General features: G+C 41.2%; 3 protein-coding genes and 2 pseudogenes across 4 annotated transcripts; 2 read left to right on the top strand and 3 right to left on the bottom strand.

Moving 5' to 3' along the window:
• Positions 1–8,997: 8,997 nt before the first annotated feature.
• KIAA1210 (KIAA1210 ortholog) lies at positions 8,998–49,833 on the top strand. The gene is made up of 10 exons (XM_036016357.1): positions 8,998–9,031; positions 14,293–14,461; positions 19,516–19,642; positions 23,756–23,905; positions 35,287–35,490; positions 37,634–37,739; positions 39,453–43,607; positions 44,542–44,702; positions 45,597–45,699; positions 47,878–49,833. The coding sequence occupies exons 1-10, from the start codon at positions 8,998–9,000 to the stop codon at positions 48,039–48,041; spliced, it is 5,373 nt and encodes a 1,790-aa protein (XP_035872250.1). The 3' UTR covers positions 48,042–49,833.
• Positions 49,834–54,645: 4,812 nt separating this feature from the next.
• Positions 54,646–56,374, bottom strand: LOC114505521 (cancer/testis antigen 47A-like). Its single transcript, XM_028523392.1, has 2 exons — positions 55,606–56,374; positions 54,646–54,749 (listed from the first exon to the last, which is right to left on the bottom strand). Exons 1-2 carry the CDS (start codon positions 56,372–56,374, stop codon positions 54,646–54,648), a joined length of 873 nt encoding a protein of 290 aa, XP_028379193.1.
• Positions 56,375–59,054: 2,680 nt separating this feature from the next.
• LOC114505414 lies at positions 59,055–60,796 on the top strand (annotated as a pseudogene).
• A 1,090-nt stretch (positions 60,797–61,886) lies between these two features.
• On the bottom strand, positions 61,887–63,001 carry LOC114505431 (annotated as a pseudogene).
• Positions 63,002–99,710: 36,709 nt separating this feature from the next.
• Positions 99,711–137,028, bottom strand: LONRF3 (LON peptidase N-terminal domain and ring finger 3). Of its 2 annotated transcripts, XM_036016903.1 has the most exons (12): positions 136,040–137,028; positions 133,223–133,341; positions 130,772–130,894; positions 126,665–126,820; positions 124,313–124,577; positions 123,452–123,542; positions 115,514–115,628; positions 112,426–112,547; positions 110,408–110,566; positions 109,339–109,501; positions 108,183–108,332; positions 99,711–104,875 (listed from the first exon to the last, which is right to left on the bottom strand). In XM_036016903.1, exons 1-12 carry the CDS (start codon positions 136,848–136,850, stop codon positions 104,720–104,722), a joined length of 2,430 nt encoding a protein of 809 aa, XP_035872796.1. In that variant the 5' UTR covers positions 136,851–137,028; the 3' UTR covers positions 99,711–104,719. The 2 variants fall into 2 exon arrangements, with proteins under 2 accessions (XP_035872796.1, XP_028378700.1); XM_028522899.2 differs by lacking the exon at positions 126,665–126,820 and having other exon boundaries at positions 136,040–137,027.
• Positions 137,029–144,179: the final 7,151 nt, after the last annotated feature.

The following is a 144,179-nucleotide window of genomic DNA, read 5'->3' as shown; positions in this document are numbered from 1 at the left end:
TGGCTGGCGTAGCTCACTGGATTGAGCGCGGGCTGCGAACCAAAGCGTCACAGGTTCGATTCCCAGTCAGGCCACATACCTGGGTTGCAGGCCACGGCCCCCAGCAATCGCACATTGATGTTTCTCTCCCTCTCTCTCTCTCTCTCTCTCTCTCTCTCTCTCTCTCTCTCTCCTTTCCATCTCTAAAAGTAAATAAATAAAATCTTTTAAAAAAGAAGACAAAAAGAAGTGTTTGTGGCAGGGTAGGCTGGGGGAAGGGAGCCAACAATATTGTCATTAGCTTCTTGCTGAGTTCTGTGTTGCAGCTTTCATGGTTCCAAACCTATCCCACTTTTGGCTTCTTCCTCAACTGGAGCTGGGACCCAGAAGACTTGTATTTGTTTTACATTGCTGTGTAAAAAATGCCAAAAATTTTAGTGTCTTACAACAACACAAATTACCTCTCACTTTCTATAATCCAAGAGCCCAGGCATGGTACAGTCGAGTCCTTTTTTCAGTGTCTCACAAAGCTGAAATCATTCTATCAACCAGACATGAGGGCTCATCAGAGGTTCCAGGTTTTCTTCCAAGCTGACTGGTTGTTGTCAGAATTCAGATTTTTGAGGTAGGATTGAAGTCTCTGTTTTTTTAAAAAATGATTTTTAGCCATGGCTGGTGTGGCTCAGTGGATGGACTACCAGCTCCTGAACCCCAAAGGGTTGCTGGTTCAATTCCCAGTCAGGGCACATGCCTGGGTTGTAGGCCAGGTCCCCAGTAGGGGACGTGTGAGAGGGAAGCACACATTGATGTTTCTCTCCCTTTCCCCATCCCTTCCCCTCTCTCTAAAAGTAAATAAATAAAATCTTAAAAAATGATTTAAATTTTTTTTTTGAGAGAGCACATGTGAGAGAGAGACATTGATTTGTTGTTCCATCTATTTATGTGTTCATTTGTTGATTCTTGTATGTGCACTGATTGGTGATTAAACTTGCAGCCTTGGCATATTGGGACAGTGCTTTAACCAACTGAGCTTCTTTCTTGATAGCTATCAACCAAGGATTGCCTTCAGCTACTAGAGGCCACCTGCCATTCCCTGCCACTTGATTCTCTACAACCTGGCCGTTTGCTCCTTTAAGGACAATAAGAGAGTATCTGCTGTAGTTTAAAATCTCTCTGACTTCTATATCTGACCTGTAGACACTATTTTAAAAGAGCTCACCTGATTAGGCCAGGCCCACCCACACTGAAGTGGTGGAGATTTATAAGGCATACACACGGGGGGTGGGGTAACAATCTTGGGGGCCATTTTAGAATTTTGCCTACCACAGACTCTCTGAAAAGTATTTCATCCTGTCAGATTTTTTAAAAACGAGGCCAGCTGCTTTCCATTAGCATTCCCCACTCTGGGAGGGCAACAAAGCTGTCAAGTAGTTTTCTGAATCCTTGAACCTGAACCAGACTGTGGTAAAAAATGTCAACAACCTTGGAAGACCGGCCTTTCCCCTTTGTCCTCTCTTTTCCCTAGAGCCCTTATTGAGCCCTTAAGTCAGACAGTTTTTGAGAAGGAAAAGGCAACTGGGGCTTACGCATCAGGAGTTGGCCGAGAGAGAGTGAGCAAACAAACAAGCATTTAAATAATGACTGATTGTGGAACTTTATATATATGCTGGGCCAGACTTTCTTATGACCATTATTTCATGACTTTATGCACCTTGGAAATTGTTGTGAAGGCCTCTCATCATTTACTGGATAAAAACCTACGTTATTTCCTCTTTTCTTACTCAGCTTGCCAACTTTTTAATGGAACTTAATGCAGAAGGGTCTTTTACTAAAAATATATCTCAAGTTGTCCCCATATGTTTAAAAAATGGGACTACTTTCCCAACTGATTCCTAGTTGTCACTTCAGCCCCTCTCCCACTCCTGCATTAATCCATCTGTAAAAACACGTACTGAGCACCTTCTGTGCACCTGGTGTCAGAATAGCTGCTGATGATATGCAGATAAACAAAATGTGGTCCCTGTCTTCACGGTGATATCAGTTATGACAGAGGCATACACAAAGGGCTGAAAGCATGGAGCATGGGTGGTAACCTTTGAGCTGGATCTTGAAGAATGTGTAGAATTTCAAGGACGTGGGGATTAGGGGGTGGTATTACAGGTCAATTGGACAGCCTGTGCAGAGACCAAAGAATGTGAAAGAACATGGTATGTTTAGGGAATTACTGGTGATTCTGGGAGACCAGAACATGGGGTTGTGAGTGGGGGTAGACTGCTGGTAGAATGGAATGGGGCAGGATACATCAGATTGCAGGGGGCCTTGAGTGTTAAGAACTTGGTGTTCATCCTGCAGGCAGCAGGAAGTTGGTGAACTAGTTTAAGCAGGGAGGTTCATGGTCAGATTGGTATTTTGGAGACAACATTGTTATTTTTTTTTTGAGATACCATTGAGGTGACAGTAGCTTTTGCTAAATATCCTAAATAAAATTCTAGACCAGAGGAGGCAACCCCAAGGCCACTGTTAAAAACCCCTGGTACAATTAAAGAACAAATTAAACTCTTCTTAGCCATAATGAGACACATGAAAGAAATACAATGATGCCTCTTTGAGGAGATACTTGGGAAGCAAAGCTCTGGTTAATAAAGTCAACCTGAGGGCAAACGGAAAGAGGTTTTGCCAGTGATGGTGGCTGTAAAGTAGGAGGGGGCAGGGTGTCTGTTCTTGAAACCTACTCCATGAGGGTCAGGACCTAGCTCAGTCAAGTGAAGCTCCACACCAAAGGGTCTTGTGACCAGGACACCTGAGAATAGACTCTGCACCAAGGACAAGAGGGGCCCAAGAGTACTTGGTTCTGCATAGGTGAATAATGTTGTGGTAAGGCCCACATTTCTAGGAGGGAAGGCAGGTCCTGCTAAGTTGGGAAACAAGAAGTTTCCTCACCCAGGACAAGTCGTCTTCTGCCTCCGATAGTATGCCTCTACTTCTAAGAAATTGCTGACTGCAAGATGGTTTTTACATTACTTCCTCCTTTTTACTGAATTTAGGTATTTGTGTGCCTAACAAACATTTATTTGAGTGCCTGCTATGTGCCAAGTGCCATTGTAGGTGCTAGGAGATCAGTGATGAACAAAATAGGGCAAGCTACTAGCCCTTATGGAATTTACATTCTGTTGGAGGAGACAGCTAAGAAACCAGTAATGAAATTAATAGAGACTATATTTTTAGGTAGTGATGAGTGGTATCAAGATGTTAATAAAGGATTGATGTGACAAGAGAGAGACTGGGAGGGCTTTAACTAGGATGATCATGAAGGTCTTCTCTGGCAGGTAAATTTGAGCTGACTTGAATGCTACAAAAGAGTCAGCCATGCAACTAACGGGGGAAAGAGTCCTCCAGGCAGAAGGAGCAGCAAAGACTATGAGATTGAAAGGGGTGAGTATATTGGGAATTAGTAAGAAGGCCAGTGAGGCTAAAGAGAAGGGAGAAAGTAGAAGGGTAGCGGGATCAGTGTGGGTAGTGGGGCATTGGCATGGGGCCAGATCATATAAGGCCTAAGGTAAGGAGTTGGGATTTGCTCTGAATATGACGGCAAGCCACTGGGAGGATTTGAACAGAAGGCTGACATGACTGATGTGGGTGCTGTGTGGAGAATAGAGAGGCAAAGATGGAAACAGGGAGACTGATTATTGCAGTGACCCAGCAATGAGATAATGGCAGTTCAAACAAATCAAGAAATGGTTGGATTATACAAATAAATTGAAAGTAGGGTCACAGGATTTACTGTTAGATTAGATGTGGCATGGGAAGGAAATAAAGGAATCAATAACTCCTACATTTTAGTCTGAACATCTGGTTAGTGGCATTTCCTGAGAAGAGGAAAACTGGAGGAAGACTGAGTGTTAGAGGAACTAAGAGTTTGATATGCACTGTGCGGTGGAGATGGTGGCTGTGCAGTTGGTCAGAGGAAAATGGATTTCTGAGAAGAGGTCCAGTCTTGTTACAGAGAATTTAGAGTCAAGAATGTCAATAATATTTAAAGCCTGAATGAGATCATCTGGGATATGGTAGCTACTAGCCACATGTGTCTGTTGAGCACTTTAAATGTGGCCAGCCAAAATTGAGATGTGCTATATGTTAAAAATACAAACCAGATTTCAAAGACTTAGTATAAAAGAGAATATAAAATCTCATTTATATGATTTTTATAATGATTACATGCTGAAATGAGAATAATTTTGTTCTATTGAGTTAAAGAAAATATTATTAAAAGTAACATCACCTGCTTCTTTTTGCTTTTTAAAACGTGGCTACTAGAAAATTAAAAGTTGCATATGTGGCTCATAGTAATATTTTTATCTAATTCTACCATTCTCAGAAACAATTGTAGATAAACGAGAAGGCCTATGACAGAACCCTCAAGTGCTACAACCTTTCAAATTCAGTGCAGAGGAGAAAGATTCAACAAAGGAGGCTGAGAAGAAACAGCCAATGAGGAAAATTATAGGAATGTAGTGTTGGTGATAAAGACACGTGATAAAGCTATTCAAAAGCAGGGATGGTCAGATGCTGCTTGGATGTCCAGTAAATCCAAGCAGTTCTGCTGGCGTGGTTTGGAAGTCATTCTATTTGGAAGCCTGGTTTGAAAGAGCTCAGGAGAATAAAAAGTGAGGACATAAAGGTAGTAAGTATAGATAGCTCTTGAATTTTGTTTTAAAGTGATGCATAGAAATGGGGTGGTAACGGGAAAAAGATTTCAACCAAGGGGAGGTTTGTGTGTATTTTTGTGGTCATCGGTTTTTTTATTTAGAAGGGGAGACAACTCAGTAGATGGTGGTGCTGTCCTCTGTGCTCTAGGATTCAGTTGGGGAAATAAGGCAAGTATACCACAGAGAATTTGAGACAGCCTAAAATCAAGGAATGATGATTAAATTGGAATGGAATGATGATTAAATTGAATAATTCTATTAGTGGTCCAGGGATTCATATGCTGCTAAGATGCCTTCTTTCTTTGTTTTCCCGTTAGTCTTTCCTATAGGGTGAGGAAAAAGTAGGCTTATAATTTTGAGTACATGAAACACAGTTTATTCTTATACTATTATTTATTCATTATTGTATTTACATTATGAACAACTGTAAACCCACTTTTGCCCCACCCTCTTCGGTTGTTGTTTCCCTTCTACTCCTGACAGTGATGGATCGAGGAAAACGTTAGCTTGCTGTGGCCTGGTATTTCGGAAAACAGGCTCCTTTTCCACACCCTTCTCTAAGCCTCAGAGATCGTTTATTTCCCCAGTGTCTAAGAAGCCTTCCATAGTGGCAGGGAGATGGTCTCGATTTATTAAGATGGCCCAGAAACTCACCAGTGATGATCCAAAGAATTTTTATGTTTTCCCTCTGAATTGTTGAGGGCCTTCTGAATTTCCCTATGCCTGTGTTTCTTCCAGATCTCCAGGTGGAATGTGTGTGTATATGTGTGTATATTAGTGAGCATTGTGTGGGCCTGTGGCTAAGTCATCTTCAGGCAGAATTGTGATATTAGCTGATAGAGTTTAAATGACTTTAACAAAGTGTCTATCTTTCAGCCAAAGCCCACCAGGAACACACTTGTTGTCGAACAAGCTGGGTTTACTACTCATTGCAGTGAGAAATAGCACACACCATGGGGAACCATAGGACTTGTCATCCTGACACCAGGGCCCTGTCAGCTTTCACTGTAGTTTGGAAGCTTTTGCTTTCCAAGGTCACAGTCACTCTCTGTGGGTGACCTCTCAAGTTCATCTTAATCTCAGAACCTGTGGTCACTCCTTTGTACCTCCAGGAGTGAATCAGGGGGCTTACGATTATAGATAGCAGCACAGATGGACTTGGAGCCCATCCATTATCCAGTTTGACTATGTCTGGGAGCAGATAAGATCTTGGAGGGATGGTGCTCCAGAATCTGCTTAATCCCACTTGATGGTGCTTGTTTATCTATAGCCCTCCTGTTGTGTATGAATACAACACCCGTTTTCTGGGTTATGGTGCCCATCAGATCCCTGATCAAACTCTCATGAAAATGCCAGCATTGATTTATAAAGGTTTGAATATCAGCTGACAGGCTCCCCTACACTTGACATTCTTAACTTTTGCCAGAAGGAATGGAAAATTTACAGTTGACTTTGAATTGATTATCTGCAATAATGGAAAACAGTATAAGGAGAGAGATAATTCTCCCATGACACAGTATCAGTCATGAGGGAAATATCCTTTTGATGGTCATTTTGGTTGTTTCCTAAAACAACGCTGTGAAACGCATTTTTAAATATGTTTTTGTGTACACGTGTGAATATATATCTATGGGGTAAAGTTCTAGCAGTGATGATGCTACTGGATCAGAAGGTATGTGCATTTTTATAACATTTTGATACTGCAAAATTGCACTTCACAAAGCAATTCAAACTCCATCATATATGAGAGTGTTTATTTTTCCCATCCATGTCAGCAATGGAACATCACCAAAATTAAAACTTTTTTGAAAACCTGATAGGTGAAAATGTTAACTTGATATTTTGATTTACATTTCTTTAATTATGAATGGGACTATGCCTTCTTATTTGGTTATTAGCTATTTGCATTTCTTTTTCTTTTTATATATTTATTTTATTTATTTCTAGAGATAATGGAAGGGAGGGCAAGAAACAGCAATGAGTGGTTGCCTCTCGATTGCCCCCAACTGGAGACCTGGCCCCACAACTGAGGCATGTGCCCTGACTGGGAATTAAACTGGCAACCTTCCAGTTCACAGGCCAGCACTCACTCCACTGAGCCACACCAGCTATGGCTAAATGCCATGATCTTTAAGGGCTTATCAATACAATTTTGTCTCCCTGGGCACACCCCCAAAAGGAATGGGTTCCAACACAAAGTAACGGATCAGGATTTTTCACATTTGTTTTTTTGGGGGGAGCAGTGGGAGTAACAGCTTTATTGAGATATAATTCACATACTATACAATTAATCCATTTAAAGTATAAAATTCGATGCCTTTTAATATATTTAAAGATTTATATAACCATCACCACAATTAATTTTAGAACATTTTCATCACCTCAAAAAGAATCCGTGTACTATCACTCGCCACCTTCCCCTGCAAAAAACAAAAAGAAAACCTATCTCCCCAGTGAAAAGTAGGACACTTTCTGTAACTATGTATTTATCTATTCTGGACATTTCATTTAAATGGAATCATTGCCTTTTTTAAAGGAAAAAATAATTCTCTTTTAAGACTCTCAGCAATTTTCATCTCACATAAACGAATTACTAAAATTCTTCAGCACACCAAAAATATTATATTTTTTGCCAATCTGACAAAAAGTAGGTATAATTGTGATTGGTTTACAAAAAAAAATAATAATAGTAATGACCTATCCTTTTTGCTCCAAAGTGACTTTAAAAAAAAAAAAAACAACACAGGTGCCTTTACTTCTATATAAGGATTTCTGGTACTAAGAGTTAACCAATCAGACACAACCTTATTATGCAGCATGATCAATACAATGCAACTCTATTATGTGACATATATACACATATATATATATATATATATATATATATATATATAGTTGAAGATAGGCCATTCACATCAGATAGCTATCGTTGTGTTGGCTGTTGTCATTTTTTATTTTACAGTCTTAGGGAAAAGAGGTCAGTGTCCCTGATAACTAGTCAGGTATCACATGTCTTCAAAATTCTTGTGGTACACCAGTTGAAAATTGGTGTTCTAAATATCAATTACCCAGAATTTAGAATTGGTGTTCTAAATACCCGGGATAATCGGTAGGGTAAAATGGTTGTGCTATATTCTAGATATCAAAAGCTGATGTTTTGCTTTTTTACTCTACATTTTATTTTAGTGATCCTGTTATAGATGAATCACTAAGTGAATCTTCTGGCAGTGTGGAAGTTCTGGATACCAGTGATGAGGGTAAGTAACCCAATAAAATCTTGATAACTAGAACTAGACTTGTTTACTGTGTTTAACAACCAAGAATTAACCAATCCAGAAAGATAATCAAGCCACAAGCAAATAAGTTCATATCAAATTTCTTACATTAGGCTCAGTCCACACTTACTTTTTAGTCTTCCAAACTCTTTGGTTTCATTTCCAATCCAATAGTCAAAGGGTTTGTCTGAGGCCCTGCAATATTCTTTGGGGATGCAATATTCTTTGGGGATGGTTATCAAGTCTTACATACTAAGCAGGGAAAGCATTTCTGCTTAATTAGAAAAATCAGAGCAGCCTATTATCGGACAGATTTAACCAAAGTTTTACTGTAGCTAGTAGTCCAAATTTAATCAATAATAAAGAGGAGATAGAAACAAAAAATGCCACCTTTAATAGGCTTCAGTTAAATAGGATTCAATTTACAAAAATTTTCTTGTTGCAAAACTTACTCAGATGTGTATCTATTGCCTTAATTATGGTGCCAACTACATGAGTGATAGGTGTCCATGAGTGATAGAAAGGGATGCAAAAGCCACTAAGCATTGATAAATTTTATTAACTTCAAAAAAGGGACAAAAAGAACCTAAGACATAAAATGAGATATTGAACTCAAAGCCAGAACTGCATATAACAGTTTACTGGTTGTTCTTCCATTTTTGCTGAGGTTTTTTGTTTGTTTGTTTGTTTGTTTGTTTGTTTTTTAGTAGTGTATGGTGAAGAAGATTTGGTATGGAAGGGCAGAGAGAGGGAGCCTTTTTGTGGCTTCCTGGAGGCCTGATTTCACTGATCACACCTCCAGGGGCAGGGGATAGTGAGCCTGGTGCATGTATCTTTGAGGGAAGGGATTGGGTCTTCACCTCTGTGTCATCATTGTTTAGTATTAGCCTCAGAGAGAGTGATTGGACACTCAAAATATTTAATTAATGAATTAATACATGAATGAATGACAGGCCTCCTCATCTAGGCAACCCCAACCACTAAACCAAATAACCTATCTTTTTGAATATGAGCTAGATAGATGGCTACAAAAGAAGATGCCAATTCGGCCCAGCTTGGTGACGAGTGGAGGTAAGGAAATGTCTTTTCTCTGTTTCTAAGATCTTTTAAAAGACCAAACATTTGAGTAATTTTTAATGTTACTCATTGTTAGCCAGAGACTAAAGTGGTTGGGAAGTTGAAGGGATGAAAGGCCAGTTAGAAATGTTTTCTTTCCAAGCAGCAGTACAAGAGAACAAGGTCATCATTATGTGATGCATTTTTAAAGCTAAGTTCAACTTTCATAGGCTGCCTGCATGCATGGTGAATAATCAAATGCACAACCCAACAGCAATGATTAACATCACTGGATTTAATGGTGTTTTCTTTTCTTGGGGGAAACCTGCCTGCCATGGGCCATTTTCTGGCATGTGACACACTGCAGATCCTCATGGATGAGGATGTTGAAAGCTACTGTCTGGTTAGGAATACATAGTCCTTGGGTTTAGACAGGGAGATGAATGGCTTTGTTATAGGAGAAGTCCAGGCAGCTGTCAGCTCTCAGCTGTCAGCTCACTGACCACCACTGCTGTACCTTGTGGGATATAAGGTATGCAGTGTATAGGTGACCTACATAAACATTGCTGGATACAAATGTGGGTTTTGACCCAAACCTGCTATATACATCTATCTGTCCTTTACACTTTTAGCAGCTCTTGAAACCAGCCCACACAGGACTTAGCTGCTGGCTATTTAAAAGCACCCCTTTACAAAGAGAGCTTGAAAGGCCAATTTATACGCTTGAATACATTGCATCTCTTTTGGATTCCATTAGGATTTCAAAAATAACATAGGATATGGACAGTTCCCAACTTTGTAGCTCACTTTCAGGGCTCATCTCCATATATGGTGTCCGATATGGTTAGGGACAAGGAGGTCTCCTAATCCAGAGTAGGCTGAAGACTTGGAATCTTGCAGCTGACATTGGCTGTCTAGCAATGGGATGCTCAGTAAGGTTGTCTCCAGCTTCTAAGTCACTGCTGTAGATAAATGAGCAGCCAACCCACCATGTGTGATGGTTATTATCTCTTGGTGCCCCCTAACTCCCCATCAATGAAGCTATACCACCACCATACCCAGAGCTACCCCACAGGGAGGAATGGAAACATTCTTTTCCTTCTAATGCCCATGATTTAAAGAGACACACATGGCTTAAGGCACTTTGAATCCTTCTGGGAAAATTAGTTGTTTCTGCCCAGTAAAAATGGAAAATTGGGGGGAAATTGGAATATATGCATACTTAATTTTTAGTACCACTTACAGTTCTAGAGTCTCTAGTCATTTTGCTAATTTAGGAACATAAAAATATGTTAATGCATACTTTTGTTTGCTCATACAATGGTAATGGCAGGTACATGCAGTTCTGCAGCCTGAAAAGTTTATTAGATGTGCTTTGATTCAGTTATGAAGTGTTTATAGATTGTGTGACAAATGTCTTTGCTGGTTTATGAGAAGCAGGCTTTGCCCTTGTCTCTTCCATTCTGGCATTTTGAAGCAAGAGAGGCAAGAATCACTGTTTCCAAAGGCCACAAAGAGATCTCCCTGTCCAGAATTAATTAATGAGTCAGCCCTGGCTGGTGTGGCTCAGTGGATTGGGTGCAGGCCTGTGAACTAAAAAGTTGCCGGTTCAAGTCCCAGTCAGGGCACATGCCTGGGTTGCAGGCCAGGTCCCCAGTAGGGGGCATTTAAGAGGCAACCACACATTGATGTTTCTGTCCCTCTCTCCCTCCTTTCCCCTCTCTCTCTAAAAATAAATAAATAAAATCTTTATAAAAAAGAAGCAATCATATTAATTCCATTTGAAAAATGGCAATGCTTACAAAGGGTTAAAGTATAGCATGCTCCTTCTCCTTCCTGTTTGTGAAGGGACACTTCCTAATTTGTCCTCACTGGGCAGGAATTAGTTACTGGTATGCTGGACCTGACTGACACTGGCTTGAGACACTGTGCATATCTCTTCCCAAATGTCATGTTGGTGGCTTGAAGGTGACTGAGATGGGAGTATTTACAACACAAAAATAGGCAAAACTACAAATAAGAGCATTTGCCCCAGAGATCCACTTAGTAACAATTTTTCCAGTAAAAAACTAATTACAGTAATTAGTATAGTATAGTAATGAGGATTTTACACAAAAATCTCACTATTTCATATATTTGAGAAATCATTTTGGGATGGGGAGATTAAGAGAGAAGACCAGAGAACAAAATATAGATTATTTTAGAGCCAGCCCTTTCACACTGAATCCTCATAGTAGTTATATAAGGTTAAACATTTTAAATAGTTTAATTTTATTGTCATAGAAATTAGTTTAATTTTTGTAGAAAATTGAAGAAGCAAACTTGGAAAATATGTGTTTTTTGTTGTATCTTCATGTTTTATTCTTCATATCTCTAGGTAAAATTACCAAGTTCGTCCTAACCATGACCCTATATAGACACCTCCTAGTAAATGACAATTGCCCAAGTCATACAAAACTGAAATTACTTAAGAAGCAGTGACCAAGCAAACAGTCCTACAGTCTTTTTTTAAAATCTTCACCCAAGGGTATTTTGTCCCATTGCTCTTAGAGAGAAAAGGGGGAGAGAAAGAAAACCATTGATGTGAGACAGAGACATTGGTCAGTTGCTTTGTACTATGTGCCCTGACCAGGAATCAAACATGTGATATTTTGGTCTATGTATGGGATGATGCTCCAAACAGTTGAGCCACACCAACCAGGGCTACAATCTTTTTCATTGCCCTTCCCCATGGTAGCTCCCTTTTCTCTAATCATGTATATTTTATTTTATTTTTAATAATATTACTTTATGACCCTTTTATTTTAGTAAAGATTTCATTTATTTTTAGAGAGGGGAAGAGAGGGAGAAAGACAGGGAGAGAAACATCAATGTGTGGTTGCCTCTCATGCGCACCCTACTGGGGACCTGGCCTGCAACCCAGGCATGTGCCCTCACCTGGAATCAAACTGACAACCCTTTGCTTTGCAGACCAGCACTCAATCCACTGAGCCACACCAGCCAGAACTAATCATGTATATTTTAAAGCTCACTATTGAGTTATAGATGTGGGGCTGCTTCTGTTTATCTATAGATTAGATAGATAGAATTGAATCTAGTCTTAATAAACAAGTTATTATTGATTACCTGATACTAGCTCAAATTTACTAGCACTTGCTATACACCAGATATTATGCTAAGCTCTTTACCCACATTATTTACAATTTAAATCAACCCCAGTGTTTAAATTATAGGATGCTTAAGGATGACTCTGCTCAGTGACCTCAGTGTTAGGGAAGTGACAAACTGTTGGTGCTCTTGTACCCCTAGATGGACTCAGTTGTCTCTTGAGTATTAATTACAGCTTGCCTTGCATTGTGCCAGTTGCTAACAGGATGCTAATGAGGGCCTACCTACAGCTTTGATGAGGGGATAGTAGCTAAGACATAGAACTATATCTTATTCCTTTTGCATGATACCCCAAATGTAGTAAGTGCTTGATCTTAATAAGTATTTGTTGAATAGATGAATGGATGAATCAGTGTGCAGACTAGAGAGCGTTCAGATGCAAAACTTGTGCCAATATTCAAGTTTTAGATGCGCAGAGAGAAGCATGAATTATAGTGAGTGGTGGGCAACAGGACTTAAGGCAAGCCTTGAAGGTTAGAAACCTTTCTAATAGGCAGGCCAAGGAGTAATCAGTACACAAATAGGTCACACCACTGCAGAAATAGAAAGAGCTCTAGTCCAGCATTTCCGTAGTGTGTTTTTCCAGGCATTCTACTAACACATATTTGGGAGACAATATTGTTGTCCAGTTTCTTAGAGCTTCACCATACACATAGACATGTTGAAGTTTTAGGAAAGTCTTGCTAGAAAGCAGACCCCCCTAAACTTTGTCTAATCCAGTGTCTCTTGGGTTGACTGGATTGCAGATCCACTTTTCATGCAACAGTCCCTGAGTGTTGTATGAAAGATCCCTGAGAGTCCCTCTGAACATACTTTGGAAGATGCTGATTAGTGTGATCCCCTCATTTTTCCTGCTGAATGCCAGAGAGGCTGAGTGATTTGCCCAAGGTCACAGAGCTAAGTGACAGCAGATCCAAGCCAAGAATTCCAGAGTTTTCTGGCTTTTGGGAGGTGCTTGCCATTGTATCACTAAGCCTTTGTAATGCCAGCCCTACTGACAACTGACTTCCTTGTTGGGTCCTTTACTGCCAGTAACATTGCTGTGCTGGCAAAAGGCGTTCCAATGACCCAACTATTGGGAATTGCAATGAGACACCTCAGTTGGTAAATCATTGCATGTGAAAACAATAAGAGCTAATTCTTTCCCTCTGAAGAGTGTAGCACGAACTCTCCTTCCCCTTCCTCTCTTCTATGGAGCTTCGATAAAGACATACGTGCTTACTAGGAAACTAAAGAAACCCCAATCATAGCCTTAGGAGCATTTAAAGCTCACACTCCTCACTGCTGTCCTAGTAGTCATTATATTATATATAAATCAAACCTTTCACTTATCTGCATGTGCAGAGGGCAGCAGCCCTATAGATAATCCAAACCAACAAGCAGTAATTGAACACACGCAATGCACGTAATACACATACATGCACACACGCATGCCCCTTATAAAACCCTGTGGTATTCAATTTTGTCATGACTTTTGCACAGACAACTTTTCTTGTTTCTGATTCCTAGCCCTCTCCCTTGTTCATTAATTCCTTCTTCAAGGAACTCTTTCCTGAATATACCAGCTGACTATATTCACTCTTTGGGTCTGCATTCTTTCAGCACACAGGCTCAGCAATATCAGCTCCCACATAGATTTCCAAGGGTCATGAAGCCCTGGGCAGTACTAACTCCTACTTGGATTCCACATGCGGACGCTTAACTTCCCAACTGGACTGTGATGACTCTAGCCACTGGGGTGGAGTTTGGGGGTAACAAGTGCATATGTTGGCTCAATAATTGCTGCATATGAAGCAACTTCTTAGGGGCAGAAAGCAGGTGTATATTAATAGTTGACATTGAGAGAAAAGTGAAGGTCTGGTGAGTTGGGCCTGAATAGAGGCTGCCCAAATACCACACACAAGCTGGAAACTGAGCTTCTACTCTTACCAGCAACTTGAATACTTTGTTACTGAGTATTAAGAAGAGAAATGAAATGAATTTTGCTGTGGTCCATGGGAGCAAGGGCCCAGATGTACAGGGCAACTGGAATCACAGTCCTTCATGTCATGAAGACCCTGTTTTCTCTTCCACCATCACATTGTCTCACTTCCATGTATAACTTCCAGGAAAGAAGAAATCCAAATTTAAAGCCTTCAAGGATTTTTTTGGCAAGAAGAAGAAAAGAGAGCCTGTGGATGTCTACAGAGGGAGGAGCCTGAAATCAAGCTTCTCCAGCCTCCATTTTAACAACTCTTCTCTGAATCTGGTTCAGGAAGGTCAACAATCAAAGTCTAAGTAAGCTTGAGGGGTGGTGTGAGAGGGTTGAAGGAGGATAGGGACAAGGTGAGGGGCAGATAGCTGGATCCAGATGCCCCCTTTGGCAGCCAATCAATGATGGGCCTTTGGTCTCAGGGACTCTTGGCCTTCATACCTATAGGGGCTGGGTCGGTGGCCACTGCCAATACAGCCATTTCCCTGTGGCCTTTCTCTGTGCTCATGTGTAGATTGTCATCTGGGCCACACAGTTCAGTGGGTTGGAACATGGTAAATGACCATCTATTCCCCAAGAGCTCTTGGTGAAGAGTGTAGTAAATCAGGGAAATCCTTCCCTGCCATAGCTATAAGAACTTGAGAAACAGAGTCTACAACTAGAGAGGAGCTGGAGGCCTCTATAAGGTAAAGATAGCCTATTTCATTCAAGAAGTGTGGTCTGGTTTGCTTGCCTGGCCCTCAGACTATAGCTCTGTGATTACTGAGCAAGGGGAGCTAGATCTCAGAAAGTGTGATTAATGTCTCAATGAAACCATCTAGCTGAGTGGAAGCATAAGTGTGAACTCACTGTGTTAATGTAAAAATGAACAAATAAATAAGTAAGCAGAGAACCCAAATGCATTTCCTTCTCCATCCCAGGAGACTAGGGGAAATGCTGCAGCTGGTCACAGAAGGGATGGGGCAATCATACTGTTTCTGCCATTGCCACCTCATTCCAAATTTCATGTGTGATGTCCCAATTTCCGTATCCTATGATGGAAAATCTGGACACCCAGTACCCCCAGCTGTTCCTGGCTCAATTTGATCTCCCTCTATGGAGTTCCACTTGGGCCTGTTCTCCTGACCTTAAACTCTAGATTTATCTGGGCTTTCCACGGAGCTCACCTGTGCTTCTCCCCTTTCTCTCAAGGCTTTGCTTGGTGGTGATGGGACAGTTAGAAAACACATTAAATTGCCCCCTAACAGCACACAAGTCTCCTTAAGGAGGGCCTTAATGAGTGCATTCAATGGGAGGAATTTCAGATAGCTTTGCTAATAGGAGAGATGGTTTTGAACAGAGAGGCCTGTTTCATACCTCACAAATCATATCGTTATAGACAATTGCCTTATAACTCTAAGTAAGTTTAAGACTAGCCCTGCTAAAAATCACAGGGTGGGTTGGGTAGGGAAGGGGCATTTGGATTTACTGTGTTGTCTCTACAAATTGGTAAGGGTTGTCTACTAAACGTGTACATTTCTCGTTCTTCTTACTTACCCATCCCCCTCCCAAATGGCCCATTTAGTTAGATGTATTCTCTGCACTAAGGTGTGTATGTGCATGAAGTGAGTGGTGAAAGGAAGGAGAAATAGAGAGAATGGTGCAGAAGGAATGCATACAAGTGCATGAGCAAGCTCATATAGGAAGAAGGGTGCTTTTCTAAGGACCTGAAATAGGTCTTTATTTGGAAGGAACATAAATTAACTAATAGTATATCTTAAGAGGCCCAAAGATCACCCCAACCCCAGTCTTTCACTTAATGTGCTAGAGGATAAACCCTGGAGAATGTCATTGAGGAGTTAGGAAGGGAGATCAGCTTTTTTTAATTCACTGAAGCAATCAATCATTAAAAAACCTCAGGAGTCAGCCCTCTGCTGGCCTGAACAGTAGTAGTGGTATCTATTTCCAAGACTGCATTAAGCTGTATCTGATTGACAGGCAAATTCAATTCCTCCATTTGATTTTTTAATGGCTGCTGACATAATGTGCTATATTGCCTTTAATTAAGACCAAGCTTACATCTTGAGTTTTGAATGTGTTTCTTTTTTTTGCCACTAGGGAGCAGATCAATGTGCACTAGGTATGTTCTGTGGACAGGAGGTTTCATTTCTGACAAATTTGGCCACAGTTGGTGCTAATGTAATTCTTTCATCAGGGAGAGCCAATTCCATAGCTGTACTCTGGTGGAGGCACAACCTAGAAATGACAAGAGTTTCTAAACCTATTCATGGCCTAATATTTCCTTGCAGTTTTTGTGCACAAAGCAGGGAGGCAAGGTAGTCACAGATGCTGCACTGATCCCAGCCTGACGTGAGCCAACAAGTCATGGAGAAGCAATGAATGAAAGTGTGTATGTGAGCAAATGTGTATATACAGAGATGTCTGGCGATATTGCTCTCTCAATGCTGAATCAGTCCTATAGGCTCATTAAGTGTTTATCCTATATCACACTAATTTCCTGCTTGGCTGCAATTTTACTAAAGCAGAGCATGTTGCCTTCACCACCAGGGCCACTGAGCAGCAGAGATTTACAGGGAAAAGGTGAGTAAGAGTTTAGTACGAAGTGTCAGACATCTTCTGCCTCTTTGCCTTTCTTGCTGGCCCACAAACCACATGGTGTCATTTTAATCCTCATAACACTGATTGTCCTCAGGATGTGTCATATCAAATGTACCTATGTTCATGTCCGGTAGCCAGACAGGTTTACATTAACAGGATGGGTGCTAGCCCTACAGTGCTTGAGCTGCTACTTTAGTTACCATGGTTTTTAAAGTGCCAACCTATACGTATTGTTTCATAATAAAGGTAGTAAGTGCAAAAATGTTTGAAATTTTAAAATTTATTTTACCCAATTTTACAACATTTTGATCCCTCCCTAGAAGAAACTCTGTACTCGCTAGCAGTTAATCCACATTCCACCCTACCCCCACTCCAACTGTAGGTGACCACTTACCGGTATCTACCTTCTGCCTCTAAATTTTCTTATTCTGGATTTCACATAAATGAAATCATATTTTGTGTGCCTTTTGTGACTGGCTTATTTCTCTTAACTTAGCATGTTTTCAAGAATCATCCACGTTGTGGCATGTATTCCTTTATACTACTGAATAGTAGTATTCCACTTCATGGATATACCATGTTTTATCTATTTATCGGTTGACAGATATTTGAGTTATTTCCACCTTTTGGCTATTTTGAAGAATGCTGCTATGAACATTTGTATAGAAGTTATTTGGTGGATATATATTTTTATTTCTCTTGGGTATATACCTAGGAGTGAAATCACTGAGTCATATGGTAATTTAATGTTTAGTGTCTTGATGCAACACCAGACTGTTTTCCAAAGTGACTGTAATATTGTATATTCCCACCAACAGTGTATGGAAGTTTCAGTTTCTCTACAACCTTGCCAACCCTTGTTATCGTCTGAGTTCTTGTTTCTAGGGAAGTATGAAGTGGTATATCATTATGGTTTGGATTTGTGTTTTCCTGCTAATGATGCTGAGGATCTTTTCCTGTGCTTCTTGGTCATTTGTATATCTTCTTTGGATAAATGTTTATTGAGATCCTTTGCCCATTTTAAAATTGGATTATTTTATCTTTATTATTGAACTATAGGAGTTTCTTACGTATTCTAGATATAAGTCCCTTATCAGATGTACAGTTTGCAAATATTTTCTCCAATTATGTAGGTTGTCTTTTCACTTCTTGCTAATATCTTTAGAAGCACAAGCTAAAGGTTTAGGTCATAATCTAAGACTCTAATAATTTGTAAATACAAGTGTTTTATTTTTCAATGTAAATTTTTGGGTTCTTCATTTCAAGTATATAGACATACAATACATTTTTGTGTATTGATTTTGTATTTTGCAACCTTGCAGAACTCATTTATTAGTTCCAGTAGTTTTAATGGATTTCTTAGGAGTTTTATACACAAGATTAAGTTATCTGTGATTAGAGATAATTTCACTTCTTTCTGTCTAATATACATGCCTTTTATTTCATTTTCTTACCTAATTCCCTGGTTAGAATCCCCAGTATAATGTTGAATAGAAGTGGTAAGAGCAGACATCCTTATCTCATTCCTAATCTGAGGAGAAAACATCCATTCTTTCATCATTAAGTATATTAGCTGTGGTTTTCTCAGATGTCTTCTGTCAAGGTTGCGTGTCTTTAACCTGAAAGGGTATTGGATTTTACAAATGCTTTTTCTGCATCTGTTGAAATGACCATGTGGTTTTTGCTTTTGTTTTATTGATATGGTGTATTACATTAAATTGATTTTCATATATTAAAGCAACCTTGCATTCCTTACAAATCCTACTTGGTCATAATGTATAGTTCTCTTTATATATTGCCAGATTCAGATTGCTAGTATTTTATTGAGGATTTTTGCATCTACATTTATAAGAGATATTGTCATGCAGTTGTGTTTTTTTTCTGTGATGTCTTTGATTGAATTTTTTAAAGGTAAAATATATTACTAAGTCCCAGAGGGAGTTTTTTTTTGTATGTCTGTGCCTTTAGCCTTTCGCTTTTTTCTAACTTTCCACTGCTTTGTCTTAATACATAGTTGTCATCAACCTAGCCCCATTTCCAATCAAAAGGTATTTCTACCAGGGTTTAGCAAGCTGTGAGTGTGCATTGGGGAGTGGTGGGTTCATAAAATGACTTTAAAAATAAGATAGATGTATTACAGAACTTTTGTGTGAAAGACAAAAAAAACCCTGGTGAATGAAAATATCCAGCACCTGGGCAGATACCTCATATTTTATAACAAATCACAACAAAAACACTACAGAGAAATTTGGGTGTAAAAGGTCTTTTATAACTCTCACCTTAATAATAGCAAGATTTAGTATCTTCCCTCACATTTTGCAGGGTTGCCACTATTGGACTGTATATTTTAAATGGCTTAATTGTATGTAAACCATATCTCAATAACAATATTATATAAAAAGATGTGTTGATCATTTTAGAAATCAAAATTATACAAAAGTACAAAAGTAGAAAAATAAAATCCCCTTCTTGTCCCTAGTCCCATTCCTCAGAGGGAACCATCACTAAGAATTTGGTGACTACCCTTTCAGACATTTTTTTATAAACATAAATGATATATGTATGTAATATATATGTGTATATTAAATGGGACAGTACTAGTCCTTATTTTTTTCATTTAATATCTCATAAACAACTTTCTATCAGCACATATTCATCTCCACTCTGCTCTGTGATGCCTTTGGTAGGCCATATTATAGATATACATGTGTCTTTTTGGTTTCTATGGCTGCTTTTACAAGACCTTTTCCTTCCTTTCCAGGGTTAAGGGAAACATGGAGACCAAATCCCTGTCCCATGAAAGCACCTTCACGTTGGATCCTGAGCCTGAAATGCCAGCAAGTAAAACAAACCCTTCTCCAGAGCTCCAGAGGGGCAGATCTCTGGAGGTAATAGTGAACTCGAACATCAGTGCCTAATTGGACTACTCTTCTTCCATTTCCTATTCCTAACCCACCAAAAAAGAAGGAAGGGAGAATTTAGCCCTACTTCTCTGTTGATTCTATCCCCACAGGGCTGTTGTAAACATTGAATGAGAGAATGCACAAATATATGATGTACTTACCTGGTGTCTGGAACATAGTGTTGGCTGGTATTACCATACTCATTTCTTCTGGGACACCCAAGAATGCTTTAAGTATTATGACAGTGACAGCCCGCTGTTGATGTGCAAGCATTCCAACCCTCATGTTTTTTCTTTCTTTCTTCCACAGAGATCTCATGTTTCTAGAACTCTATCTAGCGCTGGTGGTATGTCTAGAGCTGTTTCTGGAACTCTGCATGAAGTTGTGCCCCATTATGTGTCCAGAACTGGAATCTGGGTTTCAGGCTCCAAGATCACTGAGGTAATAGAGTGTAATTGTTCAAAATAGGGGAGCTGAGTCATATGGATAGACATATGCTTGAAATCTTGCTATGATACTTATTGGCTCTGTAACCTTGGATTGACTGCTTAATTTCCCTGAGCTTTCCTTTCCTCATCTAACTCAAAGACTTTCTTGTGACAAGTGAATAAAGACTCACAGAGGTTAAAGAAATTGCTCAAGCTCACTGATAGTAAGTGATAGACCTGGAAAACTGACCCAGTTGTGTTGACTTTAAAACCTATGGTCTTTCTATTACCACAGTCCCTCAGATGTTCAACTTCTCTATACCTACTTCAATGGGGAGAATGGCACAGCTTTAGTTTCCATAAAATTCTGGATGTATATAGCACAGCCTTACCTCCAGCTAATCCTAACTATTGCTCAGTCAGAATTTTCTGGAGTTCTGATCTAGAAATGCTCTAGGGAAAGCTGGAGATACTACCAGTGATATAACTCTTACCAGCTACCTTCCTCCTTATCTCAGCTTTATACCCAAAGATTTATACCTGTGTAACTGGAAAGGCCACACAGAGAAGAGACCTTTCTCCACTGAAGAGCTGATTATTTTGCATTTGGAAAAAGATTACTTGAATTTATTTTTGATAAGCCTGCTTAAGACCCCATATCTCTCACTCTTTTTTTATGTACTGTGCATGGAAGTTCTGCTGTCTACATTAGCCATAAAGTATGGAGAAGCAAACACTGAATTGGTTGGCAGTGCTGCTGATCTTGTGGTTGTAAAGCAAATCCTTGGACAGCAAACTGTTTCCCTCTTGCACTACAGTAGGAAAAGTCACTTCCATGAACTTTCCAGTCCAGTTTTAAATATCAATAGCAGCTTTTGCTTGTCTGTATAGCTATACACCCTTGCCATCAAGTGTCCAAAATCCAGGTCTACATGACTATACAGGGTTATTTCTCATATTCATAAAGGAGAAATGTGTTTGTTGGGTTTCTCTCTTTCTTCCTTTTCTCTCAATCCCGGCAAGAGGGAGACTCATAGCAGATAGTCAGTTTTTTTAAAAGGTTGTTTTTAATGTGAAAATTAAAGGAAAAAGATTCTAGGGTCATATCCTCTCACAATGAAAGAGGTGGGTAAAACCCAAAGGCAAGTTTTATTAAATATCTGCTTTGGGCCCACACCTTATACTGTTGGCCTACTCATTTAGTCCATGCCCTGGGAAACAGGGCTTAAGACATCTTAGAGTGTTAACTGAATCTGAGTCATCCACAACCAGATTGACTTTTACATGGGAAACTTCCCTTAAGTACCAAGATGACAACCCAAATGATAAGGTAGTTGATAAGGTAAATCAAGGGTGCTCACACCCACTACTGCATAAACACTGGGCAAGTATGAAAAGAAAAAGCTGGGCAAATATGAAGATTCTTAATGGATTAAGTGATCAACTGGGAAGTCATGGGAGAGGAAATTAAGGTACACTGTTCTGTTAGAAATACCAAGACTGAGCTAGTTTTTATCCCGTGCTAGATTTTCACCTGATGTCCTGTCTGAAGTTTTAGGAATCTGGGTGCCTAGATTACTCTCTAAGACATTTCATGTTATTTTTTTGTTGTTTTTTAAAAAATTATTTTAATTGTTCAAGTACAGTTTTCTGTCTTTTGCTCCCATCCCAGCCCACCCACCCAGCCCTCCCCATCATGCTATTTTTAATAGCTTTATTTTTAAATTTAATTTTATTTCTAAAAGTATTTATTTATTTTTAGAAAGAGGGAAGGGAGAGAGAAAGAGAGGGACAGAAACATCAATGTGTGGTTGCCTCTAACATGCCCCCAACTGGGGATCTGGCCCACAACCCAGGCATGTGCCCTCACTGGGAATCGAACTGGCGACCCCTTGGTTCACAGGCCAGCACTCAATCCACTGAGCCACACCAGCCAGGGCTAATAGCGTTTCTTTAAAAAAAAACCCTTATTTATTTATTTTTAGAGAGGGGAAAGGAGGGAGAAAGAGAGGGAGAGAAATGCCAATGTATGAGAGAAACATTGATTGGTTGTCTCCTTCACACCCCCAGTTGGGGACCTGGCCTGCAACCCAGGCATGTGCCCTCACTGGGAATCGAACTGGCGACCCCTTGGTTCACAGGCCAGCACTCAATCCACTGAGCCACAACAGCCAAGGCTCATGTTATTTTTATTTGAGGATAAATAGATAGGAAGACGTAATAGCAGATTATTAGCAATTTTGTTGTTGAATTAAAATGAACTCAGTAATTTAAGAAACTGAGACTACAAAGCAATGTTTCTTACTACTCACAGGCTCAACTCTCCCTCTACAGCCCTTCTTAAGGAAGCAGGCACACTTCTTCTGATTGTTGCCTTTAAATTTCCTGAACTTGAGTATGGAACATCACTTTCCTGGCCCGTATACTTAGGAGACAGACAAGAGCACACAGTGTGCCTCTTGAACATGGGTTATAAAGGCAAACAGAACTTTCAAATTCTTGCTCTGCCACTGTGAGAATTAGGCCAGTTATGTCATTTCTCAAACCTGGTTTTCCACATCTGTAAAATGGAGACCACAAGAATGAATGCTGCCCTGGCTGGCATAGCTCAGTGGATTGAGCGCGGGCTGCAAACCAAAGTGTCGCAGGTTCGATTCCCAGTCAGGGTACATGCCTGGGTTGCAGGCCTAAGCCCCAGCAACTGCACATTGATGTTTCTCTCTCTCTCTCTCTCTATCTTCCCTCCCTTCCTTCTCTAAAAATAAATAAATAAATAAATAAAATCTTTTAAAAAAAAAGAATGAATGCTTAAAACACAGGTGGCAAACACAAGGCCTGGAGGCCAAATCTGGCCCTCCATCTTGTTTTATCCAGCCCAGCACCTTGTTTCTACCTGGTGCCAGCGCTGAGCTCCTTTTCCCTAGTTAAGGAGTAATTACATTTATACAGTCCTCACATTACATTCAGCCCTTTGAAGGCAACTGCAAGGCTGATTTGGCCCCCGGTTAAAAGGAGTTTGACACCCCTGGCTTAAAAGAAGTGTTGTAAGGTTCAAATTAAAATACATCTGTGGGGACCATTCCTTCCCTGGCAGTGTAAAAGATCTGAAATCAACAACCAATCTCTACCTTAAGATCCAAGAGAGAGAAGGGCAAACTAAACCCAAAGCTTGTGTGAGAGGGTGTGTGAGAGGCAATCAATTGATGTCTATCTCCCTCTCTTTCTCCCTCCCTTTCCCTCTTTCCAAAAATAAATAAAATCTAAAAAGAAAACAATCCCATTTACTGTTGCAACAACAACAACAACAGCAAAAAACAATAACTTTAACCAAGGAGGTAAAAGACCTGTACTTTTACAGGAGAATTATAAGATGCTGAAGAAAGAAATTGAGAAAGATGCAAATAAGTGTGGAAGCATGTACCATGTTCATGGATAGGAAAAATTAACATCATTAAAATTTCTATATTACCCAAAGCAATCTATAGATTCAATGCATTTCCTATTAAAATTCCAATAGCATATTTCACAGATCTAGAACAAATATTCCAAAAATTTATATGGAACCACAAAAGGTCCCAGATAGTCACATCTCACAAGCAACAAGAGCACACTCATAATTTGGAGGAAAGCACACATTTTAACTTTTTCTTTTTATACTCCTCCTTAACAGATCCCACCAATGCGCTCACAGCAACCCAGCATACGTCCACCTGTTACAGGATCTGAGACAATCTGTAAGGACTTTGAAAAAATCTCTGTTGGTGCACAGCCACCTAAGACCCCACGAAAGGCTTTATCACAGAAGATCTTGTCATTGAAGGTGAGTGTCAGTCCCATCCTAAGTGGCAAGTTGCTGGGGGCAGGGATGGGGGGTGGTTAGGTGGAACACAAGTAGGAAGCATAGTTTCTTCTTGAGTTTTCTTTTTTCCTGCTATAGCTTAATACTAGGGAGATATTTGGGGAAGGATATGCCATTCTTGGTTTTTGATTGCATGTTGGTTTACATTTTCTGTCGAACTCTAAAAGCCAAATAATGTCTTCATTTTGTAAGCAATGGAAGGCAGTATCTGAACAAAAAATAGTTTCCAGGTGTTTTCAGTTATTTCAGGAAGAAAACAATGGATATTCTTATGGAAGTAAAACATCTATAGTTTTAAATGCTAAAATCTCAATAGGGCATGAAGAATTGCTTGAGAGACATATATCCATATGAAGAAATCGTTTGACACATGAGAGGACATGCATGTGTATTCATACATTTAGGTTTGTCAAGCAAAAATATGCATCAACAATTAGAATATGAATAGATTGTACCCATATCAACATTTTGAGTTTCAAACTAATGTGTGGTTATTTTAATTGGTTGTTATTGAACTTTAGAGGGCTTTTAGAGTGAAGTAGAATTTTGAACGATTAACATTAGGAACCAAAAAATAAACAGAAATGTAATTTATAATGAAGATAATTGGCCAGTCAGCAAAAAAAAAAAACCCTCTGTTTGAAATGTTAAAAAATTCTATGGAAGGGAAGCAGCCTTCAGTTAGATATGTCAACCTCTTCCCCGCAAAAAAAAAAAAAAAAAAAAAAAAAAAAAGAAAAGAAAACAATTAGGTTAGGACCAAAGGTAAAGCACAGGCTGGTGGTAGTGGAGATGGATGCTCACTAATTTGTGGATTTAGTCTATGACCGTGTTTTCTGCAGAATACCATTAAAACAGATGAATTGGGACAGTGTGAATTGGTGGAAGGATTGAATTAGGTGACATTTTTATTGTGGTAATATTTCATGTAACGTACTTTTGCATATTAAAGTGTATGATTCAGTGGCTTTAAGTACAATTACAATGTTGGCAACCATCCTCACTATCTAGTTCTAAAATAGTTTTTTCCCTTCCAAATGGAAGCCACAAACCTATTAAGCAGTCACTCATCATTCCTCCCTCCTCTCTGGATTTATCTATTCTGCATACTTCATATAAATGTCATCATACAGTACATGGCCTTTTGTGTCTGGCTTGTTTAACTTAATATTTCTTTTAATCCTCACCTAAAGATAGACATATTTATTGATTTTGAGAGAGAGAGACAGAGACAGAGACATTGATGTGACAGAAACATTGCATGCCTTCTTGTATGCACCCCAACCAGAGACCTGGGGATTGGGCCTGGAGCCTAAGGGCTTGCCATCCAGGCAAGGCTAGCATAATGTTTTAAAACTTCATCCATGTTATAACACATATCAGTATTTCAGTCCTTTTTATAGCTGAATAATACTTCATTGTATGGATGTACTATGTCTTGTTTAGTTCTACACCTATTGATGAACATTTGGTTCTTATCTACATGTTGGTTATTGTAATTAGTGCTTATGAATATTCATGTATAAGTGTTTGTTTGAATACCTGTTTTCAATTCTTTTGAATATATACCTGGGAGTAGAATTGCTGGGTCATATGGTAATTCTGTGTTTAACTTTTTGAGGAGACATCAAAATGTTTTCCCTAGCAGCTCTACCCCTTATATTCCCACCAACTATGTATGAGGATTCCAATATCTCCAAGTGCTGACCAGCACTTGTTATTTTTAATTTTTTTTTAAAATAGTCATTCTGGTGGGTATGAAGTGATATCTCATTGTGGTTTTGATTTGCATTTCCCTACTGATTAGTAATGTTAAGCATCTTTTCATGTGTTCATTGACTATTTGTATATCTTCTTTAGGGAAATGTCTACTCAAGTTCTTTGCCCATTTTTAAATTGTGTGTGTGTGTGTGTGTGTGTGTGTGTGTGTGGTTTTTTTTTGCTGTTGTTGAGTTGTAAGAGTTCTTTATATATTCTGGATACCAGCCCCTTACCAGATATATGATGTGCAAATATTTCCTCCTACTCCATTAGTTGTCTTTTAACTCTATCAAGAGAACATATTGGTCAAAATTATAAACATTTTAAATCATTTTTTATTGTTGTTCGAATACAGGTGCCTCCATTTTCCCACCACCACTTTCCCCTGCCCAACCCACCCCCACCTCCCACCCTCAGTCCTATACCCCTTTGGCTTTGTCCATGAGTCCTTTATACATGTTACTTGATGACCCTTCCCCTCTCCACTGTTATTTACCTTCTCCTTCCCTTTTCCCTTTCATTACTGTCAGTTTGTTCTTAATTTCAATGTCTCTGGTTATATTTTGCTTGCTTGTTTGTTTGGTTGATTAGTTTCCACTTACAGGTGAGATCATATGATATTTTGATGACGTTCAATTTATTGATTTTTTTTATTCACGAGAGAGAGAGAGAGAGAGAGAGGGAGAGAGAGGGAGAGAGAGGGAGAGAGAGAGGGAGAGAAACAGAGAAACATCAATATGCGGTTTCTGGGGGTTATGGCCTGCAACCCAAGCATGTACCCTGGCTGGGAATGGAACCTGTGACACTTTGGTTCCCAGCCTGCGCTCAATCCACTGAGCTACACCAGCCAGGGCAATTTATTAATTTTTTTCTTTTGGTACTTATGCTTTTGGTGTCATATAGTTTACAGTGTACAAAACTTGTACCTCTTTGGTTACATTTATTTCTAAGCATTTTATTCTTTTTTAAAATTTTATTTATTTTTTAGAAAGGGGAAGGGAGGGATAAAGAGAGTGAGAAAAACATCAGTGTGTGAGAGAAACATGGATAGGTTGCCTCTCGCATGTCTACAACCAGGGCCCTGGCCTGCAACCCAGGTATGTGCCCTGCCCAGGAGTTGATCTGGCAGGCAAGGCAGCATTTCATTCTTTTTGATGCTATTATAAAAAGAAGTGTTTTCTTAACTATGTTTTTGGATTATTCATTTCCTGTGTATAGAAATACAACTGATTTTTGTATGTTCATGTTGCATCTTTTAACTTTGTTTAATTGATTTATTGGCTCTAATAAGTTTATGGGAGTTCTTTAGAATTTTCTTTTTTATTTATTAATCTTTTCATTTCTTTTATTCATATTATGTCTTTTTTATTGACTTCACTATACAAATTCACCTCGTATTTTCTCCTATTTTGTTTCATAAGTATACAAAATCTGTCTGGGAATTTTTTCCCCAAACACTGTAATTTTCAATTCTGTGAATTTCTATGTGGTTATTTTCTATATAGTTTCATTTCTTTTTAAAATCCCCATCCAATTATTCATTATGTATATATAGAATTTTATGTATATAAGGTAATGTCATTTTGTAAATAGAGATAGTTTTTACTTCTTCCTTCCCAATTTATATGCATTTTGTTTATTTTTTTGACTAATTGCTCTGATGAGAATTTCTAGTAGAATGTCAAATAAAAGTGGCAAAAGCAGATATTATTGTCCTGTTCCTGATCTTAGGGGGAAAGCTTTCCATTTTTCACCATTATGTATGATGTTAGCTGTGGGGTTTTCATATGTGTATTCTATCCTTAGTTTGCTACGTGTTTTCAGCATGAAAGGTTTTTGGATTTTATCAAATGCTTTTTTCTACTTCAGTTGGGATGCTATTAGTTGTTTTCCTTCATTCTATTAATAAGGTATATTACACTGAGTGATTTCATATGTTGAATCTCCTTGCAATCCTGAGATAAATCCCAAATGCTCATGATGTATAATTGCCTTAATATGCTGTTGGATTTGGTTTGCTAGTATTTTTTTGCATGTTTATTCATGAGAGATAGAGGTCTATAGTGTTCTTGTGATGCCTCTATTGTGCTTTGGAATCATACTAATGCTGGCCTCACAGAATCTGGAAGTGTATTCCCTTTCCTATTTTTTTTTTTTGAAAAATTTGTGAAGGATTGGTGTTAATTCTACTTTAGAATCTTGGTAGAGTTCACCAGTGAATCCATCTGGTTCTGGTCTTTCCTTTGTTGGGAGGTTTTGATTACTGATTCCATAGCTTTATTTGTTAGAGGTCTATTCAGATTTCCTGTGTCTTCTTGAGTCAATCTTGGTAGTTTGTGTGTGTTTAGGAATTTATTCATTTCATCTAGGCTATGTGGTTTGTTAATATATTATAATTATTCATAGTAGTGCCTTAATCTTTTTTATTTCTCTAAGGTCAGTAGTAATTACGCCCTTTCACTTCTGATTTTAGTAAGTTGTGTCTTTTCTCTTTTTTCTTAGTCCATCTAGCTGAAGATTTGCCAATTTTGTTTTGCTTTTCAAAGAACCAACTTTGATTTCATTAATTTTCTATCCCTTGTTTCATTATTTCTGTTTTAATCTTAATTTATCTCCTTCCTTTTGCTATCTTTGGGTTTAGTTTTCTTTTCTCTTTCTAGTTCCTTAAAGTGAGAGGTTATTGATTTGAGATCTTTCCTCTTTTTTAACATACACATACACAGCTATAAATTTCTGAGGATTGCTTTTGCTGTGTGATGGGTTTTGTTATGTTACATTTTAGGTTTCATTCATGTCAAAGTATTTTTTAACTTTTGATTTCTTCTTTAACCTATTGGTTGCTTAATGGTATGTTTAATTTCCATCTACTTGTAAGTTTTCCACTTTTCCTTCAGTTATTGAGTTTTAGTTTCATTACAGTGTGGTCAGAGAAGATACTTTGTATGATTTCAATCTTTTAAATTTTATTAGGACTTATTTTGTGCCTTAATATATGGTCTATCCAGTAGAATGTTCCATGTGTACTTCAGAAGAATGCGTATTATGTTCTTTTTTTTTAAAAGATTTTATTTATTTATTTTCAGAAAGGGAAGGGAGGGAGAAAGAGAGAGAGAGGGAAACATCGATGTGTGGTTGCTGGGGGTCATGGCCTGCAACCCAGGCATGTACCTTGACTAGGAATCGAACCTGTGACACTTTGGTTCGAAGCCCGCACTCAATCCAATGAGCTACGCCAGCCAGGGCGCATATTATGTTCTTGTTGGATGGAATACTCTGTATATATATTTTAGGACCTTTTTTATTGTTTAAAGTCCTCTATTTCCTTTTGATCTTCTATTTGTTTATTCCTTATTTTTAAAAAGATATTATTTATTTGGTTTTAGAGAGAGGGAAAGGGAAGGACAAAGAGAGGGAGAGAATCATCAATGTGTGGTTGCCTCTCACGTGCCCCCTACTGGGGACACAGCCCCTCAACCCAGGCATGTACCCTGACTGGGAATTGAACTGGTGACCCTTTGGTTTGCAGGCCCACACTCAATCACTGAGCTACACCAGTCAAGGCTATGCCTTATTTTAAAAACATTTTTATTTATTGATTTTTTGAGAGAGAAGGAGAGAGAGAGAGAGAGAGAGAAACATTGATTTGTTGTTCCACTTATTGATGCATTCATTGGTTGATTCTTGCATGTACCCTGACCAAGGATCAAACCCACAACCTTGGCGTATTGGGATGATGTTGTAACCAACTAAGCTACCCCACCAGGATCTGTTTATTCATTATAAAGTGGGATACTAAAGTCTCTAACTATTATTGTAGAACTATCTATTTCTCCCTTCAATTCTGTCGACTTTTTCTTCATGTATTTGGTGGTAGGTCTGTTGTTTGGTGTTTATATATTTATGATTTTTTTATTTTTATGATGTATTGAACCTTTTAATCAGTGTGTAATGTCCATCTTTGTCTCCTATAACAATTTTGAATTAAATTCAGTTTTGTTTGATATTAGTATTGCCACCTCAGCTCTCTTTTGGTTATTATTTGCTTAGAATATCTTTTATCATCCTTTCACTTTCAACCTATTTATGTCTGGATCTAAAGTGAATCTCTTATAGACAGCATATAGATAGATCATGTTTTAAAAATCCATCTTGTCAATTTCTGCCTTTTGGTTGGAGAGTTTAATTCATTTACATTCATAGTAATTACTAATAAGAAAGGAGTTGTCTGCCATTTTGTTCTTTTCTATATATATTTTATATCTTTTTGTTCTTTTATTCCTTCATTACTAACTTCTTTTGGATTTAATTGATTTCCTTTTAGCATATGATTTTCATTCCCTTTTCTATATATTTTAAAATTATATTCTTAGTGGTTACTTTGGGAATTACAATGAAGAAAACTACATAACATTTTAAGACATATAGTCTCCTTATTAATTTGAATAAACTAAATATGTATTTTATAAGTTAATGAATAGAGTTAAATTATTTGTAGTTAATATTTCCAAGCATCAGTTTAAACATTTTTCCTGCTTCAGTGTAATACACTCTATTAGAAAATTCAAGAACTGAGTTAGGTTTCTATAGGTTAAATGTTGGGCTGGCTGGCAAAGTGTCTAGTCGTTGGTGGTACAGTCAAACTATACCCAGGTATGAGTTACTTAGCTAGTCCCATCATACTTCCTGGTTTATTAGTTTAATATGGTGAGCACAAGGGTGGAGGGGGTAGGTGGCAGTAACAGCAGCAATAACAGCAGCAGTAGCATCCCCAGAAGTAGCTGTAATAGCTGTAGTCACCAGTTTAACCAGATGAGCTGGCATGGGTGCTTCTATGATCTCTAACTCTTGTATCCCCCAAAGCCTTCCCAGAAACCCAGCTGAGCATCAATCAATCTCAATGAGAAAAGGGGAAAACAAAATCATTCAAGTAGAAAGTCAGACTAAAAGATGATTAAATTTCTGCTCTCTCAGAGGAGTCTTTCCAGGTTTGCTGTCATACTCTTTCTTCTGAGCTGATGTCTCCTACTTGTGATGGTGGGACAAACATCTTATTTTTCAGGGACTCAGGAGCCTTTTTATCCTAAGCTAACTTTCGCCCCCAAGTGCCCCGTGGAAGAATAAGAAAGACTGCTTAAGCCTTTGCTGTCTCAGCCTATTTCTTCCACATGCCCTTGGGTGAAGAGTTGGGTGCTTTGACCCTTTCAGTTCTAGTTAGCAAAGCTTGTTGTTTCCTCCCTGAGTCATCTTCCCCTTTGAGTACAGGTGAGATGGACAATGAGGATGAACAAGTATTTCTTTTTTAATGTATTTTTAAACTTATATTTTATTGTTTATGCTACTATAGTTGTTCCAGTTTTTCCTTCTTTGTCCCCCTCCATACACCCCCCACTCCCTCAGGCAATCCCCACACTATTGTAGATGTCTATGGGCCATACATACATGTTCTTTGGCTACTCTCTTCTCTATACTGCACTTTACATACACATGGCTATTCTGTAACTGCCGATTTGTACTTCTTAATCCCTTCACCTTTTTTGACTATCCCCCTGACTCCCTCCCATCTGGCAACTGTAAAAACATTCTCCGTATCTATGATTTTGCTTCTGTTCTACTTGTTTGTTTATTTTGTTTTTAGAATAAATTATTGATAGATATGTATTTATTGCCATTTTATTGTTCATATTTTTTATCTTAAAGAAGACCCTTTAACATTTCATGTAATACTGTTTTGGTAGTGATGAATTCCTTTAGCTTTTTCTTGTTTGGGAAGATCTTTATCTGTACTTTTATTCTAAATGATATCTTTGTTGAGTAGAGTAATCTACGTTGTAGGTCCCTGCTTTTCATCATGTTGAATATTTCTTGCCAATCTCTTCTAGCCTGCAAAGTTGTTTTTGAGAAATCAGCAGATAGCCTTATCGGTGCTCCCTTGTAAGTAACTAACTACTTTTCTCTTGTTGCTTTGAAGATTCTCTCTTTGTCTTTAGCTTTTGACATTTTAACTATGATATGTCTTGGTGTGGTCCTCTTCACATCCATCTTGTTTGGGATTCTCTGTGCTTCCTAGACTTGTGTGTCTATTTCCTTAACCAAATTAAGGAACTTTTCTTTCATTATTTTTTCAGATAGGTTTCCAATGTCTTAGTCCCTCTTCTCCTTCCAGCACCCCCATGACACTAATGTTGGACCTCTTGAAGTTGTTCCAGAGGCCCCTTTCACTATCCTCATGTTTCTGGATTCTTTATTCTTCTTGCTGTTCTGATTGGTTGGTTTTTATTTTCTTGTATTCCAAATTGCTTATTTGACTCTTGGCTTCATCCACTCTGTTGCTCATTCCCTGTAAATTGTTTTTTATTTCAATTAGTGTATCCTTTGTTTCTGACTGGATTTAAAAAAAAAAGATTTTATTATTTATTTTTAGAGAAGGAGGGGAGGGAGATAGAGATAGAGAGAGAGAGAGAGAGAGGGGGAGAGAGAGAGACATCAATGTGCAGTTGCTGGGGGTCATGGCCTGCAACCCAGGCATGTACCCTGATTGGGAATCGATGGATTTTTTTTTTATGCTGTTGAGGTCCTCACTAAGTTCCTTGAGCATCCTTATAACCATTGTTTTGAGCCCTGCATCTGATAGATTGATTATCTCTATTTTGTTTATTTCTTTTTCTGGAGTTCTGTTATTTCATTTGGGCCATGTTTCCTGTCTCCTCATTTTCCTATCTCCTCCTGTCTGCCTCCCTACATTCCTTTCTATCTATTATGCAGAGTTGCTACATCTCCTAAGTTTGGTTGAGTGGCCTAATGTAGTAGGTGTCCTGTATAGACTAGCGGCAGAGCCTCCCCTATTACCCAAACTGAATACTCAAGGTGCACACGCTGTGTGGGCTGTGTGTACCATTTTTATTGTAATTGAGCCTTGATTGCTGTTGGCGTGCCCAAGGTCAGCCACTGGCTGTGTTCTGACCAGGGTCACACAACATAAGCTACAAAGTGATCTTTAGGTTGCTGCTACTTGTGCTGGACTTGGAGGTACCCAGGTGAGTCCAAGCTGTGAACCAAGGCCAGCTGCTGCTTAGTGCTGGGCCTGGGGCAACTTAGCAAGATATACAGGGCACACTGAAGCTAGATGCTGCTTGTTTGAGAGATGCTGCTTGTTTGTTTTATATTTTACAACTTCCCTTATACTTACTAGTAAATTTTGAAAAAAATAAACTATTCAAATAAACTCTCTGGATCTCTGGACTCTGTTTGTCAAAGTATGGTCTGAGAACCTCCCAGCATCAGAATCACCTGAAGTGGGTGTTGAAAAAGTACATTTAAGGACATATCAAGACCTGTCAAATAAGACTGTCAGGGGAGGGGCCTTGCTATAGGCTTCACAGGCTCTCTGAATGAGTCTTCTGGGGACTAGCATTGCAAACCACTGTCTTGTCCTCTGGCATGAAGAGAAAGTGTCCCATTTCCAAACAGAAGCACAGAAAATTCCCAAATAATCCCATTAGTTGCCTTAAAACAGAAACCAGCAATGTCTGGATTCCCCCTGGGAAGTGGAGCTCTTTTGAAGGCCCTACCTGTTCTTCCCTCAGCTGTATTGGTTTGGAGAAACCTAGAAAAGTTACCATAGGAGCCAACCACAAGATTTTATGAGGTATCAGAGAAAAACAAACTTAACCCCTTCCTGGTAGGTTTTTGAAAGAAAATTGAGGGAAGAAAATGGGATTCCTTTCTCCACTTTCCCTTCCCCACCCCTCCTGCAAACTATTCCTGCTTCCTTTTATGCTGAGTGCCAACATACCCTCTTTCTACCCAACATCAGATGTTTTCATTCCTTCTCCTGTGTCTTAGAGGGAGGTTAGCACAGTTTCTGGTTAACAGCTAGAGTTAAATGAGCTCCTTTTACCTCAACATCTGTAAGATGTGCCAGGCCTAGTGTCTACTAACACAGGATCTTTCTGGGGAAGGAATTAGGGTTATGCCAGAAGAAGGGATCCTCAGCACTGGTTGATAGGGTTGCTGGACACTCCTTTGTTGTTAGTTGGGGTAAGGTGGCTCTTTGGAAAAAATAAAACACATTTTAGTATTTTCATCAAGCATTTTTTTGAAAGAACCATCACCCTGGGGAAAAACTCACACAAACTGTCTGGGGTGTTTGACATTGGAATACTGGGGAGCTGGGTTCTATGTGAGCCATTAAGCCAAAGGCTCAAAAAGCAGGTAGTCCTTGGAACATCTCCACGAGGAGCAGTATAGCTCTCCAGGAACTGCAGGAACGCCCTGAAGTGTGAAAACTTTTCAGAATAGTAAAATAAGACATAATACTCTGTACACTGAGTATTAAATTCATATTTCCACAAGGCAACATAAGCTAATATATAGTATTGAGAGGAGGGGTTAGATAAATTAATGGATGACACTTGCAGACAGGTCTGGGACCACTCCTAATTTTGTTTGGTTGACTCCACAAAAAATAACTGTACCATTCCTCTTCCTTTTCCTAGAATCCAAAACAGAGTGTTGGACTGGCTGTATCATCAGCCTGATATCATTAGCACTGTGTTAAGTTCCCAGGCATTGGATTCATAGGCTATAAAAGAACCATATTTAGAACCAAGATAGTAGCAAAGGTTATCACTGGATTAACATACAATGGTGATAGGGAAATGTGAAGGAATGTGAAAGCTGCCAATACCAAAGGGATCCCTGGTTCTGCATAGAACTAGTTTGGAAAGAAGTAGTGAGTAGACACAATGGAAACTCTCTCTGCCTGCTAAACTACATCATATGTCCTGGTGTCCGAGAGAGATGGCTTATCACCTAGCCTTCAAAGGGGCTTATCCTAACACAAATATTTGGAGATTCTTAGGAATGAGAGGTTCTCTAGGGTGTCTTTTTGAGGTGTGGAAAGTGCTATGTTAGGAATCCCTGAGGAGACTGTTTTGAAGCCCCTACAGAGGAACCCAACTAGGGACCCAGCCATAATGAGGACAAGGTGACATTCTCCATCCCTACACCATTGGGTGTGGGAGCACTCAGTTCCTTAGGGTTCTCCTATCAGCCTCATATACATGAACAGTAATATAAGTAGAGGCAGTGTGCTGTCTATGTAAACTCAGTTTACAAACAAAACCTTTTCCAACCTGATTTTCTTCCCTCTACCAAGCCCTCCTATGGAGAAATCCCAGAACCCTGATGGCTTTTGAGACACAGATGGTTCTTCTCACCCCCATCAGCCTCTCCTGCTAATAAAACCAGGCTACAGGACAAGAGAACATGCGAACCTTCTGACCTTGTAGACTCTATTAAATGGTTGGACTCCTATCCTGAGTCCCTGAGTGCTTCCTAAGCAGGAGAACCACCTGAATTTCTTGTTTCATGTTTTTCACCTGCCAGGGAACAAGCAGAAAGTGTGAACCTTGACACCAGTGAGCCTACTGACATGAAGTGTCAAATTGTTGTAGCAAAAAGGGACAATGGCTCATGAGGGATTTCTGCTTTAGGAATTGTTCAGCCAGAGAAATGTCCAATTTTGGAGACCAGTGATAGCATATGGAGTTGACATGTTTCTTTTCTTCCACTTTCTCCAGAGCTCCTTTGAGCCTTCATCTGGACCCATTCGCTCTCAGTCCTTGACCACGTTTGCTGTGCCCACCTCTCCCAGCAGCACCCAGCTGCCCATTGGTTTCAGCACCCCAGCCACCACCCAGGACTGTTTGGATTCTTCAGCTTCTGAACACAAGATGGCTTTAAACCCCCAAAAACAAAAGAAGAAGAAGAACCCTGAAGTGACTGTAAGTTCTTCAAGAGGCCTGGGAATAAACTCATTTATAATAAGAGATGAGTTCCAACTTTTGCAAACTGCACCTAGGAAAGTGGTATAGTTTGGAGGACCCTAAGTAGGGATGGGAACGTCCAGAGCACTGTGCCAGGCTTGAAACCTCCAGAAAGGTGAGCAAACATGTATCTAGTTATTGGGATGTCCTATACATGGGGAACTTACATAAAATGAACTGAAGAAAGTAGAAATAACCTAAATTTCCAGGAACTGCTTATTGTCTTAATATCAGGGAATTCACTCAACCTTCTTTGTTGAGGAAATTTAACCATAGCCCAAATCAATATTCTTTTAATTACTAATGAGGTAGGACCCATATGTTACAAATTGCAGCACTGTTCCACTCATTTGGAAAAACTCCAAGCATTCAAAACTCAGCTATTAACACCTCCAAAGATCTCTCAGTGTCACACTGACATCACAGATTCCCATCACGTGACTTTCTAGAGGCAGAGCTATGCTTAGCAAGCCAATTCTGTTAAAAACATGGCTACAGGTCAGACTTGGAGATCTGACAGCAAAGAGAAGTGATAGTTGATTGCAGAGACAGGCCATTTAGTATAGGGATCAAGAACCTTGCCCACCTTTGCAAGTCCCTCAAAGCTATACTGTATCATAGTCCACTGTAATAGGTCATACTCATTATTTGCCCGAGTCACCAAGCAAACTTAAACAAACTATGTTCCCTGATAGGAAAGGAAATTAAAGCACAAGTAGCTGGCCAAGGTCAAACACTCTGGTTGTAGAGCAAGGGCCAGAACCCATTCTTCTGACTTACAGCCCAATACTCTTTCACCCCGCCATGTTGCTCCTTGCTTATAAATCTCAATTTAGCTTTAGGAAAAGACAAACAAACAAATACAAGTTGAAAAAACAATAGGCCGGGCTATAGGTCCAGGGGGCCCTCTGGTGGCCCTGAAAGAATTTCCTTGGTTCTGTATCAAGCAGAGGGTGATCAATTACTATGCACTAAACACTACATACGCATTATCACCTGGACATTTCACCACAACCTGGGAGAAGGGGAATATTGGCTAAGAGAAGCTTAGTGTGACCATTTTGAGTTCCTTCTGCATAGCCTAATTGAGAAAAGGCACTCTATAAGAAGGCTGGGACCTAGGGAACTTTTTCCTTGTGACTCTACCTGACATTCAAATGAGTATAAAGGGGTCCAGGATCATATATGACACAGAAGCTGCTGCCAGTTGCTCCCTGCTGTGGAATTTCTTAGGTCTTCAAGTCCCACAGGAGGTTTTCCGTTATCCCGAATTTATAGATGTGGATACGTCTATAGAGAATAATCTGCCCAGGGAGTAAACAAATAATCTACAGAGAGTAAACGATAGAGCAGAGATTTGAACCCAGGTCTACCTGACCTCATTTACTAGAAGTAATTGGGCAGTCTGTTTGCAGTAGCACATCAAATAGGAACATAAAGAGTTGTATGTTTGCCTTTAAATGCAAGTCATAAAGGCTTACATTAAGCAAATTCTGGACACTGTTCAACATGCTGGTGCTCTGACATTTCTAAAGTTGCACTGTAATTATCTGAAAGCCTTGTTTATTCTAAACCAGTTTCAACCCCTTCAGTATAAAGACTGAACCCTTCATCTTTTCCTCTCTTCCTTCTCAACAAAACCACGACCCCCTTTCTTCTTTTAAGCTGGAAAGACATAATTCATGTTCTCACTAAATCCCCCCCCCACAAAAAAAGCCAAAAAAGATTTGAATTTGGCTCCCAGGTCTGATGAAGCAAATTTTGTAATTCTAATGTTGCCAAGAATATGATTGTTGTCAGGCCCAATACCCCATTTTCAGATTTATTGCCCTTTCATGTGTTTCGGTGTTTTAGAGAGTTCCCTTAAGCATATCACTCAGAAATTAGAAACTTCAAATTAGGTGAAACACTTCCAATAGGTAAAATGATCACCAGATGATGGATACCATTGGAGATAATTTTCATTGTAAATGGTATTGTGCTTCCAGTGGAACCTTTTGGATATCACGGATGTTTTTCCTGACTTTTTTTCCTTTGGCAACCATGAAGGTGTGGGTGACTACTATATTCTGATTCAAGTTCTTTCTTTTTCCTCTTTTAGGTGAAGCCAAAGCAGGAGGAGCTGAGCTTTCCACTGGTTTCTGAAGAGAAGACTAAAACCAAACCAAAAGCAACTTATGAAAAGAAACCCCCAAAAGACAGTGCAGGTTGGCACATCTTCATCCTCACCCAGAAGCATGTATTACAAGATTAATTGCACAGTGCTATGTAACGGGAGCTATATAGTGATAATTGCCTAGGCCTGCTGTCCTCGGTCCTCAGAGGGCTTTCAATTTAAGATACATACTAATATGATCCAGGTTTCTCCATCTAAACTGCCTAATTAATACCATTGCCACTTGTGTGGGATTTAGATAAAGGGTCATAACTGAATCCCTATTTTGTTTAAATGAATTTCTAACCAGAGGTGTTTTGTGTTTGTTTATAAGTTTCTTTAATCCTAAGTCTAATATGCATGCTGAGTTCCTTAGTGAGCCCAGATACCTGAGGGCAGCCCATGATTTCTACTTTGGCATTTCCCCTCAGCAACAGAACCAGACAATAATAACAGAATTGGCCCAAAAGTACTTTTTAAAAGTTGTTTTTCTCTTCTCATAGAGAGAAAAGTTCATACATTAATCTCATATCCATGGGCAGAGAGGGCTGGGGCAGCTGCAGACAAATGTACTTGGCAGCCAACACCCATCAAATCCCCAGTAGTAGTGAAAATCTCTCTGAGTGTGTATGTGGATATTGGCTCCAGCTGATGGAAACCTGATTTCAAGCAATACTTGCTTGATAAAACAAAATTCCAGTTCCACAAATTAAGGCAAGCAGTTATTTCATATCTTTTCCACAAAGAATTTCACATGTGTACTCAAAGACAGGATATTCCTAAACAAAATTTCCCATGAAAACTAACAAAACTGTTCTGTAAGAGAGAGGGAGAGAGAGAGAGGAAGAGAGTGAAAAAGAGATAAGTAATCCCTTAATTCCTTTTACTTTCTTTTTTATCTTTTCTCATATTTATTTTTAACAGTTGTTCCTGTTATGCAGAGGATAGAACTGATTCATTGTCTGTGGGGGCAGATACTGACTGGTTTTCATATAATGGGAATGGTTTGAGTGCATCCAGCTATGCTCAGTGTTGCATGTTGGATATGATGCCACTAGGTGCAGTGAATGATGAGGGAGGGAAGGCAGCGGGAGCACTCTCACCTGGGCATCAAGCTGAGTTCCTTGGTAAAAGTATAAAGAGAAAAGGAACAATCTAGTTAATTGTTGCCTTGTGCTTAACCTAAAGCTTATGGAACAATGCAATTAAGGCTTTCCAAGAGTTTATTTGCATGTATATTACATCAGCTTATTTTCATACAGAAGAGTAGAAATCAGAAGAAAAGGGACCATAATTTTACCCCCCCCCAGATAATTCCTGTTGATACCTTTCTACAAAAGTAAACCAATACCTACACATGATGTGAAAATTAAATAGAATTAAGTAGAAAATGTAAATACTAATTAGAAAGTAAAATTTCCCCTTGCCCTGCCCCATTGAGTTTCCTGAAAGATAATCATTGCTGCAAGTACAAAAAATTGTCTTTTGATGTGTCTCACCCTAATGGTGCACCAGGATATTGATATAATGGTAATAAGTCAACCTTGGAATCAATTTATAAAACTCAGATTTCACTTTGATTTTAAAATTTTCAACTGCAGAAGGCTAATAGTGACCAAGTTGCTCTCTGTCTTCTGAATAACTACTTCTTCATACTAGGGAATACAATAGCAAATGGTTACCCATTAGGCCAAGGCAAATTGTTCTTATTTTAAGAAGTCAAAAGCACACATATTTTTCCTTTCCTTATTTCTGGTTGGTACAGGTCCCTTGGCTCAGGAACAGAGCAACAACACTGAGATTTCTAAGACAACCGATCAGGCTACAAAGACAGATGCTGCTGGGAGTCAGGGCTACTCAGCATATGGAAGACAAAGTGGAAAAAAAGGATCAAGTGCTTCAGAAAAGATTGAGAGTAGGCCCAGAGGAAGGAGCTCTAAAAAATCTAGTCGAAAGCTTGACTTAGGTAATAGAGCTGAGTCCCCATCTGCCTATAAGATTGCCAGGGATAGCCATTTCTGGCGGTTGCCCTTGGAGAAGCAAGTCGCAGAGCAGCCCATAGCTCTACAAGCAGAAGCCACTACTCCTCAGGAGTTGCTTTCAGATAAAAACTACATGGAACGGAGAAAGGCCGGTTTAGATTATGAAACCAGAAAAGCATCACTATCTCATCCTATACCTAAACACATGAAAGCGTCCATGATTAGTGGTCCATCACAATACCATGAAGAGGGGGCTTCTGGAACCAAGTCAGAAGCCAGAGCTTCTCTTTTATCAGTGGTGGAAAGCCCCTCTACAGCCCAAGAAGATGTCATGTTCTCAGTGGCAGGGGAAGCTCAGGTGTGTATGGGTACTTCTCATATCAGATCAGAAGAAGAAGATGCTTCTAGCTTTGATTCACAAAGTGTCAAATTAAAAATGGAGTCAGCTCAAAATATCTCAAATATCTGCAAAAAGAAGCCTTCTGGAAATGTCCTCCAGGCCTTTCCAGCAAGCATTTTGGGTATGGCAAGTGATTTGCCAGAGAGAAGCATTTCTGTAGAGAGGCTGCCTCCCAGAAGCCTCTCCCGGTCTTTGGGGAAGCCAGAAGCTAAAGAAGTCTCCTCAGATGCAGACAGTACTTCAGAGATGGAAAGTGGTTCTGAGCAGCCACTGGCTCCTGGATACTTTTTGCAGTCCTCAGGGGACCCTGAAGATGATGAAGAAGGCTTTGCAGAATCAAACAGTTTTATCGGGAAATTGAGCAGTTCTCATGAGCAGCTGGCTCCCAGTCGTGCATCTTGGGCTTTGGGGGAGCCTGAAGACAAAGTGTCCACAGAATCAAATAGGTATTTTGAAAAATACAGTACTGCTAAGGATTGGAGCAGCTCTGAGGAAGATCTGCCTCCCAGACACCCTTCCCGGTCCTTGGGGAAACCAAAAGCTGAAGAAGTCTCCTCAGATGCAGACAGTACTTCAGAGATGGAAAGGGGTTTTGAGCAGCAGCTGACTCCTGGATACTTTTTGCACTCCTCAGAAGAACCCAAAGATGAAAAACGCTTTTCAGATTCAGAGAGTGCTTCAGAGAAGGGCGGTTCTTCTAAACAGCAGCTGGCTCCCAGTTATGCTTTCCAGTCCCTGGGGGAGCCTGAAGATGATGAAGAAGGTTTCACAGAATCAAGCAGTTTTGTTGGGAAATTGAGCAGTTCTCATGAGCAGCTGGCTCCCAGTTGTGCATCCCAATCTCTGGGGGAGCCTAAAGATGAAGTATCCACAGAATCAAATAGTTATCTTGAAAAATACAGTACTGCTAAGGACTGGAGCAGCTCTGAGGAAGATCTGCCTCCCAGACACCCTTCTCTGGCCCCGGGGAAGCCCAAAGACCAAAAGGAAGTGTTCTCAGTTACGAAGAACACAGCTGAGGAGTGGGGTGTTTCCGTGGAGCAGGTTCCTCCCAGACGCCTTCCTCAGCCTTTTGTGAGGCCATTTGTTCAGCAACAACTCCCCACAGGTTCAGTGAATACTTCTTCAGAATGGGTGCCAATGCCTTCCAGGCACATTTACCAGCCTTGGCTGAAGCCTAAACCGAAGCAACAAGCCTCTGCCAGTCCAGAGAGTGCTGCTCTTGAGTGGGCCATTGCTATGGAGCCACTGCCTCCCAGAGTGTCTTCAAGGCGCCAGTTGAGGCGTAAAGTTGAGCAACCAGTCTCCTCAGGTCCAGAAATTGCTACCATTGAAGGGATCACTTCTATGGAACCACCACCTCCAGGAACTCATTCTCAGCCCCTGGTAAAACCAATATCTGAGCAAGAAATCTCTGCAGGTCCAGAGAGCACTGTTGTTGAGGGGAGAATTTCTATGGAGCCTCTGCCTCCTAAATTGCTTGCCCAACCTGTGATGAGCCCAAAGGTTGAAGAAAATGTGTTCTTAGGTTCAGAGGGTGCTGAGAAGGTCGTTTCAGTGGAGCCATCATTCTCGGAATATTGTCCCGAATGCTTGACAAATCCTGAAGCCCAGCATATCGTCTCAGAGAACACTGCTGATAATGAAGGCATGTTTGTAGAGCTGCTGCCTCCAAAGTGTCCTTGCCAGCCTTTGGTGAAGCTTAACGTACAGCCAGAGAATACTACCTGTGACTCAGGGAGTGCTTCCAAAGAATGGAGCAGTCCTATGGAGGTGATGCCTTCGAGACACACCTTCTACCCCTACGTGAACACCAGCTTTGAACAACCCTCTGCAGGTCCAAAGAGCACTGCTGTGGAGTGGGGCATTCCTATGGAGCCGCTGCTTCCTAGAATGCCTTCTCAGCCCCTGATGAGACCAGTTGCCCAGCAAAAAGTCTTCGAACATTCATTGAGTGCTCATGCACAATGGAGTGGTCTTGTGGAGCCAATACGTCCCACATATACTTCCCAGCCCAGGGTGAGCCCTAAATTTGAGCAACAAGCCTATACAGGTCCAGAGAGCACTGTGGCTGAGAGCAGCTCTTTGACGGAGCCTCTGCAGCCCAGACTGCCTTCTGAGGCTCTGAGAAAACCAATCTCTACAGGTCCAGAGAGTGTTGCCAATGACAGGGACACTTCTACGGAGCTGCCACCTCCCAGACATTGGTCCATTGTTAGACATAAAGTTCAGAAAATGTCACCAAGGTTTGAGAAAGCTGCTGTTGAGAGAGTCATTTCTGGGAGAGCACAGCCTCCCAAATATCCCATCCACTTCTTAAACTTTGAAGCTCAGGAAGTATCCTCAGATCTACAGAACACTGCTGTTGAAAGAGGTATGTCTAAGAAATCGCTACTTACCAGAGGTCCTTCCCAGTCGTTTGTGAAGTACATGGCACAGCATATCTTTTCAGAGAGCTCTGATAAGGAACAGCAGGTTTATGTGGATCCTCTGGCTTCAAATCAACCTTCCAAATCTTTGCTGGGGCCTAAAGTTGAGCATCAAGTTATGTCAGGTTGGGAGAGTGCTGATATTGAGGGAGGCGTTTCTTCAAAGCTGCTGCCTACAAAAGGCCCTCTACAGTCCTTGGAGAGGCCTGAAAACCCACAAGAAGTTTTCTCATATTCAGAGAGTGCTCCTGTGAAGTGGAGCTGTCCTCGAGAGCAGTGGCCTCCCAGATACCTTTCCCAGACATATGGAGAGTTTGAGCACAAGCAAGAAGTTTCCTCAGTTTCTCAGAGCTCTCTTGAAGAATGGAGATGTTCTGAAGAGCAGCAGCCTTCAAGAGACACTTTCCAAGCTGAGGGTGGGGCTGAATTCCAGCCACAGATTTTGTCAACAGGCTCAGTGAGTGTGCCTATAGAGTGTAGCAGTGCTGAGCATCACCTGCCTCCCAGACAACCTTTTCAGGCTTTTGCAGGTCCTGAATATGAACAAGTTTATTCAAGTTCCATGAGTGCTGCTGCTAAGGCAACCATTTTTGAGAGTGATCCTAGCAGCTGTTCCCTACCAAAAGGTCCAGCTTCTCCAAACGAAACTATAAAACACAGCCAAGGCTCTGAAGATCTCATTAAGAACACCCCGACTTCTGCTACCAAGCCTGTGAAGTCCACTGTCACTCCCGCCTGGCCAACATCCATTTCTGGGGATAGTTATCCTAAGGAGGAAGTTCTTGAGAGTAGTGATCAAAATGATGGCTGTTCAAGTTTATCCACCAGTGAGGCTGATGTTGAAAACCTTTTTGGAGTCCGACTGAGGAGGATCCCTTCTTCACAGAAGTATAAGAGTAAGGAACAGGAGCATTTTACCAAGCTTCCTTCACCCTCCTTGGGCCCAGTGTCAACTTCTGTAGGTGGAGAACCACAAATCAGAAGTGCTTCCAAGGGACTCCTCCACACTGAAGAGAACCTCACTGCAATATCTGACTTTGCAGAGAAGCAAGAGAGCAAGCCCAAATCTGATAGCATGCCCAAGAAGCAACCTGCTTACAAGATCCCAGGTAAGATTGTCTTTAGGTACCAAATAGAGGGGAGAACTGGGGATCAAAGTCTTTAATATGAAGAAGTGTGTTCTAGCCTTGTCTGCTGAGTTGTTCCTTTGATAGGGCTGGATTGTTGATCTAGGGGCAAGACAGTGGCCCATTCTATCTATATTAATAGATTTTCTAATGGACACATGACCATTTTCCCATTCTCTCCCCCACCGTACACCTTACATTTAGATGGAATTATATGCTTTTCTCAAAACACTTTTACATGTATCATTATGCTTTCCCTAACATCATGTAGATTTTTAAAGCCCGCTCACTAGTAGAGCACTATGTGCAGACTCTGAGCTTGAAACCTTCACTTTCTTTGTTCTTCCATAGCTTCTTCACTCACCTGAAATGTTTAAGAATCCAGAGCTAGGTGACCTTTTGAACACTAATCTCTCCCAAACTCTTTGCACCTTCACACTCACTATCATATACTCTTGTATATGCTTATAACCACACCCATGTATCCACACATTTGCATGAGGAACTATGAAATTTCAAATATTATAAGTATTTCCTGGGAGTTAGAAGAATGACATCAATAACTTAAGCCTCTGGCCTCCTAGAAATTTTTCCAGCTTACCTAACAACCATCGTCCTATCATAATTTGGAAATAGGAAAAGGGACAGACAAGTGAGGGAGGGGGACCAGTAACATGACAAACAGGACAAAAAGTATGCAAACTTTTAAATATAGCTTATCTACCCAAGGAACTCCTGCCTTGCCAGGTTGTAGGGAGGGCACAAAAGAATGGGACCCTTCTCTATATGATATCTATTTATTTTTATTTGACAATTCATAAGGATCCCATTGGAACATTATTGTGGGTAGGCCCCAGCCAGGCTCAAGACTCTGCCTGCCTTGCTCCAGTTCTAACTCCTTGAATTCGTTTCTCAGGAAAGGCTGATCGACAATCAGATTATGCCACCTCAGAGCCAGCTTGGATAACCTTGGCAAAACAGAAGCAGAGGAAGTTCCAGACTGAGATTACTATGGAAGAGCTGAAAGCCAGTACTGGAGCTGGACCAGAGACTGAGACTAAGGTGGCTAGTTATGAGGTAGGACCTGGGGTAGCCCACAAAATGCTCCAAAAAGTTGCTGGAGGCAATTGATTAAGCTTGTATTGGGAACTGTGCCAGACATGTAGCTACCCACTTCTTTAACTGCACTAATCAAGGCAGGGGGACTCTTCAGGGGAAGACTTGCTTTGTACTCAAACAAGTGTGCCCCACTTTGTGCTCTTAAAGGGTGTGTGAAAGTAATGACTATGAGAAGATTCTATAAGTCAAATTCTGTCCTAAATATTCTAGAGCAGGATTCCATGAAATTGGTTGAGAAATAAGGAGTAAGTCATAAAAAACTCTTAAAGGTAACCACTGGGGTGAGCAACTATTTTACTATATTTATGCCTATAAGTGTATGTATATATAAACCCTTAACTTAGACCAGTTGTGGAGAAGTTAATTTGAAAAACTTAAGCTGTACAACTTTGAAAAGACCTGTAGTTACAGTGTTTTCTAATGCAAAGAGTACAAGTCAGTTGTCAACAAGTTTTGCTAAGTAGAAATCTTATGAAACTCCAATTAATTGATAAGATTTCTTTGTAACTACCATATTCTTTTAGCTTGCTGTTAAGTGCTAGGTGAAAGGTTGCTCTCAACTTAAATAATTCTCATGTTAACCTGTTTACGCTATTTGTATGATTAGACAACCTTTTCTTCCAGATCTGAGAAGTGATAAACTTGAACCAGCTTAGGTTTTGTGAACCTAAATTCTGAACCAAGGTTTTCTCAATGCCATTTCTTTCCTTTTCTCTCTATCTCTTTCCTTCTGATTAATGTTGAATCCTTAATACCTATGACAGGGTTTATACCTTGTGACTTTCTGAGTAAGTAATTTGCTGATTTCATGTTAGGACTTACAAGCTTCCTGTTTTCATTGTTGAATTAAAGGGAGCTGGCTGTGTTCCTCAAAACCAACCAAGAAAGATTTTCACTTCTGATGTCAATAGACAGGAGATTGAACAGATGGCACTACCTAAGTCTACCGATCCAGGTAAAAACGCATACCCCAATACCCACCCCAAATAGCTCTGGCAGAATGCTGTGAGACTTTTGTAATTTCAAGCTCAGGCAAAATGTATCCCCGACTCCAAATTACCTTCATGATTGTCTCATGGCTCTTCCATTAGATACAGATATTAGCTTGTTTTAGGAAAATCCAATCATCACGACTACTACAAATCTAGTGTGTAACTTTCAGATGAGCTTCCAGTCTTTTACCCCATTGAGGTAGGTACAACTGTGTAGGTACAAAATTGTGATCATTTAGTAAAATGTTCCTGAGGCTACTTTCCAGTTCATAGTGAAGCAGTGTTTTCTCACCTTCCATAGTCCCAATGAAACTGTAATAATCCACTATAAAGACCCAATGGTATTGAATTGTTTTTAAAAGATTTTATTTATTTTTATTTAAAAATCTTTAGAATATATAATCTTTATTATATTTTTCCATTACCATTTAGTCCCCTTATATCTTCCTCCCCCCAGCAACCACCACATTATTGTCCATGTCCATGAGTCCTTCTTCCTTTTTGCTCACTCCCTCCACCCACTAACCTACCCTTCCAAGTAGCTGTCATCTATTCTCCATCTATGAGTCTGTCTCTGTTTTGCTTGTTAGTTCAGTTTGTTCATTAGATTCCACATATGAGTGAAATCATATGGTATCTTTCTTTCTCTGACTGGCTTAATTCACTTAGCATAATGTCCTCCAGGTCCAACCATACTATTTATTGCAAAGGGTAAAATTTTCCTCTTTTTTACGGTAGAATTCCATTGTGTAAATGTCTCAGTTGTTTTATTCACTCATCTATTGATGGACACTTGGGCTGATTCCATATCTTGGCAAGTGTGAAAAATGCTGCGATGAACATAGGTGTGCTTATGTTCTTTCTAATTAGTGTTTCAGGTTCTGGGATTGCTGGGTTATTTATTTTTAGAGAGAGGGGAAAGGAGGGAGAAAGAGAGGGAGAGAAACATGATGTATGAGAGAAATGGCAATTGGTTGCCTCTCTCACACTCCCAGCTGGGGACCTGGCCCGCAACCCAGGCATGTGCCCTGACTGGGAATTGAACTGGCAACCTTTCTGTCTGCATGCCAGGGCTCAATCCACTGAGCCACTCAGCCAGTCATTTTTTTTTAACTATTTAAAAGACTTGTTTCAGCCCCTCTGTATTCTGAGTCAGGGATATAAGAGGTGGGGAAATGTTGAAAGCTGAAAAAAATTATGCTGGGATAGAATAGAATGTGATTTCATCAATGGTTATATGCCAAAGGGATTTTTTTTTCAGGAGGAGCAGGGGACAGGGAGGATAGATTTATAATGAATCATCTTTGCCCTTTCCCTTTGTCCCCCTAGTGAAGAAATTAGGCCGTGAAATAGCAGCATTTGACCTGCTCATAGCTATTGATAGTCTCATGGGCACTATACTCCTATCAAGTGGTTCTCGACTCACTGTGCATTAGAATCACCTGGTGAGCTTTCAAAAAATTACAGGTAGTCCTGGCTCCATTGCTAGATATTCTAATTCAGTTAGTTTAGGAAATGGCATGGGACTTGGTATTTTAAAAGAGAGCTCTAGATAATTCTAATGTGTAGTCAAGATTGAGAACCATTGGTTGAGTCTAAGATACTAAGTCAATCAACCATAACACAGGAGGAGGGAAGGGGTAGAATTGGAGAATAAGGAGGTAGTCTGCATGGTCAGAGTAGTTGGTACAGTATTATTTATCATAGGCTTTTACTGGATGGAGCTATTTTGTCAGCATTCATGTCATACAACATCATGGGTTACCAAAACAAAAGTAATATTATCCTATTTTAAATTTAAAATACTGAACAGATAGCATACAATATGATTTCTCTCTGGTCTCAATTCAAAAGTCTCAATCCAATACTAACCATGCAAAGATTGGCAGTTACAGCTGTAAGCATTTTCTTTCATACCTTCTCTCTTGTCCAGGTCCCTGTGGCCATAGCCATATTGATTTTACCCCTTTGCCATACTACTCATGGCATTGCCCATGCACTGAATTTTAGGAACCAGAATAAACATGAAAGAAGGAAAACTTTAATTGCATCCCATAAACATAGCTCAGTACCTTGGGGGCTTCTTTTTCCCCCCTCCTGGGGCTTCTTACTCTGTGTGTTATCTGCTATGGTTCCTGCAGGATTTGAAAATCAGAAGATATTTCAAGTGCCTGCCATGAGAAAAGAAACCAGACATTCTTCAGCTCACCCAGCCACATTCCAAGAGCCAGCTGAGCCAGTCTGGTTCTCCATGGCCAAGAAGAAAGCCAAAGCATGGAGCTATATAACAGAAATCATGCAGTAAATAGCTCCTGGGTGGAGCATCAGCATTTCAAATGATATTTGCTAAGAGCGGTACTAATGCCATGTACTGATTTATTTACTGTAACCATTTTAATAAGCAAAAAGCCTTAAAATGGAAATTAAAGCTAATAATTATGCAAATGAAACATGCCATGAATGCCTAATAATCAGTATAGTCATTGCCAGCATCTGAAAAATGCAGCATATCCTCTATAAAAACTATGTAAAATGTTTGCAGTGCTGTAGAATTGGGAAATCTTTAACTTGGGGAAATGTGTTTTAGAAGGGCAAAAGCAAGAACATTTTGTTGGAGCCACTAAGAAAAGGGTCATTTCCCTTGATCCAAATACATTAATTCTAGTGGAAATGTTCAGATGATTTTGCCCTAGGATTGGCTTTTAGGTTTATGAACCTAGTTAATGCTCCAGTGTTTTTGGTTGCTGCTCCAAACTTTGCAAAGGCCCCTAGAAGAGGTGGTGGAAGTGAACATTCTGGGTCTTCAAGAAAAAGTTTGCACAGCCAGTCCCGCAGTCAGCTCAGTGCCCTTTGAAACACCTTCTTGAATACCTGGGAACCCCCCCCCCATGCCTGCAATTTATACAGAGCTCCCTCTTTACACATTTCCCATGTCAGTCTGTCACAGGTCTGGCAGCAGTGAGTGCTTTTCTAAGAGGCAGACTATTTCTTGGGGATTATTATGCTCCTTTGGATGGCTAGTTCATCAGTCTTTGACTGCTTGCCCCAACACCACTGTGACCCTATCCAGTTACTCAGAAGTGGTCTGGATATCATATGTATCCTGTTTTATAAGCACTGAAAACACTGTTGAAATTCAAAATTCTATAAATGCCAAAAGCTGTACTTTCAGTCAAGAAGTCTTCCACGAAAGAAGTCTGGGGCCACTGGAGAGCTGCCTTACCCTGACTCCAGAGTTAGGGTAGAGACCTCTGTGTAGCCCAGTTTTTTCTCCCTTTCTCTCAGAAAGCTGTTTCACAAGGTTTTAGCCCAAAGCAAAACTGCTATCGAACAATTCACCTTCTGGTAACTGGGAGCCTTAAGTGATTAAATCAGCCCCTCCCTGCCCTAATTCCTAAAGGCATACACCTAAAAAGTCACTAAGATCACCAGTCCTCACCTCACCAGTGAACCACTCATCCCAAGTCTTCCCCTCTATTTCATCCCCCAAACAAACCAAACACTAGGGTAGAGTTACCTTTAGATTCCTGGACAGCACCTAGCTTATTTTCTTAGGAGACCCAGAAGTGTCTTCTCAGTATACCTTTCACTGTGTCTGCCTGTGCCACCTTGGGGCTACTTTGCTTAAACAAAACTGCAGGGATAGACATAACTGTGCCTTTAAGTTCTGAGTGGAGTGTTGCATCATGCCAAAAAAAAAATGTGGAGGGACAGTGAGGTGCCAGAGCTAATTTAAACATTTGGCTTTGCTGATGGTATAGCATGACATTGTATAATCATATGCTGGTTTTTGCATTTTGTCTGTAAAACATCTTTTGTTCCTGATATTGTACCTTTGATTTTTTGATAATGCTAGGTTTTTGTGATTGGATTTTATTTCCCTTATATTTCCATAGTGAATAGTTAAAGTAGAAATTAGTTATCCCCTACCTCCCTCCATTCCCCCTTTTCCCTGGGTGGACCACTATTAGGTTATTCTCAATCTAAGAACTGTCCATTAACAATTTCTTTTCCACAGCTGATAACAAAACTCTGTTTTTAAGTAGAGGCTAAGTTTTTTTAATGCCTAGAGACACATTTTAACATGTTTTTGACTTTTAGCATTCTTGATTTTAGCTATATGCAAAGCAAATAAACTCAATAAAGCCTGTTCTGTAGTCTGTCTGTCTGTTACATGGGGATAGAAATGAAGCAGAATTTTGACAGTTCGGATGGGAGAAGCAAAATAATCTCAAGAGGTGGTGTGTGACATAAACAAGTGTGCCTGATTGAGCTGATGGCCTCCAGTTGGATAATTATACAGGGAGAGTGGTATTAAAGAGAAGGTTCTCATCTGTGTAAACATGGGGAGCAAAGACACTGATAGGAGAATGCTGATGGGGGTGAGTAGGAGGGCACAAAATGGTGGTTGCTATACTCTAGTCTAGCCCAGGGACTGGGTCCAAGTTCTATAGTAATATGGGCTATTGAAATAAGCCATTATCAAAAGGAAAGGGCCCCTCTGTGTTCAGTTAAAGTGTAACATGCAGTGAGCAAGGGGAAGGTGTGATAGATCATATATTTAACCTGACCCTCCTGTAGCATTTGTAAAATTTGGGGTTCAGAAAGAGTTCAATTTTATACACATAGCCATGTGTATAAAAATATTTGAAATGTTTTAATCAACTAATAAACTATTAAATAAGGTAAGTTGTACCTCCTTCCATGATAGGCGTGCCTTCATAACTACCTCGAAGTCCAGGTTGGGATTTAGAATGCTCAGACTCCTGTAAGTCCTGCTCCAACAGTGAGGGAAGAGCTGCTCCCCTCTTTCCTCCCCCTGTCCTAGCTCCTAGACCAGGCCCTGTCCCATTCCATCCCTCAAGCCTGGGAGCACAGACCCCAGCATATACTCTGCCCTCCCAAGACAGCCCCAATAGGAGCATGTGGGCCCTGGCAGCAGGCATAGGACTGTTCAGGGGTGCCAGGGATCATGAGCTAGTAGGGTCTCACCCTGTATTCTGTGGTCTGGGGTCCTTCTGGCCCTGTAGGGATGGGCATGGTTGGAAGAGAACAAAGTGGGGCCTGTAAAGCATGGAGCTCAGTACACAGGTCCTTTTTGCCTGGGTCTAAAAGCAAAACTATGGTATCAACTTATACAATGTAAACACTGACAAATAAGAATCAATTTGAAGGTGCTCAAATCATACAACTTGGATGGCTCTTTCAGTTCAAATAATGGCAAAAAGAAGCCCTTTGCCTTCTGTCTCACCAAGTGATTCTGGTCATAAGTAATACTATGTGAAGTACATTTTAAAACATCAACATTGCCGCCCAAAAAGGAGTGTGGGAGTGTTGAGTTTAGTTCACTTTAATAAACATTAAGTACCCACTAAGAAAAACTCACTGGGAAGGAAAGATTAATAAAAACCGTTTAAATTCCCAACCATTCAGACATTCACTCCAGATGTTCAGGGTTGGTGTTGTGGTGGGGGGAATATATATACACACACACACACACACATATTTAGATGATTATATATTAAATATAGTTGGATTATTATAAATTAGATTATATATTATAGATTATTATATATAATATACATAAGGATATGAGATGTGCTACCACAGAATACTGTATGAGAAGGCATCAATGCTATGAAGGAGGTATCTAGGAATCTGTAACTAAATGCAGAAAGGAGGCTGTCTATCTGAAACCCCTTTCCCCTTCTGTGATCCTTCAGTCAGGCCACCTCTGACTTTATCTTATTTTTCCTTGAGCAGATTTCGGAGATTAAGTTCATTCGCTCCCTTTCCTCTTTTTATTTTTCTAATTACTTATGGTATATTTCAGATCTACACAAAATTATAAATACTACTACTATAAACATCAATTTACCCACCACCCAGCATAAGAAATGGAACATTACAAATACAGTTGCAGCCCGCAGTGGAGCCTTCCCCAATAAAATCCCCCTCCCTTTCTTTTCCCAAAAGGTAACCACCATCCTAAATGTGCTCATCTATCCAAGCGTGCGTTTCTGTATGGTACCTTTGTATACACTTTTTGCACACATGACCTATTTGTATCCACAGTCAATATATATGGTGGTCATTTTGCATGTTTTTTAGGCTTCATATACATGCTACTATGTTTTCATCCTTCTGGAACCAGCGTTTTCCCCTTATGCTTTTTTTTTCCTTCCACCACCCATTCTTAGCCCCTGTACCTGTCAGCTCCTGTAAGTTCTAGTCTCCTCCCCAGTCCAGCCCTTGCCATCCTGTTTCATTTTCCTGCAACAGTCCCAAGCCAGTGAGTTAAAGGCTGATCCTACAGGTGAATCTGAGCTTCCTCTGTGGCTTTAAACTAGTGCTTCTCAAACCTGAGCTACATCAGAAGCCCCTGGAGGGTTTGTTAAAACACGGGTTGCTGGGTCTACCCTCAGTTTCTGACTGAGGAGGCCTTGGGTGGAACCTAAGCATTCCTAGGTGGTGATGCTGATGATGTTTTCAGGACCAAACTTTGAGAACCACTGCTTCAAATCAATGTCTGGGCCCAGGATCAGCAGCACCATCTGGCACCCAGGCAAGCTGGGCTATCTAAGAGGTTTCCTTCAAAACTGTGCTCTAGAGACTCTGTCTAGCAGACATATAATGCAAGTCACATGAGTTAAGTCTTAGGTTTTCTAGTATCTACATCAAAAAAGAAACAGACAAAATTAATTTTAATAGTATATTTTAACTCAACATACTATCATCTAAACAGGTAATCGGTATACAATTTATTAGTGAGACAAGTAACATTTTTATAGTTATGGCACATCTCAAATCAGACTGTATTTCAACTGGCCAGCGACTAACAATGGACAGAGCAGCTCTACAGGCTTGATGTCTATTTCTTGCTTTAGAAAAACTGTTAAAGTTGACAAATTTTAATTTATTTTGCACTGCCATAAAATAATTTAAAGCAGGCTTACAAAATGGTGGAAAGTGACACCTTTCAAAACAAAAGGGTAAGAGATTTGAGTCGGGATTATTTATATAAATCTGCTTGCATTTCATTTTATTAATGAAAACACTTATTTTTAACTAAAACAAATACTGCCAAATGTATCTATAAAAATAAGTTAGATATCATTGGATAGCATCTTTTGGGTAATAAACTTTGGAATGTTATCAGTGCTTAATAAAATGCCCATGGGCTTCTTAAAATGAAAAACCTAAAAGTAGTAAACAACGGAGTCTTCCTTCTTTCCCCATCTTCTTTCTATTCTTCCAAACTGCAGAGTGAAATGAGAGAAAATTAACAATTACACAGCATTAACCAGCTCCAGTGACCTTCTAAACCTAAGAAAATAGCCTTATGTGTATCTACTGCATTTGTGTGCTTATGTCAACAAGCAGAGAAGAACATGTTTTCATCTTGTAGCCTGCTGTGGAGGGCATCAGTGTTGTCCAAAGGGTCCATTGACATATCTGGTACACACTAAAAGGTCCTTGATATTGAGTCCTATCCAAAATTCCCAGGCTTAGAAAACATGCTGGGTTCAAACACCCCAGAATGTTTATTTACAGTTCTGGTTTACAAGATTAATATATTAAAAAATAGCACCCTGTTTTATTGGTCCAATAATTACATTGTGGCTGTCCTGCCAATAAGCCTTCTTGCCTCAGTGAGTCAGGGTTAGAATCTTACAGAAGAGTGGAATTTAAATCAAGGACCTTTAGGGGTGGACCAAATGTTACCATGGATGTTTTGGACAGGACCAAATGTCTGCCCATCATAACCTGCACTCTTGGATATAAGGTGCTCCTGTGACCCATGGCTCCCGTCATGTGATCATACCAACCTTGTCTCCCTCTTGCCTAACACCATAAATGCTCTTCCTTCTCCTTGGAGGACATTCTGGGATTTAAATTAACCTCTCCACCTTAAAAGCCTGTGCTCATTCCACAAAAGATGCTCCCTTACCCTCCCAGGCCCTAAGTTTCCATATCTCCCATATGAGAGGTTGTTATTATAAAATACACAATTGTGAAAGTGCAAAAATAGAAAATGTTGATCATTTAAATGTACTCAAAGATAGGATAAACCTTGAGACTTAATTATCAATTCAGTGATAAACAATAATCATACTCTGAGTTTCTTTTCTTTCGACTATCACATAAAATATAAAAATCTACAACCAAACCAATGTTTAAGTATTAATCATTAAATGTGGTCCTACATGAAATTCTTAACTTCTTGCTATTTTAAGTAGCTCTTGTCTCCTAGTTAGTACAGGAGACTGCATTTGTGCGGTCAAATTATGAAGGCCCAGCCAGTGCACAGCCCAGCTACTTCAGCTGCTGCATCTAGTCACTTTTCTAAATGAAATAACTGGTCTTAGATACTGATGCATTTGCCATTTGTCAGTGGTCTTTACAGAGAAAGGACAGAAGATGTTGTATGACTGATGAGAAGCCATGAAGCAGATTTCAATACATAATGTGTTTTATATTACTAGGTATATGAATATTCTATTAACATTCTAAGTACATAAAATTCAATTCTTAAAACTAATTTTAAACACTTTTGTCTTAATTTACTGGAAACATTTACAAAAATAAAGCTGTCGCCCTGGCCAGTGTGGCTCAGTGGATTGAGTGCCCTCCTGCGAACCAAAGGATCGTGGGTTTGATTCCCCATCAGGGCACATGCCTGCGTTGTGGGCCAGGTCCACAGTAGGGGGCATGTGAGAGGCAACCACACATTGATGTTTCTCTCCCTCCCTTCCTCCCTCCTTTCCCTTCTCTAAGAATAAATAATTAAAATCTTTAAAATAAATAAATAAAACAAAGCAGTCAGTAACAGGTAAATGCCAGGAATGGTTGGGTGATATTTAAAGCTATACAGATACCTGGAATTTCCTGGTCTGCTCTTTGTGGATTCACATCCTTTTCGGATCCTTGTTCTCATTAAACTCTTTTTTTTCTTTAGCCTCAGCATCTTGGGACTCTTCCTCAGTGTTTTCATACTGATATTTAGTTGTCTCTTTAGTAAAGAATAAGACAGACTTTAGGACCAGACATTCACAGGAAAAATACCAGTTCATAATGAATGGGGACATCCAGTGCTCCAGCCTCCAGAGAAACAGGAGGATCCAAATAATTAGGAAAAGAGCAGCTAGGCATCTTCCTACTGGTAGGTACAATACTCCCTGGCCCTCACATTTCTGCTACTTGATCATTTTTACAGTGACATTATTTTTCCAGGAAAGCTGTACTGCTGATGACTTCTGGCACTCCAGAGAAGAAGGGATCAGAATCATCAGGGTCCAGGGCATTCTGTACATTTTGGTCAGAACTTTCTTGTGAAAATATTTTTTGCTTCAGCAACAAATTGTATGGTGAAGCTCATCAGTTCCTCGACCCCCCTGAATGTTTCATTTTTACAAAGTCCTCCCCTATCAGTTCTAATGTTTGAGGATCAACTTTCTAAGAGTCTTGACACTTTTAGAAGCCATGAACCAACATGAAGTATGGTTCAAACATTTGCTTGTTCTTTTCCTTCAGGTTCCCTTTCCATATCCTCCCTCCCCCCAACCCTTCCCTCCTGAACATACGCCCCCCGGAACATTCGGATTTTCGTCTGTGGGCCATGAACTGCACTGATGAGCCCAGATCTCTTAGCAGAGGGTGGGAGAGGGCAAAGCATTTTTTCTGGAGGTGGGGAGGGTCATTATGGACTTGGGCTTCTCCTGGGGCCCACTCGGCCTGCAGTGTGTTGAGGGCCCCTGCCCACCCGAGTGAGTGTGACTGGCCACAGGCCAGCTGTCCCCGCCTGGCTTGGGGCCTCCCCAGCCCTGAGGCCTCGCCACCCTGGCGCCCCCTCCACCCCCCATCCTCACCCTCTGGGCCTTCAGCCTTCTGCGCGGGCTCCTGGACGTCGGCCTCGGGCTGGTCCTCGGGCGCCATGGCTGCAGCCCCCTCTCCGGAGCCCTTGGGCACCATCGCTGCGGCCCCCTCTCCGGAGCCCTTGGGCACCATGGCGGCGGCCCCCTCTCCGGAGCCCCGGGACACCACCGCTGTGGCCCCCTCTCCGGAGCCCTCAGGTACAATGGCTGCTGCCCCCTCTCCCGAGCCCCCGGGCACTGAGAGCATGCGGATCCCGCTCACGTGAATGGGCATCTGAGACCTGGGCTGAACTACCCTTAAGCGGCGGCGCGGAGGCACGATGATGTGGTCGTTGTAGTACAGGCGGTGCAGCATTGTGCGCACCAGGTCCAGGAACACGAGGCGGGGCGCTCGACGTTCTAGGTACTGCTCCCCATCGTGTGCCGGAGCCATGTTGTAATCCTCCCCGCTGACGCCTCCCTCTGGGACTCCGGCTGCCGTGGCTTCCACATCAAGACCACCCACAGCCCCTGTGACTCCGGCCTCCCCTGGCTGGGTCCCAGTCCGGGTCCCGGCCTCGGCCTCACCCTGGGCCCCACCTTCAGCTTCGCCCAGGACCTCAACTTCAGCCTCGACTTCGCCCTCGCCCTCCTCATTCCCATAGGGCCCAGAGTCATGAATCACCACGTCTTCAGCTCCCGCCTCCCAGACCCTGGCTCTCACGTCGTCCATGGGGTTCTCCTGCCCCCCCAGGGTAGGGTTTCCCTCGCCAGTGTCAGACATGGCACCAGGAAGTAGTACCTCAGCTGGGCAGCGATGGGGTTGTGGCGTCAACGGCCAAGATGGTGGCCCCTAGAGGAGGCCTTGGGCAGTGGGGCCTGACGTGTGGTGGACCGGCGGCAGAAGAGCGGCTGTTGAGTGCAGAACAATTTCTCTTGGTGCCTGAAGAGGACTCACAACCGGAAAGGCAGGGGGCAGATGTCAGGAACCACCCACCAAGGCTTCACCAGACAATGGCGGGGAGAAGATGTGAGGGTTCCAGAAGAGTCAACAAAGGGCCATGCCCTCTCATCACAAACATCAAACTCATTGGCTGAGAAGAAGCGGGGATTGACATGCCATATGTCCAATGAATGGTCAAGTCCCTTAGATTCTAGGGTGGCTCACAAGGGCCTCTTTTTTTCTTTACGGACTTAGGGTCCTGAGCTACCTTTAGGTCCACACAAGTCCTGCCCTTTTAATTTAGTGACTGTCTGAAAAACTATAGTTGTCAGACATGGAGGCACCCTGGATTGGTGACACTTACTCTATAAAGCAGTAATTTTTAACTGATGTGCAGCAAGAATTTTTAAAACATGCAATATCTGACTGACCTCTTTTCCTTAGGGTTGTCAAGTGAAAAATGACAACAATCGACACAACAATAGCCATCTAATGTGAATGAATCAAAATTATACCTATTTTTTGGTCATGTCAGCAAAAATATATTTTTTGGTGTGCCACAGAATTTTAGTAATATAGTTTATGTCTGCCATGAGATGAAAAAGGTAGAAAATTGCTGCTGTAAAGGGCAGAGAGTAAACATTTTGGGTTTGGGAAAACTCAGAGGTACATTTGAAACCACTATGCACATTCTTATATAACAAGAGGGGAAACAAATTTCGACAACTATTTTATTGTTGAGACTATAATATACTAATTGCATACAATTTTTTATAATAAAGATCTATTAAGGAGAAGAGTGGAATTCTTTTGGGAGAGTAACATTTTGCTTAATTGGGGTTCAAAGTTAGTGTTCCCTATCAAAATTGATTACATATGTTGATCTGTTGACCTGTAATGATGTTTTAGATAGTTTATCTTTTCAAAGAATATGCTTAATATTTTTAAAGATTTTAAAAAGCACATTCAATTAGCATACACTTTTTTCTCATTTATATAACAGAAGCATTTTATCTGTTTGAGTACAGCAAAGGGTTAGAATCTGAATCAATTTATGATTTCAGAGATGTGCTATTTCAAAAATGTATTCTATAAAATTTACTTCACTGCTGCTACCACTGGTCCTTTAAATTAACAAAGTACAGATAGTATCATCCCTTAAAATTGTCTTTAAACACTAACATTTTTGTTGAAAATACAGGTAAAACCCTAGAAATTCCTGGTACTGTGCCTGGACTTAGTCTTAATTAAATATAGCAATTGAATTATACCACAAAAATTTTACAATTTTCTTTATTCATGGAGCAAAGGAAAAGAGAAAGGAGAGGCAGAAATATGGTTGCAGTATTTAACAGCTGAATAGGAGAACAATGAATCTTTCATAATGCCAACAACTGCATAATGAAGAAAACCATGTATCTCATCAATTTTATAATTCATGTTGGATCAGTAAGTTAGGTTCCCCTCTATGTACCTCAATTAATTCAAACCACATAGCCTCTAAAATACAAAGAAACTCAATTGCTATTTCCTAAGTTGAAGACCAAACATCAGAGAGAATCCCTCCCTCCAACAACTTTTGATATGATTTCACCAAAGCAGAAATCTAACACTTAAATATAAAATCTCTTGCCCAAGTAAAAAACTGCAGCTGTTATCGTATTACCCTACATAGTCACTATATGTATTACATATGCAATCAAACCCAGCATTAAATATGCTGGCACAATTATGCTGTGAATGATGATAGCAGTGATGATGTTAGGGACTACGTTTAGCCCAAGAAGAATAAGGGGGAAAATGTGAAAACAAGTAGAAAGCTGACAGAGATGGCATTTTCTTTTTTGTTAATATTTTATTTATTTCTTTTTAGAGAGGGAAGGGAGGGAGGGAAGGGGGAGAGAGAGAGAGAGAGAGAGAGAGAGAGAGAGAGAGAGAGAGAGAGAAACATCAATGTGTGGTTGCTGGGGGCCATGGCCTGCAACCCAGGCATGTGGCCTGACTGGGAATCGAACCTGCGACACTTTGGTTCGCAGCCCGCACTCAATCCACTGAGCTACTCCAGCCAGGGTGAGATGGGCATTTTCTAACCAGGAAAGGTAATTTTAAACATAGAAAGATGCCCTGGCTGGCATGGTTCAGTGGATTGAGCACTGGCCTGCAAACCAAAGGGTCACTGGTTTGATTCCCAGTCAGGACACATGCCTGGGTTGTGTGCCCCCCAGTGGGGGGCACCTGAGAGGCAATCACACGTTGATGTTTCTCTTCATCTCTTTCTCTCTCCTTTCCCATAACAATAAATAAGTAAAATACTTAAAAGATAAACACAGAAATATAAAAATAAAAGTATTCTCTTATTCCTCCTGTGTGGAATTAATATGAATAATTTATTTTATATATCAAATAAGAACAGAGCTAAGTAATCCAACTCTACTACAGCATTATAAAGATCATCCCATCTCCTCACTCACTATGAAAAGACTGCCTTACTGTTGGCACACCCTGTCACTGCGCTGCAGAAATGCTTCGATTACACATAGTCCTTTACTAGATTAGACCAGTGTCCAGGGCACTGGGTCCTCATCTCACTCGGGCTTATTCCAAAGATGTAAAATTTGGTGCAGATGCCTGAAACTCAATGCTATAGACCTTTATTTAGCTGATGCTGTAGCTGTAACTATGGGTCTAAGGGGAAAAATGGTGATTATTGAACAGAGTTTAGGAGGTCCCTAGGTAAAAAAAAGATGATGTGATCATTGTAAAGTCCACTGACTTAAAAAACAAATGTAAAAATATTGATGCTGAAATGTTCAAGATGTTGCCAATAATACAAATAAAGAGGTTGGGGGCGGCACCACTACTACTGTACTGGTACACTCTTTTGCCAAGGAAGGCTTTGAGAAGCTTAGCAAAGGTACTAACCCAGTGGAAATCAGGAGAGGTGTAATGTTAGCTCTTGATGCTGTAATTTCTGAATATAAGAAGCAGTCTAAATCTGTGACAATGCCTGAAGAAATAGTTCAGCTTGCTACAATTTCTTCAAATATAGACAAATAAATTAGCAACATCATTCCCAATGTAATGGAAATGGTTGGAAGAAAGGGCACCACCACAGTAAAGGATGGGAAAACACTGAATGATGAATTAGAAATTATCGAAGGCATGAAGTTTGAGGTTATATTTCTCCATACTTTATTAATATAGCAGAAGGTCAGAAGTATAAATTTCAAAATACTTATGTTCTATTGAGTAAAAAGAAAATTTCTAGTGGTCAGTCCACTGACCCTGATCTTGAAATTGCCAATGTTCATTGTAAGTCTTTGGTCATAATTACTGAAGATGTTGATGGAGAAGCTCTAAGTACACTTGGTCTGAATAGGCTAAGAGTTGGTTGCAACAGTCAAAGCTCCAGGTTTTGGTGGCAATAGAAAGAAATACCTTAAATACATGGCTGTTGCTACTGGTGGTGCAGTGTTTGGAGAAGGAGGATTGACTTTAAATCTTGCAGATGTTCAGCCTCATGAAGTAGGAAAAATTAGAGAAGTCATTGTGACCAAAGATGATGCCATATTTTTGAAAGGAAGAGGTGACAAGGCTCAAATTAAAAAACATATTCAAGAAATCAAGCAGTTAGATATCATAACTGGTGAATATGAAAAGGAAAACTAAATGAATGTCTGGCAAACTTTAGACAGAGTAGCTGTGCTGATGGTTGGTGGGACAAGTGATGCTGAAGTGAATGAAAAGAAAGACAGAGTAACAGATGCCCTCAGTGCTACACAAGCTGCTATTGAGGAAGGCATTGTTCTGGGAAGGTTTTGTGCCCTGCTTCTGTGCATTCCAACTTTGCACTGAACTCCAGCTAATGAAGATAAAACAATTGTTATAGAAGTTATATAAAAAGCACTCAAAATTCCTGCAATCATCATTGCTAACTAAAAATGTGGGTGTTGCAGGATTGTTGATAGTTGAGAAAGTTATGTAAAGTTCCTCAGAAGTTGGTTATGATGCTATGTTTGGCAATTTTGTGAATATGGTGGAAAAGGGAATCATGATTCAACTCAGGTTGTAAGAACTCCTTTACTGGATGCTGCTGGAGTGACCTCCCTGGTAACAACAGCAGAAATTGTAGTCATGGAAATTCCTAAAGAAAAGAAAGACCCTGGGATGGATGGGATGGGTGGAATGTGAGTTGGCATGTTCTAATCTTAGAATAGTGCTTTACCATTATTAATGAGAATGGTGAGAGGAAGCTCAAGGCATTGTGCTATAACTTCAGAGATGCCAGTTAAAGGAAATGATGGAAGAAAAGCCTGAGTGATGTTTAAAAAAATCATTATAACCATATATAATAATCATTATAATCATTATAAGTTACTGGTTTCAGTTGACAACATATGATGGTTTACTGCTGTCGTTGTCCATGCCTACAGATAATTTATTTTGTATTTTTAAATACAAATACATTTGTACATTCCTGATAACTAAGTAAAAAAGCCATGTACCAATGTACTGCTTTCAGCTTAAGTCGCTGAAGCATTTTTACTACTATTTTGTTAAAATCAGGACTTTAGTGCTTGCCATTCCAGTGAGAAGTTAGAAAACATCCTTTCTGTGGAGAGTAAGAATAACTGTGTATGAAGTAGAGAAACATACAGTTATTTAACCGTTGTGTAATAATATTTGTTCAAAGTTAAAAATATAAATCGTCCCTTCACCTCAGTGTAAGATTTAAATGTGTCTAACACAAGGGTACATTGTTATTTAAAATGTAGCAATATTGCTGCTGTCCTGCCAAGTACTTTCAGTCTCTACCAAGGTCCCACTGCAATACTGGTGGTTCCAGTAGTTTTATCAAAATAAATCATTTAAAAAGTAGAGTATTTAAAAGCAAATCAAATGCCACAGAAACTGTAAATTCAAATCAAATTTTATCTATTTAAATATTATATTTGCCTCCTGCTAATAAACCTTTATTTATTCCACTCAAATTGAGCCATAAATCTTCCATACTGAAGTATCTTCTTTGCCCAATTAATTTGGAGCAAAACACCAACATAATTAGTAAAGAAAATGTGGGTTTAACACACCCTTTTAATTTGTTTTTAAATATTTTGAAAGATTAAAAATGTTTAAAGTTTGTAATTCCTAATAGGAAAACGTTATCTGAATGAGTACCCTAATGGAAAACCATTACAAAAATGATACAGATGCATTTGATATAGGGGTAGAGATTTTCTTCAAAGCTTTCTTCATGAGAAGGTCAGAGTTAAATTGGTTTGTATTTTGCAACATCCACTGGGTGATCTAAGTTATTTTTCTTTCAGCAAGGGCTTTACTTGTCAGAAAGTCATTATGCTTTACCTGTATATTTGGCTGACAAGTTACTGATGAGATTCATAACCTTTGTGTTGCTCTGATTTTTGACATATTTTCTAGGTTCTGGGCCACGTCTTGGAAAGCTACCGTAACTTCTGGATCCTGCACGGATTCAAGAACCTCGGGATCACTAAGAATTTCATGGAGCCCAGGCATTCCTGCCATTCAGGTATGCCTCCTCCCATTTTAGGCATTCCTCCAGGAAAACTACCAGTCATTCTCCCAGGAAAGCACCCAGAAAAGAGTTATACTGAGCTCCTGGTTGTCCTCTGGCTTCTTCCTCCCTCTTGTCCCTCTCTTTTTGTCAGGAGTCTTCTTAACCCTTTCCATTCTTTGATCTCTTGCACTTCTAATTTCCGCCCATACTTTCTCTGATGTTCTGCAATTTTGGGGACTCTTGGTTGAACTTCTGTCACCATTGCACTAGCATCTTCATTATAATCCAATTATATGCAAGGTCAAGATCATGGGCTGCTTCTTCCCAATGGCCCAGAAGTCTGCATATTTTCCCTCGTCACTTGTAAGGCTGAGCTGAATCAGGATTTTTTCCAATAGTTCTGTCACAGTCTCGGATGGCAGCATTCGGCTTCTTTAATTTGATGAAGACACTGGCTCTCTTGGCATACAGAATGGCCAAGTGAAGATTCAGCTTGATAGCATCTGTGAGCAAGTCAATGGCTTTCTGTAGTTCACCATCATTTAGGGTATCAATGGCAGTCACTTTTTAAAAAAATATTTTCCCAATCCATCATATCTTCTGTTATGTCCATATTTTCATCTCCCATTTTTGAAATGAATCAGTGTCTGGTTCAATTACACTTTCATTGTCAGTTTCTAGATTACTTTCCTCATTTAATGATTCTTCTGTCTTTATGTTCTGCTCTACCACCTTACAGTCTGTTTTTTCTTCCCTGATATTTTCTTCTGATTTAGTTTTATGAGTAGCAGGTGTATTTTACCAGCTACCCTTCCCCACATGCTTTTCACCAACTCCCTCAGGAAGACGTTTCCTCAGTGTGCAGAATGCTTGGATTCTGCTTATAGATTGTTCACTATGGCCCAAAGCTCCCTCACTCTGTGAGGGTCCATGGTTGGGAAACTGGGGATGGCTGCTAGTATGGTTGAGGTTGCAACCTGTTTCTAGACCACAGTGCTAGCTCTACATCACCATGAGAAGGGGTTTACATAGTTTATCTTGCAAATATCTTTTCACACAGATATTGGAAAATATTGATATCAATCCATGAGATAGATACTTCCAAAAACTGATATCAATCCACATGCATATGTTTTTTATATTTTATTTCTCAATTATAGTTTATATTAAATATTACTTTTATTAGTTTCAGGTGCACAGCATAGTGGTTAGATCATGTAAAATATACTTTTTAAAGTGTTCTTCCCAATATTTCCAGTACCCACCTAGCACCATACATGATTATTACAATATTATTGACTATGTTCCCTATGCTGTACTTTACATCCCCATGACTGTTCTGTGACTACCAATCTTAAGCCCTTCACCTTTTTCATCCAGTACTAAAAAACCCTTGCCTCTGGCAATCATCATTTTATTCTCTGTATCTATGAGCCTGTTTCTGTTTTGTTTGTTTGTTTATTTTGTATTTTAGATTCCACATGTAAATGAAATCATATGGTATTTGCCTTTTTCTTACTGACTTATTTCACTTAACACAAGCATATGATTTTTACGATAATGCAGATTTTTAAAAAAGATTGTATTTATTTATTTATTTATGAGAGAGGGGAGGGAGAAAGAGAGGGAGAGAAACATCAATGTGTGGTTGCCTCCCAAGTGCCCCCTACGGGGGATCTGGCCTGCCATCCAGGCCTGTGCCCTGATTGGGAATTGAACCCATGACCTTTTGGTTTGCAGGCCAGCACTCAATTCAGTGAGCCACACCAGTCAGGGCAAGCATATGATTTCAACTGAGCATATTCATCTCTTGGATGTCATTTATACAGTTCTGTTAGATCTTCCTATTGATATTTGCCTTTTAACAGGTCATTACCTTATAGATTTAATCACTTCCAACTCAAGTTCATGTGGAAGCTCCTCAATTGCACAGTTAGGTGGTTGTGAAATATGGAAATTTCCTCTGTACTTTCATAAAGGTCTGAAAAAACTGCTGGAAGTATTGTCTGAACTTGGATCTGTATTCGCTGGAAATCTGCATGGGAATAGAGATCTTGCTCCTTATTTTAACTTCTGACAGCATGAGAAGCATATACATCAGCCAGACAGTACTTTAATTTGAATGATTTTTGTTGTCATTGAAATGACTCTACCATAGTATAAGCTTTGTATATAACCACTGTTTGCATTGTAATTGTGCTTTGAATTGATTAAGAAATATTATCAAACCTACAACAAAAGATTATTTTCAAAGCCATTCAGTGTTAAATAACATTTGAAGGAGATTTTGTGAATCAAAATAATTCAGTCTCCAACCTGAGCTCAAAAAGTCACACACACATGCACACACACACACACTTACCACTGTGAAGCAATAGAATTGCTCTATGATAGAGCAAGTGAGAATACCCAGCTTCTATTTCTGACAAAAGTACACAGAACTGTGATAGTTATGTTAATGAGAGTGAATGAAGTTCCCCATTGATACTATTAGCCAAATAACATATGAGAGATTCAACTATTGTCTGCAATGCAACTGCTGATAAAGAATATAATGAATAATCATTATAGTTAAATACCTTACATTTTCACAAGTTTTGTGTATTTGTTCACAAACCTGTTTTCTACTTCATACATATTTTTACCACCATCAATTGGAACACCTCTTATCAGATTCCACTTCAGGTTATACTAAGTGTTTTTCTCAACTTATTCCAAACTATTCTCCCCAAAGTAGTTCCATGCAGACTGTTCATAGATACTAAGTCTTTGGTCTCTTTAAACTCATCAGTCACCAACCTTTCAGTACTGGTCTTCTTACTTCTGTCACTATCAAATTCCTGGGATGACAAGTATGACATTTTTGACATGTTTTGTTAGTAAAAGTATTACTAGGACATTCTCAGCCACATATTGAGATTCAAAGTTCTCCTAAGTAAGTAAAAATTCCAGTTGGCTATCTGACTACATCTCTCAAATTTCTTGAAGAAAACCCATAGCTCTGCTACTTGGCATCCCAAGAAAGAGCTCATTAGGAGGCTGCAAATGAAAAATATGGCTATGACTTAAATGGCAAACTACATCTGATGAATTTAATTGATATCTTCAGAGCAATTCACACCAAAGCAGCAGAATATACATTCTTTTCAAGTGCACATGGAACATTTTCTAAGATAAACCACAGATTAGGACACAAAACAAGTCTCAACAAATTTAAGAAGATTGAAATTATATCAAGCATCTTCTCTGACCATAATGCTATGGAACTAGAAATCAATTACAAGGAAAAAACTGAGAAACACACAAAGACATGGAGGCTAAATAACATGTTACTAAACAGTGAATGGATTAACAATTAGATCAAGAAAGAAATCAAAAGATAGTTGAAACAAATGAAAATGAGAGCACAACAACCCAAAATATATGGAACATGGAAGTAGTCCTAAGACAGAAATTCATAGCATTACAGGCCTACCTCAAGAAACAAGAAAAATCTGAAATAAACAATCTATCTTTACACTTAAAGGTACTAGAAAAAGAACAACAAACAAAGCCCAAAGTGAGTAGAGAGAGCAAATAATAAAGATCAGAGAAGAAATAAATAAAGCAGAGTCTAAAAAAATACAAAAGATCAATGACACCAAGAGCTGGTTCTTTGAAAAGGTAAACAATACTAACAAACCTTTAATGATACTCGTCAAAAGAGAGAGAGAGAGAGAGAGAGAGAGAGAGGACCCAAATAAATAAAATCAGAAACAAAAGAGGAAAAGTAACAACTGACACCACAGAAACACAATAAGAAATACAACTTACAATACTTTATTGAAATAAGCCAGTTAAAGAAAGACAAATACCATATGATTTCACTTGCGTGTGGGATCCAACGAACAAAATAAACTAACAAACAAAATAGAAACAGACTCATAAATACAGAGAACAGACTGGCAGCTGCCAGAGGGAAGGAGGTTTGGGGAGCTGGGTGAAAAATGTGGACTAAGCAAAAATGAAAAAAATAAAACTACATAGACACAGATAATACTATGGTGATTACCAGAGGGAAAGGAGGTGGGGAGAGGTAGAAAGGATAAAGTGGAGGTAAATGATGATGGATGGAGACTTCCCTTTGGGCGGTGAACACACAATACAATATACAGATGATGTGTTATAGAATTGTATACCTGAAACCCATATTATTTTATTAACCAATGCCACCCCAATAAATTCAATAAAAATAAAAAAAAATTATGGCCATGAAATCACAAAAATTACTGTGACTAACCATATCAGAGCTGAGGCAGCAAGTGGCTAATTCACATAAGGAACAGTAGTACCAGTATAATGCTAAAACAGCACCTTAGTCCATACAATGAAAAGTGATCTTTCATTTGAAGTCCCCACTACTCCCAAGTAAGTTCCTAACACCTCTCCCCAATTTAACAATAAACCACTACATCTCTTAACACCATCAAAGTCAAATCTATGTGACAGCTAAATCAAAGACATTCAAGGAACCTGGACAAACCATTGTCAAAATATTTGGTAATAAATATCCACAATTGGTAGAAATGCATGAGGGATAGTTGAGCCTTTATATAGTGGTTTATGCAATTTTTCTTTGTGATATTTTACTGTCAATAAGTCTAGCTAGCAAAAATAAGTATTTTATTCATGAGTGAGTATACCACTTTACTACTTCCAATAAATCAGAGAGTTGCTCTACCTCTTATGATCAAAGATACGAAGCCTGGCAATAGTTCCATGGACTTGTTCAGAAAAACCCAGTACTATGGACTCTGCCCCTCATAAAAGCCATATATTAAGAGAATCCCAAAAACACAATGTAAAAAAAAACCCTGAGCATTGACTCCTCAACTAAACAACAACCTAGCAATTTTAATAACATCTGTTGACTCATGAAACTGCAGGACATACACTGCAGATCCTAGTCATTCAACCATTCAACAAGTATGTATTGACTACCTACTATATGCCTGGAGTTGTGCTAGTGAGTGCCTACTCATAGATGCCTTAACACTCATGATTTGTTCTAGTTCATAATCTAGAGGGTTAGACAGACATGTAGACAATGACAAAGATGTCAAGTGCTAAAACAGGAATGAACACAAAGTGCTGTGACATGGAGAGAGAATGATTAACTGGGAGGAGGGAAGAAGTAGATTGGTGTCTGGGAAGGTGCTCAAGAACAGGCATTTCACCTGGATCCTAAGGGATTTTACTAGGAGTTTGCCTAGCAATGAAGGATGGTAGGGCAGGGGAAAGGTGGGGGTACACTGCAGGTAATGGAAAGAGAATGCATAGTGGAAGAGATGTGTGTATGTTTGTGTAAGTAATTGTCCAGGGAATGAAAAGTCTCCAGCTTGGGCAAAGTGGCAAATGGGCTTGGAAAACAGACTGAGGCAATAATTAGTACTACTAATAATTAATCATTATTACTAATCATTATTAGGAAGAAAGTCTTCTGTCTCCTGTATAAACACACATTCTTCTTTGTGCCACCATTCCCTTTCCCTCCTATCCTCTTCACTTTCTATCCCAGTGAATCAACTTTATTCATTAAATCATGCATTTACACATCTACCAAATTTACTGGGCACCTTCTAATGTACCAATGCCATACCCCATTGGAACTGCCATTTGTATCTGTTTGTTTCACACATGAAACTAAAAATGGTAGAACTGCCCATGGTCCCCATCCTAGTGTCTTCCCATCATCATTCTTGTGCCCCCTTTTTAAATCCTCACCCAAGGATATTTTGTATTGATTTTAGAGAAAGGAGTAGACAGACAGACAGATAGACAGACAGACAGACATGTGAGAGAGAAACATTGACTGGTTGCCTTCTGTATGCATCGTGACAGGTGATCGAACATGAAACCCAGGTATGAGCCCTGACCAGGGATTGAACCTACAATCTTTTGGTGTATAGGATGACACTCCAACCAACTGAGCTACCCCACCAGGACATTCTTATGCCCCTTTCGAGGGGTTGGCTAAGACCTGTGGAAGCCAGGCCCTCCAAGCTGCACACAGTGTTGGTGTTCTGATATATCTGCCAAGACTGTATTTATATTCAATCATTTCCTCTTCAGTTGTCCTCTCCAATTATCAGCAGGACTGAAAAACAACATGATGGCTGCTGTTAATCATGATGTTTCCGGTAAAGAAGTTTGCACCTGAAGCCTCTTATTTGTGCAGGGAGACCAAACTGGGTACTGGGCTTGCCATGCAGAAAACTGTTTTTATGAAAAACTACTGCTATGAAATGATGGGCATGAAGAAGACCCTAGAGGAGATGGTTCTTTTACAGAGGAAGCAAGTTATCTCCCTAGGTGGTTGGAATTTGTTCTAAGTCCCTGGGAGGTCAAACTAGTTGGTACCATCAAAGAAGAAAGGAAAAAGTGGGTCTTCCTCCAGGAAGATACCTGAAGCAAAACTCAGAGAGATTCTCCTTCCAGCTGTGACCTTGGAGCTTTCTTCATGACAAATATGTGGCCCAGAAGTCTATAGAACAGTCACCAGGGCCTCAGTCATTTGCCTGAGGCTGCCCAGGGTTGCAGATCCATCCAGAAGGTCCCAGTCTGTATCTCTGGTGTGCAGTTGGTGCCTGACCTCCGTATTTAGTCATCTACCTATGACTTATTTTTTAAATATTTTATTTATTTATTTTTAGAGAGATGGGAAGGGAAGGAGAGAGGGAGAGAAACATCAATGTGTGGTTGCCTCTCACATGGCCCCCACTGGGGACCTGGCCCGAAACCCAGGTATGTGCCCTGACTGGGAATCGAACCAGCAACCCTTTGGTTTACAGCCCACACTCAATCCACTGAGCTACACCAGCCAGGGCTACCTATGACTTCTGATTGGTATCCAAGCCAGGAAGTTAGCACAATTTAGGATTTCCGATTTCCTTAGAGATTTCTTTTTCCCCCTGTCAGTCAACAGAAGCAGCCAAATCTTTTTCCTTTTCAGACCGGTCATCAGGATCAGATTGAGACAGGGAAAGACCCAAGGCTACAACAATCTGAAGAGACTACCATTTAATATCAGCATGGCAGGGGTCACTCCCCCAAGACCAATCCAAAACTCTCTTTTACAGTGTGTCTCGGATTTACTGCCTCCAGGAAGGCTTCTTTTCTTTATTTGTTCCCCCACCCCCACCATCGCCCCCACCATCACCCCCACAGGCTCTCCTGAATTACAGTGATATCTATGGACATTATTTGTTAGCTGCTTTACAAAAACCAAAGACCTTTGTAGGGGAACATACATACTTTCAAGTTTGTAGCACCCATGCTGTCTTTACACAGGTAGGTAGGTGTTTGTGATAGAACCACAGGACTTTGGAATCCCCATCAGTGCCATGGTGTTTCTCTTCTGCCTGATTAGGGCAGACTGTCTACAAAGGGCTTTTGCATCGACTCTTTCCTTCCCTCCTTGGATCCTTTGCATGGCCGGCCTCCAGTGAGGTTTCTGCTCTTGTGGCCTGTTGTGATGCTCGTGGTTCTGGGATGCCTGGGATTGTGAAGGATTGCACTGCCCTGAACTGCCCCCCGTTCCATGAATGAAACTGTCGCCTGTCCCCCCACACCACTGGGAGTACCTAGGCTTGTTGTTGGCTGGGCTGTGGGCGCTCCCCGAAGAGAAGCACTCACACAGCAGTGCCATCTCCCTACAGGAGCCAAGACCCTGGAGTCAAGAGCACAGGCTCCTCAAGTTGAGCGCCTCCTGCAGTTTGTGGAAGCCACAGGAGGAACAGGGGACCATCTCTCAGAACTTGACCTTGCCTCCTATGTCTCAAGGAGTCACTGCACAGGGCCTGTGCCCAGGAGCTTAGCCCCTGGGAATGGGGTGCAATGTCAGGGCTCCATCCTTCCTATTGAGCAGGGACTGCAGCCCTGCCGGGCCCTGGTCCTGGGTGAGTTGACACCAACAAGGGCCTCTTTGCACTTAAAGGCTTGCCCAACTTCTAGGGTTTATGTTTTTTCTTCCAGGCTCAGTTGTCCTTCCTAAGCTACAGTTTGTTCATTATTTCTGGTGATTTTAACATTCACATGAACTGTATATTTCACACCCTAGACTTTCACTGCCATTGACTTCTTTGTTTGGCATTTTCTACAACCTTACATCAGATAGTCACCTCTATGACATGATCCACACTAGACTGTTTCATCACCAGAAACTGCACCATTTTGAAATTTCCTACTCCAATCATCAGAGAAACAAAAATTAAAACCAGAATGAGATACCATCTCTCACCTGTCAGAATGGCTACCAACAATAAATCAACAATCAACAAGTGCTGGCAAGGATGTGGAGAGAGGGGAACCCTTTTGCACTACTGGAATAGTATTTGCACAATCTTTACCATACAATACAGATTGGTGTAGCCACTGTGGAAAGCAGTATGGAGATATCTCAAAAAATTAAAAACGGATCTGCTTTTTGACCCAGAGATCCCACTTCTGGGAATATATCCAAAGGAACCCAAAACACTAATTCAAAAGAACATAAGCACCTCTATTTTCATTGCAGGGTTATTTACAATCACCAAGATATGGAAGCAGCCCAAGTGCCCATAGATAGATGAATGGATAAAACAACTATGGGACATTTACAAATGGAATACTACTTGGCCATAAAAAAGAAGAAAATTTTACCCTTTGAGACAGTATGGATGGACCCAGAGAAGATTATGCTAAGTGAATGTGAAATCTAATGAACAAAATGAACTAACAAGAAAAACAGAGACAGACTCATAGATAGAGAGCAGGATGACAGCTAAGCAGGGGTGAGTTAGGGGGTGGAGGTATTGAGCAAAAATGAAAAAGGACTCAGGGACATGGACAACAGTGTGGGAGTTGCTGGGAATGGGGTATAAGGGGATAAAATGGTAATGAAAAACCTATAATAAAAATATTTAAAAAGAAATTTTGCAGTATAGTGCTACAGTTCTTCAGTCCCATCAGATTACTTCTTCAACCCATTAATCCTATCAGTTTTTTTACTCTTCATCTGACTACTGTTTCTCCATTTGCCTCCTTACACAGTTTGAAGTCCATCCGTTTGCTATTGTTACAGTCACTGTGGTAGGCAAAATAATGTCCCCTCCCCAAGATGTCCACATCCTCACACCTGTAATCCTATGAATACGTTAGGTTACATGGCAAAGGGGAATTAAGGTTGCAGATGGAATTAGTGTTGCTAATATTGGAGGAAGCCCCTCCAGTAGATCTTTTGAACAGTAACCAGAGTGATTTTCTTAAAATATAACTCAGATTGTTTCACTTATTCTACTAAAAACCTTCACTGGGATTCTCACAGATGAAATAAGATACAAACTTCTTATTCTACCATATAAGACCTTGTGTGATCTAACCTCTGCCTGCCACTGGTCTCATAGTTTCTAGAACACATGAAGTTCTTTCCTACCCATGTGATTCCATATACTTGAAGTTGACTATGGGAAGAGTTGTAGGAGGGCCTTTAGTTCTATACTTCTATGTAAGAGTGTACAGATTATTTCCTACACAACGGTATCCATTGTAGAATGGACTGAAATCTAGCTCACAATCTACTGTCAGAGTTGTGCATCCTTATATGGGACTGTAATTTTCTGGAGAAACAGCTTCATCTCTTGACTCCAAAGTGTGAGTGAACACTTAGTACAAGTCAGGAGAGCTATGCATGAACAAGGGTGTTAATTTTTCTTTCAGAACAAAGGCACTCTGAGGCCTGGCACAGGCTGTGCTTCAACTCCTTCTGCAGCTGACTTCTCATTCTTCAAGTGTCAGCTTCAGTGTCACGTCCTCAAAGAGGCCTTCTCTAACTTGTTGTTATGTATCTCAGTACCATGTCTATTTCCTTCATAGAACCTATCACCATCTCTAAGTATAGATTTGTCTGTCTGTCTTCCTCACTGTAAGTTCCATGAGAACAGAGATCTTGTCTGTCTTGTGTGATGCTGAATCTCTACCCACTTAACACACAATTACCCACTGAGAAGTGGCAGCTGACAAGAAAGAAGAAAACTCCTGACAGAAGAATGCAATAAACAAAAAGGGTCTCACTTACCACTTTGCCCAGGTGTATCTACCATCCTGACTGGCATATGAAAAATTCTCCTTTTCATAAGGAAAGTCCACATTCAGCCAGCCATTCTCAAATACAGCAGCACATCAGAATTGGGGGGATTAAAAATAACAAAAATAATAACACAATAAGAAACACAATTTACAACAGCCAAGTGCTAGAAGCAACCCAAGTGCCCATCAGTAAATGAGTGGATCAAAAAATGATGGTACATTTACACAATGGAATACTATGCAGCAGAGAGAAAGAAGGAGCTCCTATCCTTCAGGACAGCATGGATGGAACTGGAGAGCATTATGCCAAGTGAAATAAGTCAGGTGGTGAAAGACACATATCATATGATCTCACCATTAACAGGAACCTAATCAACAAAATGAACAAGCAAGCAAAGTTTAGCCAAGACATTGAAATTGAGAATAGGCTGAGAGTGACAAGAAGGGAGAGGTGGGGATTGTTGGGGACCACCCTGCCTGGTCTCAGGAAGCTGTGACCCCCCCCCCCCGTGACTTAGGCTGAGTGAAAGACCTCCGGACCAAGAGCCACTAAGGAGACAAAACTTATTTCCCTGGCATGAACGCTGCCTGTTCTAATGCCTGGCTTCCCTTTTGCATGGTTGGCAGTCAATGACAGGTAACAATTCTCTAAGAAAGAGAATGAACCTAAGACAGAAGCCATCACGTGGGAATGCCCTGAGGGAAGGGGCTGTGGAAATGAAGGGGTGATCCACATCAACCCCTGCCCCCTTGGCTTTGTCAAAGCCTGAGTCTTTGTTCTTAGGTGTGAGAAACCCAAGTCTCCTGGCTGCCTCTGTCTTCTGCCTTTCTCAGGCCTGCAGGGGTGGTGCAGTCCAGACCAGAAATGGCAGACCCACGGGGTAATCAGGCCTGGGACATAGAATATGCAAGATCCTGTGAAATCTGTTTGCTGGAGGATGTTATTAACTTGGAATTTTAAGGCATAGACAGGAAACCTTTGGAACCTGTAGTCCTTTCATATGTTAAAACCCCAAACTTTGCCCAGAATCATAGTGGGGGTTCTGTCTGCACCTTTGTAAGTCACCTACATCTTTTGATCTTTTCTGCCAGACTGTGAATCCACAAACTAAGTCTGTTTTCTCAATAAAAATCTGCTCGGGAATGAAGACGGGGCACCCTCCAGGAGAGAGGGTGGCCAAAGGCACTCCCCACGAGAGAGAGTAGCCCTTCTGTCCCTATTCCCCCACAGGACCTGGTTGTCTCTGTGTATGTTTTTCCTGTGTTTTTCGACGAGCATCCACAGCCGAGATGGATACTGCTGGCCGGTATCCTCCACAGGGGATAATGGGAGGAAAGGGTGAAGGGTTTACAGAAACAACTGTAAAGGACACATGGACAATAACAAGGGGGTGGAAACATGGAAGGGAGGTGGGGAAGGCTGGGGTGGTGGGGAGGGGTGGGGGGAAAAGGCAGAAAACTGTACTTGAACAACAATAAAAAATGTTAATAAAAAAGTCTGAATGAATAGAGCAATGAATCTGCATCAATTTCATGTTAAGCTTGAATATCCCTCTGAGGAAACTATTTGGATGATCCAGAAGGCCACAGCTATGGGCAACTGGTGATTGGAATATCCGTCATAACATGTCCACCCGGGTGTTATGACCCACGCAGAGTTTTTTTGGAAAACATTAAATCACTCAGGTGACTCAGTCCCCCTACAGCCCAGATTTGGCATCTTGTGACTTCTGGCTTTTCCCAAAACTAAACTCACCTTTGAAAGGGAACAGATTTCAGGCCATTGATGAGATTCAGGGAAATACGGGATGGGACAATTGATGGCAATTGGGAGAAGTATGTGAAAAACCAAGGTGCCTACTTTGAAGGGGACTGAAGCATCATTGTCCCATGTATAATGTTTCTTGTATCTTATATCTTCTTCAATAAATGTCTCTTTTTCATAAAAAAAAATAATAAAATAGCCCCTCCTCCCCACTACTTCAAGGTTCCAATTCAGTCTGGGGGGTTCTGACAGACACTCTCAGTGCACTATCTAGAATCTGCCACTGGGTGGAGCAGTGTGATTGTGTTTTACAGGAGAGATCAGGCTTTGCTGCAAGGAAGAGAAGACAAATTACAATTTTTTATGATTTTGTTGTTGCTTTGATAACTCTGACCTCAGATCTTCCCATTCTAGAAAGGTTGGCTACGCAGTGCCTCCAAGAAAATTCTAGTCCTGCTTCCTTTTTCTTATCTTTGCACATACTGAATAAAAAGTACACCTACCTAAAGCTTCCCTCACCTCTCTTAATCCTCTTCCAAAAGCTCTGGCACCATCCCCTTACCTCCAGCCCTCCAATTTACTTTTTACCAGCTTTATTGAGATACAACTGACATATACTAGCATGTAAATTTAAGGTATACAACAGTGATAGTTTAATATGTGTATGTTTTGTGAAATGATTATACGATAAGGTTATATAACATCTCCATCATGTCAAATAATCACCATCTTTTTGTGGTGAGAACATTTAGAATCTCCTCTTTTATCAACCTTCAAGTATATAATACAGTATTGTGAACTATAGTCACTATGTTATACAGTATATGCCTAAATTTATTCATCTTGCAACTGGAAGTTTCTACCCTTTGATGAACATCTTCCTCCTACCCGCAACCCCCAACCCCCATCACCTGACAACCGCTATTTTATTCTCTGTTTCTGAGTTTGTTTTTTTAAAATTCTATATAAGTAAGATAATACAATATTTGTCTTTCTCTGTCTGACTTACTTCACTTAGCATAATACCCTCAAGGAGATCTATTCATGTTGTCACAAATGTCAGGATTTCGTTCTTTTTTAAAATCCATTCATCTATCACTGGACACTTAGGTTTGTTTTTTTTTCATGTCTTGACTGTTGTGAATAATGCTGCAATGAACGTGGAGGTACAGATATCTCTTTGAGATAGTGATTTTACTTCCTTTTAGTATCCGTGTATACAAAGAGGTGAGATTGCTGGATAATGTGGTAGTTCTGTTTTTAATTTGTTGAAGAACCTTCACACTGTTTTCCCTAGTGGCTGCACCAATTTGCTGTCCCACGAACAATACACAAGTTTTCTCTGCATCTTCACCAGCACTTGGGATCTCCTGTCTTTATTATGGTAGCCATTGTAACAGGTGTGAGGTGATATGTCACAGTAGTATTAATTTGCATTTCCGTGATGATTATATTTTGATTCCCATTTTGATTTTGATTGTATTTTGATTACATGATGATTCCCATATTTTCATGTATCTGTTGGCCATCTGTATGTCTTCCATGGGAAAATGTCTACTCAGGTCCTTTGTTCATTTTGAAATCAGGTTATTTTTTTCTGTTGAGTTATATGAGTTTCTTACATATTTTGGATATTAACTCCTTATCAGATATATAGTTTAAAAATATTTTCTCTTATTCCATGGTTTGCCTTTTCATTTTTAAAAATTGTTTATTTTGCTGCACAAAGGCGTTAAAATGTTTGATGTAGTTCCATTTGTTGATTTTTGTTTTTGTTGCTTGTGTTTTTGTGTTATATCCAAAAAATCATTGCCAACACCAACATCAATGAACTTTTCCCTTATGTTTTCTTCTAGGAGTTTTACATTTTCAGGTCTTACATTTAACTCTTCAATCCATTTAGAGTTCATTTTTCTGGTGAAAGATAACGGTTTAATTTCATTCCTTTGCATGTAAATATCTACTTTTCTCAAAACCTTTTATTGAAGAGATTATCAATTCTTCATTGACTAATCTTGGCTCCTATGTCAAATATTAGTTAACTATATATGAGAAGGTTTACTTCTGGGCTCTCTGTTTTGTTCCATTAATCTATGTGTTTTTTTTTCCAGTCCTCACCAGAGAATATATTAATTGATTTTTTAGAGACAGGAAGGGAGAGAGACAGAGAGAAACATCAATGTGAGAGAGAAACATCAATTGGTTGCCTCCCATATGCATTCCAACCAGGGATTAAACCCACAACTTAAGTATGTACCCTGACCAGGAATCAAACCTACAACTTTATGGTGTACAGGATGACATTCCAAACAACTGAACCACCCAACCAGTGTTATCTCTCTGTCTGTTTTATGCTGGTACCATGCTGTTTTGATTATTGTCACTTTGTAATATAGTTTGAGATCAGGAAGTTTGATTCCTCCAGCTTTGTTCTTTCTCAGGATTGCTTTGACTACTCGAGGTCTTTCGTGGTGCCATACGATTTTTAGGATTTTAAAAAAGATTTAATTTATTTATTTTTAGAGAGAGGGGAAGGGAGGGAGAAAGAAAGTGAGAGAAACATCAATGTGTGGTTGTCTCTTGCACGCCCCCTACTGGGGGCCTGGCCCACAACCCAGGCATGTGCCCTGACTGGGAATTGACCCAGCAACCCTTTGGTTCTCAGGCCAACGTTCAATCCACTGAGACACACCAGCCAGAGTCATTGTTTGTTTTATTTCTGTGAAAATGTCATTGGAATTTTAATAGGGATTGCATTGAATCTGTAGCTCCACTTTTCTTTCTCTTCTCTTTTACCTCTTTATCCTGTACTCCTCTTTTTCTTCTAAGAACCACTCTGTGCCTTGATTTCATTACCTGTAAAATGAAGATAAAGTTAGCATTGTTGTGAGAGTCTAAGGAGATACTATATGCTTAATTGTATTGTTGTAACTTGGCATGTGGTATCTTGGTAGACCCTCACAACAATGCTATTCTGATCCACCTACTAGTGGTAGCTGCTCTGTTTAAGCAAGCACCATTTCATTAATGCTTCATTTTCAAGTACATACATTATGTAAAGTGAATTACACCTGAATAGTATTTGGGGAGAAAATCAACATGTACTGCTCCCTTGCCTTTTGCTATACATCATTAATAGCTTTTGAGAGAACTGGATGGCGAAGGGGTGGGAGAGTTAGCAGAAAAAGCTGGGAATCAGTGTTCTGTTTTTATCGGAAAAAATGGAGATAATAATAGCACTTACTTCATAGGCTTGTTGTGAGTATTGAATGGGTTAATACATGTAAAAACTTAGAACAAAGCCTTGGACATAAATAACATATGATATCTCAGCACATAATTTTTGTCCTGAAGTAGCTTACAGTTCAGTTGGAGAGGTAAGACTCCTGCAGTGAAAGGCAATTAACGTGTCACCAGTTATCACTACATCCATAGATTGCATGTAGTGTTCCTCCCTAAGATATGATAGTAAGAAAGACAGCCTTGGTACAATATGTGAGTGCCAAAGAACCAGAGCAAAAAGTAAAGGCATCAAAATCAGAGCAGCAAGAAAATCTTTTGGGGTGGAGTGGTCAGAGATGGTTTCATGGAATATCTAGGATTTGGAGTAGGCCCCAGAAATATGCCAGGGGCTGAGTAGATGGGGATAGAGTAATGCAGTAGAGGCAAGAGAAATGCCTGTGGCATGGAGGGGGAGGTCAAGCCTATTTGAAATGCAGAAGCCCCTTGCACATGACCTCTGATAAAACACTATACACATAGAGAGAACATCATTTCCTAACATCCAGGAGCTAGCCTGGTACTATCAGCTAAGCCTTGGTGTTTCTAGGAGGTGGCCTGGCACTAGCAGTAACACCAAACTAGGGCTTGATGTTCTCTTGAATGTAAACAATTTCACAGGACATTAATATCAGAAAAATTAACTCTGTGACTAATGCAGCAAGTCAACAAGATTAGCCCATAATGTTTGAACCCAGACTAAATATAAACATTGTCCAAACCACAGAAACAACCCATTTGTCTCTCTCTTTCCAGGCTACTATGATACTGATTCATTACCAATTATAGCTTCTGCCTACCATGACACATAAAATTTCTTGAAATTTTCAATCACAGAATTGCTCTTCTGTCTGATACTACCCATCCTAGAGTGAAGCACAGCTTCCTTTGACCCTTCCCCCAGTCACCTAACCAAAGCTTGATTCCTATATAAAACTTATTAACAACCTTTAGGAACTTCATAGTTCTCTATCGTGTTTGTTCTCCCTCACTGCAACAAGTGATAAAACCTGCTTTATGACTACATGTGTGTTGCTGGTAGTCTTTGGCTAGAGGATATTGACATTATCACTATAATAATTGAGGGCTACAGGATCATACCTGCCACTTAGCCTCATTTTAAGAATTCCCAGAAATAATTCCAGAAATGTCTGACACAAAAACAGCCCTACCTCATACAAATAAAATGATAGAAGCAATGACAGGATGCTGTAGGGACACACAAAAAAGCCTTCTTTCAGCAACATATCGCAATTTTACAATTCACTGTGCATAGTACCCTCCTTTTTTCCTGATCATACTCCACTTACAGAGATAACCTGACTCCTATCTGCTGCTGCTTCTACAACCAACACCTGGACAATGTCTTTTCACTTCCCAATAAAACATTCCTCCCAAGCTCATATTTTCCTGCAATCTCTAGCTAAGAGCCCAAGGAAGATGGGCCCAAACTTCAGGCTGGTGAAATACAGAGTCTGACATAATTTCCTTATGATCTTAGCATCAGGAGAAAATTACAATCAATGCTCATGCAGTAGCCCTCTTGTAACTATTTGTTAAATGCTTTATAGGGACATAGACTTTAGGTCTATGACATTCCGCAGCCCATTCTCAGTTGCTGTTCTTGAATAATCATTTAATTCCTAACTGTGCTCTCCCACTGAGGAGATAGAAGAGGTGGTATAACTAAAGTATCTGACACTAATCTTATTCTCAAGGAGTATACAACCCGACTAAGAGACAGCAAATCATTACAAACAGAACAAGACGACAGACACAGAAGAATGTGCTAAATTACATGATTCTTTGAACATCACATGAACTCATACCGTAAATGCAGAGGAATTTCACAGCAAGAGCTCACCATGAGTCAGCTGGGCCTAGGGAAGCTTTGTGGAGGAAGAAGGAAGAGTAAAATGCAATTTAAATCAAAGGATTTTTTTGGGGGGGGGCATGATTTAATTTGTCTGTAGTATAAAGTAAATTGGGATAATTAATTAATTTTGAGGAGGTTTTGCAATGTTCCTCTGTTGGGAACTGCCCTGCCTGGTTTCAGGAGCTGTAACCTCCCCATGGCTAAGGCTGAGTGAGCGCCCTTGTGACCATAAGCCACTAAGGAGACAATGCTTATCTCCCTGGAAGGGATGCCGCCTCTGCTCCTTTTACTTCACCTTGCCTGGCCCCCAATGCTTGATGGATTAGCCAATGACGAGTAAGATTCCTCAAGGGAGGGATGACCTAAGATAGGTACGATCATAGGGACCCCCAGATAAGGACTTGGGGGCTACAGAAAAAGGAGGTGATGGACCCTTACCCTTCGACTTTGACATAGCCTGAGTCCTCATTCTGTCTGCAAGAAGTCTCCTAATCTCTTGGCTGCCTTACTTCCCATGCCTGACTTAAGCCTGAAACAATGCTGGAGGTGGGTGCCACCCTGTACTGTAAAGGGTGGGTTCCCTAGGGCGATCAGACCTAAGAAAGGATGCATAAAATCCTATGAAACCTACTTTTCTAATACCTTCAATTTAAATGATAAGGGTCCAAGGAGGAAGAGAGTTTGTTCCTCAAAGTTTTATGGCCCTTTAGCTATCTGACCCTGACTCAATATAGGCCCTCAGAGTTCTTTGAAAGTTATCTATTGTTTAATCATTTCTGCCTGATAATGATTGTTGAGTTTTACGTATATACCCTGTATTCCTATGCAAATTGAATCCAGTAAAAGCCTGTCAAGGCAAGGGTCGGGGTGCTCTCTTCTTGAGAGAGAAGCCACAGTGTCCCTTTTCTTCCACAGGACTCAGTAGTCCATGTGAATTTGTCTCATATCTCATCCATAATGCCATGGACACTGTGGGCCAGTGTCCAAGTCATTCCTCTAGTACCACCAGAGTCAACACAGGATGTCCCCAAAAGTGCTAGTAGTGTTCACTTTTTATCAAATTTCAGCTTTCCTGGCAAGTGTTGCCAAGCAAGCTATCAGCACATTCCATCAAATATAAATTTTCCTACATTTGAAAAAATCAGAATTATAAAAATGTAAATGTCAGAAATTTATGATTTGAAGGGCTTCCAGGGAGAATTTTTTTAAATATATTTTACTGATTATGCTATTACAGTTGTCCCATTTCCTCCTTCACTCCCCTTCACCCTGTACCCCCTCTCCCACCCACGTTCCCCCCCTTAGTTCATGTCCATGTGTCATGCTTATGAGTTCTTTAGCTTCTACATTTCCCGTACTATTCTTGCCCTCCCCCTATCTATTTTCAACCTACATTCTATGCTACTTATTCTCTGTACCTTTTCCCCCTCTCTCCTCCTCCCACCCCCCTGCTGCTAGCCCTCCATGTGCCCTCCATTTCTGTGGTTCTGTTCCTGTTCTAGTTGTTTACTTAGTTTCTTTTGGTTTTGCTTTAGGTGTGGTTGTTAATCATTGTGAGTTTGCTGTCCTTTTACTATACATGTCATTTCTTTATCTTCTTTTCTTAGATAAGTCCCTTTAGCATTTCATAAAATAAGGGCTTGGTGATGATGAACTCCTTTAATTTGACCTTATCTGAAAAGCACTTTATCTGCCCTTCCATTCTAAATGAGAGCTTTGCTGGATAGAGCAATCTGGGATGTAGGTCCTTGTCTTTCATGACTTGGAATATTTCTTTCCAGCCCCTTCTTGCCTGTAAGGTCTCTTTGGAGAAATCAGCTGACAGTCTGATGGGAACTCCTTTGTAGGTTACTGTCCCCTTATCTCTTGCTGCTTCTAGGATTCTCTCCTTCGTTTTTACCTTGGCTAATGTAATTATGATGTGCCTTGGTGTGTTTCTTCTTGGGTCCAACTTCTTTGGGGCTCTCTGAGCTTCTTGGATTTCTGGGAAGACTGTTCCCTTTGCCAGAATGGGGAAGTTCTCCTTTATTATTTGTTCAAATAACTTTTCCACTTGTTGCTCCTCCCCTTCTGGTACCCCTATAATTCGGATGTTGGAACGTTTAAAGGTGTCCTGGATGCTCTTAACCTTTTCTTTGATTTTTTGAATTCTTATTTCATCATGCTTTCCTACTTGGTTGATTCCATCTTCCTTCTGGTGCACTGTATTGTTTTGAGACTCAGATTCCTTCCTTTCACTATTGGCTCTCCTCCGTATATCTTCCTGCATCTCTTTTATGGTAACCTGCATCCTTTTATCTAAATTGCACCCAAAGTCCACCAATTCTGTGAGCTTTCTGATCACCAGTGTTTTGAACTGTGCATCTGATAGATTGGCTATTTCTTGGTCGCTCAAAAGGATGAGTCCTGGGGGACTGATCTGTTCTGCTGGAAACATGTCTTATGTCTTTCCCTATCTCTCCTATTATTTTATTTATTTATTTATTTTTCTGCTCTGGTCGCTCTTGTTACGGTGGGGGGCAGAGCCTTAGGTGTTCACCGGGGCAGGGTGCCCCAGTCGCTAGATTGTGACGTTATATGTGGGGACAGGGGCGGGAGCGGGGACGGGAGGGAACAATGGCGACAGTTCCGTTCTCCTGGACTCAGACACTTCCCTGGGCTTCTGGGCTGCGAGCTCTGCCCTGGTCCACAATTGCTGCCCCACTTGTTCCCCCAGCCGCTGCTTGCGTACTCCAGGGTCACCGTTGCGTTCTTGCACCCCCGATGTCTGTCGCGCCGATTTTGTGCCAAATTTCCCCCAACCTCCGCGTGCCGCCGACCCGCGCCAGCCCCGCGCCCGCTCGGCTCGTTGTCCCCTACCAGTCTGGATGTACGGGTCTACTTCAACTTCTTGGCTGTCCGACTTCCAGTCAGATAAATCCTCTGACAGTTCTGAGTGATTTTATTATGACTATAGATTATTGTTGTTCTATTCTTGGTTGTGCGAGGAGGTACGGTGCGTCCACCTATTCCTCCATCTTGCCGGAAGTCCCAGGGAGAATTTCTGTATCAACAACATTTGCAAACCCCTACCTGTCACAAGTGACTGATATTCATCCTCACCAGCATTCTTTTTTTAAAAAATATATTTTATTGATTATGCTATTACAGTTGTCCCATTTCCCCTCTTCATTTCCCTCCACCCTTCACACACTCTCCCACCCACATTCCCCCCTTTAGTTCTTATCCATGTGTCATAAGTTCTTTAGCTTCTACATTTCCCATTCTATTCTTGACCTCCCCCTGTCTATTTTCTACCTACCGTCTATGCTACTTATTCTCTATACCTTTTCCCCCTCTCTCCTCCTCCCACTCCCCTGTTGCTAACCCTCCATGTAACCTCCATTTCTGTGGTTCTGTTCCCATTCTAGTTGTTTGCTTAGTTTGTTTTTGTTTTTGCTTTAGGTGTGGTTGTTAATAATTGTGAGTTTGCTGTCATTTTACTGTACTTGTTTTTTATCTTCTTTCTCTTAGATAAATCCCTGTAACATTTCATATAATAAGGGCTTGGTGGTGATGAACTCCTTTGACTTGATCTTATCTGAGAAGCACTTTATCTGCCCTTTCATTCTAAATGAAAGCTTTGCTGGATAGGGCAATCTTGGATGTAGGTCCTTACCTTTCATGACTTGGAATACTTCTTTCCAGCCCCTTCTTGCCTGCAAGGTCTTTTTTGAGAAATCAGCTGACAGTCTCATGGGCACTCCTTTGTAGGTAACTGCCTCCTTATCTCTTGCTGCTTCTAGGATTCTCTCCTTAATTTTAATCTTGGGTAATGTAATTATGATGTGCCTTGGTGTGTTCCTCCTTGGGTCCAGCTTCTTTGGGACTCTCTGAGCTGCCTGGACTTCCTAGAAGTCTATTTTCTTTGCCAGAATGGGGAAGTTCTCCTTTATTATTTGTTCAAATAACTTTTCCACTTGTTGCTCTTCCTCTTCCCCTTCTGGTACCCCTATAATTCAAATGCTGGAACATTCAAAGATGTCCTGGAGGTTCCTAAGCCTCTCCTCATTTTTTTGAATTCTTATTTATTTATTCTTTTTTGTTTGGTTGTTTCTTTCTTCCTTCTGGTCCTGTCCATGGATTTGAGTCCCAGTTTTCTTCCCATCACTATTGGTTCCCTGTGCATTTTTCTTCATTTCACTTAGTGTAGCCTTCATTTGTTCATTTAATTTTTGACCAAATTCAGTCAATTCTGTGAGCATCCTGATCACCAGTGTTTTGAACTCTGCATCTGATAGGTTGGCTATCTCTTGGTCACTTAATTGTATTTGCTCTGGAGCTTTGATCTGGTCTTCCATTTGGGCCATTTTTTTTTTTTGTCTTGTAGTGCCTGTTACATATGAGGGATGGAGCCTTAGGTGTTCACCAGGGCGGGGCAACCCAGTCACTGGGTTGTGACACTGTATGTGGGGGTGCGGTCTGAGAGGGAACAATGGCGTTTGCTCTGCTCTCTGTCTGATGTCAGTCCATTCCGCTGCTTCCTCCAGCAAACTGGGCCTTTCTGGTGCTAATTCCCATGTGGGTGGGCTTGTGCACGTTCTAGGACCCCATGGGTCTCTCCAATGAACTCTCCTGTGAGGCTGGGAGACTCTCCCAGCACCTCAACCCCCACAGGTGTTTTCAATCAGTGCCCTGAGGCTCTATTTCCTGGCACTGGGACCCTGGGTTTTGCGGTTTGTCTTGCTCCCCAATTTCGCCTGGTTTATCTGTGCGTGAATGTGGGACCACCCAGTCAGCCAGCTGCCTTGCGCGCAGTGCCTCATTTCACAGTCACCTCCTTGCTGGGTCTGCCCATTGCCACCCTGCACCTGGGGTCTTCCAGCCACCGCCTGCACCCCCAGGGTCCACCCAGTGTGGTCTTGTGCGCCGGGAGACCTTACATGCCAGGTGCCACTGCTTTTGTGCCCTGATCCCTCTCCGCCCAGCTGCCTGACACCGCCCTTCCTACTGGTCTGGATAAATGTGTCTATTTTAATTCCTTGGTTGTCTGACTTTCATATAGTTCCCTCACCAGCATTCTTTGTTGTCACTATATTTTATTTTAGCATTGTGGTAGATGTATAGTCATATACTTATTTATATATATATAACATTTTATATATGTTGTTCACAAGCATTTCTCTGTGGTTTCATTTTTTCAACATATTATACACAGGATTCCATACAGTGTGATTTTGTAATTTAACTATAGTTGGTATACAATATTATATGTGTTATATTGGTTCAGGTGTACATATAGTTATTTTATTGTTATTCTATTACAGTTGTCCCCATTTTCCCCCCTTTGCCCTACTTCGTCCATCCCATCCCCCACTTCCACAGTCAATCCTCACACTGTTGTCCACATCCATGGGTCATTCATACATGTTCTTTGGCTAGTCCCTTACTGTTCTTTCCATCATTATCCTCCCCTCTCCACTGGTCACTGTCAGTCTGTTCCATGTTTCCATGCCTGTAGTTCCATTTTGCCTATTAGTTTATTTTGTTCATTAGGTTCCTCTCATAAAGCGAGATCGCATGGCATTCACCACCTGGCTTATTTCACTTAGCATAATACACATAGATCTACCCATGCTGTCTCAAATAGGAAGATTTCATTCTTTTTTTAATCCTGTGTTATCCATTCTCTCCATATATACAACTTCTTCTTTATTAATTCACCTATCAATGAACACCTAGGTCACTTCCATACATTGGCTATTGTATATGGCCAACAGACATGCAAAAATTCTCAATGTCACTAATCATCAGAAAAGTGCAAATCAAAGCTATAATGACATACTACCTCACACCTGTCTGAATGCCTATAATCAATACATCAACAAATAATAAATGTTGGTGAGGATGTGGAGAAAAAGGACCCATTGTACACTTGTGTTTGGATTGTAAACTGGTGCAGTCAATATGGAAAGCAGTATGGATGTTCTTCAAAAAAACTAAGAATAGATCTACCATATGACCCAGCAATTCCACTTTTGAGTATTTCCCCAAAAAATGAAAACACAAATTTAAAGAGTTATATGTATACCTATATTTACACACTAATTTTTTCATTTTAAAATATACTTTATTGATTATGCTATTACAGTTGTCCCAGTTTTTCCCCTTTTGCCCCTCTGTTCCCGGTAACCTCCTTCTCTCCAGCAATGCCCCCTCAGTTCATGTTCATGGGTCATGTGTATAAGTTCTTTTGCTTCTCCATTTCCTATACTATTCTTAACCTCCCCCTATTTGTACCCACCAATTATGCTTCTTAATCTCTGCACCTTTTCCCCATTCTCCCCCTTCCCCTTTCATGCTGATAACCCTCCAAATGATCTCCATATCTAAGATTCTGTTCCTGTTCTGGTTGTTTGCTTAGTTTGTTTTTTTTAGATTCAGTTATTGATAGTTGTGAATTTGTTGCCTTTTTAATCTTCATAGTTTTGATCTTCTTTTTCTTAAATAAGTCCCTTTAATGTTTCATGTAATAATGGCTCTGTGATGGTGAATTCCTTTAGCTTTACCTTGTCTGGGAAGCACTTTATCTGCCCTTCCATTCTAAATGATAGCTTTGCTGGATAGAGTAATCTAGGTTGTAGGTCCTTGCTTTTCAACACCTTGAATACTTCTTGCCAGTCCCTTATTGCCTGCAAATTGTCTTTTGAGAAATCAGCTTATTATGGGAACTCTATTGTAGCTAACTCTATGCTTTACTTTTGTTGCTTTTAAGATTCTCTGTTTACCTTTAACATTTGGTATTTTAATTATGATGTGTCCTGGTGTGGTCCTCTTTGGGTCCAACTTCTTTGGGACTCTGTGCTTCCTGGACTTGTATGTCTATTTCCTTTGCCAAAATTAGTGAAGTTTTCTTCCATTATTTTTTCAAATAAGTTTTCAATTTCTTGCTCTTCCTCTTCTCCGACACCCTCATGATTCAGTTGTTGGTACATTTAGAGATGTTCCAGGGTCTTATACTATTTTCAGTTTTTTAAAATTCTTTTTTAAACAATTTTTTATAAGTTGTTTTTTTTAAGATTTTATTTATTTATTCTTATAGAGGGAAAAGAGAGAGAAAGAGAGAGAGAGAGAGAGAGAGAGAGAGAGAGAGAGAAACATCAATGTGCGGTTGCTGGGGGCTGTGGCCTGCAACCCAGGCATGTGCCCTGACTGGGAATCAAACCTGCTATGCTTTGGTTTGCAGCCTGTGCTCAATCCACTGAGCTACGCCAGCCAGGGCAGTTTTTAAAAATTCTTGTTGCTTCCTGCTATTCTGGTTGAATGCTTATTTCTTCCTTATGTTCCAAATTGTTGATTTGAATCGCAGCTTCCTCCCCTTCACTTTTGGTTCCCTGTAGATTTTTCTTTATTTCACTTAGTCTAACCTTCATTCCTCCCTTTACATTGTTGCCATACTCAGTGAGTTCTCTGAGTATCCTGATCACCAGTGTTTTGAGCAGTGCATCTGACAGGTTGGCTATCTCCATTTCATTTAGTTCTTATTCTGATGTTTAGTTTTGTTCTTTCATTTGGGCCATACTTCTTTCTCTCCTTGGTTTGGCAGCCTCCCTGTGTTTGTTTCTGTGTATTAGGTAGAGTTGCTTCGACTCCCTGTCTTAGTAGCATGGCCTATTGTAGAAAAGGCACCTGTAAATTGTGTGGGGCAGAGTCTTAGGTATTCACCAGGGCAGGGCAACCCACTTCACTGCTTTGTGGCTCTGTGTGGGGGGATGGCCTGGAGAAGGGACAGTGTTGTTGTCTGGTTTCTGGAAGTTTGCCCAGCACTCACCCCCTTTCCAGCCACTTCACCCACTCCCGTTATATGACTGACACCCTTCCAGCTGTTGCCCTGGTGCTGAATCCCAGAGGGAGTGGTTTTGCATACATTCTAAGACTGTGAAGGACCTTTAAGCAGAGTCTCCTGAAAATCTGGCAATTTATTCTGCCACCCTAACCCTCAATGTTTTTTATAGCCAGAAGTTATAGGGATTTATCTTCCTGGCATTGGAACTCTGGTCTGGCCTGGGGCTGGGATCAATCACTCCAAAAGTATCCCTCCCGATTTTTATCCTCCACATGTGAATATGGGACCACCCATTCCACTGCTGGTGCCACCTCTTTGTGCCACACCATGTCTCCTAGTCTCTCTACCAGTCTCCACGTCTCTGCCCCTCCTATCTATCTGGATGAACGTGGCTTCTTTAAATCCTTGATTTTCGGACTTCCATGTCGTTCAATTTTCTGACAGATCTGGGCATTATTGTTTTGAGGTTTAGTTGTAATTCTCTCTGTGGTTGTGTGCGGAGGAAAAGCATGCCCACCTATGCCTCTATCTTGACCAGAAGTCTATCCCAGTATGATTTTTACAGTGTTTCTGACTGCAGCATAATTTTCTCTAGTTATACTAAAGACATCTTCAGTGAAAGAAAAGTGAAACTTTTTCTAACATCATTCTTTTAAATGTTATGTGGTAAAAACACTTAACATGAGATCTACCTTCTTAACAAATTAAAAAAAAAAGATTTTATTTATTTATTTTTAGAAAGGGGGAAGGGAGGGAGAAAGAGAGGGAGAGAAACATCAATGTGTAGTTGCCTCTCACATGCCCCCAATGGGGGACTTGGCTACAACTCTGGCATGTGCCCTGACTGGGAATTGAACTGGTGACCCTTTGGTTGCAGGCCAGCACCTAATCCACTGAGCCACACCAGCCAGGGCCTTCTTAACAAATTTTTAAATGCATAATATGTTATTGTTAACTCTAAGTGCAATGTTGTACAGCACATCTCTAAAGTACATTCATATTGTTTAACCAAAACCTTATGTTCAGTGATTAGTAACTTCTCATTTCCCCCAGTCCCAGCCCCAGCCCCTGGCAACCACCAGTCTCTACCTTCCCCATTTTAATTCTAACTTGTGTATATTTGCAAAGGTTCATCATATTACCATTCCTAAACATAATGGTGAATGCCAGTGAGAGCATTCATAAGGGGGCAAGAACCTCCCAGAAATAGACTTGTAAGTGCTCAGACAGAGAATTGTCTTCTCAGAATAAAAATAAACAAACATAAATATAATTCTGATGTTCTATCTTGTGATAGATTCAGTCCAATATAAATATCCCCTGTAGTCTGAGTCCTCTTGTAGTTGGATTGAATTGGTTAGCTTAGTAAATTAAATATTAAATGAGTTGTATGGTATCATGTGTAACATTGGCTCAGTTACTTGACTTCTGTAAGCCTCCATCTTTTTGTCTATAAAGTAGGGAAAATATAAGTCTCTACCTCTTAGTGTTGTTCTGTGGATTAAACACAATAATGCACTTAAGTGCTTAGCACAATTCCTGGCACATAGGAAGTAGTCAATAAGTATTAGCTCTTATTATTTAAGGTAAAACAAATGACATTACAATGGATAGTAGCATACTGTCCTGGAAAAGGCACTGAACTGGATGTCCAGTCCTATATTCTAACTCTGATTCTGCAACAAAATACCCATAATGGATTTGGGGAGGTGACAAAATCTCTCTGGACCTTAGTTTATTCTCTTGTTAAAAAATGAGGACATTGGAGTAGATGTTTTCTAAAGTCTTGTCCAATTTTAAATATCATTCCACAATAATTTAGTAACTCCCCTATTACAGAAAAGTCCACTATTTCTGCCTCCAAAGATGAAGAAAACTGAAATGTATAAATTACTGGATTAAAAAGTATCCATGCAATTATCAGAGGAAAACTTGTACAGGCCCTTCATCAATGCAGCAACATGTCTCTGCCCATGGCAGTAGTCTGTTGTGAAGGGTAGATTACAGCAGGTGCCCTACAATAATGAGTTGGAGAAGATTGGCACAGTCCATGAATACATCATTGTCATGACAAAATAGGCCACTGAGGCCACACTTTATCATTTACATTTATGTGCCTCTACTTTTTTGCATTTGGAACACATGGGGATACTTCAGAAGCACCCACACAATGGTTCTCTGATGGCTATGTGTGAAACAGTGAAAACATCCTCACTGGTCTTGCCTTTGGCTTTGTGTGTATGAGCCACTACCAAAGTAATGTTCCTGCATAAAAAAAAAGCTGTCCTTGGAGCCTGGAAGCTTGTCAATTTTTTATGAGTACATTTTGAGATTGAGAGGCTATATGTCAAATTGGTCCTTATCGATTTTGGGGGGTACTAAAAGTACACCTAGCCATGAAATTGACCCTCTGAACCTGTTGTGGAAAAGACTTAGCAACACTTCTTAAAACCTCACTTACAGACTTCCCTTTCTCTGGAGAAAATAAAAAATAAAAATTAAAAAATAACTTTGGTAGGAAACACATTGATGAATGTGCTGTTTTTAGAGAAAGAAACTAGCAAAATAGCCTTTGATTTGAGAGATGGTCAGTTCCATTGTTTTAGTATGATGCCATGGTGCCCAAGGGACACCTACAAAGGATGTCAAATATGCAGGGAACAAGTAGCCAAAAGACAGGTTCTACCTACACTTAGGAATAGCATCATTTTTCCGTATGGGTTGGGCAAATCATTCCCATTAGCATAAACATGGAGAACCCGTGATATCTCCACCCCTAGCAGAAGTCTAACAAGTAGAAGGTAATTAATGCATAATCTTCTGCTTACTGTGTAGGAGGTACAGAGAGATGCCCATGTGCTTTTTCATGCCTACCCTTGTGGGGTATGTGTCTTTTGGTGAAGAAATTAGATTGGATCCTTGACTGTGATGAGGTTTTAAAGAAATGATTCCCACTAACCAAGCTCATAATAGATGAATTTCAACAATATTTCCAAAATAAGTTGGGGAAATGACTCAATAATGATTCATACTCATTGAGTACTTAGTGTGTGACAAGGACACTGAAAAATCCTTTACACAATTTATGACATTTATACTTCATAGTATTCCTGAGGTATGCTGTGAGGTTCTATTTTCTCTCCACATTGTAGATACAGAAATTAAGCCTCAAACAGAGGAAGTCATTTATAGGAGGTAAATGACAGATCTATATGACTCCAAAGACAGTATGACATTTGACATAATGATACTAGAAGGCACACCCCCTTCCTTAAGTAAGTAGGAATAATATGGGGATGGGATAAGGAAGAAAGCCTATCAGCAGAAAACACAAGTCTTTCTCTGTCTGTCTATGATTCAGCTGCAGTTGTGACTCATAGAAGACTGAAGGTCACTTAGCAAGTTGGGAATGACTCTGGACTTGTACTAGAGCCAGCACCTGAGTGCTGTGGTTTTTATCCCAAACTGACCTCTTTCACCACCACTCCCTCAAAGTTAAACATTCTTCAGTCTTTCACTCCTACCTTCTCTCAGGTAAATGTGATCAAAGACAACAAATAAGGTGCTTGAGCATGTTGTTTGGGAGATTGGGAAGGGAGAGGTGGCTTCTGAGTCACAAGGGAGGTTGCCAAAGAAGAAATTTCTAGGGCCTGGGAATTGGACAGTACCCCAGCATCTGTGTGGTTGGTGAGAATGGGGACTCTGGCCCCTCTGATGGTACTGATGTTGACAAAGTGACAGGCTTTCCTTACATAGGATGCTGAGGAAATAGAATGCATCTCTCTCTCTTTCCTTCATTGTATGACCCAGACTGCAAACAAATTTCTCTGTGTCAAACTCTGTTCTCATCAGCAGGTGCAAAATAAAATAGCTGTCATATATAATGCTCTGCAATTCTCCACATTAAACAAAAGTATGGTGATATTAGTCTATTTACACCTGTTTTCCAGAGGTGGCACCAGGATGAAAGAAACTAATGGTGGGTTTTTATTTCCAGCAGTCCCTGTATTAATCAATTTTCTACCTGATGCTTTGGAAGCTTAGATAAGAATTTATGGTTGTTATCATAAGTTGAGGGATGAGGGAAAATGGAGACTGCAAGGGATGTATCTGTGGGGTAGTTCAGCCCTTTATAACCTTGGTAAACCTTTAGATTCTCAGGCCTAGGTTTTTGGGGGGAGGTTGGTACCTGCCAGCATGCCCATCCTGGGTCTCCCTGTGTTTTCTTGCCCACACATCACTTTACACTCAAATACAGCTGGCTTGTACTCATTTGCCCCAACCTCCCCCCACCCAGAAAAGGGGCCTATCCACTCTTGCCAGGGTAGCCGACCAGCAGGGATAACCCAGCTTGAGTAGCACTAAGCTTTTCAAACTTCAGCCTTAGGTTTTCGGCTCTCTCAGGTTTTGTCCTCCCATTTCTTAGAGCACCCCTCATCCTGAAGACATATACAACATTCCATATCAACATTCCAGTTGGGAGTAACATATATACTCCCAACTTCCACTCCCCACCACCAATTGAAGTCCCTCCTAACAAAGGACAGTATGAGGCAGTTTCAGATATTTGTAATACTTGCTTGTCTCCTCCTTGATGAGTGGGCTATAACGTTCACTTATTCCAGTTATATAACTGTTGGTCAGCCAATTCCCATAAGGCTCTTCTCTGACCTACTTGCACTTCAGAATTTAATGATTTCATAGGTTACAAGAGGTGTGGCTGCCAAGTTGCTATAGAAACCTTTGCTTTACTGACCTTTATTTTTTTTTACCCTAATAAAAAGTTAAAACAAAGTTAAATAACTATCCAATGAGGGGTTGGGTATATTAAGTCTAATGTGCTTTTTCACACTGGAGAATGTTTGAAAGCTTTCTACCTCAGAGAAATTCAATTTGTCTCCTGACTTTTTTGTTTTGTATGGTATTTTGACATTTTCAATCAAATAATCCTATTGAGTTTCTAAAAAGAAAAGAATTACTCCTTAGTTGTGTATGCTGTTGTTAAAGGACTAGCTTCATTATCATGCCTAGATCCACAGGATGAAATGGAATGGGGGAGACTGGAGAGTTGATATGGAATGGCAAAGGAAGAGTTGGTGGTACCAGAAGTCTGGCAAGCCTGATATCACATTAAAAAATGATCAGCTATTACAGTCACTTCTGAAGCCCTTTAACTGCCTGCCAGGTGCTGTTAGAGCGTCAGGTAAAACCTCCTTGATTTGAATCAGGGTTTCTCCTTGCTGCTAGGGAGGCCTGGCTAGTAGACTGTGGAATGAATCATTAGTATGGTCAAGATGCCCCTTGCCAGAATTTTAGGGATGACCATCTTTTCTGTCCTGATGGAGTGTCTATGGGAACTGCAGACAGTGGCAAGATCTTCTGGACCATAAACCACAGAGATTCTAGAGCTGAAAGTGGCCTCAGGAAGACTCAAGTTGAATATTATCCAAACTCTTCCTGCATACTATTCCATTAGTTTCAGGGTGGGCTCCATATTTTGAAAAAAACACTGACTATCAAAGGGAATTTATTAAAGTTATGTTAATTTTTAAAAACATGATCAGCTAAGAGCTGTACTCTAAGCCCAAATAGTGAGACCACAAAAGTTCTGAATCCTGTGTGTGGGAGGACAGTGAGCAGAGTTAGCATAGTCAAAAACTGAACTTGGTCTTCTTTTTTTTAATATTTTATTTATTTATTATTTTTAGAGAGGGAAGGGAGGGAGAGAGAGAGAGAGAGAGAGAGAGAGAGAGAGAGAGAGAGAGAGAAATATCAATGTGCGGTTGCTGGGGGTTATGGCTTGCAACCCAGGCATGTACCCTGGCTGGGAATCGAACCTGCGACACTTTGGTTCACAGCCCGCGCTCAATCCACTGAGCTACGCCAGCCAGGGCTTGAACTTGGTCTTCTAATAAAAGATTTTGAACATAGATGCCTCCTGCTCAGGAGTGGTGGCACCAAGGAATAGCTTAAGGGAACTACATAGACCTGCTTATACCCATCTGTCTGTCAAAGTTACTCTCAGGTAAAAGTAATAAAAGCCTTCTTTGATAAGGATAACTTACATTTTTAATATTAAGTAAAAAGTTAAAAAGGGTATATTTAGAGATGTTTACTATTTCTGCTCCTCTACTACACACCATCTAAATAGAAGTAGTGTTCTTGTTATGTTAACTAAGCTTCAAGATAGCCCCCTGGCCACACACAGTGGCCCTTCTTATTGGCCCATTTCCCCACCTTCCACTAGTAAGTCCTTGCTGCCCCTAACAGATATATAGATATTATAGAGCTGTAACTGTGTCCCGGGATGACCCTTGGTTTCCAAGTAATGGAGAATTAAAGTTTACACAGAAATAATATGGTATTATTATCTCCAGTCTTCATGACTGAGCACAAAAAGGCCTGGGACAGGGCAGCAGGGAACGAACTCTAAGGCAGTTTTAATTCCTAAGAGACCCCTAACTGAGTAGGGCTCACAGAGGTGCCTTACTCCCAAGGGCCTCACTTAGGGCTGAACAATGTCTGTGGAGCCTTAGTGGCTTAGCCAGGACATTGGCCACAGATAAGGAACAAAAAGGAAGGACAAAAGAAGAAGAAGAAGGAGAAGGAGGAGGAAAAAAAGTAGAGAAGGAAAAAAAAACCCAGCCCTGGCTGGCATAGCTCAGTGGATTGAGCACCGGCTGCGAACCAAAGTGTCGCAGGTTTGATTCCCAGTCAGGGCACATGCCTGGGTTGCAGGCCATGGCCCCCAGCAACCACACATTGATGTTTCTCTCTCTCTCTGTCTCTCTTTATCCCTCCCTTCCCTCTCTAGAAATAAATAAAATCTAAAAAAAAAAAAGAAAAAGAAAAGAAAAAAACCCTCAGGTCAGGTGTTCCTCTTCCCAGCATCTCTGATGGCTAGAGCACGGCTCCAAACTGCCTGACTACTGAGAATCCCGAGGCCTTTATGCATCCAACTTTGAATGCTTCTGATACCTACTAACATTTACCATTGAGTTACTCTCTGGATACAGATGTAGACCTGAATCATACTAGTCGGTGGCCTTAATCATAAGCCATAGAAACCATCTCTAATTGATTTAGGGAGAAAACGTATTTATTTAAAAGTTTTGGGTAGCTCACAGAGTCCCTGGGAGAGCTAGCAAGCTTGGCCTAGGTCTATGAAAGCCACAATAATGACCATTACTAGTCATCTCAGGATACTACTATACTTGTCACCAATATACTAGACATGGCAGCCTGCCACCTAATACTGTTGATGTTAAACCAGGAACTCCATCTTCATGCAATCTTGCTGCTGCTAGAGAGGCTCTGCCTCCCACCAACACTCATCAATGGGGACTTCCCCAAATATTGGAATGGGATTTAGAGTCTGGTATGTAAAACTGAAGAACTGTATTCATTTACTAAAGCTGCCATAACAAAATAACACAGATTGGTGGCTCAGAAAATAGAAATTTATTTTCTCACAGTTTTGGAGGGTAGAAGCTCAAGATCAAGGTGTGGCAGGTCTGGTTTCTCTTGATGTCTCTCTCCTTGCCTTGCAGATGGTCATTCTCTCATTGTGTCCTCATGTGGCCCTTTCTCTTCTTATAAGGACACCCCAGTCATTTGGGATTGGGGCTCACCTTAATGACCTCATTTAAAGTTAATTACTTCTTTAAAGGCTATATATTCAAATATAGTCACATTTTAAGGTACTTGGGAAGAAGTGGTTAGGGCTTCAACATATAAATTTTGCAGGGAACACAATTCAGCCCATAACAGGGACAAATGTTTATCTCTCCAAATTTGCCCCTTACTTGTTACCCCAAGTGCCCCTGCTGGGTTACTTGGGATGGCTTACTACTTCATTCACTCTGTTCTTCTAAGGGCAAACCAGGCTAACTACACCCACAATGTTATTTAATATCAGCTACTTCTTCTTTTCTACCAGTCCTCTATTGAAACCCCAACATGCTTTCTGGCTGCACTTACCCAAATTAAAACATCTAGAGTTCTTAAACCTCCTGATCTGATATTCTTCTCTAGATGAAATATTAGACTTCAAATTGGTTCATCTAAAGGCAGCAGGTTCTGGTACAAGTATCAACTCATGTTCCAAGGACCACATGGGTTGCAATATCTAGAAACATTTGACTATCATGTTCCTCAAGCTAAGGTGTGGAAAAAATGATTTAGAATGTGGTTCCACTGCCCTTATAAAGATTATATACACCACTACTAATCTAAAAAGAACTGAACAACAATAAAATAATTTTAAAAAGACTATGTACAGAGGTCATGTCTTCACAATCAGAATACACTATTTTATTTTTGCCATGTAGTTTTAGGTCAATTGAAAGTGTTACCCCAAGAGTTCATTTACCTAGCTCTCATTTTGAAAATTCCCAAATCCTGTTTTGTAAATTGATAGTCATTAATTTTCCCTTAATAAATGGCATTGGTAGAAGTAAACTAACTAAGATTCTGTCTGAAAACAGGAAAACAAAGTTGTTTTGTTTATGGGCCCCCACATATAAATCTCTGGGCTTGATCTGATGATCTCTTTCTTTTTTTAGCCAAACAGAATCTTCTATTCTTTGGCTCCACAGCTAAGGGAAGAGAGGGGTGGGGAGAGATATAATGCTACTCCTCACAAAGCAGCAACTTTGAATGGTGGAAACCAATGGAGGATAAAAAGATAGCCAAAAGTAGAATTTTTAAAAAATATAGATCAACGTGGCTTCCTGAGTTGTGGGGTTTGATTTGTTTTTGTGTTTACAAAGCTGAAATCTATAGAAAATGTAATCAAAATGCAAATGTATATTGGGAAGTCATAATGAAACTCTTTAGAAGAATAAGGCAAAGACTATTTTCAGGAGATGCTGGAAATTGTCAACCAGACCAGGCAGAGGAAGAACAGCCAGCTGGTGTTCAGAGGCTATTGAGGAAAAAGGGAAGCTGAGACCAAAAGAATAGAACAGTATAATGTAAGGCTCAAGAAAATAAGAGTTGAAAGAGAGAAAAAGAGAAACCTGAAAGAAACATAACTAATGGGTCCAAGATAGGAGAGCTCAGGTGTGATGGGGCAAGAACAGAGACAACCAGATGAATAAAACAGGGTACAAAACAGGAAATGAATGTTCAGAAACCAGAGAGTGAATAAAGCAGGATGATCCATGGATAAATGTCAGGAGGTCTAAGAGCCTCCCAATATATGTGCCCGTGTACATGGCTTTTTAATTGATTCTCAAAGGCAGAAAAACATACACATTTTCTCTTTATGTAGAATGGCCCCACAGGGATTCAGTGAATATTTACATTTTCTTGGTTACTGGGTCAATTCTAGGCTATAACCCAGTAGCCATCATTCTAGGGAAATTAAGTCAGAGGGAGGTGTGTATGTGGGGGAGTCCTCAAACTTGTCAGACTGGAAAAGGTGGGACTCTGGATCAATTCCAAATTTAGCATGTTGTCCTGATATGTTAAACCACCACCAAATTACTGAGACATGAGGGGGCTCTTGTGTTAACCTGGTAGCCTCAAACAATTATGGCTTAGAATTTCCTATTGAAGATCGTGGATGCTAGTGTATAGAGAATTTTTATACATAGAGTACATGACTGACCTTCATTGATTCAGAGTAGGTCTGGAACAGGTTGTAAACTGTGCAAAAAGTGTATTCAAAATTGTGTGTATGTGTATTTCTAGACAGCAGATACGTAATGTTCCATGTTTGTGTGTGACACAATAATGGTGATAACCACTGAGATACAATGATAAAAAGAACAATGAAATAAGGTTAATTTACTCAGATAACCAAAAAAGGCAGGACAAGGTTGTTTTGGCCTAGAAGGACTTTCAAGCTTGCACTACCCCTTTAGAAGCTATAGTGAGAGTCAGAGCTGTGAAACTGAGTGACACTGAATGTACTTGTGAGGGGCTACTTCTGCTGCCAGAAGACTTCTGTCAGGGCAAGACTTGGATGGGCAGTTAGGAAAGCCATTCGATGAAAACCTCACATTCATGAAGGGTGTCTGTGTTTAACGTTATCTCACAACAAGGCTATTTCCCATATATTCACAGAGTTTTGCTGATAAGTCTGGACAGAGACATTTGTCATACAACTTAAAGCTTGTAGATCACACTGCAGACATTTGCAGAGCACACTGTACATTGTGCAGCACAAATTAATTTTAATCCAAATCCTGGATTTATCTTATGAATAGCAAACCCATACAGTGTTAAATTGCTCTGTAATTAGGTGTGTGAAAGTGTTACCACAATTTTTTAAACCTTGTCTTTGATATTTCTTTGTTTTTATTTGTTTGTCTCAATACATTGGAAGGATCATAAAATGGAAATTACTTCACATCTGCAAGTCTCAGTTTCCACAGGTGTAAAGTGATAGTATTAAGAATATTTACCCAATAGGATTATTGTAAGGATTTTATGAGCTGAGGTTTATCAAGCTCTGCCTCACAGTGAGCACTCAATAAGTGCTAGTTTCTTACTTATTAGTAACCTGCTAGATCCCAGGCTTCTTCGAATCATTGTGATTTGTCAAAATATGGTCCTCTCCAGCAGGCCATAAAAACATATTCAGCCTTGCTTTTCAAAGGACAGATCATCAAAAGATTCCTATATCTCCCTCCCTAAAACAGACATTCATTATCTTGTTTAGTAGGAAGACCAGAAGCAAGACATCTCAGATTTGGTTCATAGGTGCAATGATCCCATCTGTCTGGTATGTTTCCATCTTTCCTGAATATTTTTAAAGCCTTTTAATGAAACAACTTCTCTCCTATTGAAGGCGAGATACCTGAATGGGAGGGCCATCAGCTCTCCATGGCTATAAATCCATAAATGAAGGATTTTTTAAAGTGGAAAGGGGTTCTTCTTGGAACAGGTTGCATTACATTGTACTGGTTTCCTCATTAATTAATGAGTTGGATAAAATATTTGACATGTGTGCAGAAAATAAATAAAGTAGAAAAGAGGTCTTCTAGTACTTACCTTGACTTCCAAGTTCAGATGAGAGGGTGTTCCTCTAGAGGAACTGGCAGACATCATTCTCAAGGGCTCCTCTTGTCAAGCCTAAAGCAGCCTGCCTCAGACCCATTGAACCCAAACTTCTGGAGAGCTGGTGAAGTTTCTCCCAGGCAGCAGGGTGTGTGAAAGAAAACCTCCTTGAACAGAAAAGCTAGGCCTTTGGCTGCCTAAGAGTGTAAGAACATGATTCACAGTTCCTGAAGACATGACTGCAGTCTTGGTGTGAGCATAAGTGACATTCCCAATCAGGATGGAAGATCAAATCCAGTCAGTAGGGGAAAAGGATGCATGCTGTTTTGTCCAGGGAGAGGTAAAAAGGGTGCCACTTTGGTTGTCATGATTATCTGTTTCCACAACCATTCTCTCCTGTCTTCCCTCCCTCCAACTGGACCTCATCCCTATAGACTGCCTAAACATAAGGGCTTAACTCCATTTGTGGACATAATGCTCCCCCAACTAGTGGTCCTCTGATGAAAGTGCTTATTTGGCCCTGGAGAACTCAATTTTGCCAGGGTGGGTCCCAGAGAAGAGGAAAGAGAAAGTGTTGGATTTGGCTTTGCTCAAGGCCTAGGGGACAACTGCAAACAAGATCTTTTTAGATGATTCAGTCCAATTCTCCAGAGAAAGTTGTGCCAGCATTCTGGGCAGAAGAACTGCCTTGGAGGGAAGAGTGTGCCTTTGGCCAGAATGTGCTTGATCTCATGAGAGCCAGAATGTGGCACACTGGGCTTAGAATGGCAACTTCCAACAGAGCCAAGAATTTCCTCTGGGGCCTAGATGGGCTGGAGCTCTGATTTTTTCTCAATTACCCAAAGATCCTGTTACAAAGGACAAGGTCCAGGCCAAGTGGAATTTCCTATCATTTTACTTTTTTTTTTAGAGAGGGAAGGAAGGGATGGGGGGGAGAGAGAGACAGAGACAGAGACAGAGACATCAATGTGCGGTTGCTGGGGGTTATGGCCTGCAACCCAGGAATGTACCCTGGCTGGGAATCGAACCTGGGACACTTTGGTTCCCAGCCCACGCTCAATCCACTGAGCTACGCCAGCCAGGGCTCATTTCACTTTTTAATTGTCCTACTCCCATATAATTTTCTTTCTTCATTGGTAAAATAGAGTTTATATAAAGTCATCAGTGGCACGAGACTAAAAGGGGTCCTGTACATAAGATGAGTTGTTCCTGAAGCTCTCTTGCTAGAGTCAGCTTGGGCAGTATCATTCATTGTCCCAGTCAATGGTACCAATTTTCCTGTCAAAAGGTCTACACTTTAGCTTTAGCCTATTGTTGAGAAACCGTTGAATTGAAATAAAAATGTGTAATTCACTTTCATAAACATTTCATAATGCCAACCCCCCAACAGACTAAGTAGTGTGCTCTGCTTTAAGCAAACCCAATATATGAACAGATTTACAAAGAAACTGGAGGTAGATTGTTGGCAAAATGCTTCAACATAACTCCTTTTAAAAAAGTTTTTTCTGGTACATCTTTAAAGCAATTTATGGCTAGGTGTTCAGAACATATATCACATTAATCAGTTCACATCTGCCTCACTGTCACATACATAAGAGCTTGCTGAGTGCAGGTCTACTTCCTTCAAAGATCTTCTGGTCAAAAGTATTACAACCAATAGGAATGTGAACAAAATAGATGTTCCAATAGCTTTCCTTTCTATTTGGCTTCCAACAAAATACTTACAACAAAATGAAAGTATTTGGGTAATTGTAAAATATAGGTAAAGCTGGTTTAGACACAAAATGAGACAATAGAAAACATTTTTAATGAACAAACAGCTTTCACAGAGACTGTCTATGTCATGTTGTCATTACAACATACATGAGCTGAAACTATTCTTTGTACAGATTTGGAGGAAAGAAAATATTAAAGAGAAATCAAGCATATAGAGGTAGTTGAATAGCCATATGGGAGGGAAAAGCATTGCCTTAATCCCCCTTTCAGTTTATTACCGTATGAGAGGGAAATGGCTACTCAATAAACAACTAGAGTAACAAACACAGACACATTTGCTGCTGTTTAAATGGGTTGCTTAATATTTTACTCTTGGCATTACTGAGAACTGCATGAAATGATGGAACTAGTTTATCTAAGATAAGCCTATGAAGCCGCATTGATTTGCTCTTTTATTTTGTTGCTTTTACAATAGATTCATGTTAAGCAACTTTTTAAATGATGTATAAACTACACTGTTGTTTTGTAAACTTTTGTTAATCACATTTGCTGTGGCAAATTTTTAAAAGGCTACGAAGTCATGAAGCAAAGCTTTAAAATGACCAGGAAGAGATTACAGGCACTTCTCTCTCAAGGTTAACTTAGCACATTTGCAAATACCCATTTGTAAGTAAAAATGTCTTCATTTCACCTCTGGATATGCATAACCCAGATTATTAAATAGTTGAACAACAGGAGCTATCATTCTATGAAGAACTGAATGCATACATTTTAACTGTTTTTTTTTTTAATCCTGACCTGAGGACATTTTTTCATTGCTTCTTTAGAGAGAGAGGGAGAGAGAGAAACATTGATTGATTACCTCCCGCACACACCCAGACCAGAGTTGGTATGTGCTTGGACCGGGGAATGAACCCACAGCCTAGGTATGTGCCCTAACCATGAATCAAGCTGGAAACCTTTGGGCTATGGAACAATGCTCCAACCAGCTGAGCTACACTGGCCATGGTGAACACATACATTTTACATGGCTCCTTTTCCTTCTTCCTCTCTCCAGTCACGAAGGACCACAAATTGCAGCCCATTCAACTGACTGCTTTTCAGAACTGTCTTTGGTCATAAATCAAAACCTCAATCCACAAGTTCAAGAATGGGCTCAAAAATCTGTCATTTTTCCACTATTTTACCTGCTTTCATTTGCATCTTTATTACACACCTCTGCTATGATTCTGCCTTGGTAAATGTAAATGGATACAAAGTCTACATGTAAGGAACTCAAGGAATATGTTCCTGAATAAAATTCCATCTTGGAAATGGAGTTGGCATGAGGGAAACAGTGCCCAATAAGGTTGCAATCCATCAACAGTATGCAATGTGTTGATAGTAACAGACCTCTGGGGTCTGTGAACTCAGGAGCTCCACTGCCCCCATGCCTGATCACAGGGGATTATCTGAGCTGAGGCAAGCTCCACAGGCAGAGCTGGAAGTGCCCCATGGGCAGTGACTTGATTAGCAGTCAGTCTTCAGAAAAGGCAAATTATTTAAATAATCAGTTCCCTGCTCCTTCGCCAAGTCAGGGGCAAGATCTTTTTCTCTAAGTTGTCTACAGAAAATTCATTTTATCATTTTTCATTTTGCTGGTTAGCTAGCAGCAGTAGTACAGTACAAGGCAGAAAGGCATAATGTCTCCTTGTTACCATATACACTCACAGACACACAGGTGCACACAAACACATACTCACAAAAAATAATCTACTAGGAAAAGATTGAGTTCTGATAGACAGTAAAACTAGCCATTTATTATGGTACTGTCTACCAAGGAGAAGTCTTGTCCTTCAGGCTTAGATTCAGCTTTATGTCTTTTCTCTGTATACTCTTCATTTCTAAGCTTTGCTGCAGAATCAAGAGAGGTGAAAATGGTCATGTCTAACTAATTACCCCATTCAAGGACATCCCAAAGAAAACCAAGGCTTAGTCTTGCACCCTGCCTCCCACTACTACTAAAACAAAATCTCGCTGCAAACCCACCCAAATGTGTATCTAGGCTACTGAGAGCCAAGTGCAACTCTGCCTTGCCAAGATCTCAATTTGCTGGAGTTAAGTACTCAGTTAACAGGAAGCATTCTATGATATGGAATTTCACTTTAAAAAATCAAGCTTCCCTTTCTACATAGATTGAGTAGAGATGTGATAGGTAATTTAATTTTACTTAACCTGCAACTTCCCATTGTGAGTTTCTGGGGTGCTTTTGTGATTTGTCATGCCTATTTAATAAAATTATGTACAATACAATATATTTAAAATGTTAAAAATTTGCAAAATAATGGGTTAAAAAACAAGCCTGCCTACTTACTGGCTGACTGTGTTACTTAGGTAAAGAATTTAACATTGCAGAGCCTCAGCTTTCTCATCCAATAATAGGGGGATGATAAGCGATCTCACAGGGTGGATGTGAGAAATAAAATTATTTAACAGACTCACATATGTGAAGTCATCTGGCTCAGTACCTGGTATGTAGTAAGTTCACAATACATTTTTGTTCGAGGAGCATGAGGAAATACCATGAACTAAGCACAAAAGCCATAGATTGTAAAATTTGCTCACCATAGCATGGCCAAGATTTTCAATACATTTTGGAGAACAGGGAGTGAGGAGTTGGTTATTCTAACAAAGCTAGAACTTAAAGCTTCCATTTTATCAGAAACTTTAAACTTCCAAACAATACTACTTTTCAGCCCTATAGAAATAAGAAAAAATTGCTAACAAAGAATTCTCCCTGCTCTCTCACCATTATTTGTTTTCCAGTCTTTTCACTTGCCCTAAGAGACTTGACTCCAAAAGGAATTATCTGTAAGGCATGAAGTTATGGTCTAAAACTCAGTGGTGTGGATTCTCCCAACTGAGTTTAAAGGAGTTAGAATAGGTATTGTGTATAAAGGCAGCATTTTATGCAAATGTAGGCCCCTGGTGATATTCTATAACAATGAATAATCTAATCACAGGTATTATTTTGAATGTTTTCTCTAACTAAGATACTACACTAAGTGATTTGCATATCTTATCTCATTTAATGTTCATAACAACCCTGTATGTGGTATTTATCATTACTATTTGCCAAATGAGGAAACTGGGGCTCAGAAAAAAGTTAAATCACAAAAGTAACACATCTAGTAAGCAGAAACGCTTACGACCCTTTGGGGGGGGTGCATTTATACTAGATAACAGGAAACTATTAAAGTAAGACTGTGTTATGACCACAAGGTTGTACACCAAGTCAGAGTGGGAGCCTGTAATTTCATGCTCCCAGAGTCTTGTAGAGTTTGCTTGGACAGTAACCATGTCTATCCTGCCATTCCTTACCAGCCCAGTCTGGTTCCAAACAGCAAACCTGGTAATGTGATTCTCTGACAGCATAACGTCCATTAAAATGCAGATCATCTCATTCTGCCTTTCTGCTTCTGGCCACAGGCGGTGATGGAAGAAGTCAGAGTCATTATTTGAGGCATTAACCTCTTACCTTAACAGAGTGTACAGGCCTCAAGTAAATAGCACACTGCAGCTATCCATAATCATGGAGCAGTGTGGGGGGGGTCTTTTGTGCAAAGGTATTAATGGCACACAGAATTCACTTCTTCCCTGTCCTAACTTTTTCACTCTGTCATTATAACACTCCCATACTCATGCTATTTTTCAGGTTTGCCTGGAACTAAAGGAATCACACTAATTTTAAGCAAGATAAAACACAGTTCACTCCTTATCTACCATTCCTCCTCTATATTGAAATTTTTGACCCACTGCACCTAGGAGGAAAGGCAGTGGTTAGATAAAATAATGGATTAGCTTTCTGGTTCTTTTAAAAAGATTATAAAAACCAAAGTGATAGTTTGTTTTCTTTAAAGCATTCTACCTTTTCTACAACTTATTTTACACTTTTCATAATGAATAGTTCTTCATCAAGTGTTTCTATACATGCTGGCCATGCTGTGATCCTCAGAGCCCTGAGAAGAGGTGGGGTATGGAAGCCATTCGGACATAACTGTGATGTGCCAGTCTGAAAACCATTCCCTCAGAAGGGTTAAATATTATCTTGCTTAAAAATCCCATTCCTAACTGAACTGGGGAGAAATTAGAAACACTTAGAATTAGATTGCTGAGATAAATGTCTATAATAGACTGTAATAAAGGACACTCCTCTGATTCATTGCTTTGTTCCAGAAAAATAACTCCTTCAGCCCTGCTCTGTATAACACATGGAAAATGGATTATTTTACTTTATCCTAGTTTACTTTACAGTCTATTCCAAATCCCTTAAGTATTTTATGTTGTTGAATTCAAAGTGAATAAATGGAGTCTGTGAAGAAAGATGATTTAGCATAATTTTGAACTTCCTTTAAGCATCCAATCAGAGAGATACAAAAATGGTTCAAGAACTGGGATCAAACAGAGTAAGAAATGATTAAAATAAAAATGGCACATTTGTAGTTTTGTTACTTCCCCCTAGTTACATGGCAAACTATATCAATAAATAAAGCAACTGACTTCAGTAATGTACACTTAAATAGTTACAAACATACATGTAGAAAAAAGGATACAGTAGTGCAAAAAATAAATTAATAAAACAGAAAGAAGTATAAATATTATTTTACACAATGCTTTATCAAATTAAACCATTTAGAATAGGACCACAAGCCAATGAAATAATGTAGCAACATTATTAGTATCTCTGCTTCACATTTCAATCACACAGTCATTCACCAATGAAGGAAAGAAAATTAAAGCAAAACCACTTTAAACTTTTAGAAAATTCTATGTTAAAAGCAGTATTTTTTCTGGGCTCTTGAACACCCCTGCTGTGTGTGTAGTTGTGCAGCATGTCAAGAAGTATCTTAAGACAAAAAGTTTCTAACAGGTCACATTCTTTGGTCTTTCTCTCAATTTCTCTCTGTAATCAGCAGCAGGGTAATGCCTTTGTTTGATACTTCCTTCTGTTAGGATGTTATTGCAATTAGATGTATTTACAAGACAACTCCCCGAGGCAGTGGGGAGCGTGGAAGTTTCTCTTCTGCAATCCACTCTGACTAGTTTTGGTTTCGAGATATAAAGGCCAGGATACGCCGAATACCATTCAATCTATCCTTTAAGGACCTCATTGCTAGGAATGGGAGCTGAGCTCGGCTTTCCAATGGAAGAACTGCTAATGTCCACCAGCACCAGGCTGGACCATTTGGATTAATCTGCAACAGAGAAACAAAATGGGTTCATCCTATCCCCATGGAAGTGATATCAATGGGCAGGTTTTGAAAGTAGCAAGGTAAATATCCTAGGTAAAACTGCTTCTGTGTGTGGCAGAGACTAATAATTGACCCTTTATCTACTTCCTCTTATCTTAGCTGGGTGTATAGCCACCCAGAAAAAGAAGACCACATTTCTTAGCCTCCCTTGCAGCTAGGTGAGGCTGTGAGACAAAGTTCTGGCTACTAAGATGCAAAGGGAAGTGATATGTGTAATTTCTAGGTCACATCCTGGGAGAGAGGCACATACCCTCCACCTTCCTTCTTCTTTCTCCCTTTCCTCTAGCTATAACATGGACATGGTGATGATTGGCCTACTTCAATCAGAAGGACGAGGGCAACATTCAAAGGATGGTAGAGCTTTGTGAGGAAGGAACCTGGGTCTCTCAACAACCTCATGGAACAGAGCTGCCTTACACCTCCAAGACATATGCCTGCTATCTTGTTTAAGATATTTATTTTTGGTAGTTGGTAAAGGAAGCAAACCAGTGTGATTTTATGAGCTGGAATATCCACTACTCAGTCTCTTCCACTTCTAAGGCTCTATTTATGGTGCTCTGGACTGATGCATACAACTTGTGGTCTTTCCATTCCCATGACCCCTTCCTTAGACTTTGCATGTCTCTTAATTCCCTTCATTTCCCTGCTTCTGGCTGAAGGCACTATAGTTTGTGTATGCTATGTCATTATATAGGGCCATAACTTCTCCCCTGAAACCAAACCTATGATTCACATTCCCAAGCCCAGCAATCATACTTTGCAAACATTCCAAGTAGAGAACACATTCATATGAGAAATGCATTCTGTTCTCAGGCTTCTTTTTACTAAGGAGCTTTTCCATCCCACAAAAACCCTTCACTAGAAATCTGCTTGTCAGAAGTTGCCCAGACACACATTTTAGACATTGGTGACTTATTTTCTGCTAAGTCCAAAATGACCTTTCTGCCCCCAATTTCCTGAACATTTATTATAGGACTATAGAGAACCACATTCTGCACATGGGATCATGTACCTCCAAACTGGTTCACCTAATTTTGCCCCAAGCATCACTGCTCTCTTGTCCTTTCTGTTCCTCCAGCTTTATTTGGGTTCATTTTTGTCCCTTGTTGCATTCTGTAATGTGCTCTCCCTCATATTATCAGTTTTGAATATTAAATAGACATATTCTGAAGTTTCCCAGGAACATTAATGAAGATATTTAAGCTGATGTTAATATCTATGGCTGTTTCTAAGAAGCCTTCTCCTGAGATTTAGCACATTCTTATTAATGGAACCACTGGGTCTGCAGCATTGTCTGGATCAAACTGGATGGAATTTGAGTTTTTTATTTGTTTGTTTGCTCATGCTGCCGCCGCCAAAGCAACATGTAACAGTCCTAATAAGAAAGGATATGGACTTGGCTAGTGTAGTTCAGTGGATCGAGCACAGGCCTATGAACCAAAGGGTTTCTGGTTTGATTCCCAGTCAGGGCACATGCTTGGGTTGTGGGCCCCAGGAGGGGGCGTGTGAGAGGCAACATACACATTGATGTTTCTCTGCCCCTCTTTCTCCCTCCCTTCCCCTCTCTCTAAAAATAAATAAAAATCTTTTTTTTAAAAAAAAGATATAAAACCCAACTTTCAGATTTCTGTCACTGAGCCCTTATGAGTCATTCTGTGGCATCTGTGTTTTTTTTCTTGTGGAAGATGCTGTTATCATTGCTGATTGCTATCTTCTGCCTGACTCGGGGAGAATGCTTTCCAGAAGGTGAAGGGGAACATTAAGCTTGATCATGAGCTTGCTCAGAGCTCTGCTGTAGTCCTGAGTCATAGTGGCCCAGAGCCAGGAGCTGGGTTATTGAGAAGCACTAACTAGCCTTTCTCCCCTCAATATTCATGATGCTTTTGCATGGGGTAAAGAAACCACCTTTGTGGTCTAGAGATAGCAAGACATTTTAGCCCAGTAGGCTGTTTTAAAGCCTTAAAATGCAAAAGGAATAGGAGACTTTAGAGACCTCTTCATCATTTCAGAGATGGGAGAAAAGTAGAGAAAGGGCGAGAGACTTACTCAAGGTCATATAGCTAGAAAGGTAAGCTGGACCAATCTTTTGCCAGGGAAATCAGAATATACATATTCTATTTTACTTTTGTGACAGAGTCAGGAATGAGTGTAAGTAAAGTACTTATGAAGTTCTGGAGGTGATGATGTAGGAGAGTCAGTTCAGAATGTGTGAAAGGTGACTGTGGGAAAATATTTGGCTAGCATATCTCCAGCCTTGTTCTAAAAAGAGAGTGTTCTCTGATTTATACCAGGCAACCAAAGCTTGATGGAACTTAATTATCTCCACTTGCCTGGAGAGCTTCTGCTATTCAGCTTGATCTCTCAAAGAGACCTGTCCCTGTAGGAAATAGACTGACCCAGTAGAACCCAATGAATTGTTTTCTAGTATAATTCAGCCAATGGTAAATTTAACTATTTTTAAAAGATTTTACTTATTTATTTTTAGAGACGTGGGAAGGGAGGGAGAGAGAGAAACATTGATATGCCAGAGAAAGACTGATCAGTTGCCTCTCTCATGCCCCCAACTGGGGACCCAGCCCACAACCTAGTCATGTACCCTGACTGGAAATCAAACCAGAGACCTTTCAGTTGGCAGGGTGATGCTCAACCCACTGAACCACACCAATCAGAGCCAGTAAATTTAACTATTGGGTCAGTTTTCTCAGGTCCTTCCCACTCCTGATGAAGACAATGACAAGGGTCTAGGCCTGTAGGACGAAGCATTGAGGGACCAGGGCATAAAAAGTTGCTGTGGTCTTACAGTTGGTGTCCTTTAATGTTGCTGGCTTTATTTCCTATCCCCTGCAGCAATGGAAGAGAGAGTTACTAAGCTGCCTGGAAGTGGCAGCCTTTGGCCCCAGGATACCCTTCTCTTAAGCCGGCGTTTGTGTGAATCTTGTTGCCCTAACACATTACTATGGTGTAAATCTGGACTCCCACTGTTGATGGTGTTTGTGTTCCCACCTCTCACCTGACTTATCTCTCAAAACCTGTCTTGGACCCAAGTCACTATAATACACTTCAGTTCCTCCAATTCTGGGGTCCTTTTGGTCTTACCCTTGATGCCCATTGCCCAGCCACACAATAGCAGATTAGATCTACCTTGCTCTCTGTGCTTGATTTGGTAGATGATCATGCATCCATCTAATCATAAACCCTAAGATTTTTCATCTTCTGGAGGCAAGTGATTACAAAGAGACACTTTATATACCTGGGGATCTGCATCTTTCTCCGGCATTGGACCAAAGTGATTGAGTATCCGATTCTTCAGAGATGATTTAAGTGAATGAAACCAAGATGATGCTTGCTCATAGACACAATTATGTAATCCCATGAGTTCAGCACAATCCTCTCCTTGAACCTGAAAGAATAAAAGTGGAAGTGAAACATTCTGTACCTTCTCCATAACCCCTAGAGCCACTGTTGACACCTGACTCTCCTGAACATCCATCCTATCCCACTATGGGAAAGGTCACCCACCCAGCTTTCTCTTGTGTGGTATGTGAAAGGCTCCTCAGCTAGATGATGGACTATGTGTAAATACAGCTGAGGGTAGAGGAAGGAGAAAGATTTTGACTGAAACAGCAACACATATAGAAAACCAGACATGCAAAATGGCCTGAGTGGAGGCGTGCTCTTAAACTAGGTTATGCTGGCTTATGTCTCTTTCCTTTTCATTTGTTGCATCTGCTTTCTCATTGCTCACTAGGAAGAGAGACACAAAAGTGTCTGTTTCTCACTGTATAACTCTGTCTTCCAAGTTGAATACATTTTTTCATTGATCAAATGCTTATTAATAGTGTTTTATGTAGTAAATGTAAATATAAGTAAACATGGATTGTTTACCTCCTCTTCTGCTCATTAGTCCAGAAAACAAAGGATTAACCAGATATGCCATCTTTCTACCTATGGCATGACACATTATTGGAAAGGGCTCTTAGCCAGGTTGCACATTTAAAAATACAAATGTACATGTGAATCTCCAATTATCTCAAAAGAAAAAGTTTTAAAATGTAAATAAGTTGATAGAAACAATACACATATGTAGACCCCTCTTGAGATTTATCTCCTGCTTCCCCTGAAAGAGACCTAACTCCTAAGTGAACGGGCACCAAGGTTGGTCTGCCTTGGCATTTCTTATCCATGAATATAACTCAGCAACTAAGCAGGAAGAGCCAGAACATGGGGTGCTCTCACTGCCATTTTACAACCCAGTAGCAATCTGGCAGCATTCAAGGTTGCTGTACCAATTTGATGAGAAATTCCAAGGTCCCCAATGGTGCTAAGAAATCTTTTTACAACCATCTCCATCTGTGAAGCCACAGGAATAGCCTGACTTTGGAATTTTTGGCATTAGCCACTCTTACCTTTTGGTCTTCAATGTATTCAATGTCAGCTGTGTTGTAGCCATCCCTCTGACCCTGATGGAGGACCTTGAAGCGCCTCTTGCCTATGCTGTCGACCACTGAACGGCCATCAGCAAAGAATTGAACATTTCTGATCTCTAGGATGCAGCCATATTCTGCAAACCTGTTTATTGGAAATAAAGTCAAGAAAGGGAAATCTTCATGAGTTATTTCTCACTTCGCCAAGCCATTTCTACAACCCCATGCTTCACCTCAAGGGACTTATGCCTATTCACCTGTCCCAGGATCTACAGCTACAGCTACACAACAAGCAGTGCCTGTGTGAGAAAAAAAATATCTTAATGTATTAGTATAACTGCCATTTATTGAGCACACACCATGTGCTAGGTATTGTGCTTGGTGCTTTGTATTAATTATGAACTCACCAGTCCTCCCAACAAACTCATTGATATAGGCATTCTCATTGTACCCATTTTACAGATAAGGAAACTGAGTCACAGAAAGGGTAAGTAACTTTCCCAAAGTCAAACTTGTTCCAAGGCTAAAGCCAGAATATGAATTCAAGCAGTGTGACCTTAGAGCTCACATTCTTTTTTAAAGAAAGCATTTTTCTTCTTCTTTTTTTTTTTTACTCTTCCCTGGTGGGAAGGAACAGAGAAAGAGAGGGAGAGAAACATCAATGTCTGGTTGTCTCTTGCATGCCTCCCACCAGGAACCTGGCCCACAACCCAGGCATGTGCCCCAAATGAGAATTGAACTGGCTACTTTTTGATTCACAGGCTGCCACTCAATCCACTGAGCCACTCCAGCCAGGGCAAGAGCCCACACTCTTATAAAATAAGTTTTATAGTATATACTACCCACTTAACAAAAGAGTAATCCTAAGGTTCCTTTAAATAGGAAGCCATGATAAACAAGGGGCTAGAGGGACTCTGATCCTTACAAAGACTCATGGTCATAAGCTGACTAAGTCTCATGAGCTGTGCCTCCCAATCTCCTGGGAGAGCCCCAGGGTAAAATAAAAACCTTCTCCACCCATCTCCCTTGACTCACATAGCTCCTCACTTACCCTTTGATGGGATCTCCAAGGCACATGCCGAACTGTCTTGTGCCTGTCTCAATGCATCTACGAATCATCAGACGGTAACAAGGTTCAAAGATGTGCAGGGGACAAGGAACAGTGGGATAGGCCATAGTGCACACGAAAATAGGCACATTCTTATTTAAGCTGTCAGGAAGAGCAAATGACATGGTTCTTAATGAAATAGAGTACAACACAGAAAGGTTGATCAAACATCACCATGTGGTTTCCCCACAGGAAAGCAAGGAGACATCAAGTTTTGATGGCTGATAAAAAATACTGAAATATAACTAATGCTGTGGACTGAATCCCATGATGGGGTTAGTCTAAGGGCTCAGAGAGGAAAATTGACATTCTACACAATCTAATTTGGCTAAAGTTCTCTAGTACATTAACATGGTAGGTGACAGTTGTATTTCATTTTTTTTCTTTCATGCCACTCAAACAATCTCTCCAAGTGTCTTGCTGGCAGTATGGAGAATGGTACTGATGGTATAGGTAGAGCTAGATCTCTAGAGGCATGGTGGGAAATTGCAGAGTCACCATGAGCACCTCAAATTTGCAAAGTCCCTAGAAGATCTGCTGGCAGGTCCATCTGGGAGAAGGAGGGAGCAGTGGAAAGGCAAGAGTAATTTAGCCTAGTGATAGTCAAATACTCCTGTTACCAGAATCACTGGGGGTCATTGAATCCCAACAACCAGATTGCAGCACCCCAGAGACCCCAGTGCAATAGCTCTGGAATCAGGACTCAGGAGTCTGCCCTTCAACAAGTGCCCATGAAGATTCAGACACACAGTCTGAGAGGTACCACCAACTGGGCCAGCTCCTCCTGGATCCCTGCTCTCTTATTTGTCTAGTAAGTCCAATATAGGAACAGCTGAACCTATCAATAGATATAAGACCATTTGCCCAAATCCCAAAAGGATTAAGTTTATGATGCCTTTAAATATAAATCCCTCTAGTATATTCCAGTGTTTGTTAATAAAACATTAAATAGTATTCAAGAGGAGGGCTCAGAGATTCAAGGCAAACTTAAGAATCAGAAATAAAAATAAAGATGCCCTAAGTAGATATAATATAAGTTAATGAAGAAGAGAGGATTTCATTTCTAGCTTCCCAGGAAAACATGTTGTTATAAATGAGAGGGACATTCAGACAAACTGGTGGCAGTTTAGAAATGGTTCTCTACAGGGTGGGCATAAAACCAGAACAGCTTTTGCCATCAGGAACCTCACCCCCAGAATGCTGTGAGGATTCCACTGGGTGGGGACAAGAAGGCAGCAGCATGAGAGGAAGAAATTAGTGATTGCCTATTGCTTTCTCTTCTAAAGGAGCTTTTCTTCCAGCCAGAGAGCTTGGAGCCCTATTTGCAACACCATCCCTCCCCTTCACCTCTCACAAGACCTGTGCATGGCAGAGAAGCAGCATTCTTACTATCACCATTTATTAAGTGCTTACGAGTCACTAGCTCATTTGATCTTCATAACAAGCCATGAAGTAAGAACTATTATCATCCCCAAAGTACAGATGAGGAAACGGAGGTCCAGAGAGGTGAAGTGACTGGCCTAGGGTCATGAAATACATTTACTTTGTGGCAAAAGTGGGTCATGATCCCATGTCCGGCTGACACCAAAGTTCTTAACCTCACAGCACCTCCTTATGTATTTGAAAAAGGTCTCCTGGACACTTCTAGACACTTAAGCTGTTCCAACTTACTCCTTCCAGTGACACTCAGTCACTAGTGCCAAGATATGACCCAGTTGGTGGTTTGGCTAATGCTTCCTCAACGGTGTGCTGGCAAATGTTGAACAACTGACTTTCTAGGGGAAAAAAAATCCCTGGTTTATATACCATTTGCCAATTTCCATAGTGTAAATACTTTCACTATGGCCAATTTCAAGCTACCAACATGACGTCACTTAATGAAGAGTTAGGAAGAAATGTGCACATTCAGCTCTGTGAGCTGGTATGAGTGAAACTCAAAATAGAAATCTGCATATACATACTTAGAAAGTTCTTCCATTTCCTCTTCATAAAGCCTCCTTCGTTCCTTGAGTTCTTCTGGAAGGAATTTAGCTATTAGCTCTTCCATTATAATATTTTTGCTATATTTTCTTGATGCCAAGCACTATATGAGGAACAAGGCAATTAGACATTTTATGCAGTCATTAGAAAAACACAAACCACTTCTGATGCATTCAGTAGACTAGTCAAATGACCCGCATATTGGAGTAATTTGGACCCACACATTAGCGGCTGATAGTATCATAATGTATGTATTCTCTGGATGTTACAGTTAAAAAAAAAAAACAGACAACAGTATGGTGATTACCAGAGGAAAGGGGGGTGGGTGGAGGTAGAAGAGGGTAAAGGGGGGATAAGTGGTGACAGAAGGAGACTTGAATTGGGATGATGAACACACAATACAATATAGAGATGATTTACTATAGAACTGTGTGATTGAAACCTATATAATTTTATTAACCAATATCACCCCAATAAATTCAATACAGATTAAAAAACACATGCATTTGATTATTCTAATTAGAAAAAGTATTCATGAAGCCAAATCTTTGATGGACTGTATTAGAAGCACAAAGCCTGGAATATATGTATATTCACAATGGTGTACATTTTGTGCCTTGCGTTACTTTGAAAGCATCTCAGAAAACCTGGACAGTCCTATCTTCACAAGTATTTTATTGGTATTTATGAAGATGATTCTTCAGTAAATCTTTTTTTGGGCATGGACTAATTTGTATCTCTTCATAGTCTTATTCTACACAATCTGTATATAGTACATCAAACTTAGAGGTATGACCTTAGATTAACTTTTTTTAGCCTCTACTGGTGTGGCTCAGTGCATTGAGCACTGGCATGTGAACCAAAGGGTTGCCAGTTTGATTTCCAGTCAGGGCACATGTCCGGGTTGCAGGCCAAGTGACCAATACGGGGCATGTGAGAGGCAACTGCACGCTGATGTCTCTCTCCCTCTCTTTCTCCCTCCCTTCCCCTCTCTAAAATAAATAAATAAAATCTTTTAAAAAATAAAAAAGATTAACTTTTTTACAAAATCAGAAAGTCAATAAAATTTAAAATGCGTAAAAACTAAAAATAAAAAGAAAAAGTATTCTAACAGGGGGAAGACTTGCACTTATGTTTTAAAAATCTCATTGCTTTCCCTAAACACTGAAATTAAGATCATGTTCTTGTTTAAAAAGATGGTGGTGGGGGAGAAATCCCTCCCTTTCCCATTTCTATTATTGTGTTTTCAAGCTCACAGAAATGGTCTGCACCTGGGACTTGCTGAATGTCCGTGATCAAAAGCTTCAGGGAACTAAAAAGCAATTCTCAATCATTGATTCTTTCCTGCCCTGCCCCACCCCCACACCATCTCATTGTTTGTCTTCTGGATATTTCAAGTCTAAATATTTTTCTTCTCTATCTTAAAAAAGTTAAATACTGGCGATTTTGTTTGTCTATTTCTTTTTTTTAATATACCATCTAGGTATCACTGAAATTATATTATGAACATTATTTCAGAGCTGAACTCAGTCTCATTGTCACTATTACTCTCCACCCAAATCCCCTACCGCAAGCATATACAGACATCTGTATATAAGGGGCATTTAACTGTGTGGACCAGGCAATAAAGCATCTGCGGAGTTGCTCACTATGGAAGCTACCTACCCACACAGGCCCAGCAGGGAGAGCTCCTGAGTATAAAATTGCTGACTTCAGACAATGTATTTCCTTTCCTGGTATGGGCTAGGTCTGTCTATTCTGCAGGGAATATTATTAGCATAAGATATTTATTTCTCTGGCAAATGGTGTGTGATCCTGTGTGAATACAAAGAGATAGATGAAAGTATCTTCTATCCCCTAAGTCTGGGACCCCGCAGCATCTGCCTCCTGGATACTTTATCAGCCACTGCCATTGCATGGCTGCAGGGAAACCAACTGCTTTGCCCAGTCCTAGTATTGGGGAAAAGCAATAACTCAGGAGGTAGCTAACCCAAGAAGGAGGTGAGTCTTCTGCTAATGCTAAAACAAAAACTCAGCAAAGGCACATACTAAACTATTAATGGTAGTTTTCTCCAGGTGATAAACATAATGGTAAACTTTTTTCTGCTTATCCGAATGTTGCAGTGTTACCATAATACAAATGTATTATTTAAGTATAAGGACTGTGTGCTTCTCACATACAATCAGTAGCAAATCCTACCCCTTTACCTAGGCAAGGTATAACACTGACCCTCCCCCAACCCAATACAAACTCTCAGGATTATCCTGGATGATTATTTCACTCCAATGCCTTCATTTAAATGTTGCAGTGTTGGTAAAGCTCAACATATGACTTCTCTGGACCTACATTCACTTAGAAATAGTCTTGTGTCACCAACCTCTCCTCGAGGATGACAGGGGTCAAGGAACATTAATACTGATTTTAAAATGTGGCATGCAAGTTCTTGAGGGAGGGAAAACAAAATGGACTCCTTGGTCTTCTTGTGCTAAAGAAAATTCCATCAGGTCCACTTGAAAAAGCAAGGTGGTAATTTGTGTGATTCATTTTAGAGGACCTGGAAGTCCCAGAGCTTTTCAAGTAGCCAAGGATCTACTAATAAATACAGTGGCTGCTGAGGGGCAGAAGAAGAATGACATTGAAGGTCCATGAGGTTTCTGCAGCCTTGGGAATGATGTCTTCAAACCACAGAATTAACATTGATGATAAGGGGAAGTAGAGCTCATCTAGTCAAAGCCAAGAGAGAATACAAGATTTACTCAACATTACAGTGAAACAGGTGCCATTATGGGATTAGAACAAAGATCCATGTTTATCATCAATGTAATACTTTTGTTTCCAATACAAATTAATTTCATTACCAACAGTTTATAAAAAGCTAGGTGTTGCCTCATTTTTCTAAAGGACTTTGTGGAGAGGAGAGGAGTTTGCTGTAAAACAGGAGAAAGATAGATGGTCTGAGTGGGTATTTTGCCCTAGCACAGTGCAGTGGCTTGGGATACAAGAGGAGACTTTGTTAAGTACCCAATTCCAAATATGCCAACCAAACCAGGAAAGAAACAATGTTTTACCTGTGAAAGACCATCTTTGCACAGTGGACACTTCGCATTGTGATCTAGGCATCTTTCAAGGCATTTTAAGCAAAATGTGTGTCCACAAGGTGTTGTAACTGGCTCATAGAATAATCTGAAATTTAGAAACCAAAATGGAAGAAAACTACAATAAGACCAAAAATAAAAGACAGAGCTACTGAATTTTAAGGTTTTATAGTATTATTTGGAAAATTCTGCATGTTGGGGGGGAGTTCATTTTTTTCTTAATCCATGTTGTTTCACCTCAGAAAAGCATTTGCTTTTTATTTCTGAGCTGAATTGTAAAAGAATGCATTTATTAAAGTTCAGGACATAGCTAGATCATTTTGTAACATCAGTTCTAGTCAGTCTCTTCTGGAGCATCCAGATTTTTTTCACTGTCTATAGATGAATACACAGGGTGTCTGAATAGATTCTTCTATTCTAAAATATTTAGCCAACCTCTTCACCTGAGTATATGCAAACACACAGATAGATAAACACACACACATTCATATGTTTACCTGTTTAACTACTTTATATCACATGGCAATGGAAAAAGATTTGGTTTCTTTGCTAACCTTGACTATATTTTGTACCTACACAATATTTACTCCCTGAAGGATCTTGAAATTGCACCTGTAACAAACATATCAATATAACTCTGTTTTGTATGAATGAATCATTGTTCTAGGGGCAGTAGAGTAATATTATTAACATGCTTACTGATAGATATTTACATACATATGTGCATATATATGCATATATATACTTCACTTAAATTCTATTTTAATTGTTTTGTGGGAGCCGGATGTCTTTTTGAAGTAATCTGGGGGTCTTTTTAAAAGCTATTCTGTACATTGAGAGATTCATGGATTTACTTTGCTTAAAGAAAGGCTCACCTGTAGCAGAACCACTGGGTTGGGGCAGCTAAAAATGATGGTTTATAAATGGAGCTCTCACTCACCAAGAGGACAGAAAGAAGGGAAAGACCCTGACCAGACTATTTTGACCTCACAAGAGCGTCAGCTGAGAGGAGAGGTTGCCAGCTGCACAGCCCCCTCATGTGGCTTTGGCTGAGAGGTGCATCAGCAGCCTGGCCCACACTGCCAGACTGAGCAGAAGAATCAAAATATCAGAGCTGAAAAAAGTACTTGAGAAAAAATTGAACTCACCAACCAGAATGAAACTGAAGTCTAGGGGGGATTCAGTTGCTTATCTATATGTACACAGTTAACTGTTGGCCAATGAAAGGATATCCAACTTCACTCCAGTCATGTGTTCTTTCTATTAGAACAATGATTCTCAACTGTTGCTGTGCATGAGAGTCTACTGAGGAGCTTTTTCTTTAAACAGCTTTATTGATGTATAATTGACATGTGATAAACTGTACATACTTAAATTATACAGTTTGGTAAGTTGTAACATATGCACACACCTATGAAATCATCTACACAATCAAGATTGTGAACATATCCGTCACCCTCAAACATCTCATGCCCCTTTGTAAACCCTCCCTCTGATTCCTCCTCATCCTTCCCGCCCCATCACTTGGGGGACTTTTAAGAACTACACATGCCCGGGACCACATCTGCAGAGATTCACATCAGTTGGTTCAGAGTAAGGGCCAGTCAGGCATCAGGACTTTTTAAAGCTCCTTGGGTGGTTTTAATGTGCAACCAGAGTTGAGAATCACTGTATCATACACTCCTGCTAATCTGTGCAGAGGCAATACCTTCTGTCACCTGTGGATCTTTAAACATGTAGACATGGCGAAGCCCCGTTGGATAAACTTGGTCAGTCAGCAGGTCAAGGAGAGGGACAGTGATTTGATATTTTTAACAAGCCATTGTAGGTCTGGAGTAGAACCAAGACTTTTTACTTTGTTCTACTTTTTGAATGTTATAACCCTGTTTTAAAAGTAACTAACTTACTTTCAAGTAATACATTTTAGTTATTACATCGTCCAAAAAGTAAAATTAATTTTCAAAAAACCCTCTTTATGATGGAGGTCCTAACTGGTTCACTAAGACAAAAATAAAAATAAATCAAAGTTTGAGAGCTGGGAAGAAAAAACACTAAATCTGTCATTATTCACAAATAGTATGATGGTGAACTTAGAAAATCTAAAAGAGTCTACCTAATGATTATTAGAATTAATAAGAGTTGCTAGAATTCACAAGGTTGCTACAAAAGTACACATACAACAGTATTCTATATATCAGCAACAGACATGAGAAAATTGATTTTTAAAGATGACATTTACAATTGCTTTTCAAAATCAAGTGCCCAAGAATAAATCTAACAAAAGTTGTACAATACTGCTATTGGAAACAACTACAAACGTTTCATTGAAAGAAAATAAAGAAGACCTAAATAAGCACCAATACAAATCCCACAGGTTATTTCACTTATTTGTTTGTTTTTGTGGAACAAGTTGCGTTCTACACTTTATAAGGCAAGTCACAGAACCAAGAAGAGCCAAGACACTTCTGAAGAGCAATAATGTGGGAGGACTTGGTCTACCAGACATCAGAATTTATAAAGCTCTAGTGATTAAAACAGTATAGGACTAGCACAAGGACACATAAATCTGTGGAATAGAATAGAAAGCCCAGAAATAGATCCAGACACAGATTTTTGATTTATGACAAATGTGACATTTCAAAACAGAAGGGAGATTTTCAGTACATAAATAGTATTCTCAATAAATGCTAGTTGGTATATATGCTGCTGAAGCAAGCACAATAAGCGCTATTTGGGAATAGTTGGTTATCCACAGAGGGAAATGGAGTTAAACCATTTCTAACACTATACACAAAAATCAATTCCATGTGGGCTGTAAAAATAAGTGTGAAAGACAAACAGTAAAGCTTTTAGAAGATAAATAGAATATCTTTATGACCTCAAGGTTTTAAAAAAAGATTTCTTAAACAAGACACATACAAAAAACACTAACTATAACTGAAGAGATTGGTAATTTTTACTTCATTAAAATTAAGAACTTGTAAGTTCATGAAAAAATGCCATTAAGAAAGCAAATAGGCAAGCCACAGAATGAGAGAGGGTGCTTGCAGCACCACTGACTAACAAAAGACTTGTATCTAGAACACCCATAGAGTTCCTGCTAGTCATTAAGAAAAAAAGAGAGAACCTAATCGAAAATGGGTGAAGACTTATATGCACCAGCATACATAAAAACTGTTCATAGCAATGTTCTTCATAACAGCCCCAAACTGGAAAATGCCCAAATATCCATCTATAATAGAACTAATAATTGTGGTAGATTCATACAGTGGGACAATATATGTACACTTATGAAAATGAACAAACTTCACCTACCTATAATAACATTGGTAAATCTTAATACTGAGGGAAAGAAGGCAGAACAAAAGAATATATTCAGGATAATTCTATTTACATAATGGATTTTTTAAAAAAATAGGCAAAACTAAATTACACTGTTTAGAGATGCATACATGGGTGGTAAAACTATCTTTTTAAAGAAAAGATAAAAGTGAAGATAGTGGTTTCAGGAGGAGGGTGAGGGAGTTGTGATTTGAAAGTGGTGTCTGGGCAGCTTCTTGGGTGTTGACACTTTCATTTCTTGAACTGAGATGGGTTGTATGAGTGTCCTCTTTACAATATTTTGGTAAGAGCATACACTTATATTTTATGTACTTTTCCACCATGTATATTTCACAATTAAAATGTTGTTCAAAAGTGTGATTTACAGGCTGATTGGGGACTCACACTGTGATCTAAGTACTAACACAGCCAAACCAGAGTATCTCACTTCCTCAGTAATGTCAGTCTCATGAATTTGAATGCTTTACATTATTCAATGAGGCTAATGATGAAGATCATTGGTGAATCTGTATCTGCAAAACTATTTTGCCTGAGAATTTCAGTATTGGATCTTTAGTTCATTTAACAATGTAATTCACATAAAATGGCAATGATATAGCTCGTTAATTAATTGCTGACATTTATGAGCAGATGAGTGAAATACATACTAAAGGATACAGCAGCTCTTTGTAAGAGCTATGATTAAATGGCCCTGATCTGCATGGTCACAAACAAAAGTGCTGCCACAGATGGTACATAATTATTGCTTTGAAATAACTCAAGGTTCAAATGCTTAGAATATATCACCTTTCAACACTGAATTCTCTTCTATATTCAGGGTGACTATACTACAAAGGCTGACTGAGTAAAGTGATTAGAAACAGATGGAATGTTGTTCCTATTGTCCTACTGCTATTCTGGGTGTGTACAATACTATTTTCACATAAGTTAAGTTTATATATTAATAGGCAATAATTATTATTAGCTCCATTTTACGACTGAGGAAATTAAGGTCCAGACAGGTTAAATAACTTGCCCAAGGTCACATGGTTAATGAGGGCTTGGCTATGATGTCACATCTGATTCCCAGCTGCATCTTCTTTCTCCACCATATGACATGGCCATGACTGTGTGTACCTCTATCTCTAGAACAGACATCATCCCTGTACATGTAGAAGCACATACTCACACACACTTTTCTCCCTCCGTTTCTGTTTCCTTCCCTCCCTTCTCCTCTCCCTTGAGAGACAACTCTGGAGAGATAGATGGATGGATGAATAGATAGATAGATAGATAGATAGATAGAGAGCTAGATAACAGATATACTCTCAAATTCTTCTATTTTTTCTTTACCACTTTTGACAATGATTTCAGCAAACACTTCATGGATACATTTACAAGTCAGAATAGAGCCAGATTTTTCCACAAGAAAACATTTTACCTTGTCACATGAGGTATTAAACAACAGTAATAATAAATGTTTTCAGTTAGATCTCAGCCTGGATAAAATGTTTAGGTTATCTGAAAATAGCTATCTTTTCCCACCAGTTACATCCTTGTATTGTGTTCCTCTGCTGCTATCAAATGACAGCAAAGAGGGACAGAGAAGGAGGGGGAGATAGACAGAGGGAGAGAGAATAGAATAGAACAGAAAGAACTGACTCCCTAACACCCAGGTAGTTGAATAGCTAAACCTAGGTTAAATATAAAGTTTTTTTTTTTGTTTTAATTGACAAAGAGGTCACTGGGTCATTAGGTAACTGGTTCAGATATCAAACATTCTTGCTCCATATCTCAGAATATTCTTGTCACCCAAAGGTGCTTCTCCACAGGAGCCCCAGAGGTGACACCTCATGACTAGGGTATCCATATCAGGTAAATCTCAAGGGAGGATTTTCTGTCACCAAAGACTGAGGGTCAGAATTCTGAGGTGTTGGAATTAGGAAGAAACCTGCCCAGCAAAGGGAGAGTTCGAGACTGAAAACTTCCTCATGAATGCAGCCGCCAGTTATTGCTCCATTCACTCTTTTCACCCTTTCCTGCAGAATTTATAAGCTGTTCCTTATTTTCTCCCTAGACTCACAATAGATAAATTCGCACTCTAACTTGTCTTCTACCAATGCAGCACCACAGGACTGCAGTTAATTCTAGAAACTTGCATAGAAGATACAAATGTCTAGTTTACGACCCAGCAGATTGTTTTAAAATATCTGTCCCCTTAGACCTTCTCCCCCAAAGATACATGAGGGTCATAATAGAACCTAGTAATAATCCTAACCACAATGATAAGAAGAAAAACACTACAGAGAAGTGAAAACAGGAGCTTTTTGAGACTACAATAATTCAAGCTAAAGCATGTGTATGAAATAGCCCCTATCAACATCTGATTTGTGACTTAGAGACAAACCTAGTTGAAAGGGGAACTACATGCTTCTAACAAAGGGTTACAGTTTTAAGAGCCTTGAGATCAGAAATGTTCTCTGAATTTGGAAGGTTTCTTTTTGCCATAAAGCAGCTAGAGTCCCCCTATAACTCCCTGACCTATAAAAGAGCCACTCCAGATAGACATTGCTTTTTGTTTTGAAGTCTCAGTTGGAACAGAGGGGACAGGATAAGGGAATAATAGCTTTTAAAGTCAGAGCAAGAAAACTAAAAGGGGTCTTATCTTGGTGTTTACTTCTTGGACCAGATTTCTAACCCTTCTCTGAAGCCCCCTGTTGAGACCAGGGACAAACAAGATGAAAGGGAGAAAACAGAGGAAAGGGAACAAAAGAACTTCAACCTCAGGATTCTTAGTCTTCAGGGAAAACACAAACAGGATGAGTCTGTGTTTTTGATTCTCTGTCCCCTGGATGTCAGGAAAAGGGGTAAGTACACAAAGGAGTTGGGCTTTCTGAGCAAGCTGAATCAAGTTTCTCAAAGTTTGACATATGAAAGTCCACAGCTCACATCACAGGCTTAGAGCCATCATAGCATTTCTCTGCTGGGAAGCAGTTTCTCTACCCCATACTTTGGTTCTGGCATGACCCACCTGCCACTTTGTTGTGGAGGAGAGGGAGGTGGTAAAAGGAAACAAACTCCCAACAGCATATGGAAGGCTTTCCTTGAGTGCTTCTACATTCCATCTGTTGAACTGTTCATTATCACATCTGTCTGAGCTCATGAGCAAATCTGCCAACTCTAATTCTTTTAAGAGAAACAAAAGGTACATGTTCAGGTAATGGCTGCCTTACTCATTTTTATTCAGGATGGCAAGAAAAGTCATTCTGAGTACAAATGGATTTGATTAATATGGAAGGCTTGTAAAGGACAAGAAAATATCTGAGGATCCTCTGCTGGCTGGATCCTACTGTGTGATGGACCAAAAGCTTTTTTTTCTTGACATATCTTCTCTTGCCTCAATCATCTGAACAACTTTTGTGCAAGTATCTCAATCTCCTTTTGCATTCTTTTAGAAAAAAAAAAGACAGATTTGAGACTTTACTGAAAACTGTGGACCTTGTACACTTTTACATACAACATCAGGGAATCCGTAGATCTGTTAGAATGTATACATGGAACCTCCTCATGGACCTAAAGTAAGGAACCTATGGTCTAAGACAAAAAAGTAATTAACATTTATTGAGTACTTACTCTATGTCAGGCACTAATGCTAATTGTTTTAAGTAGATTTTCTCAATTAATCATAACCACCCCATAGGATAGGGACCACTGTTATCTATTTTACTGATGAGAAAACAGTGGCACAGAGAGTCATGTGCTGCAGGTCCAACAGCTAGTAAGTGGCAGAGCCATGGTTCAAGCCCAGGCTATCTAGCTTTGGAGCTCCTCCTCTTAGCCACAAAGTCACAGCTTTGAAATAAAACAAATGAAAGTATTTTGTTTTTCCACATAGACCATGATTATAGCAGCTTCCTTTGGTCAGGCAGGGAGGCATTTGGATAATTTGCCTCTCAAGAGATCTGAAAAAGTTCAGATGATAATACACTGGGAGAAGGAAAGATGCTTGGCCAAGCAGTACAGGCTTACTACTAATCCTCTTCGTGGAACAAAACAAACACTAGGCAGGCCTTCTACTTTGTTTCCAAAGAATAGACCTATGGCACTGACATTAGGCCTTGAGCTTTGAGGTCTTGATCCAATAGTTAACATTAGTTTCAGAGTCATAATCTAGATACCTATAAAGGCCAGGAAAGTGATGCAAATGTGAGATGCAGGCTAATGTAAGGAAGTGAGTGGGGGAGGGACCATTACCAACTGGAGAGTGTGTGTCCTGTCTCAAGATACTTGCATTTCACAACAACAAAAAAAAAATCCTGTGAAGACCAAACAAGACATTCAGCCTGGGGGCTACCAGGTTGTGACTTCTGAGTAGACCATTTCTTTCCACTCTCAGTATTTCCAAGTATAGGGAATGCAATCAGTAAACAGAGGACACAAGCTAGTGTATGTCACAATTGATGTAATCTCCTTTTCACTGGAACCATGTTTTTATGTGCTAACCGATGGAGCAGTGCATCACTAGCAGAAAGATCTACACGCCAGAGAGGAATCCTGCTCAGGCAGTAAGTGATACCACACATCACATACCTCATACATAGGGAGCATTCAAGGTCAGATGCGTCAAAAGATGCCAGGGGAACACTAAGAGCAGGTTTGGCCTCCATATTGGTGGGAGGATCTGTGATTTAGAAAGCAGTAAGTCAGAGCTGGACCTACCTTGGCTTCACAGACTGTATTTCTGAGACTAAAGAACCCAATTACTTTTTTTGGTTTCCACTCTCACCCCCTTCTAGAAAGTTGATTTAGTGGCCACCTGACCCAGTGAGAATGGGACACCCTGAAGTAGACTCTCAAGGTGTCCAACAGCCCTATTAAAAGAGAAGTGCAAGTTAGGGGATCTCCAGGAGCCCTGGGGACTTCATTCTAGCATAACAGGCATCTCATACAGCAGGAGCAGCAGCAGCAACTCCATGGAATGTGCCGGGCCTTCAAAGCTGATACTGAATCTTGGCACTACCCACCTCTCTTGGAAAGCTATTGAGCTGCAGCTGCTGCTTCTCAGATGCCTACCTACAGAAACACAACTGGGAATGAGCCTGATCACACGACTGGTCCTTCATTCCTGGAACAGGGATTGGGGTAGGGAGAGTTTGGCCTCGCAGGAAGTGACACCATCAAGGGCATTGGGTATCATTGCTTGAGACTGTGCTTGACCTTATGCCTTGGCTTTCCATTATAATTATTCTTGAGCACTGGCAGTACACTGGGAACTGTGCATGTTCTCATAGAAACTTCCCAGCAACTCCTGAGGTATCACAGCTAAGTGCCAGAGCAGGGCCACACACCCAGAGCCTCAGGAGCCCTTATATAGAGAGCAAAAAAACTTGTATATACTGGGGAACCCAGGCATCTCCTCCAAGCCCCTTTCACCCTGGGTAGAGACTGTACCTGGCTTAGAGGCTTTATTAGGCACCCCTGTGTCTTGGGGTTCAATCTGACAGTGTTTCCTTTTCTTTTCCTGGCATTTGCCAGTCTTGATGGAGGCAGCTTCTAGAGAGGCAGAGTCTCCCTTCTCCTCCTCTTCTCCTTCCTGGTGTTTCATGTCACCTCGTTGCCCATCCTCCTTTACTTTCACTGGGTTCATCAGGCTTTTATGGTCCCCACTGGCTGCTGCATCCTCCTGACTGGAACAATGTGGGAGCTCCATATTTTCCTGGAGGAAGAAAGAGCCAAAGATCAGAACCTACTAAGGACTAATACCATGCTCTGATATTCATTCCACAAGGGACAGAGAGAGAACTATGCAGCTCTGATCATTTGGTGGACACATAGCTTAACTGGGGAGAGTAGTCATAAGGCATACTTCCTACTTCTGCCTACATATCATCAATGACAAAGGCATGCCCAGCTTGGGCAGAGTGGAGGGACTTCCCTAGACAAGGACAGAAAGGCATGTAGGGGAGAGATTCCTTGGGCAGTGGTGAAGGGGAGAAATGTAAGATGTAGCACCAGTCCCCTCTCCTATCCAGATCATTCCCCAGTTACCTACATTAAGGAAAGCAAGGCATGCAGTGAGGGTACCCTGTCACTCAGTGCTTCCTCTCACCTTACCACCATTCTAGGCTAGCTGCAAGCCCCACAGCCCAGCTCCAAAAGGACTTTAAGTAAGGCTTTGGCACAGGTACATCCATAGGCCTGCAGAGTTACCTCATGCTCCAGAGCTATATCTTATACTGTTCAAATGAACTAGGTCCAAACTATTCCCTTTAATAGATTTTAAGGAAGAAATCTGAAAAAGAGAAAAAATCATTGGGTAAAACAATCAATAATGTCTCTAGCCTTTTAAAGAATGTTTGTCCAGGAGAGGGATATTTGAAAATGGATCTAGAAATAAATCCAATGACAAAGTGTTTATGCGGATTTACCTGGAGAATCCCTCTCTATTCTAAATCCACAGTCTACAGGTCCAAATGCCCATGTTCCTGTTTCCCTTCCAACCCCTGCCAAAAAATTGGTAGACAGATGAAAAATGAGAGCCATAAGGTTGGAAGAAAACAATGAGGTGAGGAGAAAAAGGCTGTGGGTTTTCTCAATCTCTAACCTGGGGAGTTCAGGGATTTTTTTCCCAGCACCATAACAATGCTGTGTCCTCTACTCTCATGAGCCCTAGGCATTGTCTAAACAGGAGGACCCTGCTTTGCAAAGCACAGTTGAGATGGCAACCCTGTCCCTGTTCCCCAGCTGGCTCTCACTGGAAAGCCAGGGGTGCCCTTTTTCTTCATTTTGGATTGAATTACAATTAGAAGTCACTCCAGGCACTTTGCTTCAGTGTTAGTGTTCTTACTCATGTAATCATGATCTCATACAATTATTGAAATGTACTAGGGCTTCTCTGACTTTAGAAGATACTCTGAGTTCTGCCTTCCCCCTTTTTTAGTTGGAAACACCTGCATTTCATTCCTCCTCCTGAGCAGGGAGAGAAACTGGGACAATGTAAGGTTTCTACTTGCCAGAGAATCCAAGAAGCCACAGAGATCCCAGGGCTTCCATACAAGGGGAAGAACACAGGGCCCAAGTGGAGCAGGGACTGTAGTCCCAAGGAGTTGAAGTAGTCAGTACTAAACCCTGCCTTCAAGTCTGCACCCCAGCGGCTTCCCACTTGCCGTCTGCTGAGAAAGCCAGGGCCTGGAGCCCATCTCTCCGTGATTCTGTTCCTTTGTTTTCAAAGAAAAGCACAAATACCTGTCTTCCTTCCAGGAACTTAACCCTTCCATAATTGCTTTCTTTTTCTCATCCTCAAATAGGTACTGGAAGTCTACTTATGTATATAAGGCATGTTGCAGGAATAGGTAATTACTTCCACTTGGGAATCAAATGGAGTTGTCTTTACACAAGGAAATCAGCTGGTGCTCAAAGACCAGCAAGTTGAACAAACAAAAAGCAGGAAAGGAGGAGCTGTCAGGCCCTTTTCCCAGGCTCCACCCCTAGGCTGATAAAGCCACCTCATTGAATGGCTCCAACGGAAGTGGACCAATTCCTTTCCAGTTCTGTCAAATCTCTCTCAGCTGGGTCTAAACCAAGAACTGAAAAATAAATGTAACAAATCATAAACCCTGGGACCATGCCTGAAATCCAGTCTTATCTTTAAGAAGTAACCTTCTAACAAAGAACATAACCACTAGCCATTCCATTTCTTCTTTCTCAGGAACTGAAGTAGGAGAGGTAGGGCTCACTCCCCAGGCTTGCCCACAAAACAGCCAAACGAAGCGTCACAAACAAGCTGGGTGAGTTGAGTTTTACCTGTGACAACTTTGGTAGATTATGGCTGGCGCCTTCAGTAGCCATTGACTCTACGTGTTCCTTTAATCTAGGGTGAGGTGCCAACAGCTTCAGGATATCGGGAGAATGTTCCTGAGAATCCCCCGGGACTGATGGTGAAAAGAAACTAAGGAGAAGCTGTGACATAAAACAGAAGACTTCACTACTTAAATTTCTACAGGGACTAAGGTGAAGGGGGAGGGGGAGGAAGGGGCAGGGGGCAAAGCTTGCAGGGCAAAACTCCAGGGGGGAAGCCTTGGACCAGATAGACCAGGGCAGACCAGGGCAGACCACTGCAGGAGTCCTCACTTCAACATGCATCAGAATCTCTTGGGAGCTTACTAAAAGTCGAGCTTCTGAGTTCCCATGCCTGGCTCCCCAGGTCTGAAGTGTGGCCCAAGAATCTGCACTTTTAAAAGGCATCACAGATGCCTCTGTCACCCTAGTCAAACTTAAGAACTGTCACCCCAGTGCTACCACTACATAGAAATGTCTGCATAGGGTTTAAAAACCTATTTAGGAGAAAAGAGACAAAGTGAAGGCAGGAGACAAACATCACCTGGGGGACCTGGAGGCATGTTTGTAATACCTCAGTGGGTAAAAGTCTACCATTGTCTTCTAGGTCCTGATATTTTTTTCCCTTTGCCTGTCCATTTTACTTCCTCTTTTCTCAACCATCATCCCTGGATCTTTAATCCCTTTCACACTGAAGTGTTAGAAAAAGCAGAAGCTGACCTTCCTCCCTGTTCCCAGCCTCTTGTCCTCTATTCTGACCTTCGCTTTTCAAAGAAAGTCAAGTAACTTCAAACACTAGTACTGGGGCAGACAAGTTCCAGTGTATAGCTGGTTGCATTGTGATTGGATAAGCCTGTTGGGTGAGAAGATCCAAAAGGGACTGGGAGTCAATGACAGGTGTTCTAGTATAGGCTGCATCATTGGCTGCCCACATTCTTGCCTCAATTTGCCCCTGTGCCAACAGGGACTGTGAATACATGTGTATATATTATATGTAACATGTAACACGGAACAGGTCACTTGGCTTCTAAAACATTCAAGTGTTCACCACTGAGAGGCCCCTGCAGTGTTTGGAGACCCACTAAGGGATGCTTCACCCCCTTGTTCAGGGTACATAGTCAGGATATTAACTGATCAAGGGAACCTGACAGAAACTCTGACCAAACTCTCTCCAGTTTGATTTGTCCCTTTGCTGGCCCCCACAGTTCCTTCATGATGTTCCTTCAGATGCCAGCACTTACCACGTAACCAAACCTTGCTCAGCCTTCAAGGCTCAGTTCCAGTGCTACCTACCCCTACTACTCCAGCCTCCCTGATGTCACCTGTCCTTTCGTGTTCTCCACTGAACTATAATATAGCACCTTACACTGCATAGTCTCGTGTCAGCCTCAAATTTTATCACAGATGTAAGTCTTTCTCTCTCACCAGATAGGCAGCTTCTAGAGGTCACATATAGATGTCCAACATATACTCATCACACTGGATGGAATTGAATTAAGACACTTATCCATCCCAGGACCCAGGGAGAGCCCTTGGGTTCGGCCCAAAGTCCTCAGACAGATCTGTATCCTTCCATTTCTGGAAACCCACTTCCTAGGTCTAAGTTGGTAAAGGAGTGAGGTGAGGAGGCACTTACAGTACCCAGGGGCATAAATGCCAGCTTTCAGGGCCTCTCCTGCACAGAAGCCAAAGTTGGCTCTCAGAAGCTGTCTTGAATGGCCCAACAGGATCAACTCATTTCTAAAGCAATCTCTCACATTCTTCCCAAAACAGTGTGATTCTTTTCAGTAGCAGCCACACACCATCTTAAGGTATGAAGATAAAAAGGGCAGAGCTGGTGAGGGGGAGCTGAGGTAGAAGGGAGAAATCAAGGGAAACAAGGCAGAAACAACAGCAGCACTTTGTTTCTTCCCTTTACTACCTGAGATTTTATTCTCAGCCTTCCCAGTGGCTTTGGAAAACAAAAGTTGGGGTCAACTATCAGTGAGAATAATCATTCCACATACGTGAAAGTCAGACCTACTTCAGTGTCAGCCCTAAAAAGGCCCAAATGGGTCAAGAAGGGGAAAAGAAGAATCTGAGGTCTGTGTCTAAGGTAACTAATTAATGCCAAGTGAACCTGGACCATCTCTATCAAATCTGAAAGTGGGGAAATACAATAAATAAACACTACTGAGGGCCCTCAGTGTTCTTAAATGGCTATCATGCTCTTGTCACACTTAGGTGATATTTGCCTCTAAATTCTTGCCCCAGCTTCAGCCTCAACACATTGAGGACTAACACTGTGGCTTATGCCTCTGATCCTTGAACCTGACATCTGCTTCTGTTGGCCTTTGCATACTCTGTCCCCAAAGTCAAGGTTTTTCTAACTGCCTCTGTCCAGCCAGTCCAGATCTTGATGGTCCCATTGCTACTCTCTGCCCAGCTCCAGCAATGAATGCTGAAAGTCCTGGAGTGTCATCCCAGAACAGCAGGATGGTGAGGCAGCTAGAAGGCAGACTCTGGAAGCAGGCAGAGTTGAGTTTGAATGCTCTTCCACCAATCACTAGCTGTGTGACCTTGGGGAAGTCACCAAGCCTCAGAATCCTCATCCATCTTATTTGTAACATGGGGACAAATAATAGTACCTATTCCCATAGACATGTTGTGGGGATTAAATTATATCTCCCACAGAGAGCCCTAGCACACTGCCTGGTGCATAGGAAACACTCAATAAGTGTCAGCTATTATTATGATTATTATTATTATTATTATTATCCACACCATGGACTACACTTAAGATTTGGGGAAGGGTCCACAGCTTGGAGGATCCACCTGTGCTTTTCTCAAGAACTACCTTGTCCATATTCCCAAATCAGGTCAAAACAACTCCCCAGAAATGTGTCAAGGCAGAACCTCCAGGGCTCCTCTTTCCTTCATACATCTATTTTGCTGAAGATTCATTTCTGGAGCTTTCAGGAGACCAGTCCTGTCTCTTGCTGCCTTTTTCATCTAATGCTCTGCCAAACCACACTAGAACAGAAGTACTTGGGGTGTAGTGGTAAATTGGAGGTGGGGCATAGGGAGAGCAGAGGCCACCACTGACTGTCAACATCCAACTTCAGGCCAATTAGCCAGGCACACTGAGAGCACACTGCACAAGGCTAAGCAACAAAGTCTGTGAAGTGAGGATGCTTGAGCCTTCACTAATACTCTCAGTACTTCATGCAGCTTTTTCAAATAACCACATTCTCCTGGGACTCAATAGGTAGAACAACTGTTTGGATTACAGTCATACCTTGGTACTCGTTGGCTTCAGAACTTGTCAAACCCCGTACTTGTCACATTTTGACAAGAAAAAAGTTTCAACACTCAGTGCTTGCTCAGGACTCATCGACTCATCGCACTTGTATGAGCCACGATGCCGCCCCGCAAGGGAAAATGCTTTATCGTATGGTACTCATTGGTTTTGGCACTTGTCACAAGTTCTGGAATGAATTAACGACAAGTACTGAGGTACTACTGTATATTGTAATGGTCCCTAATTTACATTTGTGAGATAGGGTATGTGTTTTATTTCTAGCAATGGACTTGAAGGTTGAAGTTGTGCATATGGCAAGGGAGATGGGAACCAGCATCCTTTCTGAGGAGCTGGCTTTCCAGTGTGGCTGGTAAAGCTGTGACTCGGTCAAAGTAATGTTCTACAGCTGCAGACAGCCCCACACCTGTGCCCTCCTGTCAATAGCCAGAATCTCCTCAGTGAGCCTCCATCCCCATGTTAACCAGTTTGGATTTATTTTGTCTTGTTTTTTGTCCCACTGAAAACCCAAATCCTGAGTCAAAGAAGCAAGAACATTCCTCACAGTTTCCTACAGAAATGCAACAACAGGTCTATCTAATTGTACACACCAAGAAGAGGGTGATTTGGGAGCAATCAATTGGCACTTGTGTCTCCATTCTGTCTCCATAACCCAGGGATCCCCCCAACTCAAGACCCCAAATGCCCTGGAAGGCAGTTCCCTCATTCCCCTTCCTAGAGAAGACAGTGAAATGGGAGCCCACTGGGCAGCTGGACCTGATGTCATCTCAACTCACCCTTTGGGCTTCAGATCTTGCTCTTTTGTTCTTTCCATCCAGGGACACACAGTATAGAAATTCTCTTAGTGCTTCCTCCACCTTGCCTAGGGTGGCTAAGGCTTGTGCTTTTCTGAAGTGTGCCTAAAAGAAAATGTTAGCATTCAATCCCACTCTTATTCACTTTCTTGACACTGCTCTTCTTAACACTAGCTAAAGACTTCATAGGTATTCACTATTGCCTGAAGCATTTCAAAGGATTATCTTTTATACAGCCCTACAACGTAGGCAACTGTTCTGAAGTCCATTTTAAAGAAAACAAAACTAAAACCCAGATAAGTGACTTGCCCAAAGTAACAGAGCTGATAAATTCTGGAATCAGGGTTTGAGCCTGGGAATGACTGACACTGAAGTCCAAATTTTTAACCACTGGGCAGTACTACCTCCCACCCCCCAACCACGTGGCCCCACCATTGTATTGAAGGGATCAACAACTGGAGGGACTAACAGTCATTTCAACACAAACTAACCAGCTTTCAGGACCTGCCCAAATATGTCTTTGTACCAACTAGTCTGTCAAGCAGAGGCCTTGTCCACATTACTGGCTTGAATGACCACCTACACTTACTGATCATGTTTTAGAAGATGCCCAAGGGAAGGGATATCACCTCTCTGAGACCTCAACAACAAAGCTGGAACTAAAACTGTGGTCTAGGACCCTCAGACAGTTCTACCCAACAGTGCAGACTGTCCTTTAAAGGGCTAACCAGGGGCAGAGAAGTAAGCCTCTCCACTTACCTATGGGAAACTGAAACTCCTGTTTAATACTTCCATCAACTCTTCCTCCACTGGGGAAGTTACTTTTCCCACTTCATCCCAAAGGGTCCATTACTTACTCAGCCCTGTTTCCCACTGCACTATCAAGACCTCCACTCTTAGGCCCTAGGTCAAGGGTAAGAGTGAAAAAAATTGCAAGAGAAGCCCTCTTACCCCTGGACAGCTCCCTGACCTGTGCTGCTGCAAGGTCTGAAATGCTCTCACTGAAGCTCCTTTGGGTTAAGACATTGATGACTTTTAGCAACCTGTAAATGCATTCCTTGGCAAAGAGAACATACTACTAATCCATTACCCATGAAAATCTTCTCATGAAAGACATATAAGATTCACTTAGACATTAATGGCATTGTATGTTTTACCTGAAGTTCCCGGAACCCCCCAAATGTTTGATAATCTGTTATTTTTGTAAGTTTGACATCAAAAGTCATGAGGTAGCAAAGCCTGACCTAAAATGACATGAAGTGCATTATATTCTTTATCTCACTTAGTGTGAATTGTCATGTAATACACTGCAGGAACATTTGTGTGTTTGATTGTGAGACACTGTCTAAAACTCTCTGAGGGTGTTAATTCATTTAAAGTCTTTCTGGAATTGGAAGCATTCCTGAGTCTGAGCACATCTGGCCCCATGAAATTCATAAAGGAATCATGGACCTGGACTTGCGTAAGTTGAGTGTCCAAAGAAGGCATCCTAGGATTGCACAGAGCGAGCACTACACCAAGACTCAGCAAGTGTTATGGCTCACAGAATGGACCTTTGGCCATGCTCACCTGTGACCTTCACTGCATCCCTGTGAGAGGTGATCAAGAAAGATAGCAATAGCTTCATTTTCCAAACAAGGACACTTGGAGTCCAGAGAGTAAAGCGACTTCCCCATGGTCACTTAGCCAGGAAAAAGTAGAGTCCAGGTTCAAATCTTATCTTCTAAACCAAATTTTGACATGTGGCTGAAAGCCAGTTGCTAAGGCCACACACAGATGCAAAAAGTGACACTTTGCATCCTGGTATCCTGAGAGATGCTTAGCCTGTCTTTTTCCCCACCCTTCTATGTGTCCTAGATGTTTGTGGATACTGGCAGGTTGACTGACTATATTAAGGACTCTAAATGGCACAACCAGCCAGCAATACTTCTCTTACCCTCTTCTTTCTACTATGCCTGGAAAATAATGGTGGTGATGATGACAGCAAACATTTATACAATGCTATGTGCCAGGCATTGTTCTAAGCACTTTACATGTTTTAGCTCATGTAATCCCCACAACAAATGCTCTTAAGTAAGCACTTTGAATATCCTTATTTTATAGATGATAAGATGAGGCACAGAGAGGTTAAGTAATTTGCCCAAGGTCACACAGCTTATAAAAGTAGCAGAGTTGGGACATAAACTCAGATAATTCGGCTCCCAAGTCCACGCTGCTGTGCAGGTCATCAATTGAAGATCAAATTGGAGAAGAATCCAGTTGCCTTGAAGACCCCTAAGACACCCTTTGTCAAGGGACCCTCAGCTCCTTTGAAAAGCTGTCTCCCAGCTCTGCTTGATCTCTGATGCCTCCACCCCACCCTGGGCAGCAGCCCTTCTTGCCAATTCCTGTCTACAATATAACCCCTTCCCATCCCTCCCATTCCACACTCACCTTAAAACCCATTGGGCGGAGCTTACATGCTATTTCTGCATCATGCAGTGCGTCCTCATGAGACTCCAAGGTGAAATAAATTTGAGACCGGTTGCTATAAAGCAAGTGGTCATTCGGAGCTGCCAAATGAGGGAGAAAAAGCCCTCATTAATGGCCCCCAGCAGAAATACATTATAAGTCCTGTGTGAGGATACCTCTTAAGCAAATGGCAAGTTTTCTAGGACTTTTCTCTTGGAGATCCAAAAGGTTAGACTCAATTTCTACCTCTAATATTGCCCCTGCTGACCACACATCCCCAGCCACTCTGGCTTTGAGATGTCCCTGCTGTAAAGAAATAATTTTTGCCCCTCTCTCAAGCAGTTCCTTAGAGGGACTGTGGTGTCAGTGATGCATCAACAACTTTGACATAGAGCAAATCCTGGCACCCAGCTTTGTAGTCATATGGGACTAGCAACTGGCAGCCTGGCTTCTGACTGAAGTATTACCCATAAGGAAACAGGCCAAGGAGTGCAAAGAGGGAGGTGGCCAGATGTGACCTGCATCCTGGCCACCAGGAAGACCAGTTCAAGTTAGTCCTCTGGTGGTAACAGCAACCTCTCTGTGTAGAAACTGTGAACATAGGAAGTTTCTCTAAGAAAATGGAAATGTATTTGCAAGGCTCTATCCTTTCATTACCAAGGTCAAATGTGAATGAACCTGAGCAAGTTTCCTGAACATAAAGTGAGGTTGGCTGTCCCAACACTCTGAATCACTAGATGCCAGGGCTGGACAGGCCTTTAGAAACCATCTGGCTCAACCAACCCATTCTTCAGATGAGAAAAATCAAGCACAGAGAAGGGAAGGTATCTGCTGAAAGTCACACAGCTAGTTGGTCAGATTCATTGTTAACTGGCCAGACTTAGAATCTGGGGTGGGGGACAGTTTTGTTTTTTTCTGAAGGGGGGATACAGTGTTTAGAATAATGAGGAGAGCCTGGCCGTCCTCCAGCAGAAAGATACTCCTTGCTGGGAAGGCTCCTTTCCTCCTAGAAGGGTGAAGTAGTCTTGACATTTTCACCCTGATTGCTCTGACCATGCAAGGAAAAAACCCAGGGAAAATGAGCCCTGCAGAGGTGGCTGAAAAGAATGGAACCTCTCTTGGAGATCTGGACTTAAGTGGCCTCCACCTGTCTTCCTCACATTGCTGTACTCTTCCAGAGGGACCTGCCTCCAGCTTATATTGAGGGAACAGGCTCCCCCCCACAGGTGTGTGCTGAGGGTTTGCTTGGGTGCCTATTCCTTACTGTAAATATATTAGCAAAAAGTTTGCAGTCCTCTCTGTTCCTTCGTTTCTGCAGCACATGCCAGCCCAGTGACAGTTCAGTGTGTGTGTGCATAGGGGGTGTGTGTGTGTGTGTGTGTAGGAAATCCCCATCTCCTTCAGGTGCTAGTCTTGACCGGTCAGCCTTAATTCCTCCCCTTCCTTCCAATACCTGTTGCCAGTTCTGGGGAAGGATCAACAGGTGGAGGCTCCAGCCCACCCCCTCCTCCACCCATCAGAATCAAGCTCAGGGCACCCTCAATCCCAGAGCCCTGTCTGACCAGCCCTGCTGCCTCCTTCCTCCCCAGCACGCTTCGTCAGACACCGCGCCCCACTGGCTGAGCTTCTGGCTGCCTGCCTGAACTGGGAAACACAGGCAAGAGGCTCAGTGGCCACTCCCTGGGTCCAGATGTGGCAAGGGAATGTAGAGGGAACTTCTCGATACAGAAATGCCGGCGCCCTAGTCCGGCCGCAGGCATGGAGTTACCCACGTTGTCCTTGAATCCACAAAGCCCACCCATCCGTCTCCGGGCAGCACAGGAAAGCGGGACAGAGGCCTGTCCCAGTCGCAGCTTGCCCACAGCCTCCCGGGATTCCTGAGCAGTCGCCAGGCCGGTCTCTTACCGAGCTGGCAAGGTAAGGGTTCCAGGCGAGGGCGCAGGCAGCGGGCTGGAGCGGGAAGGGGGTGGGGGAGCGTCTATTTCAGCTGAGGATCGTGTGATAGGAAGCGGTGACAATGAGTCACAGGGCAGCGGGGCGCGAGCGCTCCTCCCCTCCATGCTCGCGGGATGGTTTCCGAGGCGAGCGTGGCCCACTTCGGTTACCTCAGCCGTTACACAATCCTGCCCGCCTGCCTGCCCGCCCGCGCGAAGGAGGGGCTGCCTGGCCCGGGCCACTCGCGGCCCTTATGCAACCAGTGCTCTCCTGACCTAATTCCACGCCGGACCCACCCCACCCTGAGCCGCCGCCCCGGAAGGGACACCTCCGAGCCAAAACGGCGGCCCGGGCAGTGCGGGACAGCAGACGAAGGCGCTTAGTGAACACTTCGGGCTGGCAGGAATCCAGCAGAGCCAGCGCGAGGGTGGAAAGGGTGCGAAGTTTCCCTCTCAGCAGGGAAGGTGCAGGCAGGTGTAAGAGGGGACCCAGGCGTGCAAAGGCAGAGGGAGGGGAAAAGACCGGGAAACAGAGTCGGTGACACCCATCAACAAACGGAGTGACAGGGCTGGGAAAGACAGAGGAAAGGAGGAACGAAACAGTGCCATAAACACAAACAGAGATGCAGAAACACAGAGGCTAACAGGAGATACAGAAAAAAGCAAAGAGCAACAGGAACAGAGTCAGAGACACAGAAAAAGAAAGAAAAATTGGTAGGAATAGAAGAAAAAGTAAAAAACTGAACTCCGTAAACCCCTCCCCCACTCCGGTCCCGGTCCGTCCCACGATCCCCCGAACCCTCCTCCGCCAGGTCCATTCCTCATCTCCCTGCGGGTTCATTGCCGGGAGGCGCGGTAGGCTCACCTAGTCTGACTGCCTCGTTGTACTTGAGCAGCGCCGCTTCAACCTGGCGCTCGCGGTACAGTCGGTTGCCCTCGTGCCGGAGTTGCGACGCCCTTGCCGGACCAGGGAACAACTTGCCGAGGAGACCGCTGAGCACCACGTTGACCCTCAGCGGCGGCGGCGCCTGCTGACCAGCCCGCCGGGCTCCGCGCGCCCGCCCGGTGGCCACCATCAACGCCGAGAGCTTGACGCCGCACAACGCACAGCGCCGGTCAGCTGCCCGCTCGCGTTCCAGGCACAGTTTACAAAAGGTGTGGCCGCACGACAAGGACACGGGGTCTGATAGAAATCCATGGCACTTCCGGCACTTGAAGCCGTCCCACACCTCGGTGGCTTCAGCAGCCGTTGCCACCCCTTCCTCGTCCGACACCACCACGCAGCTTGCCGCGCTGCTCCGGTCCTCGGGCACCGGAGCCAGCGCTTCTCCTTGCGGGATGTTCTCCGCCAAGCAGCGCACCAGCTGCTCCAGTTGTTGGGCCACCAGCTGCTGACGTTCCGACAGCTGTCTGTACACCTCGAGAGCTTCCCGCAGGCGCCCCCCAGACGCCAGGGCATCGGCCTGTGTGAGCAGGACTTTGCACTCCGGCGTCGAGGCGGTAGGAGGCTGCTCTCGCTCCCGCTCCCGAGTCGGTAGAGGTTCGGAGCCTTTTGCCTCCGGATGGGAGCCCGTATCTACACGGGTCACTGGTGCCGACGGCTGCGCCAGCTCTAAGTTGTTGCTGCCGAGCTCGGAGGGCAAGCTCAGCATCTGTCCAGTTTGCAGTGAATCCATACAGGGAGTGACACGCGCGGGGCGAGGCGTCTAGGAGCCGGGGACCCGGAACTCAGAGCCGCAGCTGGAGGGAATTAGGGCTGCCACCGCGTCCGTGCGACCGCACACCGGTCCCTGCCGCGCCTCCGCGAGCTCCATGCCGGCCGCCGCGCGCAGGCTAATAACTGTCTTGTCTCAGCAAAGTGTTATATAAAACAGTACCACGTGACTCGCCGCCAAGCTGCTCATTGGCCAGCCACAGGAAAATTGTTACAAAACCAGACAGTTTTGTAACAGTGTTGCGCTTGCTTCTTTTGGCTTCACTTTTCTTGGCTTTTTTTTTTTTTGAGGTTGTTTGTGTTTACACTTCGCCTTACTTCCCCTGCCAATGTGGTTCCTTTTCAGACAAGGGAGAGAGAAACAAAACTCAGTGTGTTCTCTTGGGCTCTTCCATCTCCAAACTACCCCAATCCCATCTTCAGACCAGCCAGCAAACAAGTCCCCTCTTCCAGCCATTTGCTAGCGGCTCTTCTCCACCCTGCCCCACTCGGAGAGGCTGGTACCTCGAGAACGGTATGCCAGGTCTTTTGTGATGCCCCAGTCTCGTCCTTCTAGGGACGACCACTGGTGTCTGCAAACGGAAGGGGGTTGGGAGAGTCCCCTGGAAGCCCCCATTCCACCACGGCCCCTGCCCGCAAGCTCTGGAAGCTCCGTCCCAGCTCCTCATACCCAGAGTCCCTTACCACCCTCCCCGGGAGTCCTCCAAAAGTAGTCAATGCAATTATCCGAGGGCGCTGGGTTTCCCGCTCTGGGAGCCACACGGAGCAGCAGCCCAGCGGATGTAGAAGTTGGGCAGCGCGGGCTAAGAGGTGAGGTAAGCGCCTACAATATTCGCTCGTTACCTGGGGTCCGGGGGTGGCACCACGCGTGTCCAGTTCTTCACCTCGCAGGTCCCCAACCCCGGAACCTGCGCTGATGCGGGCGCGGAACAGAACTTGCACCGGGCCCTGCGGGTGAGCGGGGCTGCGACAACTTGACCTGTGGGAGTTAGAGGGTACTCTGGGGGCGGCGGGGCAAGGCAGGCAGAGAAGAACCTGAGAGTGCTACTCCAGAAAAGTCGGCGAATCCTGGTGCACTGCTGCGGTGGGCCAAGCTGTCTCCAGGTTCGCTGCTCCACAGCCCTGCGTTCACACATTCTCACACCACAGTCTGGGATTGCGCTCCAGGGGTAGGGTTGCGCAAAACCTGCACGAGCTTGGCTCACAATGGTAGGGACCCTCGAGGTGCTCCGATCACTTCCAGAAGGCCAGTGTGAATCTCCCACACTGTCTCCTTCCAGCTGCCACACTTTAGATGGGAGCCACAGTCACAAACAAGGAGGAAATGGATGCTTAGATATCTAAAGGAATAATGCGCTCTTCCACCATCCTGTCTCTCCCCACCCCGTCAAGCCTCACGGAGCAGGAAGACCGGGTCTGGGCTTGCGTCTGGCGCAGTCAGCCTCCAGATCTGAGGGCTCAGGGCAGTGCCTGGAGCAGTGCTTCGGGCAGAGCGCAGCCCCTGGGGCCTGAGGACCTACAGTTGTGTCCACTTCATAGACGACTGACCCTGGGCAAGAGACCTAAATTCTGGGAGCCGTCATTTGGGCTTCCGAACCAATGTTAGGGATGATCTTAGTTGTCATCAAGTCATGTTTCGGAGTTGGGGACCACAGGTTCCATCCTGGATCTGTGTTGTTTTAGGTCGTTTATCCCCACACTAAGGTCACAGAGAACAAGTACTATGCAGCAATCCCTAGAGCCTATCACCGGTGAGACTGAAGATGGGGAGGGAATGTCAGAGAGGAGAAAGGAAGCTGGTTTATAGGAGAAAGAGACCAAGAAAAACAATAGAGTAACACAGGGTGTAGCCAGGAAGGCATAAGACACACAGGAAAACCTGGCTCGCAGCCCTATTTTTGTCATAACCTTGGGCAAGACCTCTGGGGAGGCTTTTAGTTTCTTCTAATCTCCACCATTCCCTCCAGTCTTAACCATGAGATGCTTCTATCCTGAGACCAGATTTAATGACACCAAACTCAACTCCTTAATATAAAAGCCTAGTCTAGATGCTGTGGATGGGGGTTTCAATGCTGAACGGGGGCTGGGGGATAGTCTACAATAATGGAAGGGCAACTGTAGGTAAATGGCTCAGGTCTGAGCTAAATTTTGAAGATAAGGAGGTTATGGGACTGGCCAGGAGGTGGAAGAAGTGGCTATCCAGGGGTGTCCAACCTTTTGGTGTCTCTGGGCAATACTGAAGAAGAGTTTTCTTGGGCCACACATTAAATACATTGCAACACATAATCACACACAAAAAAAACTTGTAATGTTTTAAGTAAATTTTGGATTTTGTGTTGGGCTGCATTCATAGCCATCTTGGGCTGCATGTGGCCGGGGGCCACAGGTTGGTCACCCCCTTGAATATGCAGCAGGGGAGAAGCTGGAACTCCTAGTGACTTGCTGTCTAAAGTAAGCTCCTTTTACCCTTCAGTTTCCCCTACTGTTGAATGAAGTGTTTCAGTCCATTCAAGGCTGCTATAACAAAATACTATAGACTAGTGGCTTGCAGAAAACAGATTTATTCCTCAGAGAAACTTATTTCTGGAGGTTGAGAAGTTCAAGATCTAGGCTCTGGCAGACTAAGTGTCTGGTCTGAAACTGCTTCCTGGTTCATAGGTGGCTATCTTTTTACAATACTTCACATGGCAAAAAGGGGCAAGGGATCTCTCTCAGGTCTCTTTTATAAGGACACAAATGTCATTTACGGGGGAGAACTCATAACCTGATCACCTCCCAGATGTCCCACCACCACATTATCACATTGGGGATTAGCTTTCAACTTAGGAATTTTGGGGTGACACATTCAGTCTCTATCAGGGTCCCCAGCATTATCTGCCTGCAACTTTGGCACCTGTATGGAGGGGCAGTCTGTGGCATAGGTAAAGAGATTTATATCAAAGGGCCATGAAATAGATAATGATGAAAACCTCTTAATTCAACAGCTTTATCCATTTGACACATTTTATTATTTTTTAAATATTTTATTTATTTACTTTTAGAGAGGGAAGGGAAGGAGATAGAGAGAGAGAGAAACATCAATGTGCAGTTGCTGGGAGTCATGGCCTGCAACCCAGGCATGTACCCTGACTGGGAATCGAACCTGTGACACTTTGGTTCACAGCCCGCGCTCAATTCACTGAGCTACGCCAGCCAGGGCCGTTTGATACATTTTAGAAAATTGATATTGATTACCCAAAATTGTCTTTCACAAGCAGATCTGGGATGTGCCTGCCTCCCTGGGTCACTTTCCCTCCTTTGCTGGTCAGGGGTGGATACACAAAGAGAAGGCTTAGTTGAGGCAGCGGGTCTCAGTTCTTCAGGCATGAAGTAGAGATTCTCTCATCAGGTAGCTCCTCTAGCAGGTGTATGTGCCCAAGATTGACTATGAGCTTGATCAGGAATGTTAGTAGCTACCAGTGGGGTGCAAGGTGCATTGTGCAAAAGATAGCACCATCTATTCAATGAACAGACTTCACAAGAGTTTTACATTGTATCTTCAAATCAGGACTGCTTGTAAGATAACACCAAATGGGTTTCTATTGAATACTGGAAAACATTACCACAGTGTTTTTCTTTCCTTCTTTATTTAAAGTTAACAAGCATTACATTGTTATACATTTGTAGACCAACTCAGAAGTTTCTTACTCAAAACTTCCTCCCCTTTGCCCCTATTAATTGGAGCTCCCTAGAAGGAGGGGAGAAGAGAGATTGACAACACTTTTTCAGATGAAAATATTCCATTTGGAAGACCAGAGTCTTCAAACCTCCACTTACTTTGCTAAGGTTAACCAGGAAAAACAGCAAGTTGATCTTCGACTCCTTGTCAATTGACTGCAGTAAATAACAGGGTTCTGAGGAACCTCTCTGGAGCCTAGATGGCTCGACCTTACCAGGGCAACCTTATATCCATCTGTTTCATTAAAGAAAGCCTTCCCTTCTAAACTAAAGAGTTTGAAAACCATGGCAATTTTTACCTACTTTGATGTATTTGTTGAGCATCTTCTACTTATCAGGCACTGTTCTAGGTATTAGAAATGCATCAAAGCAGCACTTGACTCCCAGGTCGTCCCTCACATATGGTGGCACATTTTCCCCACACATATTCTTGTCTCCACTTCCCAGGGTGACTGGAAGTTCCATGAGGGCAAAGATTATTAGTGTCTTGTGTCTCTCATCTCCTTCTCAAATGACAGTATTTGAAGAGATTGTACTGAATATGACAATGGACATTATGGCCCTTGATTGGAATGTGCAGAGGAACAAGAGGAATGTCATACCTTTCCCCTATGCCAATCACAAAGGAGAAAGTGGGCATGCATATAATTAAGTGTTGACAGTCCCATGCTTGGGAAGAGCTGCTAAACAGCTCTAGGATGGAAGAATCCAATCAAAGCCAGGGGCCTGGGGTGAAGAATGAGCTACCCACATGTACACATGCACACATGCTATGCATGGAAGCTTGGCCAAAGCACTTACTATCTGTTGTGTTTCTCATTTTATATACTGGAGGGAGGATCCATCAATTAGGCAGTCCTTAAAGGAAAAAAAAAAGTCATCGTAAGGATTAACAGCACTGACAAGAAAAAGGCTGCCCCTTGCTATCTAGAGTAAGTAACCCAAACCCAGAGCTAAAGAAACTTTTACAGATCAACGCTGGTTTCACAAATGAGGGAACTGACACCAAAAAAAGGCAAGCAATTTGCTGCAGGTCACAATGGGAGTTTGTGACACAGCCAGGATTGGAAGCTAAGGCTCCTGTCTCTTTGTTTAAAGTTGTCTCCGTGTGATTGTTAAGCTTCCAAAGGACACAGAACACCTCCCCTAGTAATTAAGAAATTATTCCAGATTTCCTAATTACAAGATTTTCAAGTCAATGAACATTCATTAAACATATATTATGAGCTAATAGAACTGACATTTGTAGGGGCAAAAAGAGAAGGGTATGATACAGTTCTTATCCTCCAGTAGTTAACTGAGAATACAAGAGGCAAAGACTTGAAAGAGTTAAGTAAAAATAACAGGTAGCATGTGAGAAATGCCAAAATTGATGAACAGTGAGTCCAAGTGAGAGCTCAAAGAAGACAGACTGCAATGCTTCCTATCTTGTAGTGAAGGTACCTTTAAATGAGGTTGGAGAGGATTTAAATAGAAAAGTTAAAGACTACCCTGCTTGTCAACTCTAGGGCCCTCCCTTCACATTTGCAGCCACGTGGCCAGGAGAATGGAGGAGGAGTCCAAGTAAGCTGAGCTGGTCAAGACCTAGGAATTTGTATTTTTTAAGGCTAACCACATGATAATGATGTGCTGCCAGGTTTGGAGTTCACCTGTGTAAAGGATAATGCAGAATAGATTGGATAAGTGCCCCCAATCCTTCTCTCCCTAGCTCATCCACAGTTTCTCTGGGGGTGGGCATCAATAATTCTTGTTTACATTTTACTGAAGGAAAAACTGATCCAGAGACTTTCAATATGTTCAAGGTCATTCAGCAAGAAGTGGGGGTGCTGGTTTCCTGCCAACCAGTAGAAAACAGAAAGATCAGAAGATACTATCCCAAGGAAGAAATTTGCTTTATTTCTCTGCAAAACAAGTTAGACCCGCTTGGGTAGCCAGAGAGTTTATTGCCCAGAATATAAAAATCAGCAAGTCTCTGGAGTTGCCAGGTGTGTGGGACAGAGCCCAGGGCAAGGTTAATTGCTGGGAGCTTGGAGTTCTAACTTTGTTGTGTGATGCAGTTCAAGCCATTTCCCCTTTCTTTCTGTCTGTCCTTGGCCTATTAATAATGATGTCCAAGATCACTGTTGGGATTAGCTACCAGTGATGGAAAATGCACAGTGCAATTAGCCCAATGTGATTCCTGGGAACAGAAAGCATCCACAGCCATCTGCTGACTGTTGTGAGTAAAACGTGTGCTGGCTGCCTTTGGAATAGAGGCATTTTCTTCCCAGGAGGCGAGTAAGCTAGAGCCTTAGACTGGGTCCTGCCCTCGTCAGAGGCACTGACCAATGTGGAGGCTCCAAAGATCCTGGCAGAGGGCAGTCTGGTCTTAGGAGGAAAAAGAAATAAAAGACAGGTTATCTGGAGGGAAAGCAGCTAACTTTCATCACAGGAAATTATCTGGAGACCTTGGCAGGACTTGGAATTGGATAAAATATTGGATCTTCAATAAATCGTGATAAAATATACAAAACATAAAATTTACCATGTTAACCATTTTTAGGTGTAAGATTTAGTGATATTAAGTACATTCACATTATTATGCAACCACTACAACACCCATCTCCAGAACTTTTCATCTTACAAACCCAAAACTCTGTACCGACACAACTCCCAGTTCTCCCCTCCCTCCAGCCCTTGGCAAACACCGTTCTATTTTCTGTCTCTAAAATCGGAGAACTCTAGGTACCACAAGTAAGTAGAATTTTACAGTATTTGTCTTTTTGTGACTGACTTATTTCATTTAGTATAATGTCCTCAATGTTCATTCATGTAGCATGTGTCAGAATTTCCTTTCTTTAAAAGGCTGAATAATATTCCATTGTACACTATGTATGAGAGGGGACCCAAGCAAATGAAATTATCTTCTGGAGGATGGGTCCCTTGCAGTATGGGCTTCCCCCACTAGGTGAGTGTTCTAGGAACCCACTTGTGTCAGTGTACCAGCTGGCATTGTTGTGAGAGGCTGCATTAGCCTTCACTGAATATTTTTGAAGACTCTTTCATTCAAATCGCCCATTTCATGATGGGTGATTTGAGTGCACCTGCCCACACTGCGCTGAGTGTTCAGCAGCTTTTGGAGAAAAACAGCATTACCCCTGTGCCCCACCCTCCTTATTCCCCTGACAAGAGACTTTTTTTGTTGTTGTTTCTTTCAAAGGGAAACATTTTGCCAATGTGAAACAAACAAACAAACATGGCAGAAGCACTAAAAGGCATCAAAATTGATGAGTTCAAAAACTGTTTGGAGCAGTGGAAAAAACATCTTGATAGGTGTATTGCATGCAATGGAGAGTCCTTTGAAGGTGACTGAAGTTTAAAGATGTAAGAATAAATACACAATTTTTTATTAATAAATTCCAGGTTTTTTGCATCCCCTCTCTTATATACATTTTGCTTATACACTCACCCATTAATGAAGACTTATGTTGCTTTCACATTTTGGCTATTGTAAATAATATTTCTATAAACATGTGTACAAATAACTGTCCCAGACCTTGCTTTTCCTTCTTTTGAGTATATACCCAGAAGTGAA

This window comes from Phyllostomus discolor, chromosome X, assembly GCF_004126475.2.
Source record: "Phyllostomus discolor isolate MPI-MPIP mPhyDis1 chromosome X, mPhyDis1.pri.v3, whole genome shotgun sequence".
NCBI classification, from domain to species: Eukaryota; Metazoa; Chordata; class Mammalia; order Chiroptera; family Phyllostomidae; genus Phyllostomus; species Phyllostomus discolor.
Note: the sequence above shows the minus strand (reverse complement) of the source record. Positions and strands in the feature narration are given on the sequence as shown.

What these genes read in the sequence shown, in the direction of transcription:
- KIAA1210 (XM_036016357.1), top strand. Translation starts at nt 8,998, where the DNA reads ATGCCAATTCGGCCCAGCTTGGTGACGAGTGGAG. An exon ending in CTAAGGTGGCTAGTTATGAG is followed by an intron (nt 44,703 to 45,596) that starts GTAGGACCTGGG and finishes GTTGAATTAAAG; the next exon opens with GGAGCTGGCTGTGTTCCTCA. An exon ending in ACCTAAGTCTACCGATCCAG is followed by an intron (nt 45,700 to 47,877) that starts GTAAAAACGCAT and finishes TGGTTCCTGCAG; the next exon opens with GATTTGAAAATCAGAAGATA.
- LOC114505521 (XM_028523392.1), bottom strand. Translation starts at nt 56,374, where the DNA reads ATGTCTGACACTGGCGAGGGAAACCCTACCCTGGGGGGGCAGGAGAAC. An exon ending in GAAGGCTGAAGGCCCAGAGG is followed by an intron (nt 54,750 to 55,605) that starts GTGAGGATGGGG and finishes TCTTTACTAAAG; the next exon opens with AGACAACTAAATATCAGTAT.
- LONRF3 (XM_036016903.1), bottom strand. Translation starts at nt 136,850, where the DNA reads ATGGATTCACTGCAAACTGGACAGATGCTGAGCTTGCCCTCCGAGCTC. An exon ending in TCCGCCCAATGGGTTTTAAG is followed by an intron (nt 130,895 to 133,222) that starts GTGAGTGTGGAA and finishes ATTTTCTTTTAG; the next exon opens with GCACACTTCAGAAAAGCACA. An exon ending in ATCTACCAAAGTTGTCACAG is followed by an intron (nt 124,578 to 126,664) that starts GTAAAACTCAAC and finishes TTCTTCCTCCAG; the next exon opens with GAAAATATGGAGCTCCCACA.